Source organism: Cavia porcellus, unplaced genomic scaffold, assembly GCF_034190915.1.
Source record: "Cavia porcellus strain 051 isolate PalLab524CR breed Dunkin Hartley unplaced genomic scaffold, mCavPor4.1 scaffold_13, whole genome shotgun sequence".
Lineage (NCBI taxonomy): Eukaryota > Metazoa > Chordata > Mammalia > Rodentia > Caviidae > Cavia > Cavia porcellus.
In genome coordinates, this window is record NW_026947496.1 from 35,721,937 (window position 1) to 35,866,115 (window position 144,179).

Sequence of the window (144,179 nt, forward strand, 5' to 3'; positions counted from 1 at the left end):
AAGTACTCAGCTAGGAAGGGATACAGCTCACTAGCCATCCAGTGAGTGTCTCATGTGCTGTCATTCCTGGCATGAAGGGTGGTTTCATAGATAGTCAGGCTTGTCCTCTGAGCTGCCAAATAGCCCCATCTATCCACTTGACATATTCAGCTGGGTGTTTCACAGCTGACTTATCCTGTCCTAAGCTGAACATAATCCTTCCTTCCAAACTTTTCACCAGAGTTCCTTGTGTCACCTCACTACTCAATCATCCTTAAGACTCCCTTTCTTTCTCTGTCTCTTTCACCTCCCAATTACCTCCCAAGCCTTTTCCCTCTTCTCCAGCCTCACTGCTGCTGTCCTGACCCCAGCAGCCACTACATGTCACCCAAATAATGTCCTCCTAGCTGGTCTCCTATAGAGTTAGTGGAGCCTGTCGTTCTCAGCATTAACCTCAACAGTAGATTCCATTTGAAGATACGGTCCTTGTATTAGCTTTCCTGGCACTGGGACAAAACACCTAAAACCTGAAATTTAAAAGTGAAGTTTAATGTGGCTTAGGGCTTTTGAGGGTTCAGGCCACAGTCAGCTGCTCTCGGAAGGCAATAGCATGGTGGAAGGTTCTGGTAGAGGAACACTGCTCACCCCACAGCAGCCAGGAATCAGAGAGATAGGGGGAGGAGTCAGGGACAAATACACCCTTCCAGGTTACGCCCCAGTAACCTGCCCTAACTAGGCCCCATCTCCTAACAGCACATAATAAGTTCATGAATGGATGAGTCTTCTAATGAGTGCAGCACCCACCATGATCCAATCAATCACTTTTCAAACTCATGGGACTTCTTGGGAGACATTTCAGATCTAAACCGTAACAGTCCTAACTTACCATTGTGACCTACACAGACCTCCTGCCCCCTCACTGAGCAGCACTTGCGCCAGTCTCCTGCAGCTCCAACCACCCTGGCCTTCTGGGCCCTGATGGCCAGCATTCTCTCTCCTGCTCAGGATGTCCCACACACTGCTCCTCCGGCCCAGCCCATACTCACATCGCCCTGCTTAAGCCTGCTCAGCCACATCCACCTGTGGTGCCACTTTCTTAGCAAGACTGCACCTGACCTCCAGACTTCTTGTCTTCCAGTGACTTACACCCAGTTGTATCTGCTTGATTCCTAGCTGTTGTCCCTGCGTAGAGGCCTGGGTTGCTCATCTCCTCCATCTTGCTAGCATTAAGTACCTGACATAGAAGAGATGGTAAACAGGGTTGTGGATGAAATTAAGTTTATTGAACAATAAATGAAAGACTCTCAATAGAGCATAACACTTCTTCCATTTTATGACTTTGAGAGAGGAAAAAAAGTTATAAATAGAAACCTTAAGATGAGGGGATTTCCCTCCAAACCTCTGTCTGCTAGCCTAACTTTGTGTGTGTGTGTGTGTGTGTGTGTGTGTCTCTGTGTGTGTGTGTGTGTGTGTGTGTGTGTGATTATGGAGACTGAAACCAGTGCCTATGCACTGATCTATACCCACAGCCCTTATTTTCATTTTTTGTTTTTGAAACAAGACCTTGATAAGTTGCCCAGGCTGGATTTGAAATTGTGATCCTCCTGCCTCAACCTCCCAGAGTGCTAGGATTACCAGCATATACTGTCCCACCACACCCAGATAACTTTCCTTTATTTGATGACGTTTACCCTCTTCCATTCATGTTCTGGACTTGAGAGATAAAAAAAAAAAAAACTGTGTTCTTGAATTAATCAGTGGTGATAGTTGTGGAGTATTGTGAATACCCCAAAAGCCACTGGATGGTACAATTTTAAATGGTCAAAATGGTGAATTTCATGTTACATGAATTATAGCCCCACTAGAGGGAAAGGGCACAGTGGCAAGAGAGGCAGAAACAACAGGAGCCTGGCTTGGGGCTGGGGAAGAGGAAAGGGGTCAGGGGGATGAAGGATTTGTGTTTTGTGGAGTCCAGCTAAGGAACTGGCAGCTCCTTTCCTTAGTGGCAGCTAAGTGACCAGGAGCTGTCTGAGCCCCCACCACCGCTCTCTTCTTGGCTGACTCCGGGCTGAAGATCCAGTGCCTGCCTCCTCCAAGCCCTCTTCCGTGCTGCTCATGGCCTGTAGCTCTGGGACAATACCAAACACTGGAGAGGCCAGGTGGTAGGGCTATGGCTGCGGGACCTGTGTGAGTTGTAAAAAAAATCCCACTTTTGGTATGGTCTCAGTACCCAACAACATAAGAAAATCAACTGGACCACATAGAAGGAAGTATAAATCTTTTTATTATTTTGAAGGTATAAATTTTTTTATTATTTTGAAAATGCAACAGAACAAGACAGAACAAAGCCAACTGAGACTGTGTAGTGAAATTGGTACAGAACTTCACAGCAGGTTACCAGGATAATAGCAATAGGTATCACAGTGTATCTTGTTATCATCACATTTGTTGTTCTCTCAATCACATATAGCAAAATAAAATGAAGTACAGAACACGACAGAGCTTATCAAAACAGAATATTGAATGGAACAGTACCATTAATCAGACTAAAGCAAAACAGTAGTAAAATATTTCCCTTCAAAAAGATGGTAAAAGGAAATCCCCCTTATTTGCTATATTGCATATGGTCAACCTCCCAAGAGATGCTCAGATCTCTGGTTCCCATTTCCTAAAGGGGAACATGGGAAGTGGGATGTTTGACTCTAAGCCTGTGCACTGGTAAGCTCACTATTGCTTAGCAGGGAGGGAGGCTGATTGCTTGGTTTCCCAGCGTCCTAAGTTCCAACATGGTGCGGATCTCAGGAGACACTGGTGGTTCTCCCCCTAGAGGGGCTGTAGCCTGCCACACCACAGCTGCTTACCAGAAGGGAGTATAAATTGAAGACAAAAATTAAGTTACAATAATAGTGGCCTAGCAACCAGCCTAGCAATAGTGCACCTAGCAACCAGCCGTCTTATCTTTTTCCTTTCTTTCACAGTCCCTTCTATCTTGGACTCTTGACTCAAGGGAAAGTATCTTACAGAGATAAGAATGACCTTCTGTTACCTTGGCCACACCCTTCTCTACACCAGTCTGTGTCCTTATGTGGAAGAGAGCTCTGTTTGCTCCATGCAGCCTCCGGTGTCCACTGAGAAGGGTGGCATAAATTCAAAGAGCGTGTGATTTGGAGTCCAGTACAGCCAGGGCTACTGTATGCTGGCTCTCGGTACATTGAGGCAACAGGAAGGGTTTCCACACAGAAGTCACTCCTGCAGGGTTCTCTCAAACAGGACTCTGAGCAAAGGAAATAGACATAAACTATTCAAGGAACCAAGACTGACCTATTGGAAAGAAATGAGGATTTTGAACATAGTGCAGTGGATGTTTCTAGAATCATCCTCCAGTGATCCTCAAACTTGGAGACTTCTCTGGCAAATAATACACATCTAACACACAGTGACTCAAGGGAGGGAACTCTGCTTTCTTGCTCTGTCACAGACCAGCAGGGAGCTTTGTCATACTGATGGCTATACTCAGGGGCCAACAGCAGAGAATAACTGTGAAGGGCATAGTGGAAAAAGGCCTGACCATGTGGAGGATGGTCCACCACACTCAAAGGAGAAGCCCAGGGAATCCAAAGGAGCCAGGCAGGAAGATGTTCCGAGGACAATCCAGGATGTCTCAGGAAGCCATTTCTGGTTAGAGGGAACTCTACAGGCACTGGGGACCTCGTGCTTGCAGGTGCAAGTGAAGAACCATGAGACACTTTGTTTTGGTTACCTTACCATTAAACTCATCCTTTCCTTGGCTTCTGAGGCTCCATTCTCTTCTGATTCTTGTCTATTTCTCCGAGTTTTCTTTCTCATCTCCTTCATAGGCCTCTCTTTCTCACCTGCCTCAGTAAGTGACAGTGACACCAAGTGTGGCAATTTCTTTTCCCACTCAGCCATTGCTCACAATTGTTCACAATTCTCTCTAGCTTCAACCCAGCCCATACACTGGTTACTATGATTTCCTGTCTTAGCCCTGTCTTTTCTGCCACTGATACACATATGCGACTTGGCATTGATAGAAGCTTTGAACATCTATGCCAGGGCTCATAGCATGTAGTTGTGATCCCAGTGCTCTGGGAGGCTCAGTCGTTTCTCTCACATCTGCTTTCCCCGAGTTACCAATCTTGGTGCAGCCTGACCATCCTACGATACAACTGGAAATTCAACCCTGGCACAACACTCCTCTCCTTAACAACATCCTTACTGAGCAGTTCTGTGGACCTGCTTGGTCCCTTCCAACCCACTCAGTGTAAGGCCTCATCTCCTCTCCATCATGATGGTCAGAACTGGTCTCCAGCTCCATTTTCTTTACAACCTTCCCTTCTCCATGGTTCAAACACATGTGAGAGTGATCCAAAACAAAAATCCTCCATTTAAATCCCTTGATTTACCTTCCATTGCTCTTTCACCCTCCTATCACCAACCAAATAAAATCATTGTGCCTATAAGGCTGGGAGAATTGTTTTTCCCCTTCCAGGGATATGATATCTGTTTGTCCTGAAAATAGATATTACAGCTTTACTCAAGCCATAGTGATGAAACATGCTTATCAATGAGCCTATTGCAGTTTAAAAATGCAGGGTAAAAACAATTTTAAAAATCCAGTCCAAGTCAAACACACTGTTGGTAGCTAGCAGCAAAATTCTCTTCAGATCCCGATGGATTTATCGTTACTTCCATTCATGAAAACAAAAAGTCCTTTTATGCAACACTCAACAGAAAATACATAATGAACATTATTTTACCTGTTCTTGGCAACAACAACTGAGCCATGAACAAGCAGGATAACTATGGAGAGGATGTTTTGCCCCAAGTTAACATTAGGATACTAAATTAGGAAGATTTCAGATGAGGAGGAGCAGCATCACTGGAAATCTTCCAAATACATTTTTCATTTAACATACGAGGCTAGAGCTGTACCAGCCCCCAAGGACAAGTCTCATGTGACCCTGTCACTTACCCATCCTCCACTTCAGAGAACAGTGTGGCCCTGTCCAGGGTACTGCAACCCTCTCCAGCCATTCCTTCCCTTAAGGTGCCTGGCCAACTTCCTCATCATAGATAACAAAGACAATTCTCCAAAATGGACATCAACATGTTTGGCTGAACCCAGAAGACTTTAAGACAATAGTTTATAATACATTTTTTTAAAAAAAATCATGAATCCCAGAAGTTATACCTGTAAATATATACAGTGAAGGCATCTCATTTTAATATCTATCTATCTATCTATCTGTTTTGATGGTACTGGGGATTGAACCTAGGACCTTTGTTCTGAACTACATTCCCAGTTCTTTAAAAAACATTTTTTTGAGAGATAGAGTTTAACTCAGTTGCTAACTTTCCCAGGCTGAGGTGTCCCAAACTCTCAAAGTGTTGGGATTACAAGGGTGAATCCCCATGCCCAATTTGATGAAGGTATTTTAATCAGAAAAATTAATGGCTAATATGGAAGCAGTCCATATGTCCACAAACAGATGAATGGATAAAGAAAATGTAGTATTTACACATAATGGAGTAGTATTCTGTCATCAAGAAAGTTACCTGAGTCATTTATAGAAAAATGGATGTATCTTGAGACCATAAGGTTATGTAAAATAAATCAGGCATGCAATCTGAAATATCATATGGTTTCTCTTCAATGAGAAACCCAGAGTAAAAATAAAAAGCAAAATAAAAGATAGATAATAGGAAGTTGGGAGATCTTTCTCAAAGCAAAAGGGGATCAAGAGATGGAAGGAAGGGGAAGGATAAGGATGAAAAAAGGATTTGGGATGTGTTATGTGCATGTACCAACTCCACACAAGGTACATGTACATCATGTACTGAAAACATGCACCAAAAAATGGGATGGGAATCAAGAGATAGGTGGAGGGAGAGGAGAAGGAAGGGAAAGGGGATAAAGAAAGCAATTAAGATGTGTTATGTACTTGTATCAACTTCCCACAAGGAAGGTAAACATTTTGTATTACACACATGTACTAATGAACTAAAATTTAAAAAGTTTATTACAGCAAAATACACATTGCTAGTAATCTCCCTGAAAATACTCCCCCTTGCTTCAAATACAATACCCCATTGTTCTTGTCATTTTCTGAAGCAATTCTGGAAATCTTTTGCGCCTTTACGAAGTGGGATTAAGAACAGTGAATGCTGTTGCTCATTGTCATCCAGCAGAAAGGCAGGCTTGTGAAAACATCATGCTGTGTCCTCATTCACCTTATCCACCAGCTCTGGCACGGTGCAACTGTTGGCTCCTCCCCAAAGTAATAACCAGGAAAGGTTAACATTTTGCATGGATCCAAGAAATGGAAGTAGCTGTAACAGTACTACTAAAGACACTCACAAAAGATCTCAAACAAATGTGTCTCAACTTTAAAGCTGCATGCTTCCCAGGGAAGCAGAGACACACTTACTCTTGAAGAGTGAGCCAGATGTGAGCCCATCTTTCAAAGCAACACATTATTGCCCCACAGCATGGTGGTGAGGCCTCCAAGCAAGAGGGATATGGGCTTCAGGAGGCAGCTGAATGCTTCAGGTTCTTGCCCCGCCCCCCCGTGACAATCAATCATGGCCAGAAGCCATGCCACCTGTAATATCCAGCACTCACTACCCTAAAATACAGAAGTGTGCTGCTGCCTGTCCAGGCCTGAGAGCTGGATTAAACACATTCTGTATGCAGTCACTGGCCACCTTGCCAGGCCTCTTCTCTCAGCTGCACCTGTTCCCACTTCCTGTGGGCAGGTGCCCATCTTAGAAGGGTGTCTGCCTACCCTGAGGGACAACTTCTTGTGTCCCCCTCATTGCAGGATGGGAGAAACTGGCTAAAGGTGGCATGGGAACACTGGGGTTGTGCTGAGTGTTAAGGCTCATGGCCTTTACCTCTTCGAAATTGTGTTAGTCACTTTTGTTTCTGAGACAACATATCTGACACCTGAAGTCAAAGGAGAAAAGGTTTATTTAGCTCAGAGTTCATAGAGGTTTCAGTCCCAAGGGAGGATGGATGGCAAATAAGCATTGCAAAAGAGAAAGTTTGTGGCAGTCATAAGGTAGTAAAGTAATAAGTGACATGGTCATTTTTCTATTCCTTGTATCTTATCTAGGCTACTTAAGCAGGTAGCACTCACACCTTTAATTCGAGCATCCTTGATCCTAGCATTGCACCATAAATCAATTGCACGCTCTAGATCCAGCCACCTCTGGAAAAGCCCCACCTATGACTGCATGAAGCTTTGGGGGAACATCTAACACAAGTCATAACAAAAAAAACTCACTTAGTTTCTTTCTTTCTTCTTTCTCTTTCTTTTTTTCTTCCTTCCTTCTCTGTCTTTTGTTTGTTTGTTTGTTTTGTTTTGTCTTTTTGAGACAGTTTTACTGCAATTTAGACTGACCTTGAACTCACATTGTAGCCCAGGCTGAATCTCAAACTCACAGAAATTCTCCTACCAGCCTCCCAAGTGCTGGGATTACAGGCGTGTGCCGCAATGCCCAGCTTACACCTAGTTTCTAAATGAATCCAGCTCTAATGTCTGAACTAGTGTCCATTCATAGTTCCAAATCTTTGTCCTTGAAGAACTCTGGGGGAGGGCGAAGATGGGGCTCCCTCAAGAGTTGCCATCTATTAGAGGAAATTCCAGGCTTAAAATAATACACTGCCTAAAGGTATATTAGTTCAAACTGGACTTATAACCATACCCAAGACCCTGCACTAACAAATGGTCCCAACTCTAGAAATAGCTCAGCTTCTTATGGCCTGCGCCTGTTCTGCCAAGAGAACCAGTGCTAGCAGCTGGCTTGGACTCTACAGGGAAGGCAGCTCTTAGGGGGTCAACCCATGTGAGGGGGAGTTCTGAAGCTGAATGGCTCTGATTCTAGGGGTGACATTTTGCCATATCTCTGTCTATAATGTCTAAAAATTGGGTGCATTAATACATGTTGGTTGTGTTTTCAAAGATAATAGAAGGAAGAACAGGACACCAGGAGAGGTATTGATCTCAAATTCCAAGCCCTAAACCATAGTCTGACAAGGGCCAACGACAGCTTTCCACTACTATGTGAACAGTTTGATGAACTGGTCTACAGATTAAGAGCGTGATGCGCAGATCGCATGTGACATATGGGGTTCTTCCCTGTGGTTGTGAAATCCAGATGGTTTCTTTCTTAATCACGTGAACTCAAAATTGTGTTAGTCACTCTGTTACCAGGAAGCACTTGCCTGCTGCAGAAGATAGCATCCTCCACCCTCTGACTATCACGTGCACCTTCTTCATAATCTAATAAGAGCACCAGTGAAACAGAGGCTAAAGTGAAACTGCTTCCTTTGTAGTTTCTGCTTATCACTGGGGAAAAAGTAAATATACCCACAGGAGGAAAAATATCTAAAGATGGGTTGAATGTAAAAAAACAAAAAAGAAAGCTTGTGAAGTAAATGTATAGCCAACTGAAAATGGCTAAGCAGACAGCTGAATTATAGAAAAAAAATGGGAGGCTGTGGGTAATTTGTAGCCATTCTGCACAGTCAGAACTAGGCGAAATGTACTACTGTGTACATTGGAACAAGGTTGACTTTAGTCCACCCAAATCCTGGTGCTGGGGCGGGGAAGCAGGGAGCAGCACCAGCCAGTTTGGCACTCACAGCAGACTGAGCGTCAGCTACCATTCCCTTCTGCAGCTGGCTGTCCTTGTGCATGACGTCAGCAGTGTCCAACCCTGAGACTTTAGTGTGTTCCAACCAGCCAGGAAACAAAAACAGAAAAGCAGGCGCTGCTCTGGGTAATTACTATTTCAGAGCCCTCCCAATCTGCTAGAACTTTCTTGCATTTCTGTTCTCAAGTGGAAGCTGCCAAGCCTCCTCCTGGCTCCTATTTAAAATCCCCTGGGCTCCTTCTTGAATCCTTGAGTTTGGTTCTCCACCTGGCTCCTGATCCCGATCCTGCCTTTGGTTTTGGCTTTGGTGCCCCTGTCGTCTCTGGTTAAAGGTTTTCCACTCCTGCCCCTCTCCCAGCATCTTTTTCCTACCAGAATGGCCTGGATCTCCTCATAAGGGAAAGCAGGGTCAGGATTTGCTTAGACCTCTATCTAGACTGAAACTTCCAAAAGTGTGAGCCACATTAACCCTCTTTTTAAATTGATTTAGCTCAAGTATTTCTTATGATAATGAAAAGTTAACTGTTAAATTTGGCAGAGGCTAGGGAAACTAACTATTCTGAAAATCCCTAAGTAAAGGGAAAAAACCCTTTTGTCTTGCCTCTCTGGTATAAGCTTCATTCATACACATCTGGAAGACCAAAGAGTCGATGAAGGTAGCAGTATTTCCTTATAGAATTCCTACTAGTAAGTGTAAGAAGAAATGATAGAATTGATATATTATCATTTTTAATATCCCAATGAAACAATCTAGAATGGTGATGGCTATCATTAGCTAGACACTAGATCATCTGATCAAATTTGGGAAATTTGTAATGGATGAGGCAAACATAAGAAACCACCTGTCAGTTTCAAAGTTATTTAAAAAAAAAAAAAGCCACCAGACTTCTCTACCTTCTGATGAGCTGCAATTGGAAGTATCATCATCTGTGAAATCTTAGGGCCAAAAGCTGAACCTGAAGTCTTATTAAGCCTTTAAGTGTAACAAACAGCTTCGAAGTTTTTACAGATTAAATGAAGCCAGAGATAGGCTTCAAAATGAGCCAGTGATGGGCAGGAAGTGAGTGAGGTAGGCATCAAACAAGACTGGCTACGTTGATTGTCAGAACTGGAAAAGAAAAGCAGAGGAGTTCACACCACACATACTTTTTTTGTTTTATTAAGTTTTTGGACTCAACACTTTTTCTATTTCTCAATGTCTTGCTTGCTCCAACCTGTCACAGGGAAGCTGTTGAGTTCCACTTGTAAGTTATTTTATAAAGAGCTGTATAAATACAAGTTGGATATGGATTAGCTCCATGTAAGAAAGGTTGGTGAAATATTGAGACAGGCTTGCTATGGGGAGATTTTCAGTGCATTTCAGAATAATCTACGGGAGCAAGGATTACAGTGAGTAATAACAGTTACTAGTCTGAAAGCCTTTCAGTGGTTAAAAACGGGACAGGATCTCATAATTTGAACTACAGAGTTGAAATAATCTATATAACTTTTAACATCTCTCTCATTACCAAGATTCTTTTTATTTTATGACAAAGCCATGTTCTAGAAGTTTCTCACACTAGCAGAACATAAGAGGTAAGCCTGGTAAATCTGAACAGTGACCAGGATGGAGAAAAGGAGGTTCGGTGCTCTTGGAGTGTGAGAGAGGTTGGGTCAAAGTGAAAGCATTCAAGGAGGAAATGGGAGGAAAATCAGCAGTCAGGCAACACCAGCCTTGAAATTTTCCAAGGAAGTAAACCACCCTACTAGCAGTATGAGTGTTGTGGCTTGGTAAAATATGTATTCCTAGATAGTATATATTATTTACGATCTATATATAATTTGAGATTATTTTTCTGATAGGAATAAGTAAAATGTATGTTTGTATTCTCAGAGCTCCTAAATCTGTAATTACTGTGATCAATGTTTTGTTTTAAAATGGCCTTTTGGTACCAGGCCTGATGAACGCATCTCTATAATCCCAACACTCAGGAGACTGAGGTAGGAGGATTGTTGCAAGTTTGAGACCAGCCTGGGCTACAAATTGAGCTCAAGACCAGCTTAAACTGCATAGGGAGATCCAGTCTCAAAAGACAAAAAAAAAAAAAAAGCCTTTTACCATTATGGTCTCAGACTATAGAGACTAAGAGTTCTGGCTTCTAAATTCATGGCATGAAATATCAAGGCAGCTGTTTAAAATTCTTCATAGCATTTTACTAAATCTAATCATATTCCAAAATTAACAACTTGGGGCATATTTTCCCAGTTCTGGCACAATAACTTAAATGGCTGGAGGGTCAAAATTTTAAAGAAAATTATAATAAGAAAAAAATAGCACAGCAATAAGCAAAATCATTGCCATAGTATATCTTCCTCTGAAACAATATGATTAACAGGGGGCTGGGGATTTAGCTCAGCGGCATAAGCACCTGCACTGCAAGCAGGCAGTCGTGAGTTCGATCCCTGGTACCGATGGGGGAGGGGGGAGACAATATGATTAACATCAACGACAAAAAAAGGCAGGTGTCAGTTAAACTTGCCAGGTAATAAGAGTACATATACTTTACAATTTGTGAGTCTAAAACTGTGTGACTTTCCCCCTTAGTTTTTTAAAAAATTTATTCAGTACATATTATTTCATATTTTGCTTGCAAGATATTTTCCAGTCACACTATTTCTGTATTTTTTATATTAATTTTTTTCTAGTACTGGGGATTCCCATGTCCATCTCACTGAACTATATTGCCAGCACTTTTGTGTATTTAGAGACAGTGTCTTATTAAGTCACTAACTTGTTTAGGTTGGGTTTGAATTTGCAATCTTCCTACCTCAGCCTCCCAGAGTTCTGGGGTTATCTATGTCACAAGCACACCATGGTTTGTGATATAAAGATTTTTGAGATAAATTATAATTGTGGCTTCTTAGGTATTGAAAGAGAATGATATAGATGAAAACTAAGAAGACACAACTAGAAGTGATGCCAGGTGGACAGGGTGGGGCATACTTTTAATCCTAGCAGTTGGGGGGTTAAGGCAAGAGGATCAATGCAAGTTCAAGGCCAGCCTGGGCTACATGTTGAATTCAAGGCCAGCATAGAATAGAGACCCTGTCTCAAAAAAAAAAAAAAAAAAAAGAAAACCAAAAAATCAACTAGAAGTATTCCTTTTATCTTTGGAATGTTAAAACAATCATTTGGCATATCATTAGTAATAGCATGCTGTTGTTCTGAACTAATACCTGTAACTTTTATTCCTGTTTTCTGGGAAAAGCCATTTCAAAAATTACCTCTGTGCCCATTTTTTTTTTTATTTTTTATTTTTTTTGTCTTTTTGAGACCAAGTCTTGAGCTTATTTGTGGCCCAGGCTGGTCTTGAACTTGCAACAACTTTTTTTTTTTTTGGTACTAGGGATCAAACTCATGACTGTGCACTTGTAAGGCAGGTGCTTATGCCACTGAGCTAAACCCCCAGCGCCACAATGATCCTTTTGCCTGTGCTCATTATTTCTCCTCTTTGCAGGTTACCCATATGAGTCTAGTCAGCAGTGTGCTGGTAAATATTAAAATTCACTTTTCAAAAGGGGAAAAAAATTCTAATGCGTAGCAGCTAATTTAAAGGTATCAATATGTAAAAGATGATTGGTGTGTCTTGCAAACATTTGGGGATTATGAACAGCATTTTTCTTAAATGAAAAGTAGATTGTTTTGCACATAAAAATACTTTTTGAACAAAAAAAAGAATACTGTTTTGTGAAATTTTTGTTCCTATAATTTAAAATATCTAACAAATCAAAAATGTGGATGTTCTTATGTAGCTCACTTTTTTTTCTGCTAAAAATATGGAACGCTTCACGAATTTGCATGTCATCCTTGTGCAGGGGCCATGCTAATCTTCTCTGTATCATTCCAATTTTAGTATATGTGCTGCCGAAGCGAGCACTGTAGCTCACTTTTTAAAGATTAAAAGTGATCAATATTTGTCTTTCAAACAAAAACAAGAACACTGAAATCTTCCCTTTACCCCACAGCTTCCTCCGCTACGATGCTAACTGCCTTTTTACAGAAAAAATTGTTAAGTATTTATGGTCATTATTTCTACCACTTCTTTGCCTTACATTTTCCCATTACCTTCAGTTAGCACCAATGACCTCCATGTTGCTGAATCTTGGCTGTTGCTTTTCTTGGCTTTTGTGACATCACTCTCAACAGGTTGCCATGGCTGCACCTTCCTAGTCTCTTTTACTGTTGCTTTTTCTTTTTCTTTCTTCCTTTTCTGGCCCTTTTATCTGCCTAGGGCTCTGTTTTAAAGTAGCTCTTCTGTTCCATCTATCTTACGAGACCTTATATATTCCCATAACATTTTTCCTTCATCTGCTATGTTGATAGCCTTAGTTTCCTAAATATACTCTTTATTTCCAAGAGCCTTAGGAACACTGCATTAGCTGTCTCTTCAGCTTGGAATGCACTGAGATGTATTTAGTCAACTTATTTTGACCTTGTAAAATAAGACCTATGTAGAACCAGGCAAAATCATTAAGACATTCAATTTTTCTTCTCTTTGTCAATAACCTAACATACCAACCTAACATTTAGGTGTATTTCGTGCAAAACATTCCAGTAGGCTCAAAAAATGGGTAAGACAGGTTCCTATCCTCAACTCACAATCCAGTGGAATAGATGAAACACAGTCCAAGGCAGGGTATGTCAAGCATTAAATTCAGCTATTCAACTGGATCTTGAAAAATGAATCAAATTTAAAAAATGAACCCAGATGTGGAGGTGAAAATATTACAGGGAATAAAAATATGAGTATGCTATTATTCTTCAATTAAAAATATAAACAAAAGCCAAGGAGAAAGCCCAAGTGTTGACACCAAAACAGGACTTTCAAAACAAACTTGGATATAAATGTAAAGCAAATAGTAACTCTTGAGGTCTCTCATACGAAATAAACAGTACACAGCACAACCGGTCATTCAGAGTAGCTCATTTATATTTCTCTTTATTGGTATTTCTCTCTTTTGTTTTCACAGCAGATGGGTCAAACTATCAGCCAATGTGGAGTCCCTGACTGAGTAGCTGGGAACTGAGCACCTAATATGTTCAAAATTGGGCTCCGTGTAATTTGTTTCCAATGGCAATATCCAATTTAGAAAACTCCAAAAACTGGCAACTGAGTCATTCAGTGGCTGCCTGTCCTGGTTATTAGTAACTGGACCGGGGTCTTGGGCTTGGCAGACTCTCGCTGTACTGAACTCGTTTCCCCTACAGACCAGGTGAGTACTGGTGAAGAGAAGCCGCACAAGGTGGTGTCGTCTGGAGCGGCGCCCCGTGGCCTCTGACTGAAGCAGCCCAGGACGCAAACAATGAAAAACCTGGTCGCCGCTGGGTCCTGGCGGCGGTCCCAGTCCCAATCGTCCCTCCCAGAGTCCAGAGGCCCGGAACGACCGGCGAGCAGGCGAAAAGCGCCTGCTGAAGCACAGACTCCACCTTCCTTCCTTCCATTCATTCCCTCCCGCCTCTGCCACTGGGACGAGGCCGCCAGGTGTGCCCGGGACCTTTTTAAATACACACTCTTTTTATGCCCCCTCTCTGTTCACCCCACAGGAAACCTGTCGCCGTCGCAGTCCCTAGAGGCTGTGCAGGAAGCTAAGTCGGGTGGCGATCAGCAAATAACAGCACACGAAAAACCACTAAGACGTTCTGACCAAGCCAACTGCAGATCCAAGGAGCGCGAGATCGGAAATAGGAGGGGATTGACTCCCTTTACTTCCCGTAGACGCCCAGGACGCGGGACCCGAGGCCGGACGGCAGCCCTCCGCGGACAAACAGCTCCAGCAAGCTCAGTCTCGGGTAAGTCGGGTGACGCTGGCCTCAGTGGTGGCAGTGGCAAGAAGCGTGACTGCCGTGGTGGTCGGGCAGGCCGAAGAGGGATGATGTTGCTACCCTAAATCAGTTTGGTGAATGGGACTAGGGATTCAGGCATCCGGTGCGGCGGAAAAGCGGCGACTGTCGGAGTCGCGCCTGGAAAATGAGGGTCGTCAGGGGTCCTGACCTTCTTGGACAGCCCTGGCCTGCGGAAGGCTGAGGTGTCACCTCTCTACTAGCGTCCCCCCCCCCCCCCCCGCCATCTCCCGGCTGCTCTGCCTCCTTGCCCTGGCCCTGGTCAAGCGACACTGCCTAACAGAGGGGACAATTTCTTCTAGGCATTTCTGATGACTTCTGTTGCTCTCCCGGACTCTTAGCGCTTAAATGTATGGTGCTGAGTCATTTGGCTGCAGCGCTGAGTGTCTAATGCAAGCCCACAGAGTCCCCTGACCGTCTTAAACCTCAAATGACGAGTTCTTGGGAAACAAGTGCTGTGACAGCGGGACCCGTTTGAGGTGCTTTGGGAACGGATTATTGAACTCTACGGAGTTTAAACTGGACCAGTCTGGTCGTGACATAAATTATGAATGTGGCCATGGCAACTCAGTCTTCCGTTCTTTTTGCTCTTATTTCACCAAGCTGAAAGAAAGAAAATTGTCGAGGTTTTGACTAACACGTGAGTTAGTGGGACAGACTGGGGTTATATTTAGGTAGTAAACCAAGAAGGGTGCTTTTTTTTCTACCAAGAAAGAAAAAATAATAGATCTGGTCAATGCACATTGCCACATAGTTTGAGAGAATTGCCGGAAGTAAAATAAAGGAAGCTCTAGTTTCGTTTCTCTTTTTAGTTCTGGGTACAGTCAAGTTTCCCTAAGCTATTTAATTTCCCTAAGCTATTTAGTGTTCTGGGAAATTTTACCTTTAAAATGTGTTTGATGAATTCCCTTCCCTTTCTAGCACCAAAGAAAATGGTATTTTATTATTATTCGAAGGATTGGGTTTTCTCCGTCTTGATTTATTTGGATGAGGAAGAGTAATCCCTTCTATGAGTAATTATAACCAACACGTGGTAATCACTGTTCTGCTGTTTTGGTTCATTAGGATAAATCCAACATACCCATCATGTGAAGATTGTTACTAGTCTCATTTTACACTCTTGAAATATTAAATGAGTACTTCTGATAGCTGTATAGGACTGTTTGATTTGTATTTGTCATCATTTTATTTTAGGTTTTGTGTGTGAACCGAGGATCCGAGGATTCTAAGAAGGCACTCACTATTGAGCTATATCCCTAACCTAGTATTCAGTATTTTTCAGGAATCCTGTCCTAAAAATCTTCTACTGATGTATTTTTACAATATTTTCTACACTCATAATCCAAAATTATTTACTATATGAATGAACACTCTAGTAAGAATGGGAGTTAGATCTTTGTAATTATATTCTATTACTTGGCAAATAGCAGTAAAATAACTTATACTTTGAACATAAAAATTATAATATGAAGAAAAATAATGCATGCTTATCTTTTCATTTTGATTTTACACAGGACAAGTATCTCAGTTTCAATCTGGATAACTTTTATGTGAAACATAGTTAAAATCTTATCATTGGAGAAAGATTCCAATCAACAGAGTCTACATTAAATTGGAAAAAAATTATGTTGTCTTTAAACGACCTTCAAAATGTCATCCATAACCCGGTAACTGATTTCTATAAAATTATTCTTCCTCTATGACTGGATTGAGAGCAAATCTAATTGATAGTGATTATCTACTGGGCGACAGGGCAGGAATAAAATTTGATAAACATGTGTAAACTACCTGCTATACTATAAGGACTGTGGTGTATGCTGACTGAAAAGTAGTGTGGCTTTTGTCCTCTAGTGGAAGACGAGGTCACAATGACAATATTGAGGTGATCAGAACCGACTTAAAACAGAAATAAAGGAAGTACGTGGAAGGAATACCAAGTTTTTTGTTTTGTTTTGTACTGGAAGTCAAATTCATGACCTTGTGTTTGCTAGGCAGACATGTCGCTGAGCTATATCCCCAGCCCTGGAAGGCCAGCTTTTGGTAGAGGTAGGGAGGAAATTCTACTATAAAACATCATTTCAAAAAGAAAATGAATTTCATACTCTACAAGGTCTTACTTTTTAAATTAGAACTGTCTATGAGAATTTAACATTTCAGGTTTCTCTCTACATTTCAAATACTTCTTAGTACCCGAGTAGGGAAAATGTCCAGAGCCAGTGGTGAGCTGGAAAATGAGAAGTAAGGGTCTTGTCTGACTTGGATGGTCTAAGAACCCCTGAATGACTGTAATTGCTAGAAGCTTGAGTGACTATGCTGGGCAGTAAGAATTTGTTGTAGTTTTTTGTGTTGCTTAGAATCTGGAAATGTCTGGTTAAATGAAGCTACATTTAGGTTTGAGGTAGGGCAGCTGCTTTTATGGTAAATCCTGTGAAAGACTCTTGGTCATTAAGGCTGGCAAATAACTTAGATACTTTAAGTTATTCAATTAAGGTATTGTATAAACTAGGCCCAGAAAAGGTTATTTTTTACATCATGGTTTTATTTTGTTGGCTACTAGTTCAAACAGTAAGTGTTTATCCTATGTCTACCATGGTATTTGTTAGGTATTATGAAGGCACAACTGCAGTCTTTTGGTTTCATTTCATTAAGGTTTTTAAATTTTTGGTCCATACTTATGACAAACTGTTTATGACAAATTGTCCACAATAACTTTTCTTGGGAAGATATTATAACTGGCATATGTATTTTTTTTATTTAGTGTAATTCCATCAATAGACTCTAAAACTTAAAAATATCAAGGGTATTTTTTTCCCTCTGGATTCAAATTTTATTTTGTTTTTATTTGTTTTCTTTTTTTGAGATGAATCTTATGATATAGATGAGACTGGCCTTAAACTCACTATGTAGCCTTGGCTGGCCTCAAATTCACTTGCTCTTCCTGCCTCAGCCTTGAGTGCTGGGATTACAGGTGTCGGCCACAATGCTCAGCTTTCTGCATTCAGATAGAGTGAATTATTTGGAAGACAATTCAGACCAGAGAAGCTGTCAATTAAATCTACTCTTTGGCAGTTCATTATCTTCCCATATATTTCACTTTTTTTGTTGTTGTTGTTTTCTTTTTTTGGGACAGGGGATTTAACTCATGACCTCACACTTGCCTGGCAGGTGTTTATGCTGTTAAGCTAAATCCCCAGCGCTGTTCTTTATAGAGTTCTGATGTGATTAAGTGCTAGCTGGCTAAGAAGTTACTTAGAGATTAGACAGATGGGTTGTTTCTCCAGATTAATAAACTGCTCGTCAACATTTCTCCCTCCTGGCAGAGAACCAGGATGTAAGGCCCTGGTTTGACAGGTCTCTCTGCACATCCTGTGCTGAGCTCCCCAAGGCCACAATCAGCTTTGGTGACTTCCACAAAGAATTTTGCTCATGGCTATGATTTATTGCAGTAGGAGGTCATGCAGCAAAACTGCAAAGAGAAAACGCACAGAGGTCAAAGTTCAAGGACACGGGGTAGTATTCTAAGGTCTTAAAGTCACCCCCAGCAACAAGGGTGACTCACATGTGAAATGCTTGTTAAGGAAGCTTTCGATACTCTTTGTACGCAGGGCTTTTACTGTGGGCTGGTCTCATAGGTACTCTGTCCCTTTCACATACCACAGTTCCACACTCCCAGAGAAAAGCAGATGTTTATCAGAACATATTGTTTACATCAGCAGTTAGGTACAGGTATCTAGCCTTATTGCTTAGGTGGGTGCCTTCTAAAATTTCAAGTTTAGGTACTATCTCAATTCCTTTCTCATTGCTGGGACACAGTATCCAGCACTTTAAACAAGAAAAGGTTTATTTTAGCTCACAGTTTGTAGAGGTTTCAAGCAGGTGGTTCCAACGCAGGGTGGCATGGCACAGGACCAGGGCAGAAGAGAAATAGTCCACAGCAAAGCAGGCAGGAAGCAGCAGCAGCATGCCTGCCTTTTTTTGGTGCCTTTGTATTCTATCCAGGCTAACTCCTATTGGTTGGTGCCACTCATACTCATCTATGTCCTGAACAACACATGGCTAATCCAATTATCACACCCTCAGCTCACATTTACACACCCTTAATTCACATTTACATACTCTAGATTCAGCCACCTCTGAAAAGCTCCACCTGTGAGCACCTGAGGCTTTGGGGGGACATCTAGATGCAACCATAACAAGTACCATTCAGGGACCAGGCTTGTAAGGAGGTCTTTTAAGGGATGCAGTCAAGCCCTTTATGGTAACTACTTTACAGATGCCTGCTATTATTAAAAATTCATGGAGGCTTTCCAACTCCCTTCTCTCAGCTCCTTCCTTCCTGCCTTGGTAGTGGGGACTGAACCTAGCACCTTTGCACTGAGCTACATCCCCATCCCTATTTTTGAAAATTTTATTTTGAGACAAAGTCTCACTACATTGCCCCAATTTGGATTTGAACTCTAGATCTTCCTCTTTCAGCTTCCCAGAGTGCTAGGAGTACAAGTATGTGCTACCACATCCAGCTTCCGAGTTTATGTACTTCAGTATCTAATCATTTCTACTCAGTCTTGTGAATATGAGTTCTGAGCATCCACCCCGTGTGGTCCTGAATCTCTTAATTCTTTTCAGCAGACTTGCCCTTAAAGGTCCTGTGAACCCTTTTCACTAAAAGAGATTAAAACTAAAGTCATCACCTTTCTTCTGAACTCTTGTTTCCTTCTTAGCCTTATCAACTTAGTGGATCTTGGAGACTTTGAAATATCTCTTGTGTCTGTCTCCTCTCTGGCCCAACCCAGTGAGTGTCCACTCCCGGCAACTTGTTTGTGTCCTTAGGGCCTCCTGCCAGGCTCACTAGAACAGACTCCCAGGCTCCCTGGGTGGTGTTTGTGAACTCTACCTTCATTTCTCATTCTAGAATGGGATCCTGGTGCTACCTTTTTTTAATGCTCCCAGGCTCCTCCTCTTCCCAGTAGGTCTTGTTTCCTGCCTCTCTGCCTTTGTAAATTGCTGATGCCTGCTATGTCAACCATATTATACCCAACACATGTCATACTCACTTCTTAGGTCATCTTTGGCCACTCAGTTGAGATTCTTTATCACATTTTCCTGAAGCATGTATTTGATTTTTATTTACTACTTTATTTTTTAGATGTGAATTGTTTAGGGTTAGTAGTTGCAAGAAAGAGAAGCAGATTTAAGCCGAAAGGGACTTTGTTAATTGCTACTGGGTAGTTCTCAGACTATAGAGGACTGAAGAGCTATGCTTAAGAGACTACATAGCCACAGACAACTTTCCCCTTCCCTCCCCCTGCAAAAAATCATGCCAGAAGACCGCTCCCATGGAGAGACATCTGTTGTCACCACTAGGTAGATATGGGTGGTAATTTGGCACTGACAATAACACCAGTGCCCTGCTTCTGGGCCTGGTGTAGCCATTACCTTCTTGCTAAAGTGAATTCTGCATCATCATGGCCTCTTACTAACATTAGTCCAACTTAAATTCTCAGCTGGGAGTTGTGATGGGCAGTGCTGTCAGATACCTTTGCCCACGTCACTTGAGAGGCATTTGCCAGAAACAATCTGATTGTTTAACAGCCAAGCAAAATATCATATTTCCATCCCTTTTCCCACACTAATTGTGGGAAGAGGCTTGATACTTCAACAAGCTTTTTTTCCTCATCAGATTATAGTAAGTCCTTGATTTACACACATTTGGGTTTTGAAGTTTCGCAGAATGAACAGACCTTGCATTATGAGCATTCATAGATGCAAACATCACAGAAGTAGTTCACATGTCTGCTGGACATTGTCACAGTTGTGCTGCTGTGTCTTACTGTACAGTGTGATAGTGTACAGAGGTGCAGTGCTCAGTCACAGCTCAGCATGTCTGGAAGCGAGAGGAAAAGCATGGTGAGGTGGAGAGGATGCTAGGGAGTGCAAAGCAATATGCATTGTATGTTTGTGTCAAAGGTGTACAAGACTCACTTTGTTAAACTTACAAATGAATCCAACTTAGGAACATCCTCCCAGAATAGAACTCATTCATAAGTCAGGGACTTACTTATTGTATTAAATGAAAGTTTTATTTCACAAAGCCTATAGCCAAATAAAAATGACTATCAGTTTTGCATCTTCTTCCAGAGAACTTAGCAGTTTGCCGATATTATGCTTTAGCCCTGTTGTTCCTTACTGCTGTTTGAATAGTAAAGATGCCTTGGAAAATTCTAAATCTGAGCAATTTGTGCGCCGCTTTTAAAAGTGTCGTCTTTCTTAATTGCTTGGTGAATCATTTCATTTATGTAAACATACACTTGTTAACATTTTTTCCTTTAGACAATCCCTTATGTTGGCACTATTTCTGAGCAGCTGGAGCCTGGATCCTTGATTGTTATCCGAGGCCATGTTCCTAGTGATGCTGAGAGGTAAAATCACTGTGTTAGATGAAAGAAACCAAGTCGACTGTTTTTCTGTGCTTGTGGGATAAATAATGAAAGTAATGTGAGAGAGACCACTTTGATATTTTGAGTCCTGATTAATTTTTATCAGCAGCTTTCTCAGCAGTGCTGAGAAAGTGGGAACAAGTGACTGATTAGAGATCACTGGGGTTTTCTTTTCATTGTGGAAATCCTATTTTAGTATACAGAATTAACTGTGAGGAAGGCAGCCTCAGGAGAGTCTAACATCTCCACAGCAGCTCTTTAGATTCTTGTCCATTGGCTTTCCTCTTCTTGCTTCCAGCTCTGGACTCAGTGTCAGTTAATATTGGGCCCAGCTCCATGGGGCCAACACCCAAGCATCTGTGGGCTAACCAGGATGAGGAAATGTCTCAAGGAAACACCCCAGCTTTTGTAGTCAACTCCTGCTGTTGGCTAGAGAAGCTGTCTCCTTGCTGTCATGCTCTTCTCCCTGCAAGAGGCCTTTTTCCAGGTCTCAGTGACTAGAACTCCAGCCCCGATCTGTGTTTTGAGTAGCTGGGCATTGTTCATGGCCGTGGGGCAGAATTGCTTGGATACAGGGCAAGTGCCTGCTTGCCTCTGAGGCACTTCACTTCTGTCCCCAAGTGGGGACTCCCTGCCTTCAGGGGAGTGGAGAGAAGAAGGTTTTTATTCTGGACCTGTTTGGACCAGGGGCTTTGTTATGAAGAGAAAGATGAACTGAAAAGCTATTTTAGGCCATGCAGGTGAAGGGACAAGTCATTTGTCACTTAGCTTTAAGGCTGGTTTTGGCTTGGCTTTTTCTCCACTTGCTTTCTAGGGCTCACTCAGTCCCTCTTTTGTCCCCCACAGATTCCAGGTGGACTTGCAGTGCGGCAGTAGTGTGAAGCCCCGGGCTGATGTGGCCTTTCACTTCAACCCCCGCTTCAAACGGGCCAACTACATTGTCTGCAACACACTGACAAACGAAAGATGGGGATGGGAAGAGATCACCTATGACATGCCCTTCCAAAAAGAAAAATCTTTTGAAATTGTGATCATGGTGCTGAAGGACAAATTCCAGGTGGGTTGTGGAAAAGAATGGGGCCTCCTCACTAGGGGTTAGTGCACAGGGAGGCTCTTCCCATGCTGAATGTGTATCTGAGACAGCCTGACTCTTCCAGGCACTGCTGCCTTCTCTCCTGTTGTGGCCCTACTGTGGCTATATCTTCCAATTATATTTTCCCTGTGTGGCTAAGTTCTGAATTTACACAGAATGATATTATTATGGGAGTGAATTATAACTACCACACTGTCCAAAATGTGAGACATCTTGAAGGACCGGACAAATAGGAACCCCAGCATATAGACAAGGAGGAGTGTGAGATCAGGTCTTGCCAAAGGATAGTTCTGTAGGATCCAGAGGGCATCCCTGAGTTAGAGACCTTCCTGGGTGCTGCTTGTGTTTCTTGCATGTGCTCTGGACATGGTTGCTGCCATTTGGAGTGAGAAGAGGCAGGGGTGGCTTCTGTCTCACAGAAGGTACTTTTATTGTCTCCACACAGCTGTAGCTGTTGAAGTTGAGATTGTTCCTACATACACATAGGAAACCCAAATCTTAGATCAGTAGGGAATGTTAGAACGTGAATCTCAGGGACAGTGTGGGGATCAGGTAGGCAGATCTTACCAGGGTTCCCAGGCTTCCAGGGACCTGTGAGGTCCCAGGGGACCTCTCACCTGCAGGAGTCCGGTGCCTACACAGATGTGCATGTGTGTGTGTGTTTATACTCCTCAGTGTTAATGTCTGTCTGTGGGGAGATGATCCAGGTCAACAGTTTAATCAGATCCAGATTCGGAACTCAAAAGAACGGGAGCCCTGCTTTCAGCCAATTTGGTCAGCTGTACTTGGATTCCTATAGGGGAAGATATAAAATTAAACCCAAAGAAGCATTTAATTTTGGATAAATTCATCTGTTAACAGTGTTTTGGGGGGCCTGTCTTTTGTGTCTCTCCAGGTTGCTGTGAATGGAAAACATACTCTCCTCTATACCCACAGGATTAAGCTAGAGAAAATAGACACGCTGGGCATTTATGACCATGTGAATATTCACTCGGTTGGCTTTAGATTCAGCTCGGTGAGTGCTCTTCCTCATGTAGCTCAGGGTCTTTTCTGACTTATATTTTCTGATGGAATGTCAGAAAATTTCTTTAGTTAACATCCGTTGAGATATTGTCTGCCTCTTTAAGTATAATTTCTTGGAAGTGATTCTTTTAGACGATCACATGGTGTTCATTGCTAAGGCATTCCTGTGTAGTATCTCAAAACCAGGAATAGCCCTAGCAAAACAAGCACCTTTTTAGCTGAATAAGGTGTGTTTAATTTGCATGAGAGTACAACAGAGTATTTCCTGTAAGTCAGTTTCGTAGAAGTGGGTTGTCTGATCAGAGTATTTACATTTTCAGTTTTGTTGGAAACTATTCACTTGTCCCCCAAAGGGTGAATACCACCTGCACTTTTAGCAGCTGTGGCCATCTGCTCACCCTGTTCCTTTTGTTTTGTTTTGTTTTTTGACACAAGGTCTTGCTATGTAGTTCAGGCTGGCCTTGAATTCACTATATAGCCTAGGCTGGCCTCAAACTCAAAGCAGTTCTCCTGCTTCTGCCTGGAAAGTGCTGGGATTATAGATGATTCCCTATTCTTATTAAAAATAGACCTTATTGCCTAATGCTTAGGAGTTTGGAGGAGCAGCCTATGTCAAGTGCATTTTTGGATAATATTCAAGTAAATTTTCACATTTAGTGTTATTTATAATTTTTTGACATTTTATTTTATTTTTGTCTTTTTGAGACAGAGTCTTGCTATGCAGTTCAGATTGGCCTTGAGCTCACTTTGTAGCCCAGGCTGGTCTCGAACTCACAACAATCCTCCTGCCTCAGCCTCCTGAGTGCTGGGGTTACAGGCATGAGTCACCATGCCCAACTCTTTTTTGACATTTTAAACAGGTTTTTTTTGTTGTTGTTTTAAAAAAATATCCTTATGGATGCTAAAATTAATCTGTGTTATCTTTTCTCCAGGATTTACAAAGTACCCAAGCATCTACTCTAGGACTGACAAATATGAATAGAGAAAATGTAAGCATTAAATCCTTTAATGAACCTCTGGTTTAAAGTAGTCTTTTTAGTTGTCATCAGATGAGAGGATGGCTGAATTTTTAAAAATTGTATTTTTAATACAAGGCCACGATGGCAGCAATCATGTAAAGAAAGGTGCACACTTCTGATAGTCCTGGGCACTCTTAGTTTTCATTGATGTTGAACCTGTCAGTTTATGTGACCATCAGCAGCCATTCTCATGTACAAAGCATCCCTCACTCCTGACCGTAGAATGTTCTAGCATAAGGTATTGGTAAATATTACACATTAGCCAATGTATAAGGATCTTCTCCCACTCTGGGAAAAGTGCTGTTTAAAGACTGTATGTTTGCTGTTCTTAGTGGACAATGTGAGTTCTTAACCTATTCCGCGCACTCCCACCCTGCAGGTAGAATATAGTCTCAGTATTTTAGGGAACTCTGGGAAGAAGAAGATATGTTTAAAGTTCATGTTTAGCCCTAGGAAAAATTGTTTGATGGTGAAGGATAAAGGACTCAGATGAATGGGACTGTTGGACTCTGTTCTGGCCCATGGAGCCTTGTATATCTGTACAGCACTGTATCACACCCAGATCCTGGCCAGGCTCAGCTCAGTTCAGTGGATTCCTGAAATTCATGGGGGTTATATTTCTAGAGCACCTACAAGTTGTCAAAACCCAAGAATTTCAGATATGGTCAGAAAAATGCCTATAAATGCCTATTTTTATAGTTTAAACCTTAAATATGTTGTCTCCTGCAATTATGTAATTTAACTTAATAAAATACTGAATTAGTAAAGCCTTAGATAAAGGTACAAGGCATTTTGGTGGCATTTTAGGGCTTTAAGAATAAAACTGAAAACTCTCAAGATAGCTACAAGTGATACAGTAACCTGTTACTATGCAGGCTAGCTGGTGTGTCTGCCTGAGATGGGTTACAGGGCAGCAGCCTGTTAGCAGCAAGAACTAATGGTCTCAAACCTGCTACTTGCAAACCTTACCCTGCCCCTAAACACACAAAAAAAGAAAAAAGCTGCAGAGGACATTTGCAGTTTCCACAAAATTGCAGAGGTTTCTGCAAACAATTATTAGTTAGGTTCTAAGTAAATATCTGAACAACTGAGGCTGCAAACTGAACCACAGTTTTGCAGGAGAAACTGTATAACCAACCAGTTCAGATCACCCATGATACTGAATGTGAATCTTTCCTATAAACATTTCATTTTTATGTTTCTTCCCATAGGCACTGAAGTCTGGCATTTCACAGTTTGTAAGTATTTTTGCCTGTTTATTCCACTGGGAGCATTTTCTATAATTGCCTAGAAAGTAAAGTTTAATGCTGGAAGGCAGCTTCATTCTTTCCATGCCTTATTGTAGAACTGTTTCCCTACAGCCTAGTAATAGAGGAGACATTTTAAAAATCATACCACAATCTGCGTACACCAAGAGCAGAGATTCGACTGTCAATCACAGTAGGATTTGCACCAAAATGCTACCTATCAACTGTTTGTCAAAGGTTTGAAGAGCACAAAATTGTCTTAACTTTGTATAAGAATTAAGTTATAATTGGCTATTATGTTACATGTAACCCGATGCCCCAGGAGAAGCCCAAAGTGGCCTCTCGTGTGTGCTGTCATTGGACAGATACGTCAAAACCAGGCTTATAACACTGAGCCACAAGTGTGTATTTCCTCACCACTAGCAGCTCCTTCAGACAGGACACAGAGTGCTGCCTCTGACCCCAAACACTGGCAGCTTTGCCAGAGTGTCACCCACGCAGTAGGCTCAAGTCTCACTCCGTATCTGCTGTCACTGAGTGTGTGGTGTGAGCCAGGTGCAGTGCTGCTTCAGGGCCCAAGCTGGGACCAGAGCAGATGTAGTTTGTCCCCTCCATGGGTTCACAAGCACTCAGCCAGCCCTGGTATTCTTTGGACAGTTTTCTCATGAAGTCCCTTCCTCCAGCTTCTTGGCTCTGATGGTAGCTTCTTTTCAGACCCTGCCCTTCGAAGCAAGGTTGAATTCTCCCATGGGCCCTGGACGGACTGTTGTCGTTAAAGGAGAAGTGAATATGAAGGCCAAAAGGTCAGTGTTGCTCTGTTACCAGTGACAGTGCTGGTACTTGCCACCTATACCTGTTCCTGCCTTGTACTCATGATGGTTTTAGGGGATGTGAAGGTGGCTAGGGTCCTGTGCCAGGACACATGTGTTAAATGACAGGAGAATAAAGAGGTCACTGACTCCCAGACACAGCACCACGTGGCTTACTAGCACTAAGTCTTCTCAGCTTCTCCCAGCCAGCTCTCATCCTCAACACTGATATCTTTTTAATAATTTCAGTTTGCAGATAATGTAGGTGGAATGCAGAGTTGAAAATTTCATCTTCCTCTGCATCCCATGTCCGTGTGCATTCATGTTTCATATGACTATACTTCAACCCTTACTATTAGAATTGTAAATTTTCCACTATCTTGTGTTAATTGGGTTCCTTATTTTTCTCTTTCAAAAGCTTTAATATTGATCTAATAGCAGAAAAATCAAAGACTATTGCTCTACACTTGAACCCACGTCTGAATATTAAAGCATTTGTAAGAAATTCTTTTCTTAATAACGCCTGGGGAGAAGAAGAGAGAAATATAACCTTCTTCCCATTCAGTCCTGGGATGTACTTTGAGGTAAGATTCTATTTTTCAAAAATGAGACAGAGACTCACTGTGTCACTAAGTTGCACGGCATGGGATCATACTTGTGATCTTTTTGCCTCAGCCTCCCAGCATGCAGGGATTAGAGGCGTGTGCCCCTCTCCTGAAAATTCATGTTTTACCAACTGTTCTGAACATCAGGTGTTTGCAAGGGACTTGCTGTCTGCTCCCTCCCAGACCAGCGTCTGTATATGTTCTGTGTCCTCTACTTGTTTCCATCTGAAGAAGTTTACCTGGTTTCACTGTCTTTTGCCCACTTGTTTGCTGTTTGTTGTTTCTGCATTTGCTCTGATATGATACAGGTAACTTGTTAGGGATTGTTGTTGGCTTTCCCCCTGTATCCAGCTGAAACCGATGTGGCTTTCCTTCTGAGCTATGTAACATGAGGTTATGTTTTGTGTTTTCTTGAGATTTTCATTGAATGTCCATCACCCAATGTCCTTTCCACCTAGTTGAAAAGGTGACTCTTGGGAGATACAATCCTGTTTCTCTGTGTAGCCCTATGGCTTTCATTTTGTTCAGCTGTTACCTCCACTGTTTCCCCTAGTAGTCATTTCCATGACCACTATGAGGAGGATGAAGACTGTGTTTGTGGTTTTACATTCAAAGTTTGTGCCTCAGTTTAGCTTGTGGGCAGGTGAACAGCCATGTTGTGCCGCTGTTTTCTGAAGCCTTCAGGAACCAAGGAGCTATGGGTAGAATCAGTGGTCAGTGTGGTGTTGGGAGGAAGGGTTAGATGTAAGGCAATGTGAAAGGACACAGTATACCTCTGCAGTCATGGCAGTTTGCAGCATCATTTGTGAATTTTTCATTCGAACTTGTTTGTGGAAACCCCTACAATTCTGTGGAAACTGCAGTATCCCCACAATTGTTTTTTGGCAGGAGGTTTGCAGGTAGCCAGTCGGAGAACATTATGCAGTTATTCTTGTTGCTGATTGGCTGCTGCCCTGTAGCCTGCAGATGCACCAGCATTCCCACACTTTTTTTTTTTTTTTTGGTACTGGGAATCAAACTCACAACCTTGTGCTTGCCAGGCAGGAACTGTGCTGCTGAGCTGCATCCCTGGCCTTTTCCATATCTTAGTATGTTATACTGCATGTAGCTATCTTGGATGTTTCAAGTATTGTGGTTCTTAAAGCTGTACTATCCACCAAAATACGCTGGTCCTTTGAATGCTTCTGGCATGAGCCCAACTGCCAGAAGTTAAGACAATCCATGAAAAGGATGAATAACTGGATTTTCTCTGGGAACTAAAGTTATGCACAGTAGGCATGTATAGGCATTTTTCTGACCATGTCTGACATTCATGATTTTTCACAATTCACAATACTAGGAATGTAACCCCCATGAATTTCAGAGGTCTACTGTATTTTGCTGTTTTAGATGGAGCACTCTGAAGGGCTGCCACAAATGATGTCTGGCAAATGCTAATTGCTCTATGGATGCACAGGCTTTTCGGCTTCAAAGAGCTTTTAACAAGCTAAGGCCACAGTGTGCTCATCAAGGTTGGAAGCAGGAACATGCAGCAGCTGTGCAATCCTGAGACAGGCCCTTGAGCTTCTCAAATTCCCTATTAGTTATGGTCCTAGAGTTTGAGGCAACAGTCAGGATCCCAAACCACTAGTTCCTAATTTGCTAGTTGAAATTAACTTCTCAGTGAATAAAGGTCAAGGTGTCAGCAGTTTTTGCCCTTCCCTAATTCCCAAACATCATGAAGTGGACAGCTTCCTGTTTTCTCAGCAGTGGGGTATAGAGGGGGTGTGCTAAGGAAAGGAGGCTCAGGAGGCCCTGGGGCTGGTGTGGGTTCCAAGCATGTAACAAATCTTTGAGTGGGTCGAGGCAGAATGTGCCATCACAGAAGATCATTGATTCGGGCCTTCAAATCAATAGAAGGGAAGTGGGCTGCAGAAGGCAGGAACAACTTCTCTGGCAGAACTCACACCAAATGCTTTTCCTCTTGACCTCTTAGTGAGCAACAAATAAAAATTTTACACTAAGGCAAACCATAATGGCCTGTTTCCTTTCCTTCCAGATGATAATTTATTGTGATACTAGAGAATTCAAAGTTGCTGTCAATGGCGCACACAGTTTGGAGTACAAGCACAGATTTCGGGACCTGGGCAGCATTGACACGGTGGCCATCAACGGCGATATCCGCTTACTGGAAGTCAGGAACTGGTAACCCCAAATATAGAATGGCTGCGATCCTGGCTGTGTCAAAATGCATCCCACTGTTACCACCTTATTTAAATGGCACTTGTGTAGCATTAAGTCCCGCTGTTGTCCTACTGGCCTGAAAGGGAAATCCCAGGCCATAGCCACTTTACAGCTGTGAAGCGACTGCTTTCTCCCCACATGGCCTTTTTCAAAACCACTCAAGAAGTATTTATGAAGTGCCTACTGAAACACAGCCACCAACTGGCATTGAGCACATTATTTTCTGTCAGCACTGTGATGGCAGCAGGCAGGCACAGACGATGGTGCAGTCAGTGTCCCTCTTTTCCAGAGCTGTGCCACTGTGCGCTACCTGCCTTTTTGGGTTCATTGGGTTAAGGGCCCAGCTGTTAACATAAAATAATAATTTCCTGAAGATACTACTTCCCCAGTGACTCCTTTCACAATGAGCATTTTGTCATGTCCCTTGCAGGAGGACTGACGTTGACTTTCCTCTGCCAATGCATCTGTAGCATAACAGGCATGTAGCTCTCCTTGCTGTAAGCTTTACCAAATAATCATCATGAATGACATCTGAGCATAGCAGAAAAGTTAAGGCCGAAAACAAAAACCCAATTAACCAACCAAGCAACCAAAAAAACAAGCCCCAAGCAAATAAAAAAAAACCATGGTGTTGACGCTGTTGAGCAGCTGATCTCTGTTGCCACAAGTTTTGAGGTGCAGGCCTGTGTGCATACTCGGTGAGCTTAAGGCAGAGGCTAGATAATTCCGTCTGTTAAACACATGTGGGCAATGACATGATGTCAAATGACTTGTAGTGAATAGGCACTGTGAGAAAGCAAATCTACTGACGAGAGACCAATAAAAGAAAGCAGAGGCAGCGTAAAAATGTTTGCGTGCAAACCAGCACTCACCTCTGCTCTTCTGAAGATTAGTCCAGCAGTGGCAGTGAGATCAAAACATTGTTCTGCTTTAAGTGATTAAAATCAAACCTGTATGAGCAAGTTAAACTGTTGCATTTCTGTAATGTTTCTATTATTTGAAGGGAATTGGCAGAAGTTCATGTAGCATCTTTACAGGTCAGATCTTGTTGCAGATTTCAAAGGCTCAGGCCTGTGGAAAATAAGCTAAATCGGTCAGATCATTTTATCATATTAACTGCTGGGGCAGAATTCTATCATTGTTTAGGAAGATTTTCATTACAGAATTGGTTATTGTATCCATGTATTAAAAAGCATACCATTATTAATTAATGGTAATTAATTAATCTTGTTTCTTAAAAAAGTACTCATTGTAGAAGCTGCTAGCCCTTAATTCTTTCATGTTAACTTACTGTGTCAAGACTCAAGAGGACATGGTGTGTGTACGTGTGTGGGGGTAGCTGTAGGAGGCATAAAGGTTCTAGAATTCCTGAGGATTATTTCTCCTTCATAAAGAACAGCCAAATGTACAACTGAGATAATCGGAAACCAAAAGGCACTTGGGGAAAAAATAAAAGCCCCCCGCTCCCCCACAGTTTCCTGTTGTCTTTAAAAATTCATTTTCACTTTTGTTTTATATAGAGCTGTTAAGACTCTGATAGAAAAAAGTCAATCTTAAGTTTTTTTAAAAGGCTACTAATTTACTAATGAACTTTATCAATACCCTTAAGTAGAACCATGTATTTCTAACAAGCTTTATCTCAAAATCACAAGTTGGCTTTTTGCTTATATAATTCTCCACATTTCTGTATTAAAGATCAAAGGCAACTCAACCTGCAGTGTTTTAGTCACTTTCTTGTTGCTGGGACAAAATACCAAACACACACAATTTACAAGGAAGTGAGGTTTATTTTGGTTATTTCAGTCTAGAGTTGGCTGGTTACAAAGCAGAACAGCATGACGGAAAGACATCCCAGAGGAAAAGCTGCTCATCCCACAGCAGCTAGGAGGCAGAACAAGGAACAGCCCTTCCAGGCCACCTCACCCCCACCTCCTAGACTTCACACCCACCTCCTAACAGCACACTCAGCTAGGAACTCAGCAATGGATGAATCACTGATGACTACTGAACCCTGTGATCCAATCACCTTCCAAACACATGAGACTCTGGGGGGACATTTTGGATCTAAACTACAACACGTGGGACAGTTCTTTAGTGCCTTAAAAACAAAGGCAGATTTAATTTTATTTGAGCCTTCAATTAAAGCTTCACTAGAGACTAGAGAACTTCAAAACCTTAATAATGTAGTGATATTTACTTTCTCATATAAGGACTCCTTCCCTGGGTTAATGACCAATGGAAATATCATTTTCATTTGCTGGGACCAACTATTATTTCCGAGCTTTTTCTATATGTGATCAGCCAGGTGGATATGGGTTGTTTCCATACTGCTGCTTTCCAACCTCTAACTCCTAGAAGGTTACGGAATAAAGGAGACAGTCACAGCCCTGAGTAACAACACATTCCAGTACCACTCCCTTTCTGCACACACACACAAACTGAGACTGATGGGTGAGTTTCTGGCATGAAAAGTATAAACCAAATGGCTTTAGTCAGAAGATTCGTGTGGACACTGAATGGCTGCCATCTCCTTGAGGTGGAGAGAGCCTAGTACCTAGTACCACATGCATGAAATGCACATGCATGAAACAGCTCCAATCTACTTGTGGTTAGCTTTGGCTGCTCTAGTTATTCATATCTGGCCCACTGGTAACATCATACAGAAAAGACAAGGACAAGTACTTCGCAAACACAGCAGTCTGTATAAAGACAGACACCATGTCTCATTTATTCTTCAGCAACTCTGTACAAATGGTAGGAAAGGTTTATAAGGATCTCATATAAAGCAGTCATTAAATATCTTCAGATAGTTCCAGCAAGTGTAAAGGCACCAAAAGTAAGATGGCACCAAACACTCCAAAATAAAAGCACGAAAAATAAATCTGAACTCTCAACAGAGTTTGGTCCTCCAAAAGAAGTTTCAGAAGTAGCCCTGGAGTGGCTCCCCCAGTATGAGCTCAAGCTGTTGAATCGTCTTTTGGCACTGATGTTCCACCTCTTCACACTCATCTAAAAAGAAAAAGAAAAAAACAAAACCTGGGCCAGCAGTCTCCTTGCCTCAGTTCTCAGAGGTCTGGTTCAATGTCCCAAGTCCTCTGGCAGCGAGTCCCTCAGTCAGGGAGCAGGGCAGGGGACGTGCCTCCCTCTCCTCCTCTCAGCCCTCTCACAGCATCGCCTTGGCAGAGACCAATAGATCCTTGACCAGGTGGACATATCCAAACCCAAAATTCAGGTGCTGCTGCTCCTTTAGAAGCACATGTGCCTTCAGTGACACAGTCAGACCCAATGGAGGAAATGTTCTGTCTGGGATACTGCATTAATATCAGTCTTGGTCTCCTTGTTATTGTTCCTGCTTGCTGACAAGAGCAGCAAGGTGCAGGTCCCAGTGCAGCACAAGCCTGGGTGGTTATACCAGCCATCAGATTTACCTGTCACACCTTCTGGCTTTGCTACCATTATCAAACCATTTACACTCTAAGCCTCTAATTCTTCCTTTGTAAAACACAAAGGATGGTGTTTACCAATTGGAGGCTTCAATGAGATCATCCATGTAAATTACCCAACACTGACAGCACTGTGGATATCCCACTGTGTCTTTCATGACACTATAGACACTGATACAATAACTCCACATCTGGGGACCAAAGTATTCAATCATATATAAATGTATGAGATTAACAATAAGCACTGTGGTCTATCTGAGCACAAAACCTCACAGGAATAAAGTGATAAACCTACTATAAAGAACCTCCCTGTGGATTGAGAGTGGTATCCCCAGCCTGCCCATACTTTCAAGTCTGGGTGGTGGCAGGACTAGACCAGCTGACAGTCACCCACAGCTGTCACCCAGACACATATCCACAGAACTATACTCCAATTGCTCTGTAACGTTGGGGCATTACCTTCCATCAGTTCTGCCAAGAAAGGAATGGATTCTGGGAGGAGGATGATGTAGTTCTCCTTTAGTTTTTCAGCCACTGCCAACACAGTAATCAAGGCTGCAAACCGCACCTACCAGGGACAACAGTAAAGAATAAAAAAGTAGTTTATTGTTAGTGTTGTATTATCTTAAGATCTGACTTGACAAGCTCTTTTAAGATTGTTATTTCACATGTTTTTATCTCACTTCATTAGACCACCAGTTTATTTAACCATCTGGTGTCTTTGGAATATGGGTAACCTTATAAATCTGGTTTTCAAACTGTGTTCCTGCACTGTAGTTCTTCAATGTGAGTATCTTTTTATGACATAGTCCTAAGAAAAATTTAAAAATGCCACACACAAACTCAAGCGTGTCAATAAATTTAATGGTGCTGGAGTTGCCCATCTGTGGGGTGCAGCTGCAGGAGACAATGGTAATGTAGCCACAAGAGTGTTGGCCACCTTTGGCAGGACTGCCCCCTCCTACCCTAACAGCAGTTAGCACTGCAGTCCTGTGAGGAAGCAGGTCACCCATATTGGGAAATCTGATCCCGCAACTTAAAGAGCTGTGACACAATATATGGGGGTTTATCAGTGCAGCCTCACTGTTTTTAGTACCTGATTAATAAAGGTTAGAAATTCAAACTAACAAATTCTATGAGTAAGTTTATTATATCCCTTGAGATTCTAATATGGCGATTATTTTAAGAAATGGCAATTCACTGTTAAAATCACTTGAAAATACAGATGTGGGATTTTGAGCTCCACTCTAACTACCCAGGTCGTTGTATTTTTACAGCTATCACTAACAAAATCAGAAGGTTAATATGTACAAAGGAGGGGATCTGATACATTGCTCTACCTCAAGGAAGTGTTCCGTGGACAAAGCATTTGTCTAAGAAGCACAATGATACCAGGAATTATTTCAAATTTTTGCTATTCAAGATCTGAAAATATGGGGGGTGAGGATTTAGCTCAGCAGCGTAAGCACCTGCCTGGCAAGCCCAAGGTCTTGAATTCGATCCCCGGTTACCCCTCCCCCAAAATCTGCAAGTATTTAGAAAGTTAACTCAGTGTTTGTACCTATCACATGACTGGGGCGAGGAGGGTATGCTTATTAGTTATAAAGTCTAAGGTAAAAGTAAGAAATTTCTTAGGCTTGAATTTCACCCAACAGAATAGACCAGACCCCTTGTACTAGCAGACAGGTGTGTACCGGAGCCTATGCCCACAACGATGTGCAGGTCACTTAGGCAGCTGGGGACCATGCAGCTTCCCACCTTGGGTGAGGAGTCTCTGGTCTTCAGCAGAATCTGGTAGTTTAGTGGCTTCCACATAGAGTCGTCTGCTACGGCCACTGAGAACTGTGCAATGCAGGGTATCAGGTGCTGTGTCACCCGCTGCTGGAACTCCTCTTCTCCTCCAACCCTGTTTTCCAGCTGGGAAAAGGGAGACGAGAACTGTGAGCAACAGCTTTCATTTCATCTGTCTGAATGTATACCCAGTTGTCTATTGTGTTACTGTCCTTCACAGTATGAGCATGCTCAGACCCTAGGTCCTACTCTAATGTAATACTATCTCTGCAGAGCAAATTTCTTACTCTCTGCAACTCAGAGTCTCTCTACTCTTAGCACCAGCCCTGTCCCTTCAGAACCACGGACAGGTTCTTTCCTCCAGGAGGGAGCCATGCCTTGAGACAGGCCTGATGGAGCCTGGTTAAAATACAGCTAATATTTACTTTCAAAATCAATGAATCAACCATGATACTTTATATCATATCTTTCTTTTGAAAAGTTCCAAAGGAAAATTCCGTAAGTTAGAGCCATGAAAAATCAATTTTAAAGTAAAAATGTCATATAAAAGGACATCCCCACACCAAAAAAGAAAACATGACGCCAGAAGAACAAAAACACCATTTTAAAAAAGGCTCACAGCTATCCTTCAGCAAAAACAAAACTTACTTTGGCTGAAGAGTCAGAGACAGGCCCACCAGTTACCTGATCCACCAGAGGCATCATGAGGGCTTCTGCTCGCTCTTTACTCAGAAAGTGCTGGGTATCAAAGAGGAAAATCTTATACAAACAGTTCAAAATAAACTGTAACAGCAAGCAGCATTTCTCAGGGTCCTGTTCAGAGTCAAAAAACGCTTCATCTGTATAGGTGGGAGAAGAGTTAATTTTTTTTCAGAATTTAATCTCCAGTGTTTAAATCTGAATCACTGTTAAAATAACTATCAGCAGTATGTTTCAGAAATGACTTAAGATTTTTAAAAATTAACAACAAAACCAAAAAAACAAAGACATGAGCTAGAAATCATAATCAGGATGAAAGCTGAACCCAAGCATAATGGATGGCATGCCAGAAAAGTGATTTCTTCTTTTGAAGCTGTCAAGATGCTTGGTCTGACAAGTTAAACCTTCAAGTGTCTATCAGGTCACTTGTCAGCATTAGAGAGTAGACATATCTTAATTATTGTTATTTTTAGTGCTAGGGTTGATCCTAGGGCCTCAGGCATGCTAAGAAAGTGCTCTACCAATGAACTACACCTCCAGATCCAATTTTAATGTTTTAAAGAGTCATTTACCAGTAACTAATACTACCTGCTTACTTCTTTCTTCTAGCCATTTGATTAATAACATTTTCCCATTATGCTAAAACACTTGAATAACAACACAAAAGCAAAAATTTACTCGCCACTCAAGAACCTTTAACATTTTGTCTAGACGCCAGGGTGCACCTAGCACTAACTGTGCCCCACATAAGGCATGCAGCACAGCAAGGGAGCTACTAACCTGTTTTGGAGATGTTCAGCTGGTTCAAGGTGTCAGCAAAGGGCTTTACCAAGTGGCCGGCAAAAAGAGTAAACAGCCCCTTCAGTTTCTCTGCAACACGGTCGGCCAGGTTGTAGAATGTCAACAGCCTATCCTTCGGGGCACCTTCTGTTTTGGCCCAATCAAATAGCTGAAACCATAACAGAACATGAGTGTCTTCCACTCCCCCTGTCACATCTGATCACACAGGATGCAGAGGAACAAGCCTTACCTTGAAGAACAGTGGTCTGAATGTGACCTCGGACAGTTTCACAACCATGGCCACTAGACAGTCAATGATATAACTTTCTGTCTTCCCAATTTCCTCTAGTTCATCCTATAAATGGGAGAGCTGATTTAGTAGCCAGAGTACTAACTCTAAATCATTGAAGCACAACTAGATTTTTCTCTTGTTCTTAGCTAAATGGACAACAAAACCTAGGATTTGGGGGTGAGGACTGCCTTACCTCTGAGTGCTGTGCCCGGAAGTCCAGGGCCTCAAGGAAAAAGGTGGTCAGCTGAGACTGATGGGAGGTGAGCTCCTCCTTTTTCATCACCCCGATGTGCTCTTGCAAAATGCTCATGAATGAGCTCATGTGATTCTACCAGGAACAGAGCAATGGAATGTGCCATTTTTATCATTCCTAGAGTTCAGCAATGTCCTTTCACAGGAATTAAACCAGCACATGCTTCTCCCACAAGCAACTCTCCCTTCTCCAAAGTCCAGTATCCAATGATCTTACCTTCCAGTTCCTCTTGGTCTGTTTGTAAGTCTTGCCAATGGCTGGCAACAGGACTCGGGGGGAGAGCTTGGTGGCCAGTGTCTTTTTAAGTGATATGAGACGGATGTTAGCCTGTGAGGCAGAGCCCATTTCACGGGTGATTTTCTCCAAATGAATCACCTAGAGGAAAACAAAAAACATGACTGATCTCTGGGTATGTGTTGACAAGTACACGCAGAAAGGCTCAGGGATGACACTGAGTTAATTCAAACGCTGAGTTGGGAAATGCTGAGCACATTCAGCTCCACAAAGAATGCCTCATATGGCCAGCCCTTAGTGTCTGTGGGCAAGATGGGACAGCCAGGGATGGAGGGAAACAGTGGCATTGGAAGCACATGGAGCACCCCAACTAACAATTTCCTTAGAGGATGGGAATCTAAGGACAAGAAGAGCCAGAATCTTCCTTGCCAAAAAACCAGAAAGCTCCTCACAGCCAATTCCCCGCTTTTAAAAGTTGAGGCCTTGCGCCTCAACGTGATGGGCACATGCTCTACCACTGAGCTACAGGCCTAGCCCCAGAAGGCTGCTTTTTGGTTCTGGTGGAAGACTGCAAATTGGTACAATCACGTGCATCATAGAAGTGAAGTTCTTAACTTAATAAGTGGCAAATGATCCATACAACAGAATAATAGAGAACAGAATAATAGAGAAGTGTGGGCTCAACACTGATGGGTGCTTTCAATCAGGGATACTACCTGTTCTGTGTGTGTGGACACACAGCCACTGACCCTCATTTTAGGAATTGTGCTATGTAAACTGTCTTCAAAATAGGAAACCTTCTACATCAGAAACAAGCAGGAGTGGTAACAGGTAGCTCTTCTTGCCCAGCCCCAAAGATCTTGCAGAGGAAAATAAAAAGCAGTCAAATACATTCTGTACAAAGAGAACAGCCCACTGAAAAGTGATCCCCAGGTCAGTTTTAAGGATCAAGCAGAAGGAACAACGGAGAAGAAAGAGGTACACATCTGGTAATAACAAGCACTTCTTTTCAGAAATCTGCTTAACTGATACAATGATGAAAATTGGTAGTCCTTCACTTTTCCCGGCCACCCCGTGTAGTACAAAGGGTCACCCCAGCTTACCTGTAACAGGACACCTTCCAGGTAGGGGCTGATGAAGTGTGGGAGAGTCTCCACGACTTTGTGGAGGGCAGCCAGAGCACTGAGCAGAGAGACCTCACTGTGGACCAGCTCGCTAGTGCTTTTCACGGCTGTCAGCAATGATGGCATGAGGCTGGCAAGAAAGAGCAAGCACATTAAAATAATCCAAACAGAAACTGAGACGGGATCAGGGACAATATGGATAAATCCAATCCAGTCATACCTGTTAAGTCACCATACACCCACTGCAACCCACTTTACGTATATAGCTGAAAGCAAGATTTCTGGCAGAACCAACAGTGACTACACAACAGGAACTGTTATAAATACTGGTGTCTGAATTACTGGACATGAGCCATGTCCTGATGGACTGTGACAAAACTTGGCCAGCCCTGTCCTGCAGAAATCCCAGGGGGTGGCAGGCACCATCTCTGGTTTATAATAGCAGAACTCTGAAAGGTTACATAACTGGTCATAGGTGTATGGCTAGTTCCAATCAGAGCCAAAGATGGAGTTAGGTGTGAGGACTTCCCCAGGTGGCAACATAAAGCTGCTCCGGCCTTGCCTTGCCTTTCCTTACGGGGCTGTGGCACTGCTTTCTGATGACAAGTACCCAAAGGGAAGACAAGTGAGGGATACGCAATTATGCAAAACAGTGTCTCTGAAGGTGCACGGCAAAGCTGTGTTTATCAGTTTGAAGAGAACAGCAATTCTTTCACAAATCTCGGTTTAGGTAATTTCCATTCAGTGGTCCAAAAAGTCATTAAAACATGACTTTCTGATCCACCTGAGAAGTCGGAGCTCTCTGCTTCAAGTCTCCAGCAGCATACCTGGGAAGCTGGGGGATGGCCAGTGCCTCCAGAGTGGAGGTCACCTCTGCTATGCACAGCAGCGCACTGCCCAGGACATTCTTCTCTTCCTTTCTTTCTGGAGCAATCAGTTGCACTGCAGTGTTCAACACTGGCACAAAAGACTCTGGGTTTTCTGCACCAAAGTTCTTGCACAAAAGCTTTAGGGTATACAAAGCTGTCTGTCTATTTATTGCCTGTTCTTCCTCTGCTTCCTTTTTCTTATGCTGTACCATGGCCAGAAGGGCTGGAATCAGTTTCAGGAAACGGTAAACCTGGAGAACAGCCAAAATCCCCAAATAATTAAAACTGCAAAATCTGCCAGTCCACTTTCCCATCTTCACAGCTTGAGACTATCATGGAGACTAAGGGCTTCCAAGCCACATGATTATACGAAAAGCAGTTGTTTCTCCATTTTCTTTACTGCTAAGCAAATGCGTGTTCACTGACCACCTTCTGATTTATATAAAGCATTTACATGAAGGAAAGTGTGATTAAAATTATGCTAATGCTAAAGCAATGTACCGTCAGTAACAAACACGAATCCCATTCTAAGAGCTCTTATAATACACTGATGTGTCCATTAAGAATTCACATCACACTTTTAAAACACACATATATAATACTCAGATGATACAACTATCTTAGATGCTACCACTGGAGAATCTGCAGTGAGCTGAAGAAGTTCTTAATAAAGCACAGCAAGGACAAGGTCTGCAACACTCACCGTCTTCCTCTTCCAGGATGTGCTCTGCTGTAGCTTGTTATTCAGAAGATCTAGTGCTTTCCGGCGTACGGACGGTAGAGGATTGGTCACGAGCCCTTTAACCACAGCAATGAATGTTTCTGTGGGCAGCAAGGCATTGACCTGTACAGAAGTTTACAATTAATACAAAAGAGAAAAAAAAAAACTTCAATTAAGATAAGACTTCTATGTACTGCACACCTTGAGGTGCTAGCTATTTTCTGCTAGCTATTTTCTACTCTCTTGTATAATTCTTACAATAACTTCTGGGGGTCATTATTTACCACAATTCACTAACTAAAAACAAAAATAAAACCTGATACAAGAATAAGTAAACTGTTGAGGGCCATATGGCTAGATTTAGCTATATTTGAAATGTGATTCTGATTTCAAAACTAATATACCTAATAGGTATTTAATTTTTTTTGCATTTAAATGGAGTGGAACTTTGTGTAGTGTATAACTGAATACTAAAAACATCAGCTTTAAGCCAGGCATGCTGGTACATGCCTGCAATCCTAGAATTCTTGGAGGCTGAGGTAGGAGAATTACAAATTTGAGCCCAGGTAGACAACTTATCAAGATCATTTTTCAAAACAAAATGCCATCAGATTTATTGAGGCATTTATTCTTACAATATTAAAAATTATGTTGTATTTTAATACAATAAAATTAACAATAAACTTTTTTCCAGACAAGTTTATTTCTAGTTGTCAAGAGTTTTTGAGAAAAATCAAAGTTAAGCTTCATTACATTGAGTTTATTCTTAATAAAACTTCAAATCAAGTAATTTCTCAATGCTTTAAAAACTAGTGACAAAACACAGTAATTAATGGGAGAAATGAAAACATACCTTATCTAACATGTCATAAGCTTTGCTAAGGAGTGCTCGCCAGAACTTCCCCGTGAGTTTGTCTGCATTTTTTTCCATGGATTGTGCTATGGTGTTGATGTAACCAAGAACGGATTCTAGCAACCTAAAGTACAAGAGCTGCACTCAGCAAAAAGCAGTCCAAAGCATTTAAAGAACTTGCATCTGTCTCATGCAGATGTGAGAAATTCAGTAACTTCACACTAAATTATCTAAAAAATTAAGTGGAAGGAAAGATTATTACAGAGAAATACCAGTAAGAAGTAAACAGAGGCCTCTGGAAGGATATCCTTCCTCACTCCAACTCTGGAGCCTCTGCTTCCCGAGTGCTGGGATTACAGGCCTGTGCCACACACCCAGCTGTATTGTGCTTTTTAAAGACTATCTCTTACTTTTAGGAAAGGTACACTACAGTATCAAAGGAAAGATGTATAATGTACATGGCTCAGAGACAGAAATGTAAGCTCAGACAATGACAAAATGTCAACAGGTGAACCTGACTACAGAGTCTTGTGACAGCTGTGTTTTCTATTTTAGTCTTTCTGTAAGTTTGAAATTATTTCCCTCCAACAAACAAACAAAAACCCAAAAATAAACGTACCTCTGTTCAAGGCCATTCAAAATCTGAGGACCGCCACTCTCAACTACCTAAGTTATAAAGAAGGTTCCCATTAGAACAATATGGACTCATTAGTGAAGTCACTTGAAATAGGTCCAACGAAACTCAGATTATTTACACAAATCTCCCAGTTTAACTGTTTTCTAGAGTTAGAATTTCATCAGGTTCAGATCATCCTCACTGGGCTATAGTAACTGTACTGTACCTCTGTTAATTTAATTATATTCTATTTGTAGTATCTGTAAAGTGCAACAAAAATTTAGGAAAATATAGCAAACAAAAATCACTCATTTGCCTACTTTTTTTTTTTTGTCTTTTTCCTTTTTATCGGTACCGGGGATCGAACTCACAAATGCCTGCTTGCAAAGGCAGGCGCTTATGCCGCTGAGCTAAAACCCCAGCCCCTATTTGCTTACTTCTTAATTGTGTAAAATCCTAACCTTGGTAGCTCCTACAAAACTGGTTGAGATGTCAAACATGGACACAGCTGTAGTCACCAACATACAGCTCCCTGATCTGTAACTGGAGATTTATATTGCTGTTTCATTTTAATTGTACAATCCTCTGTGGATACAACTTATTTATTCTTGTGTCTCCGTTGATAAACATTCACTTTATATCCTTTTTTTTTTTTTTTTTATCGGTACCCGGGATCAAATTCACGACTGCCTGCTTGCAAGGCAGGCGCTTATGCTGCTGAGCTAAATCCCCACAGCCCCTATATCCTTTTAAGTAGTTTAGATTTTTTCAAATTTTGGAGTATCTGCATATATGTAATAAGGTATCCTGGGAATGGGACCCAAGTGTAAACATGAAATTCATTTAAGTTTTTATATGTACCATACACACAGCTTGAAGGTGATTTTATAAAATATTTTTAATATGTCTGTGTTTTAGCTGTGACTTACCACATGAGGTCAATGAGGTATATATTACTTGTCATGTCTACATCCTAAAATTTAGGGTTTTGGAATATTTGGGCTTTCAGACTAGGGCTGTTCAACCTATACTATGCTAAAAAAACATTTTTGTAAGTGTCTTGACCACTAGGCAAGTTTTTGTAGAGTACATATCTAAGAAAGGACATTATTAACGTCTCTGATTCCAGGGGACCTTGTCAAGTACTTTCTAAGGGCTAACTCACACTACCTGTCATCATGTCCCTCATATCCTTGCCACTCCCTGGTATTAGCCATTTTGACTATTTTACCAATTCAGTGGGTCCCATGGAAACATCTCATGTAATCTGAGTTTCCTGTTCACTAAGGAGGCTGAATTGTGGTATACATTAATTGGCCATTTGTGATTCTTCTCTTATTCTTTGTCAGTTGTTTTAATCAAAGTAGATGATTTTTAATTTATGCAGAGCAATAATCTCTTGGTCTTTGGTTTTTTCAGTGGCATTTTGTTGAATCAAATTTTTCAAGAAAAATTCTTTATCTCTGGTCATATTATTGTTCTCCTTGATTTTCTTCTAAAAGTTCTAGTGTTGCTTTTTATACTAAAGTTTTTACCTAAAATTGTGGTATGAGAACAGTTATTTTTCCTTCTGCAAACAGAAAACAAATTGTGCTAGGGTTAGTACTGTAATACCTTGGTTCATAAATTCTTCTGTGAATAATTTGTTTCACAAACAGAAGTGTTGGGCAAAATTTTGCTTCTGTTTGAAAACTCACTGGGTGATAAACATGATTGTGGCCATCTTCCCCTGAATTGGAACAAATTAAGTTTGTGAACTGAGAGGCTAGGGATTTAGCTCAGTGGCGTAAGCACCTGCTTTGCAAGCAGGCAGTCGTGAGTTCGATTCCTGGTACCGATGAAAAAAATGAAAAAGACAAAAAAAAAAAAAAAAAAAAGTTTGTGAACTGAGGTACCACTGTACTTAGACTGGCTTTTACCACCACCTGTCACCTTTCCTACCCACAACTAAGTGTTCCTAAGCTTGCTGCTTTGTCACACTGATCTGTCTGATTACTCTTGTTCCATCACTATCCTTGGTCCTATGCATGTTGTGACCACAAAATAATATAACTAAGGAAGTTCATTGAATTTCTAGATTAATCTGAAAAGAACTGGAATCTTGAGAATCTTCTTATTTGTTCTTTCTAGTCCTTGAAGTTTTCTTTAACATATTGTAAATTCCTCCATGATACTCTTGCATACATACTGTTAGGCTTACTTTTAGCACCTTATAAATTTATAGTTTTTATTATATGTGAAATATTTTTAATTCTATTTTTTAATAAGACAAATGCTGGCACTACAATTTAAGACTAGTGAGTTTAGCTGGCTTCCTTGATATAGGCCATTGTTACTAATTACTATCAAGCAAGCTTGTGAGACTAATTATTAGTTCTAAGAGCTGGTTGGCTGTTTTTTTTCATTCTTACACCTCATTTCTTTTCCTGAATAGACATGACAGAAAGCAGATGTGTTTCTGACTTTCACAGGAATACCTTAATGTTTTCTTCTTAAATGTTATAAACCAGACTTTTTCCAGACTTTTAACAGTTACTCTTATCAAGCCAAAGGAATTTTCATCTATCCTATACTAAGAGAATTTTTTTCTTAAATGATGAATGAATTTTGCAACTACTGAAAGACTACTATATAAAAATTAGGATGATTACATGGTTTTTCTTTTCAATCGATTAGTGTAGATTAAAAGAAATCTTATTGTTCAAACACTTTTGTACTCCTGCTCATGACTGTCCTTTCTTTTCTTCTCATTATCTACACTGAGACTTGACATCTAAATAGAAGAATGTACCAATCTTTCATGCAGAGCTCACCGTATCTACGCAAAGTCACAGTACACTAACTAGTGGTACCCCAGAAATCCTCCCCTACTTGTCTGCCATTACTAGTCCCCCCATCATACACAGATACCTTCACATTTAAAACTGTGAATTCACGTTGCCTCTTTCTGGAATCATAGAATGCCTCTTATTTGTGTCTGGCCTCTCTTTTTCAAAACTGTTTCCCTGAGATTCACCAGATAGCTACACTGTTCATCCATGTCACAATTTAGTACCCAGAGTGTGACCAGTCTTGAGCTGCCCTGAGCAATGCTCTCATAGGCATTCTTAAAAGATGCTTTTGGCATTCGTATTCATTTCTTCCTGTTGAGTATGAACCTCTTGAAAATGAAATTGTTGAATTGTGGGGCCTATTTATTCAACCCTGGTAGTTCATGCCACAAAGTTTTTCATTGTTTTCTGTAATCATTAGTTATGCCTCACATTTTCGTAAGACATTTGCCAAGCTATAAGTTTAAAATACACTGATTTCTGCAAAAACAAGATCATTTTATCCTGAATACATTTAAAGAATACATCACCTTTTTGAGAAAATTATTGGAAGCGAGGAGCTGCGCCATGAAGGACACTGACAAAAATTTGAAGTGTCGCAGTTGCTTGCTTGTGTGAGTGTCCACATTAAAAATCTGCAGCATTATTTCTTGTGACTCAGTCTTCTTCGATACCGCCTTCGGAAGACTTTCTGCAGAACAGCAACAGAACAGATGACTATACTCACTTTCTACCCACCTCTGGCATAATGAGTTCTAATAAAACACGGTGCAGGGACACAACTTCAGACACAAATGTGTTCAGTTACCACACCCAGGCTTTTCTAAAGCAGTGAGAAATAACATATATGCCAAGACAGAAGCTCACTGTCCTTAGGTGTGTAAGTCAAGAAGTAAAATCTAACAAAACAAGCAACTGAGGAAACTGAACAGGAGATGAGGGTATTCCAGAAGGAACCTTGCACTGCCGGACCTAATGGAGTTTCTGGAGCCTCAGAGGCACGTACTCCACAGAGCACGGGGGCTGGAGAAGGGCTGCTAGCCTAAAGGCTCAGCTCTTACAAGTCTCAAGATGTGTACTTTAGAACTTCCAATTTCACATGTAGAATTCCTTATCCAGGTATATTTAATTTAAATAGGGTTTGGGGATACAGTAATCAGGAGCCCACAATAGGCCACTTAAAGACTAGGGAAGTAAGCAGGTAGCTCAGTGGGAGAACACTTGCTTAGCGTGCACAGGCCCTGTGTTCCATCCTCAACATTAGATATAAACAAAACTTAACAGTAAAACACTGTGCTAGAAGAGAAAGACTCTCCGTGAAGGCTCTTCCTTAAGTCAGCTGCCACATAAAGCTCTCAGGGAACTTTCTGGTCTGTCCCTGCTAAACCTGCACTAATTATATGACAAGGCCAACAGCCAGTCCCATGGGATTTGTGTAGCTATCTCTCTAATATATCTTGCTAGTGTGCTTTGAAGGCAGAAAACTAAGAATGTTCAACATACCAGACCTTCCTTAAGCCAGGCTTACTGATGCTGTGCTGAGTGGAATTGTCTTCAATACTCTGCGATGTGATAAAATTTTAATACTTACTTTCCACTGCTATAAATGCCTTCTCAGGTATTTTAGTGGCAATCTGAGAAGCAGCTAAAAAGGTCCAGTTGCTTTGCTGTCATTTCAACATAATTCATCTTGGACACAGGTGATATTCCACACCCAACACAGGAGTATATGACATAGACACATATAAACACTGTGTGACAAGGGGCAGGAGTGCCACTACTGCTACTGACTGCTTCCTGCATGACTCAGAAAGTACAGTACAATAATATACCCAAAAGTGACTAAAGTACAAAAAAAAAAAGCTCTGCTAAAGGAGCATGATGATTCTAAGGATAATCTACATTCCTTCCTATTTCTTCTTGGCTCTCAGATTTGATGGCAAACAACACTAGAGTTACGCTTACCTTCTTTATCCTCAGGCATCTTTACTAAATACTGGAGTATACTCATCAGGCTTTGAATCTGATGCTGGACACTAAATTCACAACAGACTGAAATCCAAAATTCAGTATCTGCCTCTAAAATAGTATCCTGTATGGACAGAAGAGACAAAGTAAGAAAACTGGACCTAATAAATGGGCATTAATAAATACAAATGAAAGGTCATGTTCAAAAACTATTCCTCAGCATACAGACACTATTTTTCCTTATGGTTCCCACCAGACGAGTAAATTGGTGAGCTTCTGTAAAATAGCTATTTGTGAGAACTGCAAGAGCAGAATCCCAGGACAGTCTGCCTTGTGATTTCTAGAGAAAACTTACATCTTACTTTATAGTGGGTCTACATCCACTTCAGGAACCCACATCTAAGACACCACTTACAAGCAGCCCTTGACCTGCGAGTTCTGTCCCTATCTATCCAATCTAGCCCTTCTAAGCAATTACCAGGTCTGTGACCCTCAGGTGGACACTTCCTGCTTCCTGACAACATGCCTTCAAGGCCACTTTCAAGAATCAGTTTCACCAAAATGCAACTCTGTTGGGTTTAAAATAGAACTGCATACTCTGGCACCAGATATGTCTCTTAGAAAAGTCAAATTGCCCTCAGAAATTGTTTTGGTACCACTGAGGATATTCTACACTTACACCACAGGCTCTGAAAGCAAGGTGTTGTGATCTTTTTTTTTTTAAGTTTTGCAGTACTAGGAATTGAACTGAGGTTCTCATTCAGTTGTCTAGGCTTTCTTCAAACTTGTGATCTTTCTGCTTCAGCCTCCCAAGCAGCTGGGATTACAGGTGTGTCCCACCACGTCCAGCTTTTGAAAGCAATTTTAAAATAGCAACAACAATGTTTCTGAAAAAGGTCCTAGGCAAGTACTGTTAAGTAACGCACATCAAGTATTACCAACCCCTTGTAAATGGATAGGGTCACAAAATCTGTGAAATGCCACCATTTTTCTTCTTACCATCCTGCCCACCGTACCTTTTCTCCGTAGGCAGCGACCAGCACTGTTTTAGTGACATACTGTTCAAAGAGCAAAATAAGGAGAACCCAAAGGAACTTTTCTACGCCTAGCGTGTGGACAAGCTGAACAAGGATGGGCAGGCGCCTGTGCTCAGGAACGTGTGGCAGTGCATCCACAAACACGCTGATGATCTTCACCGCAACCTCTTCCACATTTCTTGTGACTTCTATGGAGTCACCCTTATCAGACTACAGAAGAGCAAAAATACATGAGTACATGAAAAAGTAATTCTGCTAAGAAACAAGCTTATCAAAATGAGCAAAGTAAGGCTTTCAGATGTGTTCTCAATTTATCAAGAAAATTTTAATAATCAAATCCCTATCAGTAAATAGCCAATGAGTACATATCAGATGCTAGGCTCTGTGGCCCTGAGGGGTAAACAGTTTGAGGGGTGAGCCATGCCTGAAGGAGATTTATAAACCCTATGAAACCAAGTAAAGTTGTGAAAAGTAGTAATAGGCAGTGAATGGCACATGTCAAACATGTGGCAGTGACAGCAAGCCTGTGTGGGCCTCCTGACAAGGTTGTGCATGCCAAGACGTGTGATCTTCGGGAGGAACATGTATAATCTATGCGAGCAGAGCACAGAAAGGCCAATGGCTTCCTGCTGCTTTCAGAATAATGTTCGAATCATTTTACTCTGGTACTAGAGATTAAAGTAATGTTGGTGAATGAGTGAGGGAATGAGTTAAAAAAAATAAACACTTGGATGACTAACCCAATACCCTCTATCTCGACATTTCTTAACCCATCTACATCACTTTCTTCAAACAATGAACCAGGCTCTATTTCCCCATCCAAATCCTATCCTCCTTGGGTAACAGCTCAAATTCTTCTTATGAAATTGGCCACTCTTGTCCATATGGACCTTTCCCTATTCTGAAATGCAGTAATTATCTATGTCTTTAGCATACGGATTAATGCAGTCACTTTTATTCTTAGGCAAATGTCTACAACCATCTACTTGTGGGACACAGAAAACACCAATCTAATGTCAAGATTAACACACTGGAACAGTTGAGACATGAGAACGGATACTCCAAGTAGGGATAAGCAGATTACTCCAGCAGACAACCAAGCCATTCATCTTCAAGGGTATTTTTTACTTCCTCATGGAAAAGTCAACACTTCACTTCACCAAGCACTCGGCTCCTATAGCATGCTTGGTAAATGTTTGCTGGATTGCATGCCAATAAAGTGGTCATGGCTCTAACAGCCTCCTCCCCATCATCCCTGTTAGTCTATGAAAACTGTATTATCAAGCTAACATAGTACCAGAAATAGACAGTTGTTATAAATTCACTCCTTTAGCATGATTAAGAACCTTCAAGGTTATGACATCAAAGCACGCAGAAACATACACAATAGGCCTTGCTTATACTTCTAGAAAAGATAATACTCTCGAGATTGCTTCGTACCTTCATTCTTCTAAAATTTAGGAGGCACAAGTTACTTGAACACTTCAGAAAGTCTTTGATGCCACATATATGTAAAATTTTAACAACTGAAAACTGATAGTGATGATGTAGTATTCAGACAGGTTACCTGCATAAGTGCTGGAATAACCATTTTCACTGTCTTGCTAATAACTTGAAAACTGTAAGTATCATCTAGGCGCATGACATTGGCACCCATAAATGTAAAAATAGACATGATATTGTGTAGAACTTTATCCTGAAAGAAAACATAATTATCAACATTTTTTATTTGAAATATATTAAATACTAATAATTCATTATAATTCACCAGTATAGAAAAATGGGTTAAGAGTGGGGCTGTAGGTTAGCACACACGAGGCCTGGGTTTAATCCTTTGTACCAACTAAAATTTTTAAACTATTTATTTAGTCTTTGAGGCAGGGTTTCACTATATGGTTCAGGCTGGCCTTGAACTCACTTTGATCTTCTTGCCTCAGCTTCCAGAATGCTGGAATTCAGGCATGGACCACCAGGCCTGGCTTAAACAATTTAAAATGGGCAAAAAATTTAAAAAAAAATTTCTCCAAAGAAAATATGCAAATGATCAAAGCATAAGAATATAAGCACATGAATCAAGGTATATTGTCACTAGAATATTCCAATAAATCAAAATTATTAGAATGACTATTATACAAAACACAATAAAAGTTCCGTCAAAGATATGGAGAAATCACAATCTTTAACACTGCTAGTAGGAATCAAATGGGGCAGTCACTTTGGAAAACAGTCTGACACTTCCTCAGAAAAGTTACACAGAGTTACCATGTGACCAAGAAATTCCAAGAGACACGAAACCATGTCCACATAAACATGTGTACATAAACATTCGTAGTAACTCCTTTGAGAGCTAGACTTCCTCCAAGGGGGAAAAAGTTCCATACATGTAAATACTGCATTATTTCAGTAAGTCTTCTTAAAGCTTATGGAGAACTGCAGGTTAGATCATCTACTCTAAATCTATAACATGAAAATAGTTTTAATTTCTTCAAAGATTTTTAAATTGATGTATTTTATATAAAGGCATCATATTTTCAAATGAAGTAGATTATAATTAAACTAATCTTGTCACCAGTTGAGAACTGTTTAGAGGATTAACTGAGGATTGATGGGCTATAAATTTTTTCCAAATAAACACTGCCACTAGTTTACTAGATTGTTATTGTGTGCTAGGTACAGTGCTCAGAGGTAACCTGAGCACTGAATTACCCACCTGAAACCTCACCACAATCATGAAGTCTGCTGTACTTTCACTTTATAAGCCAGGGAATCAAAGTTTAGCAGTATCAAATAGGTCATAGTATCCCAACTGTAAAGAGGCAGGCTAAGAGTTCCAGCCAGGCTAAGAGATCCTCAAACCTAACACATTTATTTTTTAATTATTTTCCCCCCAGTGCTGGGGACTGACTCCAAAGAATTTAAAGAATTCTCAGCCTAAAGAATTTAAATCGGTATACGCCAATGCATTTCTATGGAAGAAAAATATGTAAAATAAATGCTGAAGCCTAATATAACCATTAGCACTTACCGGAAATATGCCAGCAACTATACCCAAAAGTAAAAGAGCATGGTGATGGGTTTGAGGCATCTCTGAAAGGCGGATGCACTGAACAATCAATTCCACATTGAACTTCTCCTCATCTACAACATCTACAGTTGAGAGAAAATTTTTAAAACATCTAAGTGGCAGATACATTCATACTCACAGTAGGTAATATTTCTACCCTTTCCTTCCATCCAGCACATACCTTTAGGTATTCTGCCACCATCTGGAGAAAGTTTTTGGCAAATATTGAGCAGACAACTAAGAATTAATTGCTTGGTGTATTCCATGTTCTCTTGCTCTGGCAGCAAAGGTTCTAAACACCTTCAGAACACCCAGAAGAGAAATGATGGGAAATATAAAAGCTGTATAATTTCCACATTAATGACTACCACCCAAAACTCAAGTAAATCATAACTAAAATACTAAAGTGTAAAAAAAGGGGGCAGGGTTTTTAACTTTCATTTCTTCTCATAGAGATAGATGTTTATGTCAAATTATCTTCCCTCTCTACTGTAATCTTCACTGATCTATTTGGACCTAAGAGGATAACCTTTAGAATTACTTTGCTTTTCCAATGTGCATAATCCACAAGTCAAGTGGTATACTCTGTAGCTATCTAATCATTTATACCTAAAAAATATAGCAGATATTACACTATATCTTTAAGCAGAAGGAAGAAATGACAGTCCAGGTACAATACAGAAAGTTTAGAAGGAAACCAGTCAATGGAGACCTAAAATTGTTCTATTAACTACAATATTTCTTTATTGTGTAAACCAAGCAAGGGCATCCTGAAAAGAAGCTTTTAAATGCAATTAGATGGGCAAGAATTAGAATGCTATTTTCTCACAGATCAAGGCCAAGTGTCATTACCTTGACAGCAAGTTAAAAAGAGTTGGTATCAACAGTTGAGGGTTTTTGAGCTTCTTCTTGTGCTGTAGTAATTCTAGGATGAGGGTTACCCTCTGCCAGTAAGAACTTCCAACTTCCTGAACAGATTCTAGATCTTGTGACTTTCTGAGAAACAGAGAAGATAAAAAAACTTTAAATACTATCAAGCTAAGCAGAAACTACTGTGTCAAACTGACGGGTTTCAAAAAGGTCACACTGCTTTCACAATGTTTGGAGCATGTGCTCAGTGCGTTCATAGCTCTTACTTCTGCTGCATTTTTTGTCTTCTTGTTTGCTGAATTGTGCCCAAGGACTTGGCTTTATCTTGTGGTTCTAGTTCTATTCTGACTTGTTCAGCATTGACAGAAATCTGAAATTGAAGGAAAAAATGACGGACATGATTAGGGTAAAAAGTGATTAAAAGAGATGAGATGAAAGTATTTATGTCCACTTTTATGTCTTTATACCACTCTAGAGCCCAGTCCAATCCCCAAAGGAAAACATCACTGACAATAATGAATCTTTTAAATTTTCCATATACCAATTATTGTATAATGACACCCACTATGGTATTTTGATAGTCTTCCCATACCAGCACATACTTATTTTATCATGCGGCATACATTTATTGTCACAAAGTAAAAGTATTCCATTTAATAATGAATTTTAGTAATTGAAATAATTGCTATATTGAGATATACAGTTTCCTTAAATATAAAACCAAGGTTATCTTTAGCAAATATGACATGTGTACAAATATTTCATATGCTCTGTAGTCAGCTATCTCCTGAGATGAAAAATGGGGGACATCTAGGTTAAAATTCTCTTTTTGATAAAACTTTTAAATATTTGAGGATGCTTCCTTTTGGACTAAATCTTAATTCAACCAGCACTTAGCACTATGTAGTTTTCAAAACCTGTTAAGTATGTATTATCCTTGTGATTCCCTCTAATTCTCTCCAAGTTTCTTTAAAAATATTAAGACTAAAGTCAGATATTATCCCCTAAGAAGGCCCTTCTAATGGGGAATAGCTTCCTGGATCTGTGTTTGTCCTGCCATGACACAAAGATCTGCTACTATTACCATCTCAAAACTAAGACTACAAGAAAAATCAAAAGAAAGGAAAAGAGGAAGAAAGCATAAATCAAAACTAACCTAATGTTAGCCAACGTGGGTTGAACTTTGGTATTTATTTTAAGTGAACTCTCTCCTTCATCCATTTGCCTCTATAGGTCTGTCTTGGACCTCAAGTTATATCCCTAAACTTGTCTTGGTAACATGGTATCACTTCTCCATCTAGTCACTCAATTTCATGTTCATCCCTCAAAGCGGAGAATAGTTACTTAACACAGAATCATCCAAACCCATTGGCTCCATGTGCCATGCCAGATATACTCTACTGAAACTAGGAAAGAGTAAGATCCACACATACATACATACACAGATTCAGAGCTCCATAGATTCTTTAAAAATAGGGTAGCATCCAGGAATCTCTTTTCTTTAGGAAAGCTCTGATGTCACAACTAAATATTTAGATTTTGATTCCAAGAAAACAGTTTCAGAAAGTGTATTTAGGACAATTGTAAAAACACGGTATTAATTTTTTCAGACATAGTAACATCAGTTACATAAAATGTCCAGGTTTTAAATAGATGCATATAAGGATGAAAAATAAAATGGTGTTTTGAGATTTACTACAAAATGCTTCAAAAAAATGCTTCAATAAAGAAAGACATGAAAAGATTGAGTCAATATGTTAAAATTTTCTAAATCTGGATACTAGTATTTCACTATACTATTCTCTATTGAGTAAATATAATTTTGAAAAATGCTAAATCTGGACACTAGGACTATACCATACTATTCTCTGTTATGAATTTAAAAAACAGTATAATCACCTAGGTTTCAATATACATATAAAATGGGTATGATCATGTATGCCTGTAATCCCAGCACTCTGGAGGCTGAGGCAGAAGGATCATCTTCAGTTTGAGGCCAGCCTGGGCTATAAAGTGAATTCAACGTCAGCCTCAACTACATAGTGTGACTCTGACTCGAAACCAAATCAAACCAAACAAAACTACACAAAAAACCAATGAGCAGAATCTCAATTCCACTACACTGGCACATGACTATGTAAGAATGATCTCATCCAGCTCAACACTGAGCTTCTCATTCTTTCCTGTTCCTTCCTTTAAAATAGGCAGATTCTACCTAAGACGAGTAAGATGCAAATTAACACACACACCCCTTACCTCATTAAATTATAAATATTTCAAACAAAAATAATGACATAGATTTATTCTGCTGTCATATTTATGACCTTCTGTTCTACAATTCTTCCTAATTGTGACAGCTGACCTCTTAGGAGCACTAGAATACACAGGATACTTAAATGTGTGGTCATTTGGAAGACACTAAGCATTAATTACAAATAATTACAGATTACAGAAAGTTAGCAACTTACCCCTTTAAAAACACTGCCAACAGTCTGAGTGCAATGTGAATTTTTACAGTTTACCAGTAAATCAAATAACATGCACAGAATTCTCTGCTGAACCTTTTCATCTGATATAGCTGCAAAAAATGGCTTCGTGATCTAGAGACAGAAGCAAATTGAATTGAGTGAACAAGCTTGAATTCCAAGTGATTTCTGTATCATTTTCACACACAATATGAAGTTGTTCCACATGATATTGTCTCATTTAAAATGCAATTCTTTTTAACAGTCAATATACAACTTTCAGTTCTATACAGCAGATAAACTATATCATGTCCCTTTAAAACATGTCCAGTCCATCAATAATTTACATTACAAATCTTCAAATGCTTGAATATGTTTGGTTTCTGAGGAAAGTCACTAACCTTTTCAAGGGCAGTGATCTGAATGGTTGGCATTCCTGTGTCAAGTTCCTTTGTTGTATGCACGGCTTTTATAAATATATCTAGACTCTTTGGATCCTTGTGTAAAAGAGAAGCTGAATATTCGTTATATTTTCCCAGGACAAGATGCAAAACAATGGCTTCATCTTTCAGGATGGCCGTGTGTTCTTTCTCCATCTTCCCTAGTAGTTGTTCCACCAGAGGCAACAGCTGTGACAGCACCATCTAAAGATTGGAAAACTTCTTAGAGAATAGTTACAACTAATGCTTTTGCTTGCTCTATGAAGACATCCAAAGGTACCCTGTTGGAAAACTAGGAGTTTAGCCTGGAGGAATAAACTCAATTCCCACAACTCTTAGGGAGTGGCTTTGAACCCACAGGAAGATGCTCAGGTCTCCTCTGGCAGTTCACTTATAATGTCCAACACTAACCAATCTGTGTGCTTCTTGAGACTTTCTGAGAACAGGAGGCACAAACAAAAATTTGACTGTAACACTATTTTAGCATTTGCTTAAAACACCTTGCTTACCTTAAACATTGTTTTCAATTTGGCATGATTAGTATCAATCAAATTCTACACGTGAAGGCTTTAATAATTAAACTAGGGGCCTGCAAATCATGGCTTACAGTCCAAACTCAGGGATGACCTCTTTTGTGGATTTAGTTAACATTCAGCTACACTGACTTGTTTGTATACCATCTGTGGCTGCTTTGCTGATACAGTGACAGAACTGAGAGAGTAAAATAGACATGATTCATGTGGCCACAGTAATCCCCAAACCCAACTGATTTAAGGGTCCTATTGAACACAAAAGCCAAAGGTGATCAAGTCTCTCACATAAAATGGGCACAGTATTTTCACATAGCTTATGCACATACTCCCAGGCACTCTGAAACATTTCTGGATCACTTTTAATACTTAAAAAAATGTGAACAGTATATAAATAATTGTACTGTATTGTTTAGGGGATAATAAGGGGAAAAAGTACATATTCATTACACATGCTAATTTATTTTTTAAATTTGAGGGAGTGCTGGGGATTGAACCTAAGGATGCTCTACCACTGAGCTGTGGCTCTTTGTAGATTTTTGGGGGTCTTTTGCTTTTTTTTTGTTTTGAGACAGGGTCTTATTATGTAGCCAAGGCAGGCCTCAAACTTGCAGTGATCCTCCTGCCTCTGTCTCCTGAGTGCTGGAAATACAGGTGTACACCACCATATCTGGCTGCTACAGCCTTTTTAAAAAAATATATTGTGACAGTTGCCCAGCCTGGCCTCCAACTTGTGATCCTCTGACTTCAGCTTCCTGAGCAACTGGGATTACAGGTATGCCCTGGGCCCAGCTCCCCATTTTCATTTTGTTTTGAGATAGGGTTGACCTATGTTCTAGATTAGCCTTGAACTTGCAATCCTCCTGCCATAGCCTCCCAGGATTCTGGGATTGCAGGTATGCACCACTATTACTGGCTTTGGGTCCAAGCATTTTTATCTGAACTTGGTTGAATTTGCAGATATGGAACTCAGGGATATGGAAAGTTGACTGCAGTTACTATCTCATCCTCTATACAAGTTTATCAACTCCTGACCTAAACAGAAGCAACTCAGAGTTGATAAATGTGAGAAATTTAATAAAATGGTCTTCATTCTATTTTTCCTGTTTTAATTCTCTAAAACTCCTGCCAGTATAAGGCTAGGGAAACATATAGGCATTTTTACAATGCTGGGAACAAGGACCTTCTCTTTGTTCAAACAAGCGTGTTTCAAACATCTAGTTCCTTTGTACCACAAGCTTCCTCGAGAGCATAATGAAAGCTATGGACTTTCCCCTCAGAAAAATGTGTAAACATATGTATTTAATAAATAAGCAAACAACTGTAGAACTGTCATAAAATCATGTCTAAATATATTCCCTTGTGGAGGATTTTTCACTTAAAAGATAAATATAAACCAAGAGCTTTCAGCAGTACACCCCTTAGGACTTTTAAATCTAGTAAAATTAAGCTTAAAAATTATACAAAGATAACACAATTTAAAATGGTTAAGAAATTCACCAATATATGCTCCTTGCATCCTGGATTTTTTCTCTACCTCCAGCTGTCACCCTCCTTCCAAATGATCACTTTGAGAGCTCACAACTGCCTTCCTCAGACATGGGTGGTAACAACTATTTTCTAATAATATCATATAGAATGTACAATCAACTTAAATTTCACATACCTCACTGTTGACGTCCCGAAATACTTTCATCAGCTCTTTTGCAACATATGATGGGCAATTATACACACAATAAAGTAGGTTTTTCAAAGTTTCAGACAACTTCTGGTGAGATTTCTGTTTCTTTTCTCTTTCTAGTTCCTCAAATAAAGTAGCTAAATCCTAAGATAACCGAAATAAAATTGGATAAAAAAAGGTTAACTACAGAAGCTACGTATATTAACTAAGAAGATTCTTTCCAAATGATATGACATTTCTTTTATTTTTTTTACTTCCCTTTAAAACACTAATTGGAAAGAATATGAATACCCCAGGTAGCTCATTATGAAAAGTTACGCATTTTGTTTAACCCAGAAAGATCAACAAAATTGAAATACGGCTATTATGATCTTTTAAAAATGGGCAAAAAATACACAGTTGCCAAAATACTAGTTTCTAAATTTAGTGACATCCCATCAAAATCCGTACAAGGTAAAAATGTTGAAAATTGAGAAAATTATTCATGTGGACACGTAGGCATACACACATGTGTACACACACAATCTTCTTTGCCAGTGAGTTTCAGTGAGTTTACCTGGATAACATAGGTGGAATCAGAGGTGATCTCCTCTGCTTTGGGAACTAGATGGTTTATCACCAGATGAAACTGTGATGTCACTCCACTGAGGGCCTGGAGACACTGAATGGCGGCCCTACGAACTTCTTTTATGGTGCTTCCCAGATTAATGATTAGTGATGCTACCACTAAAACCAAATGGGGAAAAAAATGTAAGTAACTTTAAAAACAGAAATAGTACAGAATTTAAATAGGTGGCACATTATGAAAAGTTTCCCTCCTAGGGCTGAAGATGCAGCTCAGTGGTAGAACACTTGCCTAGCAGGTGTGAGGCTCTGGGTTCCAGCCCTAGCACCACATATGCACACATGCGCATATACACACACACAGTGATCCTTTTTATTTGGTCTCTCTAATACTAGGATTACAGGCATGGCCACCATACTTGATTCACATATTTCTGTATTATCCATATGGAGATGGAAGTGTCCATAACACATTACAATATTGAAGATACAATGTATAGAAAGTTCTCATTATCAAAAAATAACTAGAAAAAACTTAGGCACAATTCACCTAAAATAAAGACTAGAATTACATAGCAAATAATGGAGAAAAACAACCTTTATGAGCTTCTGTTTTGTAAATAAAATTTGCAATTATGTATCTACATGTAACAATATTTTGGCCATGAATGAAATTGTGTCTTCTTTCCAGGAATTTATAAGAGGTAAATATTTAGATGTTCTGAGGAAAGTATATGATCATTCACTTTGCTTTCACAGAACATTTACAAAAAGTGATTTTACAATAAAGAAAGTAGCAAGAACATTTTCAAATTTCCCAAGGCCACACTTCTCCTGACATTACAGCCATTCTAACTTAAACTATCGATCATATTCCTATCCTCATCCACTTTTTTCTCTTCTGGTCATTTGGCTGTAGTATAAGTCTGCTGGACCAACTCATTTGCCAGAAGTACTGTTAAGCTGTCTTGCTTATCAATATTATATTCATCAATTTCATGAATTCTGCATCTTTGCAAACTTTTTAATTCTACTTTATAAAAAAATTATTTTCAGTTGCTTCATTAGTGAGCAATAAACCTAAAAATGACCTATACTTGATAAAAGAGATACATTTGGAAGAGATTTTTTGAATAACGTGATTACTGAAGTACATGATGATTTGTTTGCATATATAATTATAGCTGCTGGAATTCAGAAAATGATTGGCTGTATAGTAAGAATCCCTATATATCCCTCTGAGGTTTCTGTTTTTCAACTTTTGTGTTTAGTGAGATTTTACTAAGTATCACTAGAAAGTTAAAAATATAGTAAGAAAATTCTATGTATAGCCACTCAAAAAAAAAAAAAAGTTATAAATTTTCTAAACTACATAAACCAAATGGAGAAAACACACTAATAGCGTTGCTATTTTCTTTTATTTTTTGAGATAGGACCTTGTTATGTAGTTTAGACCAGACTTAAATTCACTATGTAGCCCCAGGCTAGCCCTCATTTTTTTTTTTTTTTTTTGGTACCGGGAATCGAACTCACAATCTTGTGTTTCCAGGCTGGTGATATGCCACTGAGCTATATCCCCAGTTCCTGGCCTCAAACTTTGGCAAAACTCCTGCCTCAGCCTAACTGCTGGGCTACTAGGCTGGCCTATTTTGGTATTTTCCATACCTGGAGATGACATGGACGCCAGCTCCTGTTTACACTGTGTCTTCTGAGAAGAAAGCATCGCGCAGCCCACGTAGAGCGCCTGAGTCTGCAGTGCAGATGTCACACTGCAGTTAAGTGGATTTGAAAGGCTGGACCTATAGGTCCATAAAACAGAAAAGAACTTGAATAACTGAAAAACATCTTCTAGATGTACCTAGTTAAAACAAGAACGAGCAGTTAAATTCTCACTCAAGTAAGATGTTTCCAAATTCTGTTTCATTAAGGTACAATTATAAGATGAAAATAATACCGTGTCTCATCTAATCACTTAACCTTATTCTGCACTTGTACAGTATTTTAACCAACTAGGAAGCATATGAAGAGTGACACTTGTGAGACCCAGTATAACTTTGAGTTTGAAAATTAAGATACTAAGTGAAAAAACAAAAGTGGTGCCTGGAAGTTTTCTGACTGCACACAGGCTGCTAGTGCTCAGGATGAATTTCCTCAGTGACTTTGCATGGTGCTGAAAAACCTCTTGGAATATAAGTTTTCTCATTTGCAAATGGTCTGTAAAAACTGAACAGACTGGGCTGTTGTGATTCTTTTTTTTTTGGTCTTTTTTGTTTTTATTGGTACCAGGGATCGAACTCACGAATGCCTGCTTGCAAGGCAGGCGCTTATGCCGCTGAGCTAAATCCCCAGCCCCTGCTGTTGTGATTCTTAAACAAACTCATGACTCTAGCACATTAGTAGGAATGTAGCAATGCAGGTCTCTGCTCAGTGCACTGCTTAGTGGCATGATTATACCACTTCTCAGAGGACCTGCATTCATTTGCACTACTGTTAGAAAACAACTCTCATTTATATTATACATGTCTTATCTACAATAATCTATAATGAACTCAAACTACCTTCTTAAAGGGAAGACTGTCTGTAGGGCATGAGGTAGGTACCTTTATGAGAAGTTTCATCAGAATCCGAAAATGAATGGCATTGGCACCCCCCAGGATCATGTCAAAGAGCCCAATGAGCAAACACAGGTAGTGCCTGCTGTCCTCTTCCAGTTGTTCAGGATTCCACCATATGTCATCTATAGTGACACAGAGAAAAAGAAAAGCCACATACAACCTACATGAGCGTAGTGTAGGAAGCTTTTTGTTTAAATTGAAGGAGAATCATGGAGATAAGAATTCAGTTTTGCAGAACATCACGTTTAAAGATTCACATCTCACATCTTACCTTTCGGAAAAGATTTAGGAGCCTTTAGTGCATAAATAAAATTTTTCAGGGAAAATAAAAGTAACACTGAATCCTCCATGGCAACCCTGTGGGCACCGTGGAGCTGCTCTATGTAATGTGCCCACATCTCCTCTGGTAAACTTCTGTCCAACATCAGCTCTGGGTACCATTCTGAAGAGATTTCCTGAAATGTCAAAGAAACAAAAACTAGCAAGCACTGAAGGGATTATGCAGGCAGACTGTAACCGATGCATGAGTTCTTCTGGGTAACACACAAAATTCTGTCAAGTACATTTCAGCATGTCAAGTACATTTCATGATCATAAACTTTCCTACAAATTTTAAGAGGGCCTATAACTAGTTATAAGAAAAATCACAGAAAAATTAAATGTTGCTTCCTTTTATCTGTGTTTTACCTTAAAACACTATCTCAAAATACAAACTTTAATTCATATTAACTATTTAAAAATAAAGGGCAGAAACAAATAGGTACATTTCTAAATACAAAAGGAAGGAATCAGATTTCCAAGAGACATTTAAAGGGACACTTTCTCATTCTACATTTTTACTGCTTATCTGAGGAACATACATGGAAAAATCTTCAAAGAAAAATAGTCTAAATCTAGATTTAAGATAATGCCTTTTGTAAGGGATTTGACTAGCTCATTGCGCTGCATGAGCACAACTGAAAATGTTAATGGTCGGAAAGGGTATTAAAAATAAAGCAACATAACACAATGTGCCACCTACATATGTACAAAACACTCGATAATTCCATATTTAAATTTTTTTTTTTGAGACAGGGTCTTGTTATGTTGTTCAGACTGGACGTGAACTTACCACAATACTCCTGCCTAAGCCTGCTCAGACTGCTGGATTTACAGGTGGGTACCACCTCACCCAGCGATTCTGAATTTTAAACACTGAGAACAAGCACAATTTCAGTCATTACACTTCTCAATGGTAAAATAAGTTAAGATTTTAAGATGGGCTTACTTTCAAAATATGAGGCCCTGTCTCAAAAAACCAAAACCAAAACAAAATAACCAAAAACTTAATTAATGGGGCATGAGCTGTGGGCATATCAGGGAGAGAACAAGTCAGCATCTCCTGAGAATCAGCCATGCTGGGACTTGGGGGACCAACCAAGAAAGCAACATGCCAGCCTTCCTGGTAAGTGGCATGAGCTGTGGGTGTGCCAGGGAGAGAATAAGTCAGTGTCTCCTATGAGCCTACCAGCACGCAGGCTGAGAATCAAACGTCCTGTGTCTCCCCATGCCCCACTTAGCAACTGGATGGTGTCGAGGATAGCCGGAGTTAAGCAACTAAATGCTTACATTGTTTGGGTGATTATGCTGACCTGGGGCCAGATATCTGAGCATTTCTTAGGAGGATGATAGTATACAATACAGCAAATATGGGGGATTTCCTTCTATCTTGTCTTTGAAGGTCAATATTGCTTTTGCTGTTTTGTTTTGTTCTGATTGTTTTGCTCTACTCAATATGGTTTTGATTGGTTTTATAGTGTTCTGTTTTTGGTTTGATTTAGCTATACCTAACTGAATAGATAACTATTGTGAAGATAACAAGATATACTATGGTGGCTATTATTGTTATCTCTATATCCTGCTCTGCAGTTCTGTACCAATTTTGTTGCATTGTCTTGATTGGCTTTGTTCTGTCTTGCTTTGTTGTATTTTATTATCTTTAAAATTAAAAAAACAAAACTAATGTTACTAAGTAATATTGTCAAAGACAACAGCAGGTTGAACAGATCCACATCAAATAGAATATTAAAATTTAAAAAATGTAAAAGATCTATTTTTAGTAAGTAGTAGTATAATATAATGCGTTGCTTAAGCACTAATAAAACGAATGGATTCTTCATCAGTAGAGATAGTTAAGTTTAATTCAGGTGATTACTCAAAAACAAAGGGGACATAGAACCTTGCAACCTTGAAATTGTGTAATTGAATTAAAATTTCCACAAAAGCATGACAGTACTCATGCAGTACTCCACTGCTTCCTAAGGCCACTGCCCGTTTCATCCCACAGGCATCCAAATACTGCATACCAGCCTCTGGTTTAAATTCTGCTGTAACACACAGACCAGGTTGTGACTTCACTCAACATACCACTCTGTAGGTCCCGCACTCCTTACCAATGCAGTCATGACACTTCCCAGGGTCTTTATTTTTTTCTGCAACAAGCTGAAGACTCTTATTGCAAATGGAAAGTGAGTTTCTTTTAAAGATGAACAGCAGGAGACAAGCACAGACACAATGACATGAAACGTCACTTTCTGCTTCAGGTTAAGGGCTTCCTTTTCACTAGCACTTATTAAATCCTCCACCTTGAAAATAAACATACTCTGTTATTGGTAGGTCTTGATTTTTGTAATACATATTTTCTATCTCAGACCTACCAAGATATCATGTTTTCCAAATAATAGAAAATGACAAATACAAAGCTTTACAAAAAACTGTAAGCACTGATTTTGGGGAATTACAAAAATAAATTTTCTCAGAAATTATGATGAATGTGACTGCACTTGCCAATAGGTTTATGCATTTAAATCACAACACTTTTACAAAGGTTTATTACTAAGGCAAACAATTTTCTCTTCTTTTAGGATATATACTGCTATTTTAACAATAAAAGACCTTCTTATTTTAGATGAGAATGATAGAAAATAATAAAGTGAAAGGTACATATTATTCTCACTAGTGTGATACAGAGCCATATAGAAATAAGTGATATAAAATATTAAGGACATCAAATATTCTGTAGACTATTTTAAACAAATAATGTGCACATTTAAAGTGAAACAAAGGATCCAACAACTAAACAGAAAAATACAGCAAAAGCTGAGAATCTAATCAGAGTATGAGAAGAAAAGCCAGGGTGGGCTTTGACAGCACACGTACCATCTTTAGCATTGATGAAGGATCGCCTGCATTTATATTGTCAGACAACAAGCGAATCATCTTCGCATTTGCTGCACCAATTAGTTTTTCTGACTTTGTACTTTTAACCACATTTTCAAGAGCTGTAACAAAATTTTTTTTTTAATTTTACTTAAGGAGAAAAAAGAAAAAAAACAGAAAAAGGGTACAAGTTATACAGAATTTCAGAAAAAATAAACAGTAGGAAATCACTACTTAATAGATTACATATTGTCATCTTAGAAATAGTTGTTCAAGTTACAAAATTAAAGCATATAGAGTGGACATTCAAACAGTGAGACTGCAAACAGTTCTGTTCGATTATCCAATAAAACTCAGTAATATGGTTACCTATCTTATATACTTAAATATACATGCAGTTATGTCCTTTAGAGCACTTTCTTTTCCTCTCTTTTGTACAATGACAGTTACACATTTTGGGTTTTATTACTCCCACTGTTCTTATTACTTTTTTTTTGAAGAGAGTAAAACCAAATGTGACATAACAGGACAGAGTCAGTCAAATCAAAAGGATGGACATAATACATAATGTAAAAACAAAATACAAGGTGATCAACAATGGTTACCATAATGCATCTTCCTATCTTAAAAAGAATTGCCTATAACATCAGTTATAATAAAATTGAACAAAACAGTAAAGAACAAAACCAATAAAACCAAAACATTGGAGACATTAGAGGACTTCAAAAGAAGATAATAGTCAACCAGAATGGGCATCATAATGAATCTTATTGTCTTCATAGTTGTTGCCTATACTTTCGAACTTGGTACTATCAAGCAAAACAGAATAGAGGAAAATCAGTCAAAACAAGATGGTGAGAGCAATACAGAGTTTCAAATCAAGTTAACAGGAAGTCAAAGTGGGTTACTATAATATATCCTGCTATTATTTATTTAATTTTCCCTTAATTAAAAGGATAAAAATGAAAAAGTAAATAATAAAAAAAAAGAGATTGAGATAAAAGAGGGCATAACAACAAAATAGCACAGGTCAAAACATAACCATTTAAGCAAAATAGTGTTTCACCACAAGATAATCCCCACATAAAAGTAGTTACATAGTGTCTCTTTCCTTCATATACTGTACCATCAAACATATCAAAACAATGTAAATCTGTTCAAGAGAATGACAGTATTACAGGGTATTTAGAATCAACTAACAAAATGAACAATGGTTTCTGTATAATCTCCTTGTCTATAAAAGTTTTTGTTTATATTATCACATATAATAAAATCCAATAAGATACAACATGTTAAGACCAATGGAGACAGAAGAACAAAAGCTTGATGGGACTTCAAAACAAGATGATATTAAATCAGCACTGCCTATTATGATGTCTTGTTTTCTCCAAAATAGTTGATCCTACCATCCAACCTTCTCTGCCTCTTTTCTGTTGAGTTCATTTTCTGTCATTAGTTGTCAGTTTGTCTTCTTCATTTCACTTTCTGCTCCATTCATTGTGGCCTCTCTGCCAAGGTTTCTGGAATCTTGGTATTTTTCTTTTTTAGAATATCCTGCAGTATTCTCTGTAGAGTTGAATTGGTGGTTGCAAATTCCTCTATATCCTGGAAGCACCTTGTTTTTCCATCAATTTCTAGGGACAGTTGTGCAGGATACATCAATCTTGGCTGGAGGTTATTGTCTTTCAAAGCTTGAATTATTCCCCTCCACGCTCTTCGTTATTTGATGGTTTGTGCTGAGAAGTCTGCTTTAATTCTGATGGGTGTTCCTTTGTAAGTGATCTGTTTCTTGTCTCTGACAGCTTTTAATATTCTGTTCTTATATTGGATTTCTGGAATTTTGATTATTATATGCCTGGGTTAGCTCTGTTTGGGTTGTAGGTGGCTGGGGTCCTATATGCCTCATACATCTGAATATCTTTACCTTTTGCTAAATTAGGGAAATTCTCCTGGATTATTTCTGTGAATAGGTCTTGTAGTTCATTTGTTTGTGTCCCTACTTCTTCTTTTACATTCTTAATTCTTAAGTTATAGATCCTCTTATCATCTTCTAGCCTTTGTATTATTGCTGCTTGTTTTCTTGTTAAGAAGTTTTTCATTTCATGCTCCCACCTTACAAATCTGTCCTCCAGTTCAGATAATCTATCCTGGGGCTGGGGATTTAGCTCAGCGGCATAAGCACCTGCCTTGTAAGCAGGCAGTCATGAGTTCGATCCCCGGTACCAATAAAAATGAAAAAGACAAAAAAAAAAAAAAAAAAATCAAATACAGATAATCTATCCTTAGTTTCTTTCAAGCTGTTATGCCAGCTTTCAATAGTTTTTAGTTTCTTGGTAATCTCTTTGAACCTGTTTCACATATTCTGTTTTCTCTATTTTCTCCATCAAACAATTCTCCCCTTTTTTTCTGTTCTTCCATTCCACCATCTGTTTTTTCTTGGATGGTGCTTAGCATTTCTCTAACTATTCTACTTATATCTTGCTTTATTTCATTAAATACTTAACTTTTGAACTTGTCTATGAGGCTCCGGAGATATCCCTTTATCTCTATTAGTGCTGTGTCTGATATTGCATGTTTTCTGTCCTCATTCTTCTTTGTATTTACCTTTCCTGGATCAGTGTTCTCAGCATTGGGGACTGAGGACCCTTTCTTGTTGCTCCCTCTTCCCATACTTTTTGTTCATTCCATACAAGCATATATAGGAGGCCCAGATTTTTTTTTTCTCTTTGTCTGTTACAGTTTGTTTGAATCTGCCACCTAGGTGTTCCTGCCCACTGCAGTGTACTAGGGAGACACAGATCTGGGTAGCCTCTGCTGGGCCCACCCCTCCAGGTCAACCTGCTGAAGGCTTCACTGCTAGGGTGCACCAGGAGGCACTGGGACCTGGTTTGGGCTAGCCTACTGGATCTTAGTCTGTGGCATCACCAGGCCAAGCGCTCCCCACCAATCCTGCTTGAGAGGGGAATATGTGACTAAAGTCACTGCAATGTCCTGTTCCAGCTAGTCTGCCTGGTCCCAGAATGTCCTCTTTTGGAGCCTTCTAGTCTATGAAAGGGTCCCCGTTCCTCTCACTCACTGCAGGTCAATGCAGGGCTCCCCGCCAGTCCCGTTTCTCAACTCCATTTGGTTTGCCGATTCCTGCTCTCAGAGCTTTCACTCGCTCTCTCTCCCTGCTTTGCTGATTGGTACACAGCTGCGGCAGCAGGAAATTCAAATCACGGCTTCCAGAGGTGCAGGTTTCAGCTTCCGCACTGAGATTTTATCTGTCCCTGTTATAGCATCGGATTGCATTTCCAGTTGGTTTCTCTCAGCTTAGTTCATTCTTGGGTCACCAGGCTATATCTCCCCTTGGTTAGGACTCCTCATACCACATCATTCCTGGATTCTAAGGTGGCTATCTCAGAGAGTCTTCATGGCTGCTGTTATCTGTCTGCCATGTTCTCCCAGAAGTCGACTCACATCAGTAACAAAAATTTTGAATACAGAGTGCTCTTATGTAATGAACACATAAAAGAACTACGTAAAGTAAGGGGTTCAGTAAAAATTTTACTATTTCTCCTCAGATGTTTACTTTCTTTTTTTTCTTATCCAGTTCTAACTTTTGTGAGTCAACTTCCTTTTCATTACTTTATGACAATAAAAATTTAAAATTTAAAAACTTGCTGGCACACAATAAACATAATTTCAAATAGCAAACATAGCCATGTAAAAATTTACTTATCTTTATTTGTAAGTGTTATCAGTTTGCTTTTTCTAAAAGAACAGCTGAATTTCTTACCTTCTTTCCAGCCTCTTAATAGAGGATGCAGAGAACAAATTCCTGATTTTGATAAATACACAGCAGTTTTCATCTCAACAGATTCCATATCATCATTAGTGATGACCATAAAAGGTAGCAAATGTACAATGACCTGATTTGACAGCTGATCACTTTCAGTCAATATCTCTTCTTTAATTAATATGTCTGCTGCTATCTGAAGGACCTTGTACCTAAAAGATGCAGTGTACTTGGTTGAAATACAGGCTACATATTTCAGTGTAACAAAAATTTATCATTACATTGTGCTAGCTTAAGTGACAATATCTTGGTCTCCTCTCTGAAGAGACACAAACACATCACTTAAAAACTATGCCAGTAGGCTAGGGATTTAGCTCAGCAGTGCAAGTGTGAGGTCATGAGTTTGATCCCCAGTACAAAAAATAAATAAATAAAATTTAAAAAAAAAAAAAAAAAAAAAAACCTATGCTAGTAAAAGTGTTAAATTGGGACAACCATTTTTCCCTGTCTTTTTTCTTTTCCTTAAAGAAATCACCAGGTTAAGAAATCATTAGGTTTACAGTATAAAAGATACTCTAGTGCATGTCTCAACTGTGTTGGACATCAGATATTTATCATGCATTCAAAAAATAAAATGAACTCAGCATTTCCTTGTGTGATAGACCCTACACAGTATCCATCTGATAGACATCTACTGTATGACAAATACAAAACTATATAAAATATACATACCCTCATGCTCTAAGGAGCCTTCCTGCTTTTCCTTACCAAAAGTTCAGGCACCAAAAATAAATAACAAGAGCTCATCAAGTACCATGTGAGGTATCAGCAACCTCTGATCTTATACTTTTTAAATGTATTTGTCGCTTTTAATCACAAAGTAATAATTATGTCAAAGTACATAAAGTAGAAAATTAGAAGTCTTCTCATTCCACTTCCCAAAATTTAGTATGTTTTTACATGTGTTTGCATTTTATTTTTACAATTATAACAGAAAATAGTATAATTTTAAACATGGAAAACAGTATAATATAAACTGAAGTAATTAGTTCTTACCATGCAAGTGAGTATTACATTGAGATATGTTCTATTATTATGACTAAGGGTAAATAAACGTTATTAGTAAAAAAGAAAAACAAGAAAAATCAGTGCCACCTTGATACAACAACCTCATCCATTCAAAAGAGAATGGGAAGAAGGGAAAAAATTAACACATACCATTCCTTATTTTTTGTAAGTTCTGCTCTTCGAAAGAGATTCAGAAGATTTGAAACAGTCACTTCTGCACTAAAGTGTTGTTGGAAAATCTACATTAAAAAAAAAAAAAGCATTGTGTCAAATATGTAGTGTTTCTACAGTGAACTTTAAATAAAAAGTTTCTTCTAAGGATCCTAAAGAAATGTCAAAGTTTATGAGAAGTTTCTCAAAATGGCATGCATGACCCAATTTTCCATGTTTCCAAGACAACTGCTATTGATAAAGATATATTAAAAGCAATATAAAAATTTATAAAGAACTTTTCCTTTTGAAGAACTTCTTTATGTATAAAACTGCTCAATCTAATTGTTCGTTTGAGCTTTCTCTAACTAGACTAAGTCTGTGTGCTCAAATAATTTCCAAATATCTTACTGCCTAGACCAGAATCATGCAGGAAGGATAAAAAAAAATGTACAAACAAAATGTACATTTCTATAATCAATTCACTCACCTCAAAAGCACTGACAGCCGACAAAACAACGTCTATATTATCATCATCTAATCGGTTTAAAATAGCTTCTTTTATGAAAGATTCATCAATGCTCTCCTGAAAAACAGGAAAAACAAATAAATTTAGCTGTTGCTACAAAACTCCAAAGATTTTATGCCAGAAAGGAAGAATAGTTTTGTGAAAAGCACTCCAGAATACCAGTGAGAAAACTCAGGCCTTGCCCTGAAGAAAATTCAAACACTCCAGAACTAGGTCATCTCTAACAGGCCTGCTGAGATTAATAATTATTTGAAACAAACTTCTTCCAATTCCCATTGAAAATATAAAACAGGTATAATCCAAATATAATTTTTCTACTAACAGTTGATTTTATTAAAACAAAAAGCAAAACACCTAAGTACACAGACTAAAGAACAAGGCCCAGGTTTAAGTTCTAGCTTCATCACTCACTAGGAGTATGACTTTAGGTGAGTCACTTAAGCTTTCTAGGCTTCACGGTTCTCCTTTGTAAAACAGAACTGGATTGGCAGTCTTTTTTTTTTTTTCCCCAGTACCAGGAATTGAACTCAGGACCTTGTGCTTGCCCATCAGGCACTGTGTTGCTGTGCTATATCCCCAGGCCTTTGGATTGATAGAATTTTAAAAATTATGTCAGTGTTGATACATAGTAAGTAGTAATAAAAGTTCACTGATGGAGAAGGAAGAATAAAATATGACAAGAAAGGGCTGGGATTTAGCTCAGCGGCATAAGCCCCTGCCTTGCAAGCAGGCAGTCGTGAGTTCGATCCCTGGTACCGATAAAAACGAAAAAGACCAATAAATAAATAAATAAATAAATAAATAATCTGACAAAAAGAAATGATATTCACAATGTCACTACACTGAAGCAACTAAGGTGAATGTGCATAGTGTTCTGGGTTGAAACATGAACCAAATTCATAGAACAGAAAAAAACATGTTCAGAGTAAAGCAGGTAGCGTAACAATAGCTTCAGAAAGATTACAGAAATCCTTTTTATTCTATACACCAAAATCTTCCCATCACAACGTTATTTAGCAAACCAGTAAAATAAACCTATTAGCAGTTTGTAAAGAAACACACCTTGTGACATCAGAAACATATCAAACAGAGTAACATTTCACAAATACTTTAAATAGATCATGATTTACACATGCATTTTAAAACTATAACTTTTGAAAATTTAATAATCTAGAACAGAAATACATAAACGATAGTTTTAAAAATCAGCAACCCAAGGGTCGGAGGTATAACTCAGCAGCACAGTGCCTGTCTGGCAAGTGCAAGGTCCTAGTTCAATTCCCAGTACCAAATCAATCAATCAATCAGCAATGCAAATATAAAATTCAGTTTATAATTACATAATATCAACTCCTATAACCTTAATTTTTATGCTAGGATTAGATTGTTCATTATAGGGGGAAAAAAAAAAATCACACCTGACACAAACCTTTGATTCTTTCATATTTCTCAGGTGATTGATGGCCAGCAGTCTCACAGGAGCAAGTGGATGATTCAGACTGAGCATCAAAGAGGTATCAGAATCTGCCAAAAACTGAAGGTTCCACATAGTAATCAAAAGATTTCACTTAAGCTTAGCAGAATATGACCAAGAATAAAAATAAAATATACTTCAAACTGTCCACCGTATTAATTAGTAACAACCATCTAAAACTATATAGAAATCAAAATGTAAAGCAAAATTATTTGCAGAATGTTACAAGAAATGAATAAATCTGAATTATTAATGGTGATTCCACATGTCCTTATATACTCTGTAGGTTTGAGTCAGTAATGTAATTCTATGAAGTACTTTTGTAGTTTTATGTATATCTAATTGTAAAAAGCACCTAAAAATATCTTAAATTGGCACTTGGCTGAAGATAGCATATAGCTTAGCTAAATGATACAGCAAACAGAAACTCAAATTAATGACAAATGGGTTTGCTTATGTAATCAGATGAAGAGGAAAGTATTGATCTAAGATTTGGAAATGCAACATTATCAAGGAGAAAATTCTTAATTATGGAAAAAAAATGTAAACATCATATTTCTCTTCATAATACGCATTTTGAAGGATAATTATAAGAACTTCTGCTTGAAAGTCTAACTTGTGTATAAAGACGTAAAGTTGACTCACAAGACAATTTCAAAGCTTTAAAATGGTCATGATACACTTTAAATCAATGATTTGACAGGGCCAGTGTGTAGTGTACTGCCTAGCTCTGCGTTAGGAGAAAACTAAGGAGCACTAGAAACTTTCAAGGCCACCCTATGGTCATTGTTGATGAACATCATATATCAAATTCTCCAACCACACTTTTTCTGAAATAAGCATTGTGTCCACAGTTATTTTAAAACTATTGTACTTTTCAATTATTCAATTCATGAGCCTGAGGTGAGAATAAAATCTATGTAAAGTCTTATCTTTGTGAAGAGGGGAATTAGCATCTGGAGCTACTGAATAACCATACAGTGTCCTATTTCCTAACTTCCATAATCTTATGGAGAAGAACACTGTACCTGGTATTTTCCTCCACTCGTAGAAAGTGAAATAAATTGGTGAAAAAGCTCTTGTTTTTTTAGACATGTAATTTCTTTTAAGTGCTCCTCTAAAACAACATCTAATGTTCGGGGATATCTGGAAAGAAATTACAAGAGTTCATTATTCTTATAAAGCCATTAACCACATATCCACATATACATTAAGAACAAAAATAAAAATTTAAAAATTTACTGAAACCTAAACTATAACAAATACTACACATAAAACCAAAAGATACTGATCAAGTTTGTCACTATGACCACTCCAAAACAAGTCTCTTTAAAAAAAAAAAAAAATACTGTTTACAGTCTCATTTTCTATTTCTTTTTATATTTAACATTTTTGTTATGCCTCCCGAAAGAAAAAAAATAAGGATAGTCTCTTACAACTCACTGTAGGAAGATGTGATTTGTAAGTCATCTCTCTCTCTCTTTTTTAGGGGGGTACTGACTGGGGTTGAACTCACAACCCTGCACTCACCAGGCAGGCGTTTATACCACTGAGCTAAATTCCCAGCCCGATAAGTCATCTCTTTATAGGAGGTACACATTAAAGGAGCACCAATACACAACTCACTTGCTTTCTAAAAGTCTGATGAGTGGGAGAAATTGTTCATTAAGCAAAGACACTTTATTAGGATCAACTTCTTCCTGTGAACTGTATGAAATATATTCTTCAAAAAGAAGGCTGCAAAGGAAAAGCAGACATGAGTTACTTTTGAGCCTGTACTATGTTCTTGATGCTTTACAAATATTATCTTTGTTGCCATACCTTTGCAAGGTAGATATTATAATTATTTTAGCAATGTGGAAACTAAGGCTGTGGGTGGCAAACCTACGGCATACATGCCACAATATGCTGTTTGTTATCACTGAAAGTTCTAGAGGGCTCACCATCATTGAATGAGGGCATAAGACGTCTTTTGATTTGCCTGAGGTCCAATTAAACAGCACTAAAATCCCAGCCCTCACTGAGTTCTCTTATGTGAGAAAAGGAGACGCCGTTTTTAAATTTTAAAACCCATTCTGATTCCAGATCCTTTACATGTAACTTGCCAACCAACTTCTGAACAAGGGGCACAGGAAGGGTTTGCCCAGCCTTAGAAAATGGCAAAAACAGACTCAAGAAGTCTGACCTAGAGAACGCACTACTCTATGTAAGAGACAGAGGCAGGATTCTAAGCTGGCTGACTGCAATCATTGTAGCAGTGCCAAGAAGGGGAAGCTAAAGTATATTAAAAGAAAAGAAATAATCTTTGCTCCATGCCTATCTTGGATATTTAATTGCCAATGGACAATTACTGTTAACTACGATCTACTATTTTAGGCAATATAGCCCACTGATTAACAGAAAACTTTAAAGGCTCACAAACTGTACTTAGTTACCAGCCAGATTTGGCTTAACTATTACTTTTCCATTTTCTTCTACAATCATTCAAGATAAGCAAGAGGAATTATTTTTGTTTTTCATGTCACTATTATTTCATTAGTAAATATAATTAATGAAATATTAGACAAAAGGAAGATATACATAAAAAAAGGATATCAGGAAATTGCTAACCAATCCTGAAACATCTGTTAAGCCTCAAATCTATAAATCAAAAGCATTTTAACAGCAGCTTACCTAGCCAACAAATGGTCTAAATTGTTCTTCAGTGGTATTTTTGTAAGTATAGCTTCTAAGTGTCTCTTGTAGATTTGACCCTCCATCTCTTCAGTTTCGTCTCCTTAATATGTAATAAATGAAAATTAAGTTGGGGAAACTTTTTTGAATGCTCATACAATTAAATTTACTTATAGTAGAAAAACTTTTCTAGGAAGAATTTAAAAACACACCAATATTCAACTTTTCACCTATTTTCAAAAGTATAATTTACCTGTTTTATATTTTTCAAAGCATTTTTATATACATTATCCTCATTTGTGTTTTATCAAAAGTTCTGTTTTTTAACAAGTATTATCAAGCATTTATCAATAATGAACAATAAACTTTTTCCCCAAGTCATAGTACAAGTTAGTGGTAAAGGTAGGCCACAATCTAAATCTCAGTAACCTACAAAATCTTTGAAAACAGGCTAACTTTTATCTCAGAGCTTCCTTACTGAAGGCTGTCATCTTCTATTCCAGATTTAATATAAACATAGCAATCTAATCTTGGCCTCTGCCTTCATCTTAACAATAGGAAGAATACATTTTCTTTATGGTAGCTATTTTTACGAAATGCATGTTTAAAACCAAGATTTGGTTGTATAAAACTCATTTTCTAACACACTGACATAATTCTGGAGATGTCTTTGTGTTCCCTAAGTAGCAATAGGATCAAGTATTTCTGCTTTTTGTATTTACTGAAGGGTATGAAAGAGGCAAATACATAATCACTTTCTGTTTACTTCTGGCTTACTTTTATAACATAGATTTTTACTCATGAAATTTCTTGGTCTTACATTTTTAATGACTCAGGAGAAAAACATTTTTGCAGTTAGATAAGAAATTAGGTTGTGGTTCCTATTTTAAGAGTCAAGTCTTAGATAGTAAGCTTCTCGACACAAATGTAAAACCACATACCTGTAACATAATGAATCATGGAGACAACCAAATGAGGGAGCATATAATGCAGAAGAGGACTGACGTCATATGTTTCAGAAATCCCATGAAGGATTGCAATAAGGTCAGGAACACTACACAAGTGTGGAAATGGCCTTGGGAGAAGAAAGTACATGTGACATTGATAAGTTAGACAAGTGGCATTGTATCACTTTTATTATAAAAACAATTCAAAATAAATATGCACACTTCTAACTAGTATCATTTCTCAAATCAACGATACATACTTTTTCCCAAGACTTTCTGGCTTCTGTCTCTGCAGGAGAACTATTAAGCAACCTAATCCATCCTTGACCAAAGAGGGAACTTTGGTCAATGTTTTGATGATCTGTGATGCCAGTGAATTAACAAAGGTATCTTCCATTGTCACTTTCACAGAAATCTGACATATTATCATATATGTTGCAGCTCTGTAATCTGGTAATGATGATTTCAATCCCTAAACATTTTGCAAAATATAAGGAAAGTCACAAAGTATAGGAATTATTTTCTTCAACTTAAAATGTTACTTTAGCATCACAAATTAGAAACACCAATTTTAAGGAAACACGTATGTTTACCTTGATTTGTATGTACATTACACCACATCATGTATTGAAACACTTTCACAAGTTTTTATGTTTTCATATATGATTTGCAAGCCCTGTCTGTGGAAGGGACACTTTAATCAGATTCTGGACAGCAATAAAAATGGATCTATTTAAAGACAGTTACTTTGGCCATTGTGGAAATGAAACGCTGAGCTTCCACAGGGCATCTGAAAAGGCAGCAGATAGCATAGCTCTTGAGAAAGGAGAAACATTAAGATGCAAAAACCAATACAGAAGCCCTCCCTATGAGTTGGTGCCATACGTGGGGCACTGAGGGGAGAACCAGATGCCAGTCTTTTCCTGTGAGTCGGCACCATTTGTAACTGCAGCAGAAAACAAGAAGCCAAGCCTTGCCTTTGCGATGGTGCCATGCACAGGCCACTGTGGGGAGGAACCAGATGCCAGTCCCTTCTGGCGTACAGGCTGGGAGACAAGAAAAGCCAAGTTCCCCGACTCCACTGTGACTGACTAGCTGATCCAGAGAAACACACAGGCTGTGATGACAGCTACTGAGGTAAAATACAACTTAATGCTTGTAGTGTTTAGTGTTTCACTAAAGTGTTTCTGCAGGCCTAAAGCTGGTAGCCTGATCGTCAACTCAGAGGATAACCACACTAAGTATAGCATCTATGGGAGATCTCCTTCTAAAGGTGACAGCCATTGTTAATTCCCTATTATCTTGTTTTTAAGTCCTGTATCATGTTCAGTTTTGTGCAGTTGGGTTTTATTCTGTTGTGTCTTGATTTTATTATAACCAATGGCATGGACAGCTATTTCAAAGATAACAAGATATATTATGGTAGCCATTTTGGATTTACTATTATCTTGTTTTGACGTCCTTTATTGCATTCATTATTTTGTTTTCAGTAGTTCTGTTTCTATTTTGTTTGATTTTTACTATGTCTGAAATTATACTAGCTATTTTGAAGACAACAGGCATTATAGTAACCATTGTTGATTCCTTTATCTGGTTTTGAAGCCCTGTATCACTTACACTGTTTTGATTGGCTTTATTCTGTTCTATTTTGCTTGGTTTTATTCTCTTTAAAATAAAAATTACAAAACAACAGGAAAGGTGACTAGACTGCCTATGTCCTCAAGAGACTGCCTTGTTCTCTTTCCAGTGAGGTAAACGACTGCCAAGCAAACAGATCTGGGAGATGGCAACAGAGCCAGATAGCTAACATTTACTAATTAGGTCTGAGAAAAGTTGTATTTTTCACTTAAAGATTAAATCTTATCAAGCACCTGAAATAAATTTTCAATTTAAAAACATGTATCTAAATGAAATTTTCAAAAGCAAAAATATTTAAGTACAAAACAAACTATTAGACACAGCTGCAGGGCTAACCTTTTGTATATATGGAAACAGTTTGGCAATGACATTGTCTGAGATGTCCTCAGCGGCTACTAGAGCAGTCACAATGGTAGAAGCATAAAAAGCCAAGAGCACCCTCAACTGGGCTGAACTTCCTGGATACTCAGCAAAAGCCTGGAACAAACAAAATAAACCAATTAGCTCAAAACACAAAGCTATTTATAGCTCTTCTGAATTACTGTGACATTTTAATTGTCATCACATACAACACTGAATACACAACAGGTTAAGAATGAACTGCCAAGCAACATTCCTGATATTTTTAGATCATTTCTTTATCAGGATAGCCAGAATTTGGCAAGGAACAGACTAATTTACTTTTGTAGAAAAATGCCTTTGGTGAGAAAAGACTGATTCTCAAATTGCTTATGTGCCAAAACAGATTTCTTCAAGGACCACTATTCCCAGGGAAGATGTTAGTATGTTTTCTTCATTCAACTATTTCATGGAATTACTTATTTGTAAAAAATATGCTACATACCTTCACAGATTTGGTCACCAGACTACAAATGAAATCCATGAATCCAAGATCTTTGTAGCAGTGAGTAATCAAAGTTCCTTTAGCTAAGGGCACTCCAGATTGCTATTATTGACAAATAAAACAAGCTATTAAGGATATTCATCAATTGATCATTATTTTCAAGTACCTACTCTAGTAATAGCTTTTTATCAGTTCATAAATATGAAATATAGTTTCTCTTTATAGCTGGTGGCATTGATGAGATTAAAAATATAAAACTGTAATCTCTAGAAATTCAAGAGAAGATTAACAATGAAGGCAGAGAACTGAGTGAAAAATGCTTATCATCTGTCACATTTTGTCATGTATTTAACTAATCCTGATTCTCTAGATTGTAACTTACTGGCTGGATTTGGTTTGTGAGTTAATGTGACATGGTTTTGTCACTGCTATACAACATTGTCAGTAACAGAAAGAGAACAAGAACCAGGCCAACTAATGCTGTTATTTCCACTACCCAGTATTGTACAAGGTCTGTTAGTGCATTGGAATTGATCAATGAAAGAATTGGAAATAACCTTTAGAAGGTGAGGGGAATATGGTTGCCTAGGGAATAGCATGATATACGTGCAGACCAGAGGAAAATGATCATAATGCTCTGAGCAGTGTTGGGAAGAGCAGCTTACTAAGTAGCTTTATCACAGGTTGGGTTCTTTCGTTCAAATAGTTTATGTCTAAATTCCCAATTTTCCTTTGGTTTAAGACCTAAGGGGCTAAGGCAAGAGGACCTCAATTTCAGGACCAGCCTATGTCTGCAACTTAGCCACATAAGACCCAGTCTCAAAATGTTTTTAATTAAAAATGGGCTGGAAACATAAGTTCAATGGTAAAGCCATAGACTCAATTCTCAGTATTGTACACACATACAAAACAAAATACACACAAATAAACAAGAAAAAAATCCCTATTTCATCCCTCTTACTCATTCTGATCATTGATCTCCTATCATCGGTCAAGCTACCCTGCACAATACCATGGTCTACTCTGGCCTCACTTGCTCCCCTCCCAGCTTGAATATCCTCACTTAACACATAATGAACTTCCTGTTAGCACATGTTGCTTTCCTCTACTACATGTTGAAAAGTATTAATGGCGCATCAGTGCTTTTACCATAGTACTGTAATATTTAAGCATATCTGACCTATCCTGGTAGGCAACCATTCTCTTATTTATCTATAAATTAATCCAGAACCCCTTAGTCACAGTTTTAAATAATTTCCTGAAGTCCTTTCAGGTTACCCTCATCTTTTTAATTTTTAAAAATTTGTCGGCTAGGCATGGTGGTATATGCCTGTAATCCTAGCACTTGGGAGGCTGAGGCAGGAGGACTGCTGATAGTTCAAGGCCAACCTGGGCTACACAGTGAGGTCAAGTTCAGCCTAAATTACATAGCAAGACCTTATCTCAAAAAATCAAAAATAAATAAATAAATAGTACTGTCAGTCTTTTGCATTACTTGTTTTAACTTTTTCAATTCTAAAAGTTAAAATGTCACATTGCATGGTACAGTGGGAAGAAACAGGTGTTAACCACAAAACAAGATTCAAATTTGAACTCTATACACTTTAGTTATGTGAACTGTAGCACGTATGTCAATCTGCTGAATCTGTCCCTGTTTGCAAAATTAGTTTTGTGAGAACAGACAATAATATAATGTGATATAAAATGAGTAGCCTGATGTCAGGTACTAAATACGTGCTGGCTATTATTAATGATAGTTCCAACTGAAGTAAGAAAATTTTAAAAAATGATGTAGGTAATATCTGAACTATCCCTAGAAGCACTAAGGATTTTGAGGGGTTTTTTCAAATTATATTTATAGTATCTATGTACAGATACATGTCATCCAACAACATACCTTAACTGGCAATAACCAGAACCATTTGTGCTTTGGATTATTAATTTTTAGAAGCTGTATCACTCGCACAAATATTCTTGTCTCATGGTATGGGAGAACACAACCAATAAGGCTATCTTGATTATAGAGATGTATATGGAACCTGAGGAAAAAAACAAACTCAAATTGACATAAAACTTATGGGCAAAGATTCTTGACATAACCAAAATGTGTATCAGTAAGCTAAAAATTCCTTGAATGACTATCAGCCAGATACAAAGCACTTAAATAAGCCCTCTACTTTTGCATTCTTATTTGCTTCCACATGATTTTGCCACTCCATGAAGTAATATTTTTGAATAGTCATTATCAAAATTAATACCCTACCCTCCACTGAACTTTAATAAAACTTTAACACAGTATCGAACAGCATTCCTAACTACCTTAATTATAAAAAGACTAAAAAGAAAGAGTTTGGATAAAAATGATTAAATTTACAACCATACATAATCTATATAAGAACTTCATAAAGCTTACCATCAGTCTCTCTACCTCAAGAATAAAACACTAATGTACTAACTCTGTGAGATACATTAAATCCTTTCCCCTGTTGAGGACTTAATTTACATGCCTTCTTCTTCAGTCTTCAAGGTCATTTTTCTAATTCTCCCAGCCAAGTGATCTTTCATATGTCTAAGTTGTCCTATGGTTTTTTTTTTTTTGTCTTTTTCCTCTTTATCGGTACCGGGGATCAAACGCACGATTGCCTGCTTGCAAGGCAGGCGCTTATGCCGCTAAGCTAAATCTCCAGCCCCTAAATTGTCCTATGCTTTTACATGCACTTTTCTTACAGTGTTGTGCTGCTCCATCTTTAGTTAGTTAGACATTAAACTTCAGTATTAGACAAGGGATTATTTTTTCCATGAAGCTTTCCTCAATTAATCCAGGCAGAGCTATCTCCCTATAATCTTGCATAAACCTTTATTCATTATTCCAAAATAATAACCAAAAGCAACCTATTCATCCATATATCAAATTTCATGTTTCCTGAAAATAAGTTACATGAAGAAATAAACAAAAGATCAAATGCAAAAGTATTCCTTGCATCACTGATCTATTTGGAAGAAGTTAATGCTAGATGACAAAGGGAATTTTAATTATACTTCTGAATTTTTGTTTGATGAGTGTAACATTCTAAAAGTTAAGAGAACTGTATTAAAATATACTTTTTCAATGACTCACTTCTTCCTATAAGGAAATCACTACACTCCCATATCCCCACTAACGAAATAAAAATCCATCTCCTTGAACATAAACAGTAAACTTACTGACACAATATCCAAAGTAGATGAAAGATCAGAAATAAACTCCTGTTGTATACTAGCCATACCATTTACTAGTTGTTTGACTCAGACAACTGAAATGCTCTTCTGTATCTCCCCTTGCAGATTGCAGATTCAGAATACACATGAAAAACGCTTACCACCTGGGCCTGTTACATAAATACTCAATGCACATTCACTATTACTGTTTTATTTTTTAAATTATAATATTTTAGAGAATACTATTGCTTTTTACTTTGCAAGAAGGAAATTTAACACCTTTGCCTCAAATACACTGGAATAATCTATACTGGTAAAATGATATTAGAACTAATGAGGTTGGACGATTTACTCAGCAGCTTCAGCGGTGTGTTTAATAGAACATGCGTATGTCAGGTTCTAGACATACTTTTTTCTTAATATATCAAATTCTTCAGCTTTAAATTGGTGTTTTCAATTGTCTGATTAAAAAAAAATCAAAGTAGTTAGCTCTTAAGATACATCAATAACTGTTAGTTACCTGTGAATTAACCACTCCAGGCACTTCTGTGCTGGCTTAAGCAGGAAGTAAGGGGACAAGTGAATAAGGAATAACGAAATGTTTTCATCCAGCTGTTTGTTCACTGCTTTGGTCTGAACGCTGCGCTCCAAAGTTTTTGCTAGTTGGCTGAACAACGGTGCCTCAAACTGCTCAAAGGCAGGATCAATTCCAAGCAGTTCCTCCAGGCCAGTGCATCCTAGGAAAACAGTTTATTTAATAATTCTTTGCAAACAAACTCATCCATTCTCTTTTACAGTTTTACTTGACTTTAAAGTATATACATCCTTTTACTCATACATCCCAAACACAAATTTTTACTTTTTAACACATAAAAATTAAGTTCTATCTTTCTAACCAGGAGAACAGAAGGCACTTCATGACAAAGGCCATTCCTTTTTTCTTTTAATATCCCTGGCAATAAGTAGGTCATCCTTTATGGAAGACTTCTGTTCCATCCTAGACAATGCCTGTGTCACTTTTCAGTTTTTCATTTATTTTACGTATTAGTTGACCTGCCCAATCTTGTTCCTTCATTTGGGAAATTCAGACTCCACTTCAAGCATCTAGGCCTTATGGTCGCTTGAGTATGGTTATTCTTATTATGGTTTTTCTATGGGTATTTGTTATTCTTTTTCTCTTAACAACTTTCCCTTAACGACGTGTCAAGTTAGAAACGTCTAAGAAAGAGGAGCAGAAGAGAAAACAAGCAAATACATCCAGAAGGTAGACGTTTCAAAGAGCTTTCGAAAGTTAACTACCAACTCACCGATGGCAAAGGCGGTATCCCTGTCGATAGTGGCTGCTTCCTTGGGGTCAAACAATAGAGAGGCAACTACATCTCTAGAGAAGAGGCTGGGATCACTTTGAGGTAAGGCGAGCCGCTGGAGCTGCTGGGCTAATGACGTCATTGTTCACCCCAATGATTTCTAAAAACAGGCTAAGAAACACAATCACTGTGAGAAGTCTGTTCGAAATTGCAACAGGCTTCACGTACAAGTAACTCTACGCACTCAGCGCCCTCAAGGACACACAAATGGATTATTGCGGGCTCGCGGACCCTGGACGAGCACAGAGCACCGCAACAGCGTTAACAATTCATTTCAGCCTTCCGCACTACAGCTTTCCCCATTGACTACGCAGATTCCCCGCCAAAATCCCCGGACCATTTACTCTTCCTCCGTACCCCGACGCAATCCGCAGCCACGCTAACCAGTTCTGTGCTCCTCCTCACCAGGAGCTAGAGATTAGGGTAGAACTCGGAAGTTGACAACTCTCTACAGCAGAATCCACATGGAATCAAAATTGAACTCATGCCCGGAAGTCTACAGCATGTCTTAGAGGAACTTCCGGTTTTAGGTACTACGGCAAGAGAAGAGGTACTAATTTCTGGAAATGAAACATGATTTGCGTAACTCTCCGGCAGTGAAACCCCGCCTGTTAGACACGCCCCTTGACAAGTCCCGCCTTGCGGGACTGCAGGCTCCAGTTGTGGGACTTATTTGCCAATCCCACGCAGCTGTATGCACGCGCGGGACGAGAGGGGTCTGAATTCTACGCCTCTTTAGATAAAGGCGCCTCCTGTGAGTTTTAAGGATCTGTAGCCGAGTAGTACCAGCACCATATAGGAGCTAGAGCTCGCAAGTCGTGAACCCTCGGTGCCTGGTTCAAATCTCAGCGCCACGCCGCTCTGCTGCGCGACTTTCACCTAATTGTGTTATCTGTCAGAATTTGACACTTGCTCTGTAAGGCGAGAACAAATTGAGAGTTTCGTGGTAGACGACGCCGCCCCGGAGGTCGAGGATCCCCTGTCGCTAGTTTCTGTTTTGTTTCGTTTGTTGATGTTATGTGTGTATGCGTGCGCGCTTTCCTGGAGGACATTGAGTACTTTTCTTTGAAGCGAACCCTGTTAATTTAGACTTCACAGACAATAATTCCTGTCATTTCATTTGAACAGTTGGAAGAGGCTTAGCAAATGAATATGCAGGTGTGACTATCTTCCAGGTACAAAAAAATTTCCAAGACCCTTGAATTATTTCCTTTTGGCTTTGTGATATCGTCCTCCCAGCCCTGCTCCCAAAAACCACTGATCCTTTGAGCATCCCACAGAGCTACCTACCAACCAACCAGGTTTTCAGGCAGGCTGTGGCACATGTTAGGCACTCAGTGGACTGACCTCTCAGATCTGCGCGGGAGGGAGGGCTGAGCCTGGATATGCCCTGCTTATCTTTTTGGAAGCACCTAGCTTACCAGTGCCTGGCTGTCAGACTTTTCCCAACCCTCTTTCCTGGGAACTGTTAGAAACAGCCACAAAATTCAGAGCTTCCTTGTCTGTCTTTCTGTAATTCTCTCTCTTTCATTAACACAGGGGTCTATTGTTGGTTTACTTTAGCAGGATTTTAAACAACCAAAAATTTCTTCAGTTACAGGTATTTGGTTCAAAAATTTTACTTTGGAAGTAGGCTAGAAAAATAAGTCAAAAGTTCATAATAAGTATATGTATTACAAAGCTTTGGCTTGAAAAAATAATGATCATGAATTACATACTTTTCTCCATTTTAAAACAATTTATTTTATTGGTTTCTAATTTTTTATTATAGCTTCTTCAGATTTTGTGATTATACGCCTGTCTTGTAGCTGAAAATGCCTCCCTCCCCAATCAGTAGTATACTTCAGTTTGTTAGTTGTCCAAGTAATAGATCCTGTTCCAGTTCTGGTTGTCCCTGACTCTTAGAAATGACTGGTCACTGTGATGCATAGCTGGTCACTGTAAAGCACACTGTGTAAGTCAGTCCCCAACTGACAGCCATTCTGCCTCTGTACTTATTGCTTGCTTATCTCATATAAGTCCTAGACCACCAGAGATCAGGGCCTGATATTCAGGGAATGATCCTGATTAGCGATGTAATAAAATCTGCCTCCAAACCCTGAGTGTTGTTTTGGTGTTTCTACTTGCCATTGCAATCTCATGGATTATTCAGTTAATGACCAGTGCAAACGTATTTTTTTCCAGTTCTTTTTGCATTTAAAATATAGCTCATATGTAGTTCTAAAAGTCTCCTGGCTAATAATCCTTTCCATGACTTTTGCTGTTATAAATTCATTAATTTTAGCCATAACTGATGCATATGTTCTGCTGTGACCAGTGCAGTTTGCTGTGAAAAGTTGGTGGGGGGGGGACAGCGAGAGGATGGAGAAATAAGGATAAGAGACAATACACAAAAAACTGAGGTCAGGTGGAGCCCTCTCTCCCTATGAGAGGAAAAGGAACTGCTGAACCACTGTAGCATGTTTACTTAGACATTTTTGCAGGTTGGTGTCACATGATACCCCTTTCCCTAGCTAGCAACCTTGGACTGGAGCATTTTGTTTAGGTGGCCCATCTGGGGGCACTCTTTGTTTTTGGACTGGCCTTGCCTCAACCCCCCCCCCCACCGTGTGATAAATTTCCAGTTTTAGCTGTTCCCCACAATGTTCTTCAGTGTGATGGGTGGAAAGTTCATGTGGTAAAATGATAAATTCTCCTGATTTCAATCACTGTTTAGGGCAATTACTCTTCCCTCCCAAAAAACACACTCGTAAGAGTGATTTGAATGAACGAGTTATTTTTCAAGAGATATTCTCTCCTTCCACCTTATCTCTTTTAATGTGGAGTACAGATTCCTTGATTTACTACTCCATGAGTACGTGATGCTAGGCTGGGATATGATGGTGACCAAGAAACTGAGGTCTTCCCTTTTGTGCAATGTGTATTCAAACAAGAAGAGACGGGGAGGATGTAGTTAGATAAACCAGAAGGAAAACCATCAGATAATGTGACAAGTGTTCTGATGAAATAATACAAAACCACATGATTGGGTGATTAAAGGTTATCATTAGTTTGAGCTGTCAAAGACTTTTTGAGGAGGGGCCATGTAACACTGGTACCTAAGTGAAAAGTTTAGAAAAAAGAAAATGATCATTCTAGATAAGGTTGATCTTGCCAGGGACTCTACTCCAATCACAACAGGGCTCTTTTCTGTCCGTTAAGTATGCCATTAGTACCATCACTACTTGAGATGGTCTGGTCTGATTTGTTTGTCTCTTTATTTCTTGTTCCTTTCAACTAAAATACTGCCCTCAGCAGGTTGGCATGAAGTCTACCTCTAAGATCTGTGGAGCCTGGCTAAAAATATGAATGGGAAAATAAATAAATAAATAAAATATGAATGGGGGCTCACTATAGTAGGTCTAAGTATTTAAAGGTTATATATAGTTGTAACACCTTGTTAACTAAAATATTCTGCAATTTCCAACATTGACAAGCATTTATAATCACAAAAATGTTTTCATAAGGCTAGAAACAAGCAAAATCTAAACAATGATTGAATTTAATGATCATTCTACCTATCTGGGTAGACAATTGATGAATTTAGATGAATATTAAAGGCAGATATAGTTAATACATTTCTTATAAATTTAGCCTATAAATTTGTTCTATTTTCATAAAATTCACCAATTATGTTGCTTAATCAAGATTTTTATGAGGTCTGGGAATGTAACTCAGTGGTAACATACTTGCTTAGCCTGCATGAGACTGTTCAATCCCTAACATCTCCTCTCTAATATAAAAAAATTTTGCATAATCATGTTCCATCTATTCATACACATATAAATTAAATTAAAATCAAAACATTAAATTTCTTTTTTACTTGTTTTCCAAAGTTATCTTCCAAGAAGATTATTACAGATTATAATTAGTGAGGAATTTTATTAGTGCCTATTAATTGTACAAAATAGTGGATTTCACTGTGGCATATACATACATACATATAAAATATTTTGTTCATATCCACCCTCTGTTACCCTCTTTTATTCTTCCTTGACCCCATTCTCTTCCTCTTTTAATAGTCTTCTTTCTACTTCCATTTAGTGGCAAAATTTTAATAACATTATTTAAACCTATATAAAGGTGTTTGGTAAACATTTTCACAAAAATATGTTGTAAGTTCATTATTCAAAGTCTAGGCCAGGCATGGTAGTGCACACCTGCAATCTCAGCATGCAAGAAGTTGAGGCAGGAGGATCACTGTGAGTTTGAGGCCAGCCTGGGATACATAGAGAGTTGAAGACCAGCCAGTTACAGAGTTATGTAACAAAACCCTATCTCAAAAACGAACAAACAAACCAAACCAAAGACAAAGTCTACCTACTTGCTAATGCAAAGACTAAGAATTCCCATCATTCCTGTATAGCTGTGTCCACCTATTTTCAAATTTGAGTCATATAAATCATTAAAGTCATACAAATTGCTAAATATTTTTCAGCTGCCACATTCAATTATGGAGAACACTATACTAATTCCCAAGTACAACCAGAACCAGAAACTGGAAAACAAAAGAAAATAAGGAATCATAGTTTTGGAATTACTTAGAAATGATACTGCAGTGTGTCAAAATCTGTTACATTCACTTAGTATGGAAGAAGAGTGACAAGCTAATTAATCAGTCTTCCCTAAGTACATCCGTTTTAAATCCTCCTTGCTCATGGAAGAAACATTTAGAAACTACACAAACTACAGACTCAGATTACTTGGTTTGTCTTTTATTTTGGAGACTTGGGGAAAAGACCTGTTTCTGAGAGGCTCAAATGCACAAATCATGAGAGAAACTGGATGTTCATGCTTGTGCTTACATTTCCTTCTGCTAGGCCAAGTAGGAGATGTTTGTGGGTTAGACTCACACACTTTATTTTTTGTAATTTTATTTTAAAGAAGGTCAGACTAAACCTAACAAAACAGAACAAAGCCAATCAGAAAAAAAACAATGTAAATGACACAGACTTCAAAGCAAGACAACAAGAGATCATCACTGGCTACCATAATGTCTCTTGTTTTCTTTTAAATAGTTGTCCATATGTTCACACACAATGAATTCATATAAAACAAAATAATATTAAACTGATCAGAACAGAGTGATGAAGGTATTATAGGCCTTCAAAACCAGATGATAGGGAAATCAACAATGGCTGCCATAATATCTCTCATTCTCTTCAAAATAGCTGTCTATACCTTCATATATGTTGAAATTAAACAATACAAAATAGACTGAACTCACTCTGTACAAAGAATAATGGCATTACTGGATTTCACAACATAACGATACGAAATCAGCAATGGATACCATAATGTCTCTTTTTCTTCAAAGTAGCTGTTTATTTCATCATGCTTTATGTAATCGATTCTCATAAACTGTTTAGGAGAGGTTCTATGCATGTATATATTTACATGTATACCTATCCTTTCTTTATTAGAGGGAAGAACAAAACAAAGCAAAGCAAAACAAAACAAATTACTAGGAAAACAGGAAACAAAAAAGACAAATAAATAACAGTAGCAAAGAGCCCAAAACACTGAAAATACAGGCCTTCAAAACAAGGTGATAGGAGAATAACTAGGGTTGTTATTTTACATAATGATCTTCAAGAGTTCCTCAGATCACCATACATGCACAATTGTTCCAATCCTATGACTGTTAACTGTTTTGTTCCAAGAACTTACAGAATTTGTAGCACAATCATCTTAGCTATCCTAAGTGTGTTTATATAATTTTAGATATTTTTTCTTTTCTTTTTCTTCATTTTCCCTGAGATATTATTCTTACCCCTTTGATCAGAGTCTTACCTTTTACTGTACTTATTGAGGTTTTTGAATCATTATGTACTCTTACCATTTCTTACATTAGGGAAACTATATGGTATTTACACATGTGAGTTTGGTTTATTTCACTTATGAGTATGGTCTCAAGTTGCATCATTTATTTACAAATATCTCAATGTGATCATTTCTTATAGCTGAGTAGTATTCCATTTTGTAAAAATACCACATCTTTTTTATCCATTCCTCAGTTGATGGGCATTTAGGTTATTTTCAAGATCTGGCTATTACAAATTGTGCTTCTATAAATATGGGTGCACATATATTACTGTGATATGATGTTTTCAGTTCTTCTGGGAATATGCCCAGAAGTAGAATAGCAGGGTCAAATGGAACTTCCAACCCCAGAAGTTCTGGGGTTTTTTGAGGAATCTTCAGACTGACTTCCACAGTGGTTGCACCAGTCTACACTATAGTGCAGAATAGTTCCTTTTTCCCTGAAGCCTCTCCAGCATTTGTTGTTGGTAGTTTTCTTTATCCTGGCCATTCTTTCTGGAGTGAGATGGAACCTCAGTGTGGTTTTAACCTGTATTTCTCTAATGACTAATGATGCTGGGCATTTTTTCATGTATTTATTTGCTTTGTATTTCTTCATCTGAGAAGTGCGTATTCATCTCAGATGCCCATTTTTGGATCGAGTCTTTGAATTTCAGGGGTCTGATTTTTAAAAATTCTTTGTATGTTCTAGACAGAAGTCTTTTGTCTGAGGGACAGTTGACTAAGATTTTTTTTTCCCAATTTGTGGGTTTTCTTTTCACCGTGCTGGAGATTTCTTTTGACATGCAAAAACTCTTTAATAAGACGTGATCCCAGTTATTGATTCTGGGAAGTATTTCCTGTCACACACTTTAAGTTTATTTGTACATTTTTGTGATGTGCAGAGATGAGGGCTTTACTTTGGTTCAAAGATGGTATTGAAGACAAGAGCTTTCTTATGTTTACAGATGAATCCTCACTACCAAGTACAGTACCTGGGATATGACTAACATGTGTCCACCAATGAACTGAAAGTATAAAAATGTGGAACGCTATCCCTCTGTCTCTTTTCTGCTCAAGAAATGTCAAACAGAATGCAGTGAATAAGTAACATTATTATAGGGGCAACTTATATTATTTTAACTACAACAAAAGTATTCAGAAATTTCAGAATTTTATATTAGATTATTTGCAGCATATATCACAACTAATGGAATACCCTGACTTGAGCATCTATCTATTGATGAGAAAAGAAATAAGATGTATGTCATTAGCAAAGTAAACCCAATATGTGAAACGTACGTTTTGGCCAACTACTAACAAATAAAAGTCTGGTTAAATAATAGAGAAGTTAACTATCTGTTTTTTCAAATTGTGTCTGCAAGAAAATTATTTGCATTGTTATGAGTCTGAGCACTTGTCTTATCACTAACAATTAGTTTTCTCCCCCCACTCCAGGCTGGCTGGTGCTCCCCTGAAATCCTACCACTATAGGAGGCTGAAGCAAGAGGATCTCAAATGCTAGCCCAGCCTAGGCAACATAGAAATTTAGAAAGACCTGATCTCTAAATAAATAAATGAAAAGGAATCAGGACATAGATAAGTGCAAAAAGGCCCTGGGCTCAATCTCCAGCAGCACAAAACAAAACACTTGGTGGGTAGCTATTTTGAAATGGCCCTAATAGGCAGCTAGGAATTGAAAAAAATGATTTGGAAACAAACAGGAACAAGTGCCTGGTATACTGTTGGAAACCAGCAGAGGGTAGCAAAGCATTTTCCTGACCCTGAAGGGCACTCTGTGCCTAGGAACCTTACCAGAAGCAGCAGTTTTCAAAGTTTAAAAGTTATATGAAAGTGTCTAGAATAGTGATTTCCTAATCCTTCCACATGTTGTAAAAAGGACTAAAAAATGTTTTCAAATGTCATTTAGGAACTACAGAATTTATGTTTCCCTATACTTGTCCAAAGACAGCTATTCAGTCAGCTGTTTAGGAATACATCAAGTTCTAAGGCTGGGAAACCTGGTCCCTGTTCTGTATCCGTGCACTTCATCCTATGCTACTTTCCACAACTATTTGCCACCAGGTATATTATTTAATGATTAGAGTAATAGTGAATAAAACTATAAAACTTTCTTAAAACAAGGATTTGAATGCGTAAAAAAAGATGGAGAGCAAGGTTACACTCTTGGGTAGTAATGAAAACAGACAGATTATTTATTTATCATCCCCAAGTTATTTTGCATATTCAACTCAGAAAGAAAAGTTAAAGAATTTTTTAAAAATTTGAAACAATTATTCCAAAATATATATAAAAATGAGCATACTAGAATGTACTAGGGTTACTTGATGGAAAAATATAACAAAGTAAGTTAGTATTATCAGCTATTAAAAATATATGATAAAACAGTTGCAAGTTAGGGAGTATATCTCTGGGGCAAAAACAGATCCCAGAACCAAACAGCTAATCAGAAGTAGACTCCAATATATGTGGACAGTTACTGTAAGTACAAAGGGTCAATGAAAAATAATCAAAGAGGAAAATATTCACTAGTTAAAATTGGGCTAAATAATTTTGGTGGAATAAAAAATCAAAATTGAATATTCATTTCAATTCATTCATACAAATGGATTCCAGAGTACCTGAGCAAGTTATGGCTCTGAAAAGAAAGAATTTTTTAGCAATCTCCCTACTGATTTCCACAGTGGTTGTACTAGTTTGCATGCCCACCAATAATGTAGACGGGTTCCTTTTCCCCCATGACCTCTCCAGTATTTGTTGTGTTTTGAATCCTTGATAATAGACATTCTTTCTGGAGTCAAACAGAATTTTAATTGTTTCAATTTGTATTTCTCTAGTGGCCAAAGACTTGGGGCATTTTTTCAGTACTTCGTGGCAATTTGTACTTTTTTTGAGAAGCTCCACAAATGGTGAGCTAAATAAACTCATTTCAGTTGCCCATTTTTTGACTGGGTCTTTTATTTGGGGGAGTTAATTTATCCATGTTATAGTGATACATACACAGCCACTTCCATTTTCTTCAGCCAAACTCTCTGCGTTGAGGAAGTAGTGATAGAACTGTGGGGCGGCGGCTGAAAAGTTAAGTATGAAATATAAATAACCTTTATTTTGGGAATGCGGGAGAGACACCCCCGACCCCCTGGGGCGTGGCATCTCCACTCCTGCAGCCATCTCTCCGTGGAACACGTGGAGTGAGGCACATAAGTAGCCTCGGCTTGGGGTGGAACCCAAGAGGGCATTAGGGATGCACAGGTAGCCCATTGGTCTTAGTTTGGCGCCAGAGGTAATTTCTAAGGGTGGGGGGAGATAGGAGCTCCTTGGCTTTACCGGCTACAGTATCCAGCCTGGGCCAAAACCCTTTCAAGTAGAACCAAGAGTCCAGAGAAAACAAGACAGCTAGAGTTTGATCCTATTCCACCAAAGAGATTGAAAGGTTCATGATTTGCCATCCTGGACAGAGGACCCAAAGGGCCATGCCTCAGAATTTGGAGTTACGGCCCTAGACTGAGCATGGCTCCAGCACACACCCTCCATTCAAGCTGTGAAAAATAAAACTGTCTCCAAGTAACCTATACACATTCCAGAACAGAGTTCAAAAATATGTATAGAATACACAGAATTATCCAGCACCCAGCAAAGTGCATTTCACAATGTTGGACATCCAATGAAAAAATTATAAAGCATGCAAAAAGTGGGAAAATACACACAATGAGGAGAAATAGCTACTGAAACAGGCCTGGAACTGACACAGACATTAGAATTAGCAGACAAGGACAATAAACAATGATTTCATCTACATTCATATGTTCAAAAAGTTAAATAGAGGCATGGGAGATTGTACTTATACGTAATATTAATTAGATGTATTATATGTTACATCGAACAAAAATTTAAAGATATAATTTTATAAAGTAATATTATTTATACCTTAATAATCATTTATCAGCATTTAGTAATGTTAAAATACTAGTATATATTCCTGACACAGACATTCTCTAATTCAGCTTTTTATGTATTATAAGTGATAATATAAAGTGGCAACACCCTTTCAGAAATTATTTGGAAATATGCATCAAGAACTCAAAATATGTCCATACCCATTAACTTACTAATTCTAGTTATGGAAGTTATTAACAATCCAACATTCCACAGCTGTGAACAGGCTATTAGCACTTTCTCATGTGGGATGGTGGATTTAGAAAAATAAAGTTATATATAGTTACGTATAAGTGCAATTAATATATCTATGTATTTAAACACAAAACTTAAAGACTACAGTTTTTTCTAATTTATCTGTTCTAGCAAATTTTATATCTTGTCATTTTCCATCTTAAATCAGTCTCTAATATGTAAACCTTAATGTACATAGTTAACATTTTCCCCATAAATAACTCCACATAAAGAATTTCATAAAGACAATATACCAATAAATATTTAAATAATATGTGTTGTAGGTTAATGCTATTTTGAAGACATTTAGACTGGGAACAAAGAGCCTTCTGTGAAGGAGATACTCTGTTCTGTAACAAAACAATAATAAAACAAAATAAATTTGCTCTTATAATGCTTATGAAGACATTGGGAAATTTTTCATTATGTCAGAGGATCTTTCTGTAAAAGGCATTATACGTGTAACCACTGTATTTTAAGTTACAAGTATAATTGCAGACATTAAAGAATCTTAGCTTACAACATAAGGCAGTTTTTACTTTCTATTGTTATGAAGGTAAAGGAGAAATCCTTTCCATTCAATATTTCAAAATTGGATGGCCAAGTCATTTGAACATTTTGAAGGTTGGGAGGACAATGGTATATTTTAAGAAATTAACTGGATGAATACCAGCAGAATATGACTTTTACATGTCACACATGTGATTAGTCTTATGTTTTCTTTGAATGTACTTTTAAACATTGGAAAAAGTCTCAGAATCTTTAGAGGGCCATCACTTTGTATCAGAAGTTTATCAAAGAAAACTATCAAAACAACAATAAAATCTTTCTATTACTTCCTTATTACTATAACAGTTTGGGATTACTCTGTCAATTGACGTTTTCTTTGAGACATGATCTGTTAGTAGTTTGTATGATTTGTGTGATTTATTTGACAAAATATTACTTTTTTGGTAATTTATGCCAATGTCACCAATAAAAGAAGTCTTCCAGTAATTTCGGATTCACCACTATATTATGCTTATTAATTCAGGTCAGTTCAGCTAACAGTAACTGTGCCTATACAATTTGTCTGGCACTTTTATAAGAGGTAGAGGACCAACACACAGAGCCTGTGGTTAGCCAGTGTTATGGTTGATACATTGTATCAACTTGAGAAGCTTAAAACATTAAGGAAGGGACACAGCAGGGAGCCAGGTTCTTACTTTGTAAATATCCTCATCTTGTGCAAGAGGAGAGCAAAAATGTAGTAGTGTGAGTGCTGTGCTTGACTTGGAGGGGCAGGTAGCCTGCATACACTATAAGGGAGGAAAAGAGGCTTGTTCTTGCCCATTTTTGTTCTGACTGCTTTTCCTGGCTGCTGCCTTGAAGTGTGGCCATGCCACCATGCCTTGGAGCCAGCTGATTATGGGTTAAAACCTCCACAAATGGTGAGCTAAATAAACCTTTCCTTCCTTCATTTTGGATGACAGGTATTTTGTCCCAGCAACAAAAGAAAAGTAACCAAGACAGTCAGAAAGGTGCCTTAGCAGAGTCTCATGCAAAAAACAGTCTGTAAAACAGCTTAAGTCAATCTGCTTGACCATCTCAATAAAATAGAGACAGAAGCCATAAGCGCAGTTCATTTACCCAGAGCAGGGGACATGCCAATTGAATCTTGCAGATTGACTAGAAACAAACAAGAAGCTAATATGTTGGGCAACAAGAAGTCCTTACAGCCAGTGTGTCAGAATGCAATAAGGTGCTGAGACAGAAGCTGAGGGTTTAGAGAGCTGCTGATCTAATTAGATTAAAGTATGGAGTATGCTACAAGGAAAAACTGAGAAAGGAAATGGAGCAGCAGATGGAGGTAAGATATGGAAATCATTCGAAGTTGCAGATGGCTGATTGTGGCCAAGAAATAGAGATCAGATCAGAGGGGTGACAGTCGGGTGGGGACTACAATCATTCAGGACTGCGGTTAATTATCACATTTTGGTATTTTCCCATGAATGCCATTTAGACATTATTTCTTCCATTCTTATATATAATTGATTAAGATTTTTAGAAGTTAAAGATCTTGTAACTGTGCAAGAAGGAGTTACCAGAAAAGGAGAGATTAAATGAAAACTAAAGGCAGCTAAGAAGTTAACCTCCGTGGAATGCAGAGAAGCTCAGTGGTACCTTAAGTCTCGGAGAAGGCATCCAAATCGCCACTCAGAAGGCCTGTAAATCTAAATGGAAGACTGAGTGTGGCAGCCAGAAGGGCACATCAATCAAAATAACCTTCCCCTGGTAGATTTTCCACTGCTCTGTCATAATCTTTCCTTTCCCATTTGGGTAACTGAAAGTGTCATTAGCATCAGCACAGTGTCTACACAACCAAAATTTAGCCAGAACGGACACATTAGCCAAGAGGCTTCATCAGGACAGTTACTATCATTCTTTATTGAGTCACCACTAAATGCTAGAGTTTGGAAAGTCAGATCTTTTGTGGTAAAATAGTATGCTTTTGTCTTTTTCTTATGATAGTTGATATTGAAAGGTTAGTTTTTTTTTTTAACTTGTGGTTCTTTTTTTTAAAGTATTAAACATTAAAAATTGCTCCCTGAAGATGAGATTAATAGTTCTCATTTCTGCATATCTCCTTCCTGGCTGTGCCACCTTCTCTGGAACTACCTCTAAAAACTTCCAGGCCCAGGCACTGTGATTTGCAGATGGGTCAGGCAGGGCTCAGACAAGTCCAGTATGACAAAAACCATTTCTTTCTTTAGGTAAAGCAATTCTGACTGCTGTAGTTTTAGAGGCTTGTAGCATTTTAGAGGCCAATATGTTCTTGGAGATTGTGGAATCCAGCTCTTCATTTTATAGCTTTTAGTATAATTCCATTTTCACTGGTCAAATTGGCAAAGTATAAAATAATTTAAGATAGTCAACATTGGTGAAGATATGAAAGGGGAATATTTTGGGAAAATATCAAACCATTCATTATTGGAGGATAGTTTGGCACTATATACAAATTTAAAATGAGTAGAGCTTTCAACTTAAAATTCTACTTTTAAAGCGATGGTTAAGAATCTTAATACATGCGCATGATGAGATATATACAGATATGCTTGCTGAGGACTTTTAGATGGCAAAGAATCAGGGTCAGTTTAAACATCCATCAGTAACAAGAATGGGTGAATTAATTCAGATAGAAGTTAACTCATATCTTTGTGTGATGAAATAGAAGACCGCAGAATAAAATAATGTCCATGATGTACAGTTCCATGGAAAAGGAAAGTTGTAGGAAGACAGAGTTTGAACCTATCTTTATAAAAATATTTAAATATATACAAAGAAATGTATACAGTAATACATAACATTTTTAACTGCAGTCACATCATGAGCAGACTCAAAGCGTGAAGTGAAACCCATTTTTAACTTTATATGCTGAAATACTGCTTGTGATTTTTACAATAAGTATGTGTTATTCTCTGTCTTTTTCCTCCCTAGAAGAAAAATCTGAGCCTCAGATAAATAACTCATTCAGATTTCTCAAATGGTTAGTGCCACAGCTGGGTCCAGACCACAGGTTTTCAAATCCCAGTCTGTATATTTTTACTGATCCAAGGTTTTGGGCGACATTAGCCCAAGGCTCTGGCTTCCTGCAGATCTACTCAGATTTTGCATTTCCTAATAACTGGGAGATTTACTGCTTTTTAAAAGGCAAATAAATTTCTAAGTCTCTTGACCTATAGGATACACAACTCAAGGTTGTTTCCCTTTACATATTATTGCAATCATCAAAGAAAATGCCTGTGTGATTATTATACTTAAATGGCCAACTCTGACCACTTCCCTATCACTAATCCACAATGACAGAATGGAAATTAAACCTTAAGTATTACTCCCCAGCTCAACAGAAGACCCAGGCTTTTCCAACAAAGAACAAGTCTATATTTGTAAATGACAGAGGAATTTGCTATCAGGTTTCCTCATCTGTTCTTAGATTATCTCCTGCAGTCTTACTCAACTATGGTTATTTTTAGCTGCATTTTGGTCTTTGTGGTGAATAGTACTGCTGCTTTCCACTGAATGAAGTAATTAAATATATGAGGTTTTGGCTCACTTTAGGTTCCATGGCAATACTAGATTTTATATATACTTATTTTTTCTGTTTAATTTTAATGATCCAAAACTCAAAGTCCAGAATTAGAATTTTCAAACATTAGGGATAGTAACACATCACTTCTTGGTCATTTAAGTGTTAAGATCAAGTATAGAAATGACCGTAATAATGGAGTTTATTTTTTCCCCAGTTAACTTTGAAGGGAAACATCTGAGAGCAATGCAAAGGTCGACTTTAAACATGTGCTTACAAGAATATTTAATTATGTTGGAAAATGTTCTAACACCATGTTAAACAAAAAGTGTGTATCCTAAGTTACCCTTCAGTAAACATACACATTTTATATACAACTGAATATGTATAGGATAAAAATCTTTAAAGACATGCATGTGAATATGAGCAAGTATTCTGGATTTTGATTTCTGATTTTTTTTTTTAACTTTCCTCTGTTTTCTTATTTTGTTGAAAGAGATTTCGTTTTTCCTGTGTGTGTGTGTGTGTGTGTGTATAGTGCAGCACTGGCAATTAAGCCTCATGTAGGCTAGACAAATGCCCTACCACTGAGCTGCATGCAGCATGCACAGTTCTTTTTAAAAATTTATTTTGACATGAGGTCTTGCTAAGCTGCCCAGGCTGGACTCAAACTTGACATCCTTTTCCTTAAGCCTCTCAAGTACTTGGGATTATAGTGTGTACTACCTCGCTTGGCAAATGTTTACTTTTGACATCAGAAAAAAATCATTTAAATAAAAGTAATGTCTAGAGGCTTAAGTAACCTAAATATCTTCTTCTGGAAATAGTCAATTTTAGGCACTCCTAGAAAAAAATGACACAACCCCATATTAATTTGCATGAAGAAAGGAACTTAAAGAAAAAAAATTGACTTCAAGCATAAAGGGAAAAAAGGAGACCACAGACACAACAGAATGGAAGGAGGTGGGCAGCTGTCAGCTGATTGACCTGAGTGGGGCTCCAGTCTCAGACAGAGAAGGTGTAGAGCCAGGATGACTTCCAAGCAGGGACTTGGTAAAGGGTGATGAGGTGGACATGTGTTACACAAAGCAATGGAAGTGGGAGCATTCCAGAGGGCCAGAAAGAAAGTAACAAAACTGGGTCTTCTCTGTTCAGCCCTCATTCTGCCAGGACTTGGCTCAGTCTCCAGTTCATGGCATCTTTCCATCTTTCCAGGATGATAAATTTGGGATGGTGTGCAGCTGTTCTAACCTGGAAGAGATTGAGGTTGCAGTCAAAAAACCCCAGGGTGAAATCAGCACGCTGAGACGCAGCCATGAAGTCTTGCTGATCTGGTGACCTTGATGGAAAGCTTTGTTACTCAGCTGGAACGAGAAAGGTCAGCAATCAAGGGATTCTATTGGATCTTCACACATTGATGGGTAAAAGGGAGACTGAAAAGTTGAAACTAACAGAGTCTTGGCTGAGTTTACGGATAAATTGATCAGAAATGTTAATTTCTATCATTTGGTGATGGTCCAAATTATCTTATAAAAGTTCTGTATGCCCATTCTGCACTTCCAGTATTTCTCTGTGGGAAGCCCTGTAATTGGCTGCCACCTTATATCTGCAGGCCGCACCACCTTAACTCCCTCTAGGAGTTAAGTTTGGTAGTTAAGCAGCACTTTGCCTACCTTGTTTGGCCTATTCGGGAATTATGCTAATCAGCCCGCCTTATGAGCCCCAGCGGGAAATTTGAAAATTTGAATTAACCTATGACCCTCAGTCTTGCCACTGTTGCTAAATTAACTCCTGACGTCTCAGAACCCAACTCCCTCCTTCCCAATACCCTATATATTTGTTACTCATTCCTTTAATAATCGAGACTTGATCAGACGGACTTTGTCTTGTCTCCCTTTGCCTGTCTTGTTTCCTTTTCATCCCCACTTCCCCTCTAGGGTCTCCATGGACCTACCTGCAGGCCGGGACATTTCTCTCCACAAAAAAGTTTGAAATCATACTAGCCCTATTATCCTTAAAAATAATATGAGTAACTATGGTGCACTGCTAAAATAATAAATTATAAACATAACACAACGTGGTGCTCTTTAGTATTCTCAGGGAAAAAATTTCTTCCCCACTCAAGTTTGGTGAATAACAGTTTATTTGGAGTAAAGTAAAAAATGGCAAGGATTTATTTATAGAAAATTCCCGATATTACAAGGATCATTTATTTGGCCCATTATTTTTCTTCTTCCCACATTACAGAGCGCAAAATTAACTGAAAGCTCATTACCAATTACTCTGGTGATAGAACAAAGTAAGAATTATAATGATAACTCTTATCAGTTTTTAAATTAGTATCTATTTCAAAAAATCATTTTGAGGAAAACAACTGAAAACTATAGATTAAAATAGGAAATACTAGATTTTGTGAGGGTCACTTGTCTAAACATCCTTAGCTAACAGTCATACTATCTATTTACTACCATTATGTCCTTTGTCCTTGTAGCATAATATATGACTCCATTTGGTTTGTGGATATGGAGCTGGTTCCTTTGAGGAGCCAGAGTCTAGGTTTGGGGATTATGTTATAGTTTTGCTTGTAATATTGCAGATAACTTAATATTTTTATATTTCCACAGAATATGTTGATTTTAGTTTTAAACCTTCTGAAATTCATATTTCTGCTCAAAAACACTTATTTATGGCCTACTATGTCCAAGGGAGTTATGCTAGGGGCTGGAAATGCAGAGAAAAGTAACATAGTATTCAATATCAAATAGCTATTTTATTCTGAAAATAAAATAAAATAATTTAAATATTTCCTAGTGCAAAAAATGACAAATTTCATTACCTTTTTTTTGATACTGGGGATTGAACTCACAACCTCTCACTTACCAGGCAAGCACCTGAGCTGCTGAGTTAAATCCCTGGCCCTCGTTATATTTTTTGATAAGACTAAGTTAAAGAAAGAAAGTCAAAGATATCTTTTATCCTAATAACCTACAGATAACCACTTGTAACAGTTCAAATACATACCTATGTGTATATTTAAACAAAATCATACTTGAAATATCTCTTGTTTTGTAAATGGATTTTTCCATACAAGAATGATTTTCCATGCTGATATCTCTGTGAATACCTATATAATTTGAGGATATTATAATGTATAGATATCATGATTCATTTAAATACTTTCTAAAAACTTAGGCAGTAAAAAGTGTTTGATGTTTTATATATGTATACATATATGTCTGTATGTATTTGTAAATCCATGGGGATTCTAGGAATGTGGCATCCCAGGGAGACTCACTTCTGACTTCATTCCTTGTGCCTCACTAAACCAGATGCTGCAGCTGGGTAGAAGAAACCTCTGCAAGAGTTTTAGCCATCCCTGTGTACCACAAAAGACTGCATAGGCCAATAACATCAAGAAACTCTTGCTCTAAAATCATAAAGCAGAGGATCATAGTCTGTATATGTACTGCTAAAATCCACGCACCTTTCTATGGTGAACTGAGCATAAATAAGTGTGCCTGGACCAGAGATGCTAAAAAAGAAACTGTGACAGATGTTCACTAAAGACTGCTCAAAACCTCTGTGCTGGATTTCATACCTTTATCTAATTCTTTCCTCTTGATGGTATGTGAGGCCTGTCACTTGCTTCTAACTAGTTTAATATGGCAAAGATAACAGGTTGTATGGGATTATGTGCACCTGATTATGTTATATAAGCATGCAATGCCCATCTTCTGAAGACTGTCTTCCCTTGCTGACTTTGAGGAAACAAACTACTGTTGGGAACAGCCCCATGTCAGGAGCTGAGGGAAGCCTCTATCAGCCTCTGGTTTCCAGCTAGTAAGAACCCCAAAACCGTCATCTCAAGAACACAAAAAAGAACTTCACACTGCCAACAACCACAGGAGCCTACAGGTAGGTCTTTCCCTGATGGAGCTTAAAATGGGCCCATGGCTTCAGCTGGTGCTTTGGCTGAAGTTATGTGAGACCTAGAAGCAGAGAACCCACCCAGGCACCCACAACTGTGCCTGGAATCCTGACCCACAGAAACTATGAGACAATAAGTATGTTGTTTTAAACCACAACATTTGTGGTAATATTTCACCGAAATAAATAATTGGAATAGATTTCAGTACCAGAAATGGAATGCTTCTACAATGTAACTAAAAATGGGGAAGGGATGGCTTTGTAAGCACACAGTGGGTGGAGACCAGAATTATTTCAAGGCAGATGCTCAGGAAAGCTTGTATTCTCTTTACTAGACTCTAAGTAGGAATTTGGACTTGGAGGATACTACCCATGATGGTTCAAAAGAAAGTGAGAAGTATATCATCAAAACCTGGAGTTGGGGAATCTTTGTTACATGGTGGCAGAAGATTGGCTTTCAGCAGTTATGTGAGAAGCAGAACATTCAAGTGATGAACTTGGTTACTTAGTGGATGAGATTTCCAGACAAAGTGGTGAAGGTGCTGCATCTTCCTACTGTTTAGAGCAAAATATAAGAGGAGAAGCAAACTGAGACAAGAATGATTTGAACCAAACGGAACCAGAATTTTTGAAAATTCTCACCTTCCCATATGGTGAAACAAAGAAATTGCAGCCAAGAGTGGAGATGAATGCTGTTGCAGAAAAACCAATACCAAACTAAATGGAAGACTCTTTGCATCAAGGAGGTAGAAGGCAAGCTTTTTTATGTTAGCAGGCTGGTGGGAATCAGTTCGAAGGGTCAGCTTAGAGTTCAGTTTAAATACAGTTTGTAAGCAGTAATAAAAGACTAATGGCAAGTTATTGCATTATTGGTTACATGCACTGAGCCATATGTTGTCAAGCAAGTATATTTATTCAAAAGGAATTATTTATCATAAGTTAAGAACATTCTGGAAAGGAGGGGATGGAGTGTAAGAGGAACAAGCAGAGTTAAATGGGTCCTTGAGTGGAGCAGTCTGACCCAGGCATGAAGTCCTTGAAACCAGCTGGAAGCAATATATATTCTTCTAACTAAGAAAAAACATAAGCTGGACACAGTCAAATCAACCCCGCACATTATCAAAGAGAAGCAGCTGTATGTAGACAGTCAAGGCTGACTGAATTTGAGGGCTGGCTACATGATGAGCCACAGGAGCATAGTCAAAGGCCACTAATTGATTTTTTTAACTTTTTCTATAAAGTATCTTTAAGTTTGTTATTCTATAACTGTGCCCTTACAATGCCTGTAATTTGAGCACTCTGATAGGCTGAGGGAGAGGGATTACAAATTTGAGTCCAGCCCAGGCATCTTAGTGATTTAGTGAGACATTGTCTCAAGGCTAAAAATAGAAGAGTAGGGAATGTAGCTCAGTGTGAAGGTCCTGAGTTCAATGCAACATAAATAAATAAATAAATAAATAAATAAATAAATAAATGACTTCTGAGCACTGTCTAGGATGTGCCATCTAAAGAAAAAGCTGAGAGTGGCACAATGCAACTTTCCATTAAGACCTGAGAAAGATCAGAGGATCCAAGTAGCATCCTATCATATGCAGAGTTTCAAAGGAGCCTGGGTATACCTTGAAGACATGCTCAATCAGAGTAGATGGCTTCTAGGAAGCTTAGGAGTATTATTCGCCAGCTATCTAAGTAAGGCTAAAGTACAGACCTCAGCAAGTTTGCAGTGGTGGCAAGAATAGAATGGAAGCCAGAAAAACTACAGGAAATTCACAAAGTATTTGAGGAAGTTATTTTGGTACAACCACTGCCAACTTCAACAAAAAGCAACAGTACAAAATGAAAGAATCAAGTACCCCAAGTTCCACTGGCCAAAAGAGACTATATAACCACTCAGTTATGGACACAGACTACTCTTAACAAACCAGGACAATTAAGAGGGCAAAACCAAGAATCCAAAGGGCAGAGCCAAGACCTACAAAAAGTTGTCCTCAGCTGTTTAGATGTAGCTTGAGGCTCCCAATATTTGCTTGACTGGGTTTCAGAATTTCTATGGGCAAGTGACTTCTTTATAATTTCTGTTTCTCCTTTTTGAAAGAGAATATTTGTAGCTGTTACGTTCCTGCCCCACTATTTTTACAGGCTCTGGGGATGGGAAACCAAATAGCTTGGCTCCCATGTAGCCCTGAACCCAATCTAACTTTCTGAGGCATGTTGAAGAATATAGCTAACAATTGGTACTGTAAGGTAGACATCATGCCAGGATAATCCTAGGTTTTCCTGATAAAGAATTATGAAAACAAGATATCAAAGCAAGATTAATTCACACATCTGATAACTGTTTACAAAATTAGATGAGATATACAACTGTAGCTTTAACTCTAGATCAATAGAACTGAAAATCCACTACAACTTTATAGCCATTGTGTTCTCAGTGTTTGTCTTTGGTTTTGCTTGATAATAAATTTAGCAAATCCTACATTTATGAAGTTGCATTTTTTTGGGGTCCTCATTTCTGCCCCTCCCAACCTCTTCAAATTTTTTTTTTAATCGGTACCAGGGATTGAACTCACGACTGCGTGCTTGCAAGGCAGGTGCTTATGCTGCTGAGCTAAATCCCCAGCCCCTTCAATTTTGAATATTAAGAGGAGTCACACCCAAAATTCCTCATCTATATCTGGATCTCATTATTAGGTTCTGAATTTGAGCAGTCTGTAATGGGAAGCTGAGGAAGGTCCTGCGAGTGTATTTTCACATGGGAGAAACATGAGTCCCTGGGAGCCAGAGAATAGACTGTGGCTATTCACTCTAGGAATGATCCCCATAAGCCCTGCCTTCTTATATTTATGCCATTCTGTAATCCTCTTCCTTGAGAGTGGATGGGGCCTGTGATTCAATTCTAGTTCACAGAATATAGCCAAGGTGACAGGATATGTGTGTAAGATGTAATATCAGTCTTGCCAGGAGACTCTCCCACCCAAGTACTGAGCAGACAAGTGATTTATTGAGAGAACCCAGATGGCAAAGACTAAGGGCAGCCTCCAGCCAACAGCCAGCAGGAAACCAAGGCCCTCAGTCTGGAGTTCACAAAGAACTAAACTCTGCCAACATCCACACAAGCTTGGAAGCTGATCCTTTCCCAGGAGAGCCTCACAAAAGCCTGCAGCTCAAGTGACAATTTGATGAAGTTTTACGGGACCCTAAAGCATAGAATGTTAGTGTCTTGACTCCTGATCCACAGAAACTGTGATAACAAAGTATTATTATAAGCTACTGAGTCTGTGATAATATTGTCACACAACAAATGATAACTAATACAAGAGCCAAGGCTTTATTGATCTTGTGACAATGAAAATAAGAAGCAGAACAGAAAGACTTTGTTCATGGTCCCAGTAGGACTGTTAACCTATCTGCTTCTTCATTGTCAATGCAAAGGAGCAGAGATAGCTCTATTTTTTGTTATAGTATAAGAAGGAGTAGCTACCAGCTTGGATAACTCAGAATCTGATCAGAGCCCCAGTAAAGCAATAGAGAGAAATACATCTTATTTAAGACGAATTACTAGGTGAAAGGGGAATATATATCTGCACTACCAGAAAACCCATCTAACAAAATAAAGCTTCCAAAGAAGACAGGAAACATCTTAATTTTAATAAATAATAAGATAATAGTTATTTTTAATACTGATATAATAATTTGGTTGTCCGTATTCTCTTGAGAACAAAAATTATAAAATCTTCACAAAATACAAACAGCAACTTAAAGGTACCAGATACTGACCCAACATACAAAGACAGTGTGGGGAGAAGCTGATCTTGTATAATGAGCTGGGCACCAGTAAGCTCATAATGTGTTCTTAGCCTTTCTCTCATTTATTTGTTCTCTACAGGAAGCTTCGGGGGCTCTGCTTAACTTCTAGGCCTGCAGTTGTTAACTCTGCTTCATGTCCTGGCCTCTCCTATTTTCAAGTCTTTGCTCAAATTTCACTTTTTTGGTGAGCCCTTGTCTAGAAATTCCATCTAAAACTCACACCTTACACCATAATCATGATACTCACACCTCCTTTCCTTTAGCACTTATTATCTAGCATGCTAAATGTCTTGTTTACTTATCTTACTGTGTCTCAATCTAAAATATGAGTGTTCTGTGTGCATCGATTGTGTCTACTGTTTTTTCCTTATTCTTCTTTCTTTTGTTGCAGGGTTTGGAAAAGTGATTAATAAATACCAGGAACTCAGTAGTTATTTCTTGAATTTCTCAATACAGTTATATAAGTATAATTTCTCCTGTGGATGGGCTGGCTGGTACTAAATTGCAGTAGTGTTTGGGTGACTCACAAACATGGTTTTAACATTTCAGTTGTCTTTGGCTAGAAGTACTTGATCCCAAATGACTAAGACAGAAATAAATAGAACATGTAGGGCTCCCCCAATGCACAGAGTCCTGGATTCCAAAAGTTCATTTATAAGTCAATTGTTTGGACATCCTGAACTTATTTTCAGAACACTATTGGGCACAGCCAGTTAACTGTGAGGAAGTCTGAGAGGACGAAAGGGTGCCAGACCTGGAACCAGATCTGCCCCGGGAAAAAGCTGTCCCTAAAAGGACAGGAGCAGGTGCACTGAATTCAGGCTGCAGTGTGGCTAGCAGAGGCTGTTGTCCTGAGAGCAGGGTATGACCAGCAGTCTGCATTACTGCGGGCCCAGAGCACAAGGTTGACTCCACTGGAAAGTAGAGTTTTGTAATCAGTAGGAATGATACTGAAGACCAAAAGCATCTTTAAGGTATGCAAAGGTGAGCTGCAGAATAGAGAAAAAATTTGAAGTTCTTCCATGTGACAAATGGTTCAGATCTAGAATATTTAAGGTACCACTTCAATTTTTTAAAAAAAGATAAACAACCAATAGAAAAATGAGCAAAAGACTTGAGCAGTCATTTCAAAAAACATACAGATTTCACTACATATCACCAAAATGGCTAATACTAAAAAGACTGAAAAAATCAAATGTTGGTAAATATGTGAATGATTGAAGTTCTTATTTGACTTGGGACTTGGGGGACCAACCAAGAAAGCAATGATCCAGCCTCCCTAGTAAGCAGTGCAATCTGTGCACATGCCAGGAAGGGAAAAGCCAGCATTTCCTGAAAGTCTGCCATCCCAAGACTTGGGGGACCAACCAAAAGCAACAATCCAGCCTTCTTGACCTGGGGCCAGTGGTCTGAGCATCTCTGCAGAGGATGACAGTATTCAATATAGCAAATATAGGGGATTTCCTCCTATCTTGTCTTTGAAGTTCAAAACTGTTTTTATTGTTTTGTTTTGTTCTGATTAATTGTTTTGCTTTATTCAACATTCCATTTTGATTGGCTTTATTGTGTTTTGTTTTTGGTTTGATTTTGCTATAACTGATGGAATTGACATCTATTGTGTAGATAACAAGATACACTATGGTAGCTATTACTGTTTTCCTGGTATCCTGCTCTGAAGTTCTGTACCAGTTTTGTTGCATTGTCTTGATTGGCTTTATTCTGTCTTGCTTTGTTGTATTTTACTATCTTTAAAATAAAAAAAATTTTTAAAAAGAAATTCTTGTTTACTGCTGGTAGAAGTACAAATTAATACAAATGTCATATAAAAATAAAATTCCATAATTACTTAAAGTTTCAGATACGTCAATTTAAGAAAAATGTGTGTATATGTACACCAAAAGGCATGTCTAAGTATATCTATTATTTTTAATAACTTCATCAGAGACCAATTCAGATATTTATCAACAGAAAAATGGATACATACAATGTGAATACTCATAGAAGTGATACCATTCAACAATGTTCAGAAACACAGCATTGCTATGCAGTAATATAGCTGAATCTTACAAGTATTGAATCTTGCAAGCAAAATAGGCAGATATTAAAGAATGTTGATAGCACAGTTCTATCAATCTAATTTCATAAACAGTTAAAAATAATTTACAATAAAGGAAATTATTTGTGCTGCAAATTTGTGTAGACTCTTCCTGGGAGGGGATGTGTATGTTTTTGGGGTCATGGTGATGTTCTCTTTCTTGAGTTGGGTGGCAAGGGCCAGGGATATTCATTTGGTGAAAAATTGTTGGCTCCAATGCTGTACTTTTCTGCATGTAAAAAGCATGTCAAGAGAATAAATACATATCTTTTAAAAATTTATTAAGGATAAAGAAGACTCAGAGCCAGCATTAGACTGAACTGGGGCAGGTAGCAAGGTCTAAATGCCACGCTGGGGCCAGGAATTAAAGCTCAGGTAAGGGAGACTGACAAGATTTGTGCAGTGCCAGACTGGGGAAGAGAGGAGACCTCCTCCCAGAGAAGAAAAGCAGAAGTTGAGAGTGACGCAGACACCCAGCCAACCTGAGCTAATGTTTTTGTTCTACTGTTTACTGCTTTGGGCCGCTTACCTAACCTCTCTGCATCTCAGCTTCCTCATTTGCAAAACAGAAATGTTACAAAACTCTCAGGTTTGCCTGGCGCAGAGAATTAGTTTAATAAATTATTTTAATAAACAGTAGTTATTAGTAATCATGGTCACTTTACCAGGTTAAGAAAGAGCTTTGTTTACCAAGCCTACAGGAAAGCTCAAGTTAGGATCTCAGGAACAACCCAGAAACCCAGAGCTGGCAATACACTAAAGGGACTCTTACATTCAGAGTCCTGGACTGGCCATGCTCGAAATTCTGTAGGCTGCATCTACTGGTATCAGGAGAGTAACAGGAGGGATGCAAAGGGTGAGCTGGACCTGATAAGATAGTTTTTCCATAAATATTACTGCTAACAATTTCTCCTATTGTGGACACATTCCCCTAACTGGAGTTGTAGTCTGTTTTTCTTTCTTGGACTCAGTGTTGGCCCTCAGTTTTGTTTTGACCAAAATGATCAAAATAACATTGATGCTATGTTTGCTTTGCTTTCTTGGAGCCAAATCGCCACATTAAAAGGAGGATCAGAGTGTCTTGTTGGAAAATGGGGCCACATGGAAAAAGCATGGAGGAGAAAGACAGAGACAGAGACAGAGACAGAGACAGAGACAGAGACAGAGACAGAGACAGAGACAGTGACAGAACCAAGACTCCAGCATATAGGAGAGATCTTCCTTCAAAAGAAAATTCAACCGCCACCTCAATGCAGCCACATGAGTGAGCCCTGGTCAGTGTCTTGCAGAGCAGAAAAAATGTCCATTTAACCCCCTGAAGTCTGAGAAGTAATAAATGATTGCTCTTTTAGGTTTGGGACAAGTTTTTTATGCAGCAGTAGACAACTGATGTCAACACGGGAACCTCAAAGTGAGGTAGCAAAAACCCAATACATGTACAACTGTTTGTGGATTCAGGGGGGTGAAAGCAGGAAGGAGGTGGGAAGACTGTAGTGGGGACTGGAGGGCTAATAAGGAACCGTGTTGGAAACTGCAGGAAGGACAGAGCGCACTGCATGTACAGTAAGTTAATGGTCCGTTAAAACTGTGCCTGAGGTGTCTGTGGACTTTGCCAAGGAGATTTTCCAAATGTGTTCTTTTTACTGCCAGGGGTAAGACCATTTGGGTAAGGTCAAGGGCCAACTCCCAGTGAACTACCCTGTAGAAAGGAAGTATTTGATGAGTGGAACCAGATGTATATTACTTACTAGTTCTATGTAGATGTGTTGCAGATTATTCATTAAATTCCCTTAGATGTATATTGTCCATGGAAGAGGCAAAACATAAGCACAACTCCAGTACCATGTGATCAGTGTGTAAACTGAAGCATTATGGAGATGCAGGTTAGGGGTGGAGCATTCTATTTGAAGAGAGGAGGAGAAGCAGATCATGAGATACAGAGAAGGCCCTTCAGTTAGTCCTTAAAAAATGAGTATCAAGTAGGTATGATGGTGAAGGTCAAGCATTTCACATGAAAGAAAAAGATGGTGGAAATAATCTAAATATCCATCAAGAGGTGGATGGATGAGCATGATGTTGTCTAATCATACAATGAAATATGACTAAAGGGAGGAAATTCTCACAAAAGCTACATGAACCACGGGGACATTATGCTAAGTAAAAAAAAAAAAAACAAATACTGGTTCCACTTTTTTCCCTTTGTCTTTTTGAGACAGGGTCTCTCTATGCAGTTCAGGCTGGTTTTTTTTTTTTAATTTAAGGAGAAAAGAAAGAAAAAAAACAGTGAAGGGGTACAAGTTATACAGATTTACAGAAGAAAAAAATGCGCAGTAGGAAATCACTAGTTAATGGATTACATATTGCCATCTTAGAAATAATTGTTCAAGTCACAAAATTAAAGCTTGTAGAGTGGACATTCCAACAATGATACTGCAAACAGTTCTGTTCAACGATCCAATAAAACTCTGTGATATCATTTTCTATCTTATACATTTAAATATACATGCAGTTATATAGTTTAGAGCACTTTCTTTTCCTCTCTTTTGTACAGTGACTATTACACATTTTGGGTTTCATTGCTCCCACGGTTCTTATTGCTTTTTTGGAAGAGAGTAAAACCAAATGTGACATAACAGAACAGAATCGGTCAAGTCAAAAGGGTGGATATAATAGATAATATAAAAACATAATACAAGGTGATCAACAATGGTTACCATAATGCCTCCCGCTATTTCTAATAGAATTGCCTATATCATTAGTTGTAATACAATTGAACAAAACCGTAAAGAATAAGACCGACAAAACCAAAACATTGGAGATATTGTAGGTCTTCAAAAGTAGATAAAAGTCAACGAGAATGGGCGTTATAATGAATCTCATTATCTTCTCAGCTGATGCCTAAACTTTCGAACCTGATACTATCCAGCAAAACAGAATAGAGGAACCTCAGTCAAAAACAAGATGGTGAGAGTAATACAGGGCTTCAAATCGAGATAATAGAGAGTCAAAGTGGGTTACTATATTATATCCTGCTATATTTTTCCCTTTAATTAAATGGATAAAAATAAAAAAGTAAATAATGGAGTGGAGATTGAGAAAAAAAGAGGGCATAACAGCGAAACAGGGCAGATCAAAACATAACCATTTAAGCAGAATAGTGTTTCACCACCAGATATTTCCAACCCAAAAATAGTTACCATATTGACTCCCTCCCTGAAGTCCTTGAGTACAACTTCATATACTGTAGCATTAAGTATATCAAAGCAATGTAAAACCATTTAAGAGAATGACAGCATTATAGAGTATTTAGAATCAACTAACAGAAAATGAACAATGATCTCTGTATAATCTCCTTGTCTTTAAAAGGTTTTTGCTTATACTATCGTACATAACAAAATCCAATAAGATACAAACTGTTTAGACCATTGGAGACAGAAGAACAAAAGCTAGATGAGACTTCAAAACAAGATGGTACTAAATCAGCATTACCTATTAAGATGTCATTTTCTCCAAAATAGCTGTTCCTATCATCCAATCTTCTCTGTCTCATTTCTGTTGAGCTCTTTTTCTGTCAGTAGCTGTCAGTTTGTCTTCTTCATTTTGTTCTCTGCTCCATTCGTTGTGGCCTCCTCGCCACTATTTCTGGGTTCTTTGTATTTTTCTTTTTTTAGAATATCCTGCAATACTTTCTGTAGGGTTGAATTGGTGGTTGCAAATTCCCCCAGTTCCTCTTTATCCTGGAAGCACCTCGTTTTTCCATCAATTTCCAGGGACAGTTGTGCAGGATATCTCAATCTTGGCTGGAGATTATTATCTTTCAAAGCTTGAATTATTTCCCCCCATGCTCTTCGTGATTTGATGGTTTGTGAAGAGAAATCTGCTGTAATTCTGATGGGTATTCCCTTGTAAGTGATCTGTTTCTTGTCTCTGACAGCTTTTAATATTCTGTTCTTGTATTGAATTTCTGGAATTTTTATTATTATATGCCTGGGTGTTTCTCTGTTAGGGTTGTAGGTAGCTGGGGTCCTGTATGCCTCATACATCTGAGTATCTTTACCTTTTGCTAAATTAGGAAAATTCTCCTGGATTATTTCTGTGAGTAGCTTTTGTAGTTCACTTGTTTGTGTCCCTACTTCTTCTTTTATGTTCTTAATCCTTAAGTTATGGCTCCTCTTATCATCTTCTTGTCTTTGTATTATTGCTGTTTGTTTCTTTGTTATTTTTAAGAAGTTTTTCATTTCATTCTCCCATATTTCAAGTCTGCCCTCCAGTTCAGATAGTCTGTCCTTAGTTTCTTTCAAGCTGTTATGCCAGTCTTAGATAGACTTCTTAATTTCTTGATAGTCCCTTTGAACCTGCTTCACATACTCAATGCTTTCTCTGTTTTCTCCATCAAGCAATTCTCCCCTCTTTTTCTGTTCTTCCATTCCACCATCTGTTTTTTCCTGGGTGGTGCTTAGCATGTCTCTAACTATTCTGCATACTTCTAGCTTCAGGTCATTGATAACTTCATTCCTGAATTGGTCTATGGTGCGGTGTCCACTATTGCCTGATTCTCAGGATTGGGGGCCGAGGAGCCTTTTTTGTTGCTTCCCTTCCCCATATTTTCTGTTCCTTATAAAATGCAATCTTACACAGGAGGCCCAGCTTCCCTGCCTGTCAGCCACAGTTCAGGCTGGTTTTGAACTCACTTTGTAGCATAGGCTGGTGTTGGGAGCCGCAGCCGACACCGGTCGCCTTACTTGGCGGACGTAGGGCCTGTGGGTGGGAGCGGAGCCTGAGCTAGATTGCCCCTCCCATCGAGTGAGCCAAGTTGGCGCCTGCTTCCTGCCCCCTGATTGCCCTGGTGACTTAAACAACCCGCTCTGTAAGATAGTCTGCCTAGCAACAGCTGATATTAGCCAGTCAGCCCGCATCGCGCGCTTTGAACTGATTGGCTACTGTTACCCTATAAAAGTGAATGCCTCTCCCGCCACGAGGAGGAAGCACAGAGAGAGATAGAGAAAGTCCACCGGTGAGAAAGGGCTGGTGACAGAGCGGAGGCCTCGCGGGGCCCACGCAGAGACAAATAAAGGCAAGATTGCACACCGTCAAAATCTGTCGCGTGTTCTTCCTGCAGGCCGGGAGCGACACCGACATTTGGTGGCCCGTACGGGGACTGATCAACCCCGAAACACGGCGGTGGTGTGCAACGCTCCAGCGTGGTGCTGCCGGACAGGTGAGTTGGGGATAAGCCTGGGCTCTGGGTGGCGCGCACCTACAGGGCTTTTAGACTCCCCTCAGGCTCACGCGTAGGTGACGGGTTCTCTAAGTCACACGCGGTGAGTTACAGCCCTTAGAGGTTAGAGATGGGTAATTTACGGAGCGCGGAGGCGCGGCCCTTGGTAAAGGCCCTTAGAAAGCTTTTAAAAGCTAGAGACCTCAGGGTAGGTCAAAAAACACTGGAACTATTCATAGCAGAGATAGATAGGGTGGCTCCCTGGTTTTTACCCACGGGGCATTTAAACCTGCCGTCATGGGAGAAGTTAGGCGGGGACCTCGCCTCGGCGGAATTGGAAGGGGATATTTCGCCGGCTATTTGCCCCCTGTGGGAAATGATACATGCGTGCCTTGAAGGGGAGGGGAAGGGGTTCCCGTCGGCAGTTAGAGACGCGGAAATCATAGACGCACGCAAGGCTTTTGAGCAGGCAAAGTCGGAATGCTCTCGGGAGGGATCTGTCCAGGGGGAAAAAATCCAGGGAAAGATAGAGGACACCCAAGTTCTGGAGTCCTCGGACTTAGATAGGGAGGAGGAACCAGAAGGTGGGGCAGGAAGCCGAGAGGCCAAAAACCCCTATGCCAAGTTGCGCCGCGAATTGGAATTGTGTGCGTGCGCTGCCCGGGAAAAGCAGAGAGAGGAGAAAGGGCCCCCGAGCGCTCTCTGGCGGGGAGGAGATAGAGAGCCATCCGCTCCGCCCTGGAGCTCTTTTCCAGAAGCGGCTCCCCGCCGAGAGGCCGCTACAGGGAACCCTCCCTTCTCTCAGCCGGCACAGGAAGTGACGCCCCGTTCCACTCTGTCGCGACCACCGTCCTATGACGTCGCGCCGCGGGGCAGACGGTATTTTCATGGGCAGTTATGGAAGGGTGAACGATGGTTCGGAGGGGACCCACCGATGCAAGGACTAGATTACGGTCCTTATGGAGTATACCCTGTGCAAATGGCCCCAGGCAAAGGGCGCAATGTTTGGGAACCGTTTGAAATAAAGCAGATCAGAGAATTAAAAAGCGCTGTCACGACCTTCGGGCCCATAGCTCCTTATACCATAGCTATGCTAGAGAATCTTGCCTCTCAGCCTCTTACACCGGGTGACTGGATGCAGCTGGCCAAGGCGTGCCTTCCTTCGGGTAGTTATCTTGATTGGCGAGCCTGGTATGCCGAGTTTGCCATCGAGCAAGCAGAAAAGAATGTTAACAGGGGGCATGCAAGGTGGAACGAAGATATGCTCCAGGGCTCAGGTCAATATAGGGATGACCAAACTCAGTTCCCCAATGAGGTGTATGACCAAATCTCTAATATTGGGCTCCGCGCATGGAAACAGGTGAACAGTGCGGGGGCGGCCTCATTATGCCTTTCAAAGATAGTACAGGGTGCCACAGAGCCATTTGTTGATTTCGTGGCTAGGATGCAGGATGCGGCTGATAAAGTTTTTTCAGACCAAGAAGTGGCAAAGCCCCTGATCAAACAACTCATTTTTGAACAATGCACAACGGAGTGCAAAGCGGCTCTTGCCCCGCATAAAAACAAGGATCTCAATGCTTGGATTAGGATTTGTAGGGAGATTGGAGGGCAGATGACTGCAGCAAAGCTTGCGGCGGCCTTTGTAGCCGCGACAGCACAAGCTAAGGGTGCTTCCGGACCTAAGCGAGATCGTAAGCCCAAAGGATGTTTTGGCTGCGGGGAACCAGGGCATATTAGGAGAGACTGTACGCACAGTGTTAATACATGGGAAGGGCCAATAGGCGTGTGCGAATGATGCAGGAAGGGAACACACAAAGCGAAAGATTGCAGATCAGTTTTTGATGCCCAGGGAAACCGCATTAGTGGCAGGGGAATTCAGGAGCCAAAAAATGGCCAGAGGGGGCCCTCCTTACGGACGGGCCCCCGCCCCCTAGACAGGACAACACAAAGTGGCAGCCCTCCACAAGGGCTACCCCTGGGTCAGCAGGCGTGGACCTCTGTGTCGCCTCCGGACTCCTATTAACGCCCGATATGGGCGTTCAGGTGGTCGGGACCACCTTCAAGGGACCGTTACCTGAAAAGTCAGTTGGTTTAGTGATTGGACGGTCCTCCACAGCCCTCCGGGGCCTTACCGTGGTCCCTGGGGTTATAGACTCAGACTACACAGGAAACATTAAGATTATGGTCCAATCTCATGTAGGGACCATGGTGATTAATGAGGGGGATAAGATAGCACAACTTTTATTGCTCCCCAGTCTCCATGAGAGATTCCAGTCTAGACAACGGGTTAGAGGGGATCAGGGTTTTGGCTCCTCTGGAGAAATTTTTGAAGGACTTCATATGACTCTTGATAAAAGACCCATGCTCTCGCTCAGGGTTAATGGTAGAAATATAACAGGACTCCTGGATACAGGGGCAGACCGCTCCATTGTCTCCAAGAGGGACTGGCCTTCTAGCTGGCCCACCAATACAGCTGACAACACACTCCAAGGGTTGGGGATGGTGGCTGCCCCCCAGGTTAGTGCCGTGACTCTGCCTTGGTGTGATGAGGAGGGTCACCAAGGACATTTTCAACCTTTTGTTCTACAGCTGCCGGTATCTTTGTGGGGAAGAGACATCCTCACTCAGATGGATGTCACTCTCACATCCACCTGCTCTCCTCAAGCCAAGGGTATACTTAAAAATCAGGGATATGTTCCCGGCAAGGGCCTGGGCTCTGCCCTGCAGGGCCGGACATCTCCCGTACCTGTAGAGAAAAGGGAAGGTAGACACGGGCTGGGTTTTTCCTAGGGGCCGCTGAGGAAGTTCTCCTGCCTACTCCAATTAAGATCACTTGGAAGTCCCTGAGTCCAGTTTGGGTACCTCAGTGGCCCCTACCCAAGGAGAAGCTTTTAGCGTTAACCGAGATAGTCAAAACCCAGCTTCAGGCAGGGCACATAAAGCCATCAACCTCCCCTTGGAATACCCCTGTTTTTGTTATTAGAAAGAAATCAGGCAAGTGGAGGCTGCTCCATGATTTAAGGGCGGTCAACGCGCAGATACAGCCCCTGGGGGCGGTCCAGAGGGGGCTGCCAGCTCTCTCAGCCATCCCTCAGTCTTGGCCAGTTTATGTTATAGATCTTAGAGACTGTTTCCTCTCAATCCCCCTGCATCCAGAGGACACCCATAGGTTCGCCTTTACCTTACCCACCATTAACCAAGAAAGCCCTGATCTCAGATACGAGTGGATAATGCTGCCCCAAGGTATGGCCAACAGTCCCACTATGTGTCAGATTTACCTTGATTCCCTACTGGCCCCCCTACGGAAATCCTTTCCCAAGATAAGATGTGTGCATTACATGGACGACCTTTTGCTCAGCAGCAGGGACCCAGACATGGTGAATAATATGCTTGGCCAGTTGGTCGAGGCCCTGAGAAAGGCTAATCTACATATTGCCCCTGACAAGATTCAAGGAGGAGACATAGTGACTTACTTGGGTACCAAAGTCTCCCCTACATCGATTTCTCCACAGAAGGTAACCGTCAGAACAGATAATCTTACAACCCTAAATGACATGCAAAAGTTACTGGGAGATATAAATTGGATCAGACCTTACTTGCACATCCCTAATTCGGACTTAAAGCCCCTGTTTGATCTCCTAAGAGGGGATCCGGATATTGCCTCCCCTAGAAAGTTCACCCCAGAGGCCAGAGTTGCTCTAAAAAAGATAGAAGAGGCCCTAAGCAAAGCTACATTACAGAGAATTGACCCAGAACAGCCTTTTGAGGTCTGCTTGTTGCAGACCAGTTCCCAGCCCACGGCAGTGATTTGGCAGAAAGGACCACTTCTGTGGGTGCACCCTAAGGTTTCACCTGCCAAGATTATTGAACATTACCCAGAAGCAGTTGCTTCTCTGGCTCTGGAGGCACATAGTAGAGCCATCCAGCATTTTGGCTCCACGCCTCACGCTATTCGGGTGCCTTATACCGCTTCTCAAATAAAAATTCTGACTGCTTGCATAGATACTTGGGCCATCCTGAGATGCGTATTTCTTGGGGAGATAGACAATCAGTTCCCTAAGGACCCTATACTACAGTTTATTACTCAACATCCGGTGATATTTCCAAAAATCACCGCCCCTGCACCCCTTACTCCTGCAACAACAGTCTATACTGATGGGTCAAAAACCGGGATAGGGGCCTATGTGGTCTCAGGCATGCCTCCAGTTAACATACAGTTTGAACCAGATCAACCACAGGTGGTGGAGTTACAAATTGTACAAACCGTCCTCGAGAAGTTCCCAGGGGCCCTTAATATTGTTTCTGATTCAAAATATGTTGTCAATGCCATGCAGGTCCTTGAGACTGCAGGCCCAATTAAACCAACCTCCAAAGTAACTAACTTGTTTTTGTCTATCCAGACATTGCTCATAAATAGACACAACAAAATATACATCACTCACATAAGAGCACATACACACCTACCAGGGCCCATGGTACAGGGCAATGCGGCTGCTGACGCGGCCACTCGCCCGTTATGGATTTTCAATAAGTTATCTCCAATAGAGCAAGCCCGTCAGTTCCATGACAAATTCCATGTCAATGCCAGGACGCTAGCCAACCAGTACCGCATCTCCAGGGCTGACGCGCGGGACATCGTGCGACTGTGCGGCTCATGCGCCACACACACGCCTGCCATATCAATGGGGGTTAACCCCAGAGGGTTGATCCCTGGCGATATTTGGCAAATGGATGTCACACACATAACAGAATTTGGATCTCTTAAGTATGTCCATGTCTCCACGGACACCTGTTCTCATATTATATTCGCAACTGCAGAGACAGGTGAAAAGGCATCTAATGTGATCAATCACTGCTTAGCGGCTTGGGCCGCGTGGGGCAAGCCCAAAATATTAAAGACAGATAACGGACCAGCCTATACAGGAAAAGCCTTCAATGAGTTCTGTAAGACTATGGAAGTACACTTAAAACATGGGATCCCATATAATCCTCAAGGCCAAGGAATTATTGAAAGAGCTCACAAAAGCCTCAAAGAAATCTTATATAAACAAAAAGGGGGAGTAGGCCAGGGCCTGCCCCCAAAGGCACGGCTATCCATGGCACTATTCACATACAATTTTTTAAACCTGAACAATAACAACCACCCCCCGGCTATGGAGCATTGTAATCCATCTCCTAGCAATAAGGGATGGGTAAAATGGAAAGATGTCCTGACGGGACAATGGATGGGCCTGGATCCGGTAGTCAGCTGGAACCGAGGTGCGGTTTGTGTTTTCCCGCAGGAACCGGGACGAGAACCATTGTGGGTCCCAGAAAGACTGACGCGTGCGACAAGCCCTTCGACTGAAGACTAATCCTGTCCTGCCGGAGACCAGCAGCAGGCCTGACAGCCAGATGAACCCGAAAAAGGCTGCTTTTTTCATTGGGGGCGTTGTCCTAGCACTCCTCAGGATAAGTATGGTACATGTGGGGCTGGGGGGCCCCGCTTCTGGAATAGATCTTCGCACGAGCCTTCTTGGCAGTCCGTGCGATTGCGGAGGTGGCACGGTAAGCAGTATACCACCTAGCGCCAAAAAAGGACCAGGGACCGATTGTGGGGATAAAACAGCATTCTCAGTTGTGTACCCCTCCACTGCAGGAGGATTTAGTCAACCATCCTATCAGTGCATACTTAAGCCTAAGGTGAGTCCCTCAGGGCCTGGTGATCTCGCCACATGTCCCTGCACTAAGTTTGAGGAATCCATGCATGTTACATGCTATACAGAGACAAAACAATGCAAACTTAAGAGTACAACCTATTGGATGGCAACGCTAACTACAACTAAAAGCCCTGTTGCCCCTAACCATATTCCTGCTGCTGTAGGCGGTTCTCCATTCATGCAGTCAGGTTGTAATGGAGAGGTTGGAGAAACGGTCTGTTGGTCTATGACCGCTCCCGTTCACATCTCTGACGGTGGAGGGGTCCAAGACCAGTACCGGCAGGAACAGGTCATCGAGCGATGGGAACAATTAAATCCGTTCCCTGAAGTCAATTACCATCCACTCCTACGCCCAAAATCCGGAGGCATTAACCTTGACCCCGCTACTGAATCCATATTAGAGGCTACCCACAAAGCACTCAATCTTACTGACCCAGGGCTGGCCTCCGATTGTTGGCTGTGTATGATGATGGGAGAATCATGGCCGCTGGCCATGCCGTTTAGAGACTATGAAAGTGAACCTTACAATTATAGCACACCCTATAATTGCTCACATGGGCCTCCATTTCGGGTCCAGGTTATGGGACAGTTTAATGCATCCTGTTTCCAAAAGTACCCACAAAATAATAGTTATGATATTGTTGTTGGAGCGCTGGCAGTCGCCTCGTGTGAGTCCATAACCAATGTAAGTAGTAGCTCGCCGCTATGTGCCCCCTTTGGCAAAGTATTTGCTTGCGGCAATGGTCATGCTTATACCTACCTGCCCAGTAATTGGACTGGCCTATGTGGCCTAGCTTACTTGTTGCCTGACATTGGTATTGTCCCTGGGGACCAACCCATGCCCATCCCAGCTGTGGACACCTTTATAAAAAGACACAAGAGAGATGTACTGATTTTACCTCTCTTGGCTGGTCTGGGGATAACTGGAGCCCTGGCCGCCGGGACTGCGGGCCTAGGAGTTTCATTAACCAAATATACTCAGTTATCCAAGCAATTGATAGAAGACATGTCTATAGTTGAGAAAACCCTTCAGGAGATACAAGATCAAATTGATTCCCTTGCAGAGGTTGTTCTGCAGAATAGAAGGGGCCTAGATCTACTCACTGTAGAGAGGGGAGGTATCTGTATTGCCTTACAGGAAAGATGCTGCTTTTATGCCAACAAGTCCGGAATCGTTCGAGACCGATTAAAGAAACTGCAAGAAGACCTAGAAAAGAGAAGAAAAGAACTACAAGACAATCCCTTTTGGGGAGCCTGGAATGGCTTGCTCCCCTATATTTTACCATTGTTAGGTCCCCTGTGCTCCTTGCTTCTGCTCTTACTTATAGGACCATGCTTGCTCCGATGGGTCACATCATTTATTAATGGGCGCCTTGCGACGGCCCGGCGTCAAGTACGCCTGGTTGCCCATGCGGCCCTGGCAGCAGCCCGTGATGGGCACAATGACCCCCAGGCTTACGCATGGCTCGCTCGACTGGCCTACGACCGGGTCTAGATGTGGCGGGTCTTCCGCACTCCTTCCCTATTGACACTACACAGCAGGGTAGGTGAGTCAATGACGGGTAAGAGCGTGCCTCCCCAGCACGACTTGACCTAAGCCAGGCCCTACCCCATACTGCACGAAAGCCGCTGGATTACTAGAATCTGCCCAGATCTAGATGTCTCTCCGAGGGGATCACACGGAGGGGCATGAGTGCATGCCTATGTGCATCCAGGTTCCGTCCAGTTCACTCCTGGCCCTGGAAAAAGGACGAGGGTCTCAAGGCCTTGGTGGACCCGGGGACGGCCGACCAGGGTCCAAGCCAAGGGCCTACGGTGGGCCTCAACACAGGGCATAAGCCTCTGCACTCGATCCAGGGCAGGCTGCGATGCATACATTCATTCAAAGTAAATAAAATAGGGGGAGATGTTGGGAGCCGCGGCCGACACCGGTCGCCTTACTTGGCGGACGTAGGGCCTGTGGGTGGGAGCGGAGCCTGAGCTAGATTGCCCCTCCCATCGAGTGAGCCAAGTTGGCGCCTGCTTCCTGCCCCCTGATTGCCCTGGCGACTTAAACAACCCGCTCTGTAAGATAGTCTGCCTAGCAACAGCTGATGTTAGCCAGTCAGCCCGCATCGCGCGCTTTGAACTGATTGTGCTACTGTTACCCTATAAAAGTGAATGCCTCTCCCTCCATGAGGAGGAAGCACAGAGAGAGATAGAGAAAGTCCACCGGTGAGAAAGGGCTGGTGACAGAGCGGAGGCCTCGCGGGGCCCACGCGGAGACAAATAAAGGCAAGATTGCACACCGTCAAAATCTGTCGCGTGTTCTTCCTGCAGGCCGGGAGCGACACCGACAGGCTGGCCTCGAACTCACAGAGATCCTCTTGCTTCAGCCTCCTCAGTGCTCCTCAGTGCTTACAGGCATGAACTGCAACACTGGCATGTAGTCCCACTTTTATGAAGTACCCTAAAGAATCAAATTTACTGGGAAAAAAGAGAATTGTGGTTTCCAGGGGCTGGAAAAATGGAATAATGAGTTATTATTTAATGAGTACTGAGCTTTGGTTTTGCTAGACAAAAAAATTTAGAGAAATGGGTGGTAGTGAGGGTTGAATAACATTATAAACGGATTTAATGTCCCTAATCTAATTTTAGGTATATTTGGTGTGGTGGTTTGAGTGTTGGGAGGGTGCAGGAAGAAGCAAGGGCTACAGATATGGCTGGAGAGAAGAAAGGAGCCAGGTTATGCAAGGCCAGTGTAATGAGATATAATTAGTGCTGTCTCCTATAGGCACTGGGGAAATTACTACAAAACCCACTTGGAAGGAGTCTTCTTGCGGGGGGGCACTGGGAATTGAACTCAGGATCCTGCGCTTGCCAGGCAGGTGCTAGTACTGCTGAGCTACATCCCCAGCCACTTGGAAGGAGTATTGACTCTGAATGGCAGGAACTTACGTCTCCACTGCTGTGGTCCTAGAACTAGGATAATGATCTTCACAAGTCTGTACCACCAACAAGGACTGCCTGGATAGGGAAAAATTTCTGGCTGGCACAAGGTAGGAAGCAAACAATGGAAGACCCCAAAGAAGAAAGAGGCCTCCAGGAGGAGATGCAGTGAAGGGGGTATGGAGGACCCTGTAAAGGGTGGTGGTGGCCTGGAAACCAGGAGAAGTAAGGACAGGACAGGGCTTGACTCTCACCGAATCAACCGTTTCCCTATTTCCTTCCTGCTCCTCTAACATGGGCCTGCTGGGGAAGCGGTGGGAGCAGTGGCAGAGATGGGGTGATAGGATGAGGGTCTTTTTATACTTCTAGTTTTCCCTCCACACTTACTCTCATGGACTACTTTGGGTGGAGGGATGGGGAATGGGAAGGGTGACTGTCAATCTCTCTCTCTTTCTCTCTCTCTCTCTCTTACTCTGTCTGTCTGTCTGTCCTGCCTCAGTAGTGGCGGGTGATACTAGAACTGGTAAAATAGGGCTGATCTCAGACACTGTATTATGGATCACTGTTCTCCAGTGATCACAGAACAGGAGAGAGCGAAGGAGTGAGTGAATGTGTGTCTGTGTGTGTGTACGCATGCGCGGGCATGTGAGACAGACAAACAGAAACAGAGACATAGAGAGACAGCCGCACACCTCCACCTCCAGTGAATGGAGAGCGAGAACACTCACTCCCCCAGCTGGGTGTGGAGTGGGGGTAACTGGCAAGCACAGGTGAGCATACTGTGGCCAAGGACAAAAAGGTGCCATACTGCAGTAGATGAAAACATTAGTGAGCACTTGTCAGGAGCCTCTGGACCCGTGGAGGCCCAGGAACGGCAGGACGGGCATCCTGGCAGGCAATTACTCTCCCACAGTGACTTCCTGGGCTGGGCGCCAAGCTCTGAAGGACCAAAGAAGTGGGTGAAAAGAACAGCTACCGTGGCGCGGGACCAAGAGAGGGTCAATCAGAGAAAAACTTTCTGAAGCTCGAATTTTAAAGAATTTTAAATAACGAGCTTGGAGAACATATTTCAAATTGCTTTTAGACTTTTTTCAAACTTCTATAAAAGTTCCATTTCTATGCACTGCTTTTCTTAAACACAAAAAGCGATCTCAGGCCATTCACGGACGAGGCCACACCAGGAAGCAGGCCACACCAGGAAGCAAGCCCAGTCTGGGGTCCAGGGCCTTGCGCGGGCTACTGCTGGACTGGACCAGCCAGACCCTTCTGGTGCACAGGCTGGCAAACAAGTACCAAGCCACCCCTCACCCCCTTATCCCCTGCCCCCCTCCTTAAGTGACCACCTTATCCAGAGAAACACAGGCTATCATTATAGCTATATGGAGGTGAAATGCAATTTGATGCCTGTAGTGCTTTGGTGTTTCACTAGTATTGCAGGGCTAGGGCTAGTGGTCTGGTCATAGGCTCAGAGGATAGCGGTACGCAGTGTGACATCTAGGGGGATCTCCTTCTGGGGGTTGCAGCCATCGTTGATTCTCTATGGTCTTGCTTTGAAGTCCTATATAGTTTCCATTGTTCTGTTGGGTTGGGTTTCATTTTCTTTTGTTTTGTTTGATTACGTCCGGGTCTGATGGCAGGAGCAGCTATTTTGAAAGATAGCAAGATATATTATGGTAGCATTTTGGATTTACTATTGGCTTGTTTTTAAATGCTTTATTGCATTCACTCTTTTGTTTTTATTGTTTCTATACTGTTCTGTTTGATTTTTTACTATGTCTGAAATTATCTGCGGCTATTTTGAAGACATGAAAAGGCATTATGGTAACTATTGTTGATTTCATAATGTTTTGAAGTCCTGTATTTCTTACACTGTTTTTTTTAATTGGTTTTACTCTGTTTTATCCTCTTTAGAATAAAACATTAAAAAATGGTTTCAGATGTCACACTTGCCTTCTCCCAAAACCCCATCCCATTTACCATGGAATTATTAGAAACAACTGATTCAATTTAATTTTAATGGAGTCAGTTTAATTACTAAAACCTTATGCAAACAGCATTTAAGTTAAATAAATGTGTTTTTTTAAGTTTCAAAATATAACTATTATTTAACTATTATTGGGTATACAATGCCAAAATTTTTTCATAGAATTGAAACATTAAAATACCATCTCAGGGGAGGTGTAGCTCAGTAGTAAAGTGCACAAGGTCTTGGATTGCATCTCTAGGATGGAAAGAAAGAAGGAGAGAGAGAGAGAGAGAATTGCTGCTGGGCACGATGGCACACACCTGTAATCCCAGCACTCAGGAGGCTGAGGTGGGAGGATGCGAAGTTCAAACTAGCCTGGGATATACAGTGCCCTCAAAGATAGTCTGAACCTCATAGCAAGATCCTGTCTCAAAAAAAACAGGAAGGAAGGAGGGAAGAAAGGAAAGAAGGAAGAGAGGGAGGGAGGGAGGGAGGGAAGGGAAGGGAAAGGAAGGAAGGAAGGAAGGGAAGAAGAGGAGGGAAGGTAAAAGAGAGGGAAGGGAGAGGGAACGACTGCCTCATGAAAACTTTATCCTTAACCGTGTCCTCATCACAGTCTGTTTCCTTGTCACGTGCTTGTTAGGGTTCATAACAAAGTAAATCTGTCCCGGTATCTTTGGTTCAGGATGCTTCTCACTTTGCCTGCTTCCATACCTAGGGAACGCTGGCAGGAATGGAGAGGAAGGAGAATCATTTAGCTAAAGAGTCATAAATGACTCAAGAGTAAACACTGGCTTTCCCTTCTATAATTGCATTTCTTGTAGAATTTACTGTGATGTAAAAATATTGTACTACAGTGGTGTGAAAGCACTTGATAATAATATTCATTCACCATAGAGGAGCTATAAATAAGCTTATAGACTTTATTTATTTTTGAATGTTATATTACACTACTAGTTTAGTCATACTGGCAACTAAGATCTATTAAAAAGAAGGTTTTTCAGAAGATCATCAACACCTACTTTGAAAATCTTTACTCACATAGGCTGGAAAACACAGAGAAAACGAATAGATTCTTAGAAACATATGAATTAAAAAGTTGAATCAAGAAGATATAAGAATTTTGAATGATACAATATCAGTTACTGAAATTGAAAATATAATTAAAAACTTATGAACAAAGAAGAGCCCAGGTCCTGATTGAGTCACAGCTGAATTCTACAAGAAATTTAGAGACAATTTAACACCAATACTCCTCAAACTCTTTAATGAAATTGAAAGAGAAGCAATTCTCCCTAATTCATTCCTGGAAGCAAGTATTACTCTGATACCCCAACCAGAGAAAGACCCACCCAAAAAAGAGAACAATAGGTCAATCTCCCTAATGAAAATTGATGCAAAAATTCTCAAAAAAGTACTAGCAAACAAAAATCAGCAAATCATCAAGAAGATTATACACCATGACCAAGTGAGATTCATCCCAGAGATGCAGGGATGGTTCAATAAATGTAATACACCACGTCAACAGAGCCAAAGACAAAAATCACATGATCATATCAATAGATGCAGAAAAAGCTTTTGATAAAGTCTAATACTCATTCATAATAAAAACCCTATAGAAGATTGAAATAGATAAAAGTCATCTATGACAAACAAACATAACATCACACTAAACAGACAAAAACTGAAAGCTTTCACTCTAAAATCAGGAGCAAGACAAGGATGTCCACTGTCTCCACTCCTATTCAAGATAGTTCTGGAAACATTAGCCAGAGCAACTAGACAAGAGAGAAAAATAAAAGGATTAAGAATATGAAAGCAAGAAGTTAAATTATCATTACTTGTGGATGACATGTTACTCTACATAGAAAACCCCCAAAACTTCATGAAAAACTACTAGAGTTAGTAAGCAAATTCAGCAGCATAGCTGGTGACAAAATTAGCACTTAAAAGTCAATAGTGTTCTTGTACACAAATAACAAACTCACTAAAAGAGAAATTATAGAAATAACACCTTACACAATAGCATCCAAAAAAATTTAAAACTTAGGAATCAACAAAGGATGTAAAAGATCTATATAATGAAAACTATTGTACTCTAAAAAAGGAGACTGAAGAGGATACCAGAAAATGGAAAGATATCCTTTGCTGTTGTATAGAAAGAACAAACATAGTGAAAATAGCCATATTCCCCAAACTATTATACAGATTTAATGCAAACTCAATTAAAATACCATTAATATGCCTCACAGATCTACAGAAAACATTCCTAAAATTCATTTTGAAACATAAGAGACTTAGAAGATCAAAGGCATTCCTGGGCAACAAAGGTAAGGTAAGAGGCATCAGAATCTCTCACTTGAAATTATACTACAAAGCTATTGTGATAAAATCAGTATGGTACTGGCCAAAACACAGATGGAGGGTGGTCAGGAGAACATATTAGAAGATGCAAACAGTACTACAAAGACATTCAGCTACCTTATTTTTGACAAAGGGGACAAATATGTTTACTGGAAGAAGCAACGTTACTAAATGTTGCTGGAAAAAATTGGATCTCCATAGCTGAAGGCTAAAACTAGACCCATGTCTATCACCATGCACTAAAGTAAAAATGGATCAAAGATCTAAATATTAAAGTAGAAACACTAAATCTACTGGAAGACTAGGTAGAAATCTTGACGACATATGGGTAGGCAAAGAGTTCATGAACAAAACACAAACTGCATGGGAAGTTCTTCAAAGAGTCAACAACTGAGATCTCATCTTATTAAAAAGTTTTTGTACTTCAAAAGAAATCACAAACAGAGTGAAAAGAAAACCCACAGAATGGGAAAAAATTTTAGCTAACTGTCTCTCAGACAAAGGACTTACATCTAGAACATATAAAGAAATGAAAAACAGCCCCCCAAATTTAAAAACCCAATCCAAAAATGGGCATCTGAGATGAACATACACTTCTCAGATAAAATACAAATGTCAAATAAATACACAAAGAAATGTTCAACATTACTGATCGTTCAAAAAATGCAAATTAAAACAACACTGAGATTCTGTCTCATTCCAGAAAGAATGGTTGCTATCAAGAAGTCAACCAATAACAAATACTAGCAGGACTCTGGGTGGGAGTGTAGACTGGTATAGCTACTGTAGAAATCAGTGTGGAGATCTCTCTAAAAGCTAGGATTGGGATTCCATTCCATCCAACTATTCCCATTCTGGATATTTTTCCAAAAAAATTGAAAACATCTTGTCACAGCAACATATGTGTGCCCGTGTTTATAGCAGCACAATTTGTAATAACTAAATCTTGGAAACAATCCAAATGCCCATCAGCTGGGGAATGGATAAAAAGATGTGGTATTTTTTATACAATGGAGTATTACTCAGCTATAAATAAGGATAAATGAGGCTTTTATAGAAAAATGGAGGCACCTTGAGACCATCCTCGTAAGTGCAATAAATCAAACTCACATGTGTAAATATTGTATAGTCTCTCTAGTGTAAAAAAAACAGCTGAAAGAGTAATAAGATCTAAAATGTACAACAGATATTGTGAAAATGGAAGGGAAAGAAAGTTCTCAAAAGGAAAAAATAATTGGGATGCGGGAAAGAAAAAAAGGAAGGAGGAAAAAGATTATATGTATATTGGTATACATATTTATATGTGTGTGTATATATATACATATATGTAACATAGATAACTATACTTTTAATCTCCCTAAGCTCATCAAAAAGAACAGTTTGTGCTTTCATTGTTTGTTTGATCATTTTTTGTTCCTAAATCTTGTAACCTGAACAACTAAGATAACAATATGCAATATACCACTGTTAATTTCCTACTTTTTTTTTTTTTTTTTTCTTTTGTCTTTTTGAGACAGGGTCTCGCTATGTAGTTCAGGCTGGCCTTGAGCTCACTTTGTAGCCCAGGCTGGTTTTGAACTCGCAACAGTCTTCCTGCCTCAGCCTCCCAAGTGCTGGGATTACAGTTGTGAGCCACCACACCTGGCAGTTTCCTACTTTTTTTGAAATTAATTTTGTATCATTTCTATCCTTGTTTTGTTTTTAAAATCAAAAAGAAGGTTCTAGAATCCGACCCTGACTTCTAGAATTCTGGGGAAGGGAATGAATTCTAGAAAGGTATTGCTGTGTGTTCTCCATGAACATAGCCACGCTACTACGCATATGATTTATTCATCTATGTACCTACTACTTAGTGCACAGCACTGGCACCACTACATTCTGTTGTAAAACTTTGTTTTTTTGTGTGTATCTATGGGATAACTATATGTAGTTGTCCTTGTGTACTGTCTTTTTAAACCTTTTAGGCCCATTGCCAGTCTGCTATCTTTGTGTACTTGTCTGGTCTTGGCCTAGTGCCTTAATAATGGTAAGTGCTAAAGGGATATTTGTTGGAAAGTGTTTGATCTTCTGAGTGTAAAAATTCAAGAAGAACAGAGAGGCAATGGAATAGGACAAGTTTTGCTAACACACATTCACCCTTTAAATGCATAAACTCTGTTCTCTTCCAGAGCCACATGTCTAACATCAAATACTGATAAAGTCTGTAAGCTTCATTTTGTTTTCTCCAGGAGGAGGAGTTCACGGGATGAGACACTTCAGGCAGAGATGGCAACACTTAACCTCACAACACTCTCAGCCCTCAGTGTCGTCATATGCACTCAGCCTATCCGCTCAGCTTATGTGGGAGCTCTGGCTGCAACACCAGCTGAGGTTACAGTGTCATGCAGGCACCTCTCATCATCACTTTCCATTCCCTCTTCTGGAGGCTCCTTTTAGCCACAGGGATCATGCGGTATGACGTGTCCACGATGTCACTTGTAGAGATAATGTTACTGTTTGCCCCTACTGTCCAGTAGGCCAGCTCCAGCAGCAACTGTCATGTGCTATGTGTATGACATCAAAGAGGTTCTAAGGAGGGACTTTGCCTTGGAAAATGCATCCCACAGAAAATGCAAGTGAGGCAGTTTCCTGGTGTTCAGTGACAAGTTTGGCCATGATACACATGTAGCTATAGCTCCCACCACACTTCCTTAGAATAAGTGATAATAGAACAAGTATTTCTTCTCTGAATATTGAGAACTCCAATTATTCTGCAGATTTTCCAGCAGTTCCATCTAGACTGTCATCTAGTTAGTCTTGGATTATAATATACATTTTTTTCCTTCCCAGGAACATCTTGTTAGGATCATCATTTTCACTTGATGTCTGTTCAATTCCAGATCTATAAACATCAAGAGGGAAATACCGAAATAGAATCAGAGAGACAAGGAAAGAAGGCAGTGGAACAGAATCTCTTTTAAGAGCGCCATGGACTTTGTGGAATTTCCTTTCTTAATAATCCTCAGGGTCATTAGAAATACATTCTTGGCTACATTTTACAGTTCTACAAAGTTCTAGGTCTTGAAATCTTCTAATAGACACCAGCTGGGCTGGTGGGTAATGGTCCATAGAGCAGGGGTCCCTCCCAGAGCAGCTGTGCCTGAGTTTGTGAGCTCACACTTGCCAGTCCTCCGTTAGCCTGTTGCCAGGTTTCTGGAGTGTTAGAATAGTAAACAGTTGTTTCTCAGAAACAGAGATAGGGCTATCCGCAACCTCACATGCTAAATTTAAATTTAATAAAGCTCTTTCCTAACACAGGGATCAGTGATTTTTAGCCAGGGTGGGGGTGAAGAAAGGGCTGCCTCTGGAGGCTAGGGAAGGAACCACCAGGTACAATTTGGTAAAAATCACCAGGTGATTCTGTATCCCACCTCCAAGTCCCAAAGGATAGCCTTCTCATCCCCAGCTGCTTCTGCCATTGCTCACACTGCTCCTGACATTTTGAAAGGAACTTATGAAGCGCTCAGGAAAAAGCACACAGGTGAATGGCGTTGCTGCGCCATGAACTTTCTCACCATCACCCGGGAGCAGCTAGAGAGGCTGCAACTGAAAGGAGAATACGGTGGGTAAAATTAATGCTGACAACAAGCAATAGAGAATATTAGGACTGATCTTTGGATCTGCCAAAACTTACAGTATGAATTTGGATGTAATCAATCATGTTGTTTATACTCTCTGAAGAGCAGGAGCATCCACATGGACCAAAGGCAGGGAGCAAAAAGCTTAACAGTAGCAGTAGGGGCAACTTCTACTGCTTGCATGGTGAGATCACTGTTCTGCTCTATCCCTTGTTCTTGCCTATGAACTCTGCAGGGAGGCACCTTGCAGAGAAGCTGAAGCACAGACATTGTTTATTTGATCCGTGACCTTTGATATCCACAAGAGTACATAGGAAACCAGAACAATTCCATGCTTTAAAAATTGTTGGTACTTTTCTGTTCAGTAAGCCTTGAGGTATCACATGGAACTGTGAGGAAAGCATTTCTTTCTTCTAAAACTAACACCTGAATTGCATTTGATTATGCAAATACAAGGTGAAATGCAAAATTGGAAATGGGGACCATGGCAAGCATTCTTGGATGGGTAAGGGCTTCTTAGCAGATAATCTCTAGACAGCAGTGGTTCTCAAAGTGTTCCTCAAGATCTAAACTATATAACAACATCAAGAGATCATTAGTCTTTGCCAGTCTCATCCTTTCTTGAGTGTAAAACCAAGTTTTCCTGATACTATTTGTTTGTTAAGTGATACTGAAACCAACCGCAGGAACAGGCAAGAAAATCCAGATGTCTTCCATTAAGAAACATAATTAAACAGATTGCAAAACTGGAAAGCAATGCCTTGTTACCAATTTTTTAAAGTAGAGTATTTTTTATAAAATACTTTCATTATGTGTAGTCAATGTGATGTTTTTGTTATTTGAAAGTGAGTTAATATGTCAATTTAAATTTCTGTTTTAATTACTGATACAATGTACAGTGGTACCTTGGTTTATGAATTTGATTCTTTCCACAATTTTGGTCACAAACCAAGTTGGATGGAAATGAATCAAATTCAGTGGTTGGGTTCAAGGTTGACCTTATAAGGAAATTTGACTCAGTTCTTTTGCAGTTCAGTTTGTGACCAGAATTGTGGAAAGAATCAAATTTGTGAAATGAGACATATATACATAGGTTCATTCCAGGCTCAAGGCACAGCAGGTGGCAGTCCTTTCCCGCAGCCAAACTGCATGCAGCTGTCGGGGTGAGCATTATAGCTTGTATCTAGACGTCCCCCCAAAGTCTCATGTACTCATAGGTGGGGCTTTTTCAGAGGTATTTGGCTCTTCAGTGTGTGAAGATGGATTAAGAGTATGTGATATCTAGATAACTCCCCTGACTGGATTAGCATCATTCTGGATGTGGCTGAATGGATTTACTGAAGAGGAAAGTCCCACCCTGGCATGGGTGGCATCAGTGGGCTTGTAGCCTGAATGGACTATAAAGAGAGGCTTGCTGCTTTTTCCAATCCTGTCATGGACTATTTCTCCTCCTTCCAGTGTCATACTCTGAGCTGTTTTTTCTCCTCCATGCCCCTCTGCCATGCTACTCTGCCTTGGAGCCAGTCAACTATGGAATGAAACATCTACTAACTGTAAGCTATTAAAATAAACCTTTCTTCAACGTGTGGGTGTCAATTATTTTATCCCAGGAATTACAGACAGCGGTTTTCCTATGCAGCACTACCAGAGAGCCAAACCTCCGAGACAGTGAGTGGAAATGCCCTCAAAGCAGACACTCCTCCACGTGAGCATCAGCTGTTCTTCCTGGGTCTTGAGACTTGGTTCCAAACTGCTCTTGTCTCTGACTCTGTCTTCTTGATGTTCCATTGTCTCATTGTATGGAGTCCAGGTCCTCCTTCTCCATCCACTGCATCTTCTGTTAACTTAGATGGAAACTTCTGTCATTGGTCTTGGTTCCTATGACCCTTGAAGCTCCCTGGGGTCTTCTTGGTCTCTGCCCAAGCCAGCCTGGCCTCTTCATAAAGAGGAGGAGGGAGGAATGTGGCTACCTTCAGGGTGATGGAACTGGGGCAGTCATTCTGAAGAAATGATATGGGTGAAAATAATAACCCCAGAGACATCTAATCATTAGCTATTATCACTATTGTCACAACCCCTGGAGATTTGCATGAATCCTGGGGTGGAGCCTCATCCTCTACCTTCCTCTTGTTCCACCCAGGATCTTCAAAATGCATACCTCTTTTGGGGCCTGTTTTCCTCTTGTGATTGCCTTGATGTTTGCTTTTCCTTTGTTTTGTCAGGATAGAATGGGGTGGGGGAGGGGAAAGGTGATGGTGGGTTACAAATATGAAGAATGGAATGTATACTCACTAATGCGTAATATGACCTTCCCCAGACCACGCTCTTCAAGTGGGGCAATTCTGTGCATAGCCAGTGACTACCTTCATGACCAAGGACAAGCCAGGAGTGTTGGCACGTATAATACTAGCACTCTGTAAGGCTGAGGCGGGAGGATTGCAAGTTTGAACCTAGCCTGAGTAATTTAGTGACATGAGACTGTGACACAAAACATAAACAAAAGGCTGGGAGTGTAGTTTAGTCAGAAAGCTCTGCATCTAATCCCAGTATCACCAAAACAAAACAAAACACAAAACCTAAGCACAGAAACCCAGCAAACTAAGGAGGATCTGTTGGAATGTATGGCATCTTTCTCAATTCACATTCTCTTTATTCCCTCTTTCAAACAATGTACTGCTTTTTTCCTTCAGCTATAGTCTGTGTAACATGCACACGCTAATTTCATTTACTTTCTTAAAAACTCATTGCAGGCTTTTATTCTCAGACATCTCTCATGTGAAGCAGCCAGGCTGGGCAAGCATGTTATGCCAGCAAGACTTTCAGACCGGAGATGCCAATAGTGAAATCCCACACAGTCTCTGTAAGGAAGACCTGCTTACTCCATGCTTGTGTCTGTCTGCCTGCCTGCCTGTCTGCCTCTTTCATTGCTTCTCAGGAAGGGCAAACAGATCTCTTTGCAGAAGTAAAGCCCAGATGGGCAAAGGCCACAGGCTGTGCATGCAGACTTTGCTTTTGCCAGCTCCGTAGCCCCTGAAGGAGAAGGGCTGCCTGAGAGTCCTGTCTCCCCTTGGCAGGCTAGGTCATCGCCCACTCTGGCCCTCTCCCTTTACTAAATTCATGGGGAAAAGATGGGTCACGATGCGTGTGAAGGAGCTAGCAAGGGATCTGACTTAGGGAATCAGCCTCAGCACCATTGTGGCTGAATCACACAAATGGGAGACTTGAAGGAGAGGGCATGGACCCACTGAAGTTCAGAGACCACCACAGTGTCACGTTTAGTGCCCTCAGGGACCCCAGATTCAAGTTTGAGATTTTTCTGAGATTTTACATGTGATTTGGTATTAATAAAAGAGAATGCTATTATAGAAGGAAAGAAGTCACTAACAAAAAAATGCTTAAAGCTTTTCTCTTATTTAACATAAAGACAGATTGAAAACTAATTTCCAAATCTGAATATTCTTTTCTCCTATTTCTGTAGTAATCGCTCAAGGATTGCTATAAATCATTGGAATCACAGCACTTATTTTACTTTTGTTAAAGAAAGCAACAAAGAAGAGGAAAAAGGGGAAGAGATAAAAAAGAGGAAGGGTGGTAGAGGAGGCAAAGAACAAGAAGAGGGTAAGAAGCACCTGTAGTGGCAGAAAAGAAGCCTCCGATGTACAGTAAAATTATACAGCACAGTTATTAATATATGCTAATGGGTTATAAATATGCATCCCTAATTAGTATGCAATTATAGATATAATTTATTAGATTATTTGGTAGCTATGTTTAATTAAAAATGTTTAAATTATTATGTATATGATTATATGCACTAAATGAGCAAAAGCTTTCTTGTATTTTTGGAATTAATGAAAATGCAGTTATACAGAAATAGCTTTTGAGCATACCACTGGTATGTGGAGCAGTTTCTCTTTGCAGTTTGCTTGCCGTTGTTTGATTAAATGAGATAAACAGAATATTTTGTGCTGTGCTAAGGTACTGAACTACATGACTGCTAAATGTTAGCTATTTTTTTGAGACAGGGTTTTGCTATGCAGTTTGAGCTGGCCTGGAACTCACTATGTAGCCCAGGCTGGTCTCTTACTCGCAACAATTCTCCTGCCTCAGCCTCCTGAGCGCTGTAATTACAGGCATGTGCCAGCATGCTCAGCTTCATTAGCTATTATTCTTAGAAATACATGCAATTTGGGGGGGGGGTTTGAACATCTGTAGCCCTAGAACTCTAGGAAACTGAAATAGGAGGATCAAAAGTTCAAGCCTAGCATAGGCAATTTAAAGATCTGCTGAGATTCAGCTTCAAAATTAAAAAAAAAAATACCTGGAGATGTAACTCAGTGATGGAGCACATGCCTGTGGCCTTGGGTTCAATCTCCAGTACCACATACACAAATAAGAATGGGAAAGAGACAATTAATACGTATTTCTCAACTACTAGTTGAAAATTGGAGAACATAAAAAGCTACTCTGTAATCTACAAGGTTATCCACAATCTACCTCTTGCACTTAGAACCTTTCCCTCTGTCTAGTGTTTTGCTTATTATTCTAGTGTAACTTTCCATTCTTTTTTGCATTTAATTCTGTTGCATGTGTATCTCCTCTGCTTAACTCTGAATTCCTTGAGATCAAGACTAAAGCACCATTATTTGTGTTTTACACATAGAAATTATTCAATAATTATTTAGTTGATTGGAAAACTTTAACTTACTGAGTCAAACTTTGTAGGTGCCTTTTGATTTTCTTCATGTCAGATGCACAGTGTCTAGAAGAATATAGTTATCACCTTATATGTTTTACTTTAACATTTATTTATAAGATGAGGATGGACAAGTACAAGATTTAATTTTCCAAGCAACTTGCTCACCTCCCAGCAGCCGTGGCTTGAGCAAGCAGCAGCCACCCCAGGGAGAGAACCAGACAGGGTCTCCTGAGATCTGAGCCACATTGGAACTTAGGGTGCTGAGAAAAAAAGCAACCAGTTCACCTCCCTGGTAAGCAGCCATGAGCCTATCAGTGTGTGGGCTGAGAATTGCACATCCCATCCTCCCCCCATCCCCGTTAGCAAATGGGAGCCAGAGGAATGAGCATCTCTTGGGAGGTTGACCATATGCAATGTAGCAAATATGGGGGATTTCCTTCTACTGTCTCTTTGAAGGCAAATATTGTTACCACTGTTTTGCTTTGTTCTGATTTACTGTATTGCTCTATTCAATATTCTGTTTTGATAAGTTCTATAATGTTCTATATTTGGTTGGATTTTACTATACCTGATTGAAAGGACAACTCCTGTGATGATAACGAGATATACTATGGTATCTGTTACTGTTATCCCGGTATCCTGCTGTGATGTTCTGTACCAATTTCACTGCATTGTCTCAATTGGCTTTGTTCCGTTGTATTTTACTACCTTCAAAATAATTTTTAAAATTTTAAAAAAAGATTTAATTTTCCATTGAAAGTGTGAAGGCTGACAAAAGGATTAGCAAAAGGGAATTAAGAGCTGGGTGTGATGGCACTTTCCAGTAATCCTAGTGTTCTGGGAGGTGGAGATAGGATTGAAAATTTGAGCCTAGCTTGGGAAACATAGAAACTTAGCAAGACTCTGTCTCAAAAAATAAAAATTTAAAAAGGGCTGGTGATGTAGGTTACTGTGAAGGTCCTGATTTGAATTCTTAGGATAGAAAAAAGTGATTTAAAAAATGAGATTAAGTTAAATAAACTTTGGTTTGGTACAACCATACTGTGTAATATTATGTAGCAATTGAAAAGAATTCAGTGTATTTCTACGTCCAGGCATAGAAAGACCTCTAGAATACATTCTTATTACTAATTTCCCTCTTTTTGTTAATAGTATTTCAACTTCTATTAACACAAATTCATCTCTCCTCTCTTATTACATCAAATGACTCAGGGGGAATTTTTTTTATTTTTGAGATAGGGTCTAGTTATGTAGTTTAATCTGGTCTTGAATTCATTATGTAGTCCAGAGTGACCTTGAGTTTGTGGCTGTCCTCCTGCTTCAGCCTCCTGAGTGCTAGCTTTATACGCATATACCACCAATCCAGGCTCGCGAAGATTTTCCACTTCAAGATCTTCCATCTGTGTCTGCATCTTTAGCATTCCATGGTTCAGTCTGGTTTGCTTCTAATTGCTTCCTGCCCAACTGCTCCACAATTCAGTTGTCCTGAGATGTGACTCTGTATATGTCATGCTTTGGGCTCATGGTTTTCAGAAGTCTGACTCTGGTAGATTTCTAGTGGTCAAGAGTTTTCATAAATTCACCCCTAACTAAACTGGGTTTTGTACTGTTTTCCATTATCTACTTGAAAAGCTTTCTAGCTAAACTTGTGGGTTCTTTCCCCAGCCCTATAGCCTTGCTCTTGGACTCTGAGAATATTTTGTCCTCTTTCATGTGAAATCCTATAGTGGGGAGCATGAGCCCTGGCTTCTGCTTTTCACTCACCTTTCACTAGCAATGATGTTGGCTGGTGAACCCATCTCCTTGAATTCTGCTGCTTCCTCTGTCAGACTGACACAGTGATTGCCAGCTGGCCAGTGTCTTTGGGTTGCTCTAAGAAGCTAATGAGCTAGGTCTAAAGGTGTTTAGAAAATATAAATAGTGATACAGTTTTGGGATTTAGTGACTAATACAGATGTAGACCACGTGAGACTCCTTAATGAAACCATTTTCATCTTCTAACCATCACTATGCTGTCATCAGTAGACCTCATTTAGCTGCTTCTGGTTTGTTTCTTTTTTTGTAAATGTCTTCTCTCTCCAACCACCTTTCAGCATTGAATGGAAGATGTGATTTTTCTGAATTATTTATATTTCTAGCCTGCAAGACAGGCACTGTATGTTAGCAGTGCTCCACCCACAGAGAATTTCTTCTGGACAAAACAATTGCTTTTCCTTTCACTTTCAGATGATATGTCTCAGTTTGGGTGATAAATTTTCTTGCCACTCTATTAATACAAGACCGTGGATAGTTAATAAAATCATTCTTTGTGCTACATTTTCTTTGGCTTTTTACCCTTACTCTCTTTTCCTTTCTCAGTGTTATAGCCAGATTTTTGATAGTTTCTTCCTGAAAACAAACCCACTCACTAGGGGTTCTTTCATATAAAAATACAGAACTGCAATTTTCACCTCAGGTCCAGCAATATGTTAGGATGTGATAAACATCTCCTGGAAAGCTATTTGCAAAATATTGCTCTTCTTTCTTTAGCTCATCTGACAGAGACAAAAGCAGAGGCCAGTTGGCGTAGAAATGATACAGAACAGACATGGCATTCTTCAGTAGCCTGAGCTAACCTTCTGGATCTAGCGGTAAGAAAATAAATAATATCAGCAGATTATATAATAAGACAAGAATTTGTTTCCCTGATATTGTAAAACATCATTATAGTACGTTGCAGAAAGAAGACATTTTTCTGATATCAAGTATCATTGGTAGCAAAGGATTAAGAAATTACATTTTACTTTAGTTCCCAATTAACCCATTAAGATATTATCTACCAAACCAATGTGATTTTAGGATTTAAAGTCTTGCTACAGTTCTTTTAAAAATAGCACATATTGCCTTCATCTGAACTAAGTATGGCCATCTGGACAATAGATACAGGTTCTGAGACTTCTCATGCTGCCTGTGGCGCACAGGGCATGTGACAGTCTGTGTCCCAAGGCCTGACGTTGACTTTGGCACTTGTTTCACATAAGCACCTTTGGGAAAGACACTGTTCTTGAAACTCTTATAGAATACTTCCAGCACTTGACTCAAAGCAACTCTCCAATTCTCTGTAGATACCAGTTGGATGCCCTATCATTTATTTTTTCTTTCTTTCTTTCTTTCTTTCTTTCTTTCTTTCTTTCTTTCTTTCTTTCTCTCTCTCTTTCTTTCTCTCTCTCTTTCTTTTTTCTTTCTTCTTTCTTTATTGCTCTCTTTCTGTCCCTCTTGTTTCTTTCTTTCTTTTTGGTGCAGTACTAGGGATTGGACTCAGGTCCTTTGCATTGAGCTACATCTTCAGGCCCTTTAAAATTTTTTCTTAATTTGAGACAGAGTCTTTCTAAGTTGTCCAGACTGGGCTCTAACTTGCAATTTTCCTATTTCAGCCTCCCAAGTGCTGAGAATATAGCATGTGCCACCAGCCCTAACACAAGTTTGTTTTCTTTTTTGTGTCTCTGAGATAAAATCCAGGGCTCCTTGCAGGCTAGGCAAATGCTCAACTGCTGAGTCATATCCCTACCCATCGTGTTCTAACACTAACCAGAGTTAGTACAGACCCCACAGATCAAAGGCTCAGCCCCATAAGACTGTCCCCCACTTCCGATGCCAGTCACAGGTCTCAGGCTGTGACATCTACTTCTGATCAGCTAGCTATAAATTAAGAGTTCCCATGACCTACTCATGGATTTAACTGTGGAGCTCCTGGTGGACCTAATGGGTCAAAGTCTGCTTGGGTTGACTTGGGTGAGGGAGAGCAGAAGGCTGCTAACTCTGAGAAGCTGAAACATCTTGTACACAGAACATGTAGCGAGGCTGAGTAGAGATGGACTTCACGGGAAGATGGGGAAAATGAGAAAGCTCCCTAGGGAACAATCAGATAAAAGTTAGTTATTTAGCCAAACTGTCATCATCCCTTGCTTACCTGCCTTGTACCTAAAACAAACATCTGGGCTCAGCAGAACTCTATGAATATTTAGTTCCTCAATAAATCTGGGAGTTTGAGGCTCCATTTCAGTGGGATCCCTTGAATCCTTGACAAAGATATTCTGTCTCTTGCATTTTCATTTGTATCTCTGACAGGGTTTGCTAGCCCCAACCTGGTATTTAACCACTGGTAGAATGGCTCGGAGAACTGAGGAATGTAGTTTATTTACTACGTTGTTAGTTTATTATGGAAGATACAAGTCAGGAACAGCCAGATGGATGAAATGCACAGGGCATGTTATGAAGTGTCCTCCCTAGACCCGACACCCTCCCAGGTCATTATGTACTCACCAGCCTGAGGACTCTCCAAACTCCACAGTTCAGGAGTTTTTATGGAGGTTTTATCTCAAGATTCACAGGCAATGTATGTTTAATATTTAACGAGTGGGGATTGAATCTAGCACCTTTTCACTGAGCTGTCTCTTTAGTCTTTTTTTTTTAATTTAGAAACAGGGTCCAGCTAAGTCACTAAATTCCCTAAGCTGGACTCCAGCTTGTGATCCTCCTGCTTCAGCTTCCCACAGTGTTGGAATTACAAGTGTGCCAACACACCCAGCTAATGTATGTTAATTTTTAAAAACGATTGTCATTGGGACCCCCAAAGAGATGGTAGCTAAAAGACAGACCTACATAAAGACCTTCTACCCTTGGATCCTTAATGATCACTTCTGTTTACAGGTTGCACAAGTTTCTGGCACAATCCCAAGGAATGCCATTCATATGAAGGCCTCTCACATTTATATGGCAACAATGACAACTTTCTGGATGAGGGCTGTGAAGTGTTTGGAGGAAGAGAATCCTTTTTGTAATTTGTAGAAAGTCTCTCTGAATGCAAACACTGGGGTAGCAAGGATAGAGAGTTAAATTACTTACTGTTTTCAGTGTGGCTTGTCTATGGTTGAGCAAAGCTAACTAGTAACCTTCCTTCTCAGCGTGCTAACATCTCATTATTCCAATCAGTCTTTCTTAGAATTGGGATTCACTGCAGCAGAGTGACATTCTCAGTAAACATGTTCTTGTGAACCTTAGCTGCCACTTTAAAACCCAAATCAATCTGATAAAATGCTAATTCAGAAGATGTCTTCTCAAATTCCTATTCTTTAAGTCTTCTTGGCAAACCTTGTCTAGGTTGTCTGTTTTCATCAATTAAATGCCAGTTACTCCAGAGAAGCAATGTAAAATGGGTTTTTGCTTTCTATTTCTTTATGCTGTCGACATTCACACTCATGACTACAGGGCTCTGTAAACTCAAGAGCTATTACCAGTTCTGACCAAAAGGAAAGCAAACCCAAGAGGTGTGCCAGGATGGGGAATCCCACCCTACAAAAAGACGGAGATGTCTTCATCTTATTAGCTTTGACCTTGCTCACTTCTGTTTAGCCAGACACTTGAAATTTTCCTTGGGTAGTTGCAGAATGGGGAGCTACGGATGTCTCCTCTTAAGGGCAAAATTGTGGGGCAGCCGAGAGGCTGGGCAGGCAGCAATCTGAGTCCAAGGGTAGAGTCTTCCATCCTCAGAAATGCTTGTATTTGTCTGTTATGGTTGATACATTGTGCCAACTTGAGAAGTTTATTTTTTTTTTTTTTTTTTTTTTTTTTAAATTTTTATTTAAGGAGAAAAGAAAAGAAAAAAAAACAGTGAAGGGTACAAGTTATACAGATTTACAGAAGAAAAAAAATGCGCAGTAGGAAATCACTAGTTAATAGATTACATATTGCCATCTTAGAAATAATTGTTCAAGTCACAGAAGTTTAATTTAGAGACTCTGCAGGGAGCCAGTAGTCTTACTTTGAAAACATCCTTATCCTGTGCAAGAGGAGGCCCTGGAGCAGAGAAGGTAGCCTGCATACAATATAAAGGAGGAAAAGAGGCTTGCTTTCTCAGCCATTCCTGCCAGGCTGAGTTGGAGCCAGCTGATTATGGACTGAAACTTCCACAGTGAGCTTGAAAAACCCCTTTCCTTCCTTCCTTTTGGGTGTTGGGTATTTTGTTACAGCATAGAGAAAAAAGTAACCAAGACAGTCATAGTACTGCTTTCTCTCTGGAGGTTAAGGGAAGCCAAGTCTCCTTGGTGTGCAGAAGAGGAAGGGAGGGACAGAGGGACAGAGGGAAGTGAGGGAGACAGAAGAGGATCAAAGAAGGGAAAATGACAAGAAGGAGGGAAATTCTCAAAGAGGAAAATCTTTGCTGTATTTTGGCTCCAGTGTTAGCTGCTTACGCCCACCAATCTCTGCCTGGTGGATTGGCAGAGAGGTGAGATACAGGGAACTAACTAAAGGAAAGATTTCCAAAGAAACCTGTTTATTTCCATGTAGAAATAGCTTCAAGTTTCCTACTTTTTAAGGCATACTTTGAAAATGACATTTTCTCATTTACTCAAAATTATTTGAAAAATCAAGAATAGCTACATAATTTACAGGGTCCAAAACAAAAATATGGATCCTCTTGTTTAAAAAATAAAAATTTCAAGTTGTTGGTGACAATACAACATTAAGGCAAACCTGAGATCCTTGGGAGGATGGGAGCTTAGACTCGCCCCTGTTACACTTGGACCCGCAGTAACCCCTTTGCTATCGCTCCTTCAGCCAGTATTTTGGTTCTCCTGAAGTGGTCCCTGGAAAGCAGTATCAGCCAGGTCTGGGAACTTGATAGAGGCAGCAACTAGACCTCCAGCCCTGGTCCATGTTAACCCTTTTCCTCTACATGTTTCTGTCTCCTGCTTAGGTTGGAGAACCCCTGCCACAAGGAGCCTCTAATAAAATAGGTTTGGGGACAGAAGAAATTTTGGAGATTGTGTGGCCTGACCACATGAAGGTGTCTCTACCATGAGAGAGTTGGGGCAGGGTGAGGCAGAGGGAGGCCAGGGATTTGTGTTTAGTTCTCTTTCACCACTGAGAGTAGACACCACAAAGTGGCCTATTTCATTAGTTAATTGCTGCCGGTAAAGCCAGCTCACGTCCCACATTTAAGGATGAGGAAATCCAACTGCCTGAAGTGTTCAATGAGTCGACAAGTGGAGCTGGGATTAAAAGCCAGAGCTCCTAAGTTCCCTGTGCACAGCACTCCTCCAGTCTTCAGGTAACATGAGACAGCCAAACAGGTGGGAAGAACTGCTTTCCATTCTCCAGTAGCATCAGTCCCAACTTCAAGCAGCTTGGCCTGATTGTTCCAGGAAATTATCCTTTCAGAGAGGCTCTTTTTTGTGTAACAACAAAGGCAAATGTGTGTTTTGTCACTTTTAGGGAGTTGATATTTATGAGACACACTGTGTGGACATGCTGTGAGTGGGTTTACTATGCTGGTCTAAGCGGTGAGAGGGTGACACACAACCCAAAGCCCTCTGCACCCGCCAGCTCTTAGGGAGGCCTATAACTTGGTGCTGTGTATCCTCAGGTCTGCCCCTTGCATTCCTATCATTAAATCACTTTGAAGTCCTTGGCCCTGGTTTATCATTTTTTCCATTCTTAGGCCAGGGCTATTTGTAGTTTCTCCACCTGTCACCATATGTGTTAGGCTGTAAAAGCCAAGTGCCATTTCATTAATAGCATAATACCAGCACAAACTCACTTAGAGCACCATGCTTTCTTTGAACACTCAATGTTAGGGACCTTTTATGAGATTTCACAGCTTTTAGCTGTGCTAGTCCAGTTGGGTTGAGTTAGATACACAGAGAGTTTTTCTTATGCCCTTGAGTTATTACCAAATGTGAGGAATCTGTGACAATTTACTAGCTGCACAATATTTACAAAATCCCTATCTTAGAAAGAAGTGGTATCCAAAATATACAAAGGATTCTTAAAATTCAACAAGAAATTCAATTTTTAAAATAAGCAAAAGATCTGAAGGGACACCTCAAGAAAGAAAACAAATAGATGTCAAATAAGCGTATGAAAAGGTGTTCCACATGATATGTTATTCGCGCTTGAGAATTTAAAAACCAGTGATGTACTACTAAACATCTATTCACAATGGCTAAAATCCAAAACACTGACAATATCAAATGCTTGTGAGGATGTGGAACAATAGGAACTCTAACTGCTGATGGGATATAAAATGGCACAGCCACTTTGGAAGGCAGTTTGGTTTCTTAGAAAACTATATATTCTTTTTCCATACAATTCAGCAATTGTATTCCTTAATATTTTATCCAAATGAGTTAAAGCCTATGTTTACACATGAATGTTTATAGCAACTTTATAGTTGCCAAAACTTGTAAACAACCAAGATGTTCTTCAGTATGTGAATAATTAGATAAAATGTGCTACATTTAGGCAGTGGAATGTTATTTAACACTAAAGAGAAATGAGCTACAACCACGAAAAGACATGGAGGTGATTTAAACGTATATTACTGAGTGAAAGAAGCCAATTTGAAAAGGCTACATACTGAATGATTCTGATTATATGATGTTCTGTAAAAGGCAAAACCATGAGGATAGTAAAACTATCTGATTTCTAGGATTTGGTGGGAAGAAGGGAAGAATGATAAGGAGAGCACAGAAGTTTTAGGGCACTGAAACTATTCACTATGATACTATAATGCCACTTACTGGTTAAAACCCATAGAATTCTACAACGTAAAAAGTGAACTCAACGTAAACTGTAGGTTTTAGTTAATAATAATATATCAACATTGGCTCATTGGTTGTAACAAATCTATCACATTAATGCAAGATGTTGGCAATGAGGGAAAATTTTGGGGGATGTAGATGAGGGACTGTGTTTTCTGTTAGATTTTCTATAATCTAAAACTACTCAAAATGTGTCTTAAATTTAAAAATTGTATGAGACTATATTTCCATGACTTTAAATATAACGTATTTTGTGTGCACATGTAAATTTCCTTCTTCAGTTCTCAAAAAAATAGCTGCAGGATATTCTAAGGGTGGGGGGCTGAGACCCTTTGCTATGCTTATGGGAGCTTCTGAGCTGAGGTTTGAGTTAAGAATGAAATCCTGCTTAATGGAGTTTCATTTGGGAACGATAAAAAATTTCTGAAGAAACATGGTGGCAGAGGTTATACATCAATGGGAATGTGCTTAATGCCTCTGAACCGTACCTTCAAAAATGACTAAGAAAGTAAATTTTATGTTATTATATTTTGCCACATAAAAAATGTTTAAAAAGGAATAAAATCCCCCAGAAATGTTAACTGCTAATCATCTAGTATCATCACAATCTTCTTTTCAAATAAAAGTAATAAAGTGAGGTCTGGGCAAGAAAAATCGGATTAATATTTCTGAGAGTTTCTCATCCGTAAAAGTGATCTTCAATTTTCTCCAAGCTCTTAGATACTAAGCTTACATAATTGCCTTATTTAATTTGACAGGGATATTTGCAAAATAAGATGGTTGGATGGCTGTCGAAGCAAAAATGGAGTGGGAGGTTTCGGTTTCCATTTTATCATTTCAAATCAGTCTCAGCTATGGTTCCAAGTGTCTCTGCAATCTGGAAGCAGCCTTCCAGGAACCAGGCACGATTGTGAAGAGCTAAGTTTGCCTGCTTGCATTTGTAGCCCTCCCGGGGTGGAGCTTCTCAGTTCTGCGTTTCTCCTATCCTCCTCCTTCTTCTACTCTCATAAATGTCCTTGCCTCACTCGTGACTCCAAGAGCCAACCATAATTCCACCTTGTCTCCTCCCTCAGCGAGTCTCTGTCCCCTTCCCAGCCGCTCTGATCCGGTTCCCTTCTCTCTTCTACTGAGACCTTGTTTTATATTTCTCGTTTCTCCTTCAATCCTCTCTCTCCTGCATCCTCTCCAGCATTCACATTTGCTCCTATATACTTCACTGTTTTCCTCCTTTCTTTCTTGCTGTTTCACAGATAAAGTTTTTTTTTCTTAATCCAATATTTCTCCTTTACTTCTTTGAAAGTTACATATTCTAGTTCTGCTCTTTCATAATCACACGGGCTTTCAACATGATATACACTGTAGTTTGAACCTGATTTGTACGCTCTGAGACTCATAGTGAGACTTAGTGGCTATTGTAGCGGAGTTGAGAGATGGGGGCTTGAAAAAGTGATTAGGCCATTAAGTGGGATTAATTCCTTTTTCATAGGACTAGGTTCATCCTCAAGGTAGTTAATGATTTCTCACTCCTGGAAATGAATTAGTTATTGTGACAGCGAGTTTTACAAAGCAAGGACATCACTCACATCTCGCTTCTTCTGCATGTGTCACTTCTCCTTTCCTGCCATGTTCTGGTACACCATGAGATGCAACCACCCAATCTTGGCTTTCCCAGCCTTCAAAATCATGCACCAAAGTAAACTTTTTTCTTGTACATTACCTGATCTCAGATGCTCTCTTATAGCAACAGGTAATAGATTAAGAACGCATGTATATCATCAACTGCTAAAGTCATGACACATCTTTAGCCTCCCTCTGGACAATGCAAGGCCTTGGACCCATTCTACCTCAGAGCTCTGGTTCCTAACTCATACGCTGCTGTTTTTCAGGCAGTTTCTCAGTGATTACTGATGGGACAGTGTATAGAAATACATCCGTCTTGACTACCATAACCTTATAAAACTCACCGCTGTGCTAATCCTCACCTCTCTTTTTCTCTGTGTCTCTCTGTCTGTGTCACTATTGCTATGTCTGACTGTCTGTCTGTCTGTCTGTCTGTCTCTCTCTTTCTCTCTATCTCTCTCCCTCTGTCTAGGCAGGGTCTCACTAAATTGCTTAGGCTGATCTTAAACATGTAATCTTCCTACCTCGGCTTCCCCATTATCTGGGATTACAGCATTTACCAGCAAACTCAGCTAATAATTTGTTTTTATATGTCTCTAATTTATATTTTCTAAACACATGAACTGATTAATCTAATTAATCATTTTTTAAGATCAATGCTGTAAGCACAGCCTTTTTTTGTTTTTTTGTTTTATTGTTGTTAATACTGGGGATTGAACTCACAATCTCACACCTGCTAGGTAGGTGCTGTGCCACTGAGCTATATCCCTGGCCCCACAGCCTGTTTAATATAGCATTGCTCAAACTGTAATGTGCATACAAGCTAGAGATGATCTTGTTAAAATGCAAGTTTGGATTTGCAATTTCCCAAGGCTCTGCTGAATAATAGCTTGTGGGTGAAACTGCAGGTCTGCAGACAACAGCCCTTGAAGTAGCAGGGACTCAGCAATTTTGTCCTATAGTCTGAGAAATAAAATGTGGTTGAAAATGTCCTGGTTTAAGGGTCAAGTAATACTGGCTCCAGTCTTCAAAACAGAACGAAACTTGAAGCAGCATGGGAGATTTAGCCCAGGTTCTTCATTTTCTACATGTGTGGAAAACTAGCTCAGAAAGGTACTGAACGTTGCCTACAGACTCATAATTAGTGGGACCAGAACTCAATGCCACCTGCCGCTAAAGCTGGCCCCTAATGCTCTGCTGCCGGGGCTTGCCTCTCTAGACATCAGTGGCTGGAGCAGACCCCTGATCTCTCAGCCCTACTGACTTTACACTCAAAGTAAGAGAACTGGATGAACACCAGCAGTAGGATCTCATGCTCTCTAAAAGCTTTATCATTTCCTTTATTTCTCTTTGCTGATATAGAATTATAGACACAAAGTGATTAATCCAAGCACAAAATGGTGTTTAAAATAAAATTTCCAAGTGGGGAATGTACCTCGTCCAAAGTTAGGAGAGCGGTGTCTAGTTCTGGGCTCTGTCAGGTGAGATAATTTTATGGCCTTTTGTCTCTTAGCAGTTGTCTTATTTTCAGTTGAGTTGCCTTAACAACTAAATTATAGTTCGTCTCAGAACTCAGCTTCTTTTCTGTGACTAACAGACAACCACCACAAAACCTCCTCACTGAACTCTTTTATCACTGCCAAATCTCCCTGGAAAGACTTTAATAGGCTTTTAGTGCTGCTGCTCTTCTTATGTGTATATATATATGTTTTTACTGCCTACCTTTTTTTCATATGGACTCTCAGGATCCATAATGAAGGACTGGGAAAGAAGCATACCTAGTGTGATCTTTCTTTGAAGGATGTGTTTGTATATTTCTCTTGCATAAAGGAAGTAACAATTTCCTAATAATTTCATAATTTTCCAGAAAGCTATTGTATCTGTTGTATTTGTATGGACATTCAGAAAACACAGAGAATTATGTTACTCAAGATTACATTTAAAAATTTTCACATTAAAATTTTTTTAAAAGACTAAGTCAGAATAATCAAGTTTTGGCTTCCTGCCAAAGAAAAACTCCTATCCTTTAGGTATACTCAATGGAATTATACATCCTGATTGCAGTTTGATCAAATAATATCTGTGTATTGACCTAAGTAGCATGTCCTAGGCAAGAGCCCCCCTCTGTAGAATGTGCTCTCAACAAGCATCTCCTGTCTGTCAGGGTAGATCCTCCCCAGAGCCTCCTTCCAGCCATATTTCCAAAAATTGGGTCCAGCTGTGTCTCCTGGCCTGTGTTCCCCACCTCCCCCAGCTCTCTGCACAGGGCTTGAGGCCTGCTCCTTTTCTCTGCTGTCTCAAGGATGTTGCATCCACTCACTGGCCCTGGCAGAAACTCAGGGTGCAGCCTAGTGTCCCCTCTCTGCTTTCCTCCGCCTCCATTGTATTAATTAAAACATGTTCTTATTTTACTTTCCAAATGTCCCTCACACCCATTTCCTTTTTTCCATCCTCTTTGTCACTGTCCTGGTTCACTCCTTTATCCTCTGCTGCTGGGGTGACGTCCTAACATGATGCTCAGTTATTGGGCCTGAGCTAAGTCTGCAGAAGCTCCTCCTCACCTACAGAAGAAATTGTTACTGTCCAAGGAGCTATAAGAGGATTCAACCCACAAGTCCAAGTGTCCACTGCCCATGTGTCCAGTCTGGTCTCTTGGAATGCCCCACCCTCTCTATCTCACACTAAACTTTTCTACTTGGAGCTCTAATGAATTTCTGTGATTTTAATATGTTATTCCTTCTTCCTAAATACCATTCCCAGCTTACTGAAAATTTAAACATTCACCATATATTTTGTCATCTCTTGTAAACCAGTAATACAATCATTATTTTAATCTTCAAGTATTAGGTTCTGTCCTTAACTCTCTGTGTGATTTTATTTTCATCTTTGAATGTACTTTTATATGACTAGAAGCACAATTGGTTTGCCATATAATGACATTTTGGTTAATTACAGACCATGTATATTAGGGTGGTCTCATAAGATCATAATGGAGCTGGAAAATTTCTATTCCCTAGTGATAGTGTAGCCATTATAACATCAAGGTTTATTTCCAAACCCCATATTTTCTGAATGATTTCCAATGTTGACATTATATTTTGTTCTTAAGAAAATACATATTCCTACGATCTGCTTTGCAGTGGTCACCAAAGTGTGATAAAAATATAGTAAATGTTTAAAATTTAAATGTTTATTATAGTAAAAGATAAATTGTTACTAGTTACTTTCAAAATACTCTCCCTTACTTTGAACACATTTATCCCATTATTCTTGCTGCTTTCTGAAGCATGTCTGGAAATCTTTTGCGAGTGTCTTTATAAGGTGTGATAAAAAAAAACCACAGTTATTGCTGAGTGCCATCCAACTGAAAAGCATGCTTTTAAAGACATTACAGTGGACCTTCATCTGCCTTATTCTCTAGATCTGACACCATGCCACGTCTGCCTTTTCCCAAGTCAAAATGACCATGAAAGGTAAATGTTTTGAATCAGTTTGAAGCATCAAGGCAGCCACAAAGGTACACTGAAGACAGTCGTGAATGAGAGCTTCCAGAACTGTTTCAGAGAGTGGCAAGAATGATGAGATAGGTGTGTGGGAAGTGAGGGAGAGTATTTTGAATATTTTTCAATCATACCCTATGCATTTCCTAAGCTATAGTTTTTATCATTATTTTAGAGTCTGTGCCTATTTATAAGTGTACTGTAAAGCAGTCTTCCATGTTATATCTGCAGCAGCCTTGCATATCATGAGTTTACTGTGTCTCTTGATTGCCTATAGAGACCACATCAAGGATTGAACTAGACCACTTTGTGTTGTGGGTGCCTCCTGTGATATTCATACAACAGACTCACCCACAGATGCATTTTTCAGAATGCATCCTGTTGTTAAGTAACATATGATTGTGTGTAGAAGACTTTTCCCAGCTACCTCACTTCTTCTTGCTCTTCTAGAATTGTGTTC

General features: G+C 39.7%; 2 protein-coding genes and 1 non-coding gene across 9 annotated transcripts; 1 reads left to right on the forward strand and 2 right to left on the reverse strand.

Moving 5' to 3' along the window:
- Positions 1–12,468: 12,468 nt before the first annotated feature.
- LOC111757900 (U6 spliceosomal RNA) lies at positions 12,469–12,575 on the reverse strand. Its single transcript, XR_002792151.1, has one exon. It is a non-coding gene; the product is annotated as a U6 spliceosomal RNA (small nuclear RNA).
- Positions 12,576–13,626: 1,051 nt separating this feature from the next.
- Positions 13,627–30,706, forward strand: Lgals8 (galectin 8). Of its 5 annotated transcripts, none has more exons than XM_063260096.1 (11): positions 13,629–14,488; positions 16,054–16,206; positions 20,870–20,958; positions 21,823–22,033; positions 22,965–23,084; positions 24,025–24,081; positions 25,323–25,349; positions 25,473–25,595; positions 26,073–26,161; positions 26,586–26,751; positions 28,811–30,706. In XM_063260096.1, the coding sequence occupies exons 2-11, from the start codon at positions 16,165–16,167 to the stop codon at positions 28,958–28,960; spliced, it is 1,074 nt and encodes a 357-aa protein (XP_063116166.1). In that variant the 5' UTR covers positions 13,629–14,488; positions 16,054–16,164; the 3' UTR covers positions 28,961–30,706. The 5 variants fall into 5 exon arrangements, with proteins under 5 accessions (XP_063116169.1, XP_063116166.1, XP_003473422.2 ...); XM_063260098.1 differs by lacking the exon at positions 13,629–14,488 and adding an exon at positions 14,500–14,724; XM_063260097.1 differs by lacking the exon at positions 13,629–14,488 and adding an exon at positions 14,783–15,179.
- A 968-nt stretch (positions 30,707–31,674) lies between these two features.
- Positions 31,675–80,121, reverse strand: Heatr1 (HEAT repeat containing 1). Of its 3 annotated transcripts, none has more exons than XM_063260095.1 (45): positions 80,005–80,121; positions 79,540–79,710; positions 78,753–78,969; positions 76,932–77,073; positions 75,035–75,136; positions 74,527–74,667; positions 72,813–73,024; positions 72,547–72,680; positions 71,606–71,708; positions 70,559–70,669; positions 69,961–70,078; positions 68,888–68,992; positions 67,420–67,515; positions 66,930–67,018; positions 65,712–65,923; positions 61,934–62,055; positions 61,168–61,359; positions 59,007–59,190; positions 58,717–58,857; positions 57,786–57,974; positions 56,113–56,282; positions 55,542–55,700; positions 53,307–53,549; positions 52,909–53,040; positions 50,707–50,810; positions 50,423–50,566; positions 49,752–49,870; positions 49,532–49,653; positions 48,074–48,202; positions 46,486–46,716; positions 45,467–45,593; positions 44,032–44,192; positions 40,674–40,720; positions 40,055–40,178; positions 39,184–39,324; positions 38,439–38,731; positions 37,591–37,741; positions 36,470–36,628; positions 36,194–36,328; positions 35,959–36,063; positions 35,709–35,877; positions 34,914–35,068; positions 34,197–34,355; positions 32,898–33,006; positions 31,675–32,004 (listed from the first exon to the last, which is right to left on the reverse strand). In XM_063260095.1, exons 2-45 carry the CDS (start codon positions 79,679–79,681, stop codon positions 31,916–31,918), a joined length of 6,429 nt encoding a protein of 2,142 aa, XP_063116165.1. In that variant the 5' UTR covers positions 79,682–79,710; positions 80,005–80,121; the 3' UTR covers positions 31,675–31,915. The 3 variants fall into 3 exon arrangements, with proteins under 3 accessions (XP_063116165.1, XP_063116163.1, XP_063116164.1); XM_063260093.1 differs by having other exon boundaries at positions 79,984–80,105; XM_063260094.1 differs by having other exon boundaries at positions 79,957–80,105.
- Positions 80,122–144,179: the final 64,058 nt, after the last annotated feature.

Coding starts and splice junctions, on each gene's coding strand:
- Lgals8 (XM_063260096.1), top strand. CDS start 16,165: ATGTTGTCTTTAAACGACCTTCAAAATGTCATCCATAACCCG. Junction 16,207..20,869: donor AAAATGTCATCCATAACCCG/GTAACTGATTTC, acceptor TTTTTCCTTTAG/ACAATCCCTTATGTTGGCAC. Junction 22,034..22,964: donor TGCTGAAGGACAAATTCCAG/GTGGGTTGTGGA, acceptor GTGTCTCTCCAG/GTTGCTGTGAATGGAAAACA.
- Heatr1 (XM_063260095.1), bottom strand. CDS start 79,681: ATGACGTCATTAGCCCAGCAGCTCCAGCGGCTCGCCTTACCTCAAAGT. Junction 50,811..52,908: donor TTGGCAGTGTTTTTAAAGGG/GTAAGTTGCTAA, acceptor CTTCAATTTCAG/ATTTCTGTCAATGCTGAACA. Junction 32,005..32,897: donor CTTGGCAGAACTGATGGAAG/GTAATGCCCCAA, acceptor TTTTCTTTTTAG/ATGAGTGTGAAGAGGTGGAA.